Here is a 144179-nt window from a genome sequence, read left to right as displayed (position 1 = left end):
GATATATATGCTACTAATCAAAAGTAGTATACCTTTTTTTTTAATTAGGTTCGAAAAATTTGTTTTCTTATAAAATTGCCCTACTCGAATTTTGTTTAGTTTGGTCAGCATCAAAGATATTTCTTTACACATTTTTATAATTATTTTTTTCAATATTTAAGGAATATATAGAAACATTTTTATAAAATCTTGAATGAATCGGATAACTGTATGATTTTAAAATAAACATCTAAAATCTTTTTTGGCCTTGCAAATACTGCATGTAAAAGGAATGGTCGATATAGCATACATTTATTTATAACTTACAAATAAAAATTACTTTTACTGAAAAATTAATTATATTATATTTGATAAATAGATGTTGCACTAAAAATAATAAAATAAAAAACATATTCAGTTGGGATTAAATTTTTTTTATTTTTTTCAATACGCTATCGGTAGAGAAATATTTCTTGTGATTTCTGCACCATGAAGTAAGATTTTGTGAACAGATGTAGGCTAGAGAACAATAGGTATAAATCGACAAATAAGGTTGCTGTACCATACGTATACTGCTGAAAGCCATCAATTTCATATTTAGATGATATTGTCTGTAAAATAACGCCGATGTACGTCTGTTCGAACAAATTATCAATACAAATCAACATAGAACCAGGCGGAAAAATCTCGAGGTACCGTCTTTTAAACAAAATTTAAATACTGTTCAACATAGGGTAAGACGTCTAAATCTCTAAATCTGCTCTTAAGAGCAAATAAGAAATACTCGAGGTCATAGATCTCGGCGCGAAGACCCCGAGGTTCGATCTGTTGAGCAAGTTGCAAATACTGTTCAACATAAAACAAGGCGGCAGGATCCTCAAATTCGCTCTGAAGAGCCAATAAGAAATACTCGAGGTCATAGAACTCGTCGAGAAAATCCTGAGGTACGTTATGATGAACAAAGTAGGAACACTAGGGATCATAGAGAACTTCGCGCAAGAGATCCTGAGTATAGGAATTTAGAGCGCATTCGTGATCAAAGGCAAGGGAACATGCAAGAAGAAGTCCTAAAATAAGGAGAGAGGAGCGTGATAGAGAAACAAAACGTCGACAGCATAGTAGGAGGGGTATGAGTGAAGAAATTTTGAATCAGAGATGTCTTAGACAAGGTCAAGTTCGTCTTCGTAGAGATAACCCACTCAATAGACAAATTGAAAACCAAAGGCAGTCCCAACGAATCCGATTAACGAGAGAAAATAATGTTATAGAAACTGATAACAGTGGCAATTTAACAGATTTCAAAAACATTTATTTCCAAAATGTAAATAAGGGCCCTACTGAAATATGTATTTGTTGCGGCGGCTTATGGTCACACCAAGTTCGCAAATTAAATTTCGAAATTATTGCGCAAGGTCATCCGAATGCTGCATTCGCCCTCTTTTTAATGCAAAAATTTCCTTCAGAAGATGGAAATTACAATTTTTGTGCTACTTGCAAAAATGCGATTGTTAAAAAGAACGTTCGAAAAATATGTTTAGCTAACGGTCTAGACTTTCCTGAAATACCGGATTGTTTGAAAGGTTTAACCCTAATTGAAGAACGTCTCATAATGCCTAGATTGCCTTTTATGACAATCCGTCCGTTAGGATATCAAGGTCTGAGTTTGCTCAAAGGTGCTGTTGTTAATATACTAATTTCTGTTAACAATATTGTGACATCTCTACCAAGGTCCTTTGATGAGGCTCATGTTATACAAATTCACTTAAGAAGGCGTTTGGAATACAATCATGATTACATGATCGATACCATACGCCCCGCAAAGATTATGGAAGCTTTGCCGTTCTTAGTGAATACCCCTTCTCATAATAATCCCTCAGGTAATAATATTCCCACGGGTCTTTTACCTTCAGAGCTAAATCCAGGAGGTCAAGAAACTCTTTTGGACAATATTCCTGTAGAAAGCTTAGACTATAACCGTTTAGTTATAGCGCCAGGTGAAGGACAAAGACCAATTGACATAATTCAAGATAATAATTCAGAAGAGTTGTCATTTGAAACAATATACGTTGGGCAGAAGCGTACATGCTCTGAAACGTATAGCAAGATAAGACAGAAGAGCGTGTACCATTCCAAAGTTGTTCTATGATTACAAAAAATTAGAACTGCTACAAATTAAGAATAGTACATCCATTTGCCTTAGAAAGTTTTCAGGTTGCAACCGAATTACGGCCCAAAATCTATTTAACGAAAACTTTGTTCAAAACTTGATTCATCACGATGATGGTTACAAGGTTTTGAAAGGCGTTTGATTCGCCAATTTGGGCTTCCAACCTTCTTTATCACTTTATCGGCTGCAGAATCTCAGTGGGTTGAGCTTTTGGTCATCCTCTCTAAAACTGTTGATTCTAAAGATATTTCGGAAGAGGAAGACAACAGTTTAACAACCCAAGATAGATATCGCTTAATTCGGTCAGACGCGGTTACTTGTGCTAGATATTTTGACTACCGCTATCGACAAATTCTTAAGCTTTTTAAAGATAACGCCGGCATTTTTGGAGAGCATTTTGTTACAAATTTCTACTGGAGAGTGGAGTTTCAACAGAGAGTTTCCCCGCATGTACATGGCATGTACTAGCTTAATAATGCTCCCAGGATCAACCTTCAAGATCCTCAGACATTCCCTGATGTCATTAGTTTTATTGACAATTATATTTCTACCGATGGTTCGATCAGCCACTTAGAAAATTATTTGGGTTATCAAAAGCATAACCACAGTCGGTCTTGTACTAGGGAAATAAGAGGACAACAGTTTTGTCGTTTTGGTATACCATATCCACCAATGCCTTCAACGCAAATACTGTTACCACTTACAGAAACAAGTCAAAATTTAGAAAGACAAAAGGAAAATTTTTTCAAAATTCAAAACGTTTTAAATTCAAATATGACTACAGAAGACATTTCTAATTTAAACGATTTGAACACTTCCTGTCTGATAGTAAAATAAATATGTCTTTTGATGACTATTTGTTACCCCTTAGGTCAAGTTTAACAAAACCCTAAATTTTTCTAAAAAGAAAATTACAGGATCGTTGTATAAACGCTTATAATCCTCTGATTTTGGAACTCCATAGAGCAAATATGGATATCCAATATATACTGGATGCATATGCTTGCTGTTCATATATAATTAATTATATTAACAAGTCTAACAGGGGAATTTCTAGGCTCTTAAATGAAGCTATATAAGAGGTAAATGATGGATATTATATTATTAAGCAAAAACTTAAACATATTGGTCACAAATTTATATATATGGCACAGAAATATCTGCACAAGAAGCAGTATATTGCTGCATTGGGCTCCATCTTTCGGAAGCAAGTAATGCAGAAATATTTATAAATGCCTCTCGACCTGAGGAACGTGTTCGAATGATAAAACCTAGAGCGGAACTTCAGAACCTTCCTTCAGGTTCGACTGAAATATTCGTAGCCGGTATTTTAGACCGTTATGTTCAAAGATCCGATCAGTTAGAAACTCTTTGTTTAGCAGATTTTGCATCTAGGTATAAATATTTTAAATCTAGTTGAAGAGCACAAGATAGTGATCATGAAGAAGAAGAGAGAGAAGACGATAATTTACCAGAAAGCGGGGTTGTCATGCCTCTTAAAGACGGTAGCGGTTTTGTGAAAAAACGTACCAAACCTTTTATTATTCGGTATAGAAGGTTTAACCCAGATTTGGCCAGAGTTGAGTATTTCCGCGAAATGTTAATGCTTTACTATCCTTGGCGGAATGAACAGCAAGATCTCATTGAAAACGATAATGAGCAGACTTGCATATCACATCGTATTATAATTGAGGAAAATCAAAGAAAATATGATGTTTTAGAGCAAAGAGAACTTGAAAATGTTCTAGAAAGTCTTTATAATGAAATAGACTTGGACGAAGGTGCTCAAAATGAACTATCTATCGTGGAAAATGAGTTCAGAGTGTTGGCACTTCCAGAAATAAACCCAAATATAAATTTGCTGGACTTGCATAGCGAAGATTCAACAGATAATGGCACTGAATCTGATTGCAATATTAGACTTATTAAACTACCCCCTTTAATTCCAGTTGAGGAATTATTTTCTTTAGTTCAAAGTCTAAACACTAAGCAAAGAACCTATTTGACACATTTGATGCACCACCTAAAAACAAATCTCCTTTTTTTATGAGTTCATTGGCGGCGGTGCAGGTGTAGGAAAGAGTCGTTTGATATCTGCAATATATCAAGCTTTTAACCATCGTTACAATTCTACACCTGGATCCAATCCAAGTTCCTTAAAAGTTCTTCTTTGGGAATAGGTGGAATGACCCTTTATTCAATATTCTCTTTACCTGTTAATCAGTTGAATAGAGAGTTGAGGCCACTTAGCAATGACACAGTTAATTCATTGTATTACAGACTTATCGATTTAAAATTAATCATAATTGATGAAATATCGATTGTAGGTGCTCATATGTTGATGCGAGATTAAAACAAATTTTCAAAACAGACAGCCCTTTCGGTGGTATACCGATCATAGTGTTTGGTGATTTGAAGCAACTCTCACCTGTTGGAGATAAGTGGATATTCTCTCCTAATCCCAATGATGCATACAGCACTTTAGTTGGTTCCCCTTTGTGGGAGTTATTTAAATACTTTGAATTAACAGAGATAATGAGACAACGGGAGGATGAGGCCTTTGCAACTGCATTAAATCATATGGTATCTGGTACTATGACAAATGAGGACATATCACTTATTAGCGGCCTTTACACGGTCATTCATGTTTGCAAGCATGTGCGGCGTGATGAGAAGAATGAGCGTGTAAACATAATAAATTCGTGTTCGTCATACATGTGCGATGGTTTTTAAAAATTTTTAAAAACATGATGTTGTTATGAACATGTTTTATGGTGTAAACGCTTGCATCATGCACGCAGTACATTTTTTCAGTCGTAAGCAAACATTGAAGCGTAATGACGTTACGGATAAACGAAGAACTGTGGAAGGACTTCTTTGAAATTTATCTAAGCGTTCTGGATGGCTGGATCATAAATTTTTAAAAAAATCATATAATATAAAAAAAAAACATATAAATAAAAAAAATTATAACAAAGAAACAATACAAGTCATAATAAAATATAATGGTTTTATGATGAACGTTTTAAATTAAATTAGCAAATAAAATTCAGTTGCACGTTGTTCAAAAATATTTGTGTCGTTCCCTGAAACTTCGTTTCGCCTGCTTTTGTTAGCTATTTTTAGCGGGTTTATTTCTGGCATCCCGCCTTTTTTGACATCAGCTGTTCGAAATTCCCGGATTTTAATAATCAGGGAAAGAGAATAACAGAAAAATCATCGAAAATGAAAGAGTCTCGCTTTATGTCATCCTTGATGTTGCTTCGTTCACAAATAACAGAGAAATAAAGTATGATTGCACGTTCGACCGTTTAAACGAAACCCAGTTTTTTTTGCATCATACTATGTTTGCATACAAAAATGACCGTGTAAAGGCCGCTATTGAAACTCGAGTAGCTAATTTCGAAGAAGTTCCCGATGATGCCATACATTTATTTTGGTCCAATGAAGACAAATAATTTTAATGCCCTTAAGCTCAGTCGAATCCCAACAGAAGCTTTCCTTTCAACTGCAAAATACTCAGTTAAAGGAATTGGTATAAATGAAAATGATAATATTTTGGAAAGAGTTAAACTTTTCAAAACTTCTGAAACGCAGGGACTGCCCTATGAATTGACACTAAAAACCTCCGCCAAATATATGATTACAGTAAACATAAACACGTGTGATGGCCTGGTTAATGGGGCAGTTGGACAACTTATGCAAATTGATTTCCATTGTTCTTTTCCAACAATTCTGTGGATTAAATTTTTGGAACCTTCTGTTGGTTTGATAGCACGATCAAAAAAGCCTCATCCTCTAGAAAGTTCTTGGACACCAATTGAAAAAGTTCTAAAATCTTTTCAATATAAAAGAAATGAACAAATTTCAATTGAAAGAAATCAGTTTCCAGTTGTTCCGGCTGAGGGAATAACTATTCATAAAAGTCAGGGTGCTACATATAATAAAGTTGTAGTTCATACTCGACCCAGAATGCCTAGAGCTTCAATATAAGTCGCTTGTAGTCGAGCTATTTCTGCAGAAGGTCTTTTCATCATAGGAAATTTTACTCCTCCTAACAAATTTTCTGAATCGGATCCCGTATTTAGGGAACTGAGGGATTTTGTAGAAACTTTGAGTTATCCTTGCGAAAGTTTTGATATACCAGGATTTACTCCAATTAACGAGCTGAGGATAGATAGCACGGAAACAACCAACAGAAATAAACGGGGCATTATAATATATGCAAAGCATAGTATAGCTTGCTCTATAGAATCAAAGGCTGTAAAGAAAATTTATTCAGACCGTAAAGTTTTAGAAGCGGTTTTGTTTAAATGTTTCAATATTAATATTCTAGTACTGTATAGAAATTCAGCTTTCTCTGTCAGACAATTAATTGTAGAACTTCAGGAAGTCTTTACTTCTGAGTTAGGTAATCAAAATGTGCTAATTGTTGGAGATTTTAACATTTGTTTAATGTCTACAGGGACTGCAATAAGAAATCTGCTCCAAAAAAAAAACTTTATTTCCCTGCTTGGTGTAGAATATTCAACTACACCTGCCGGTACACAAATTGATTGGGCATTTTCAAACATGGATCCTTCCCGTGTAAATGCAATTACTTTTGAGACAGTACACAGCTATCATGACAGTATTTGTGTCTCTATTTCGAACTAAAGTTTTCAGACTTAGTGCAATAGTTCTTCATTTTTTTTTTCCAAATATAATCGAATTGGAAGGGTATAGGAATTTTGACAGTAGTTTTTAAGACAATTTTAAGAAAAATATGTAAAAAATCTAATTAATAAAATTTAAATTATATATATAATTTGTTATTATATATGACATTATTGTATAAATATATGATAGAAATTAAATAGTATAAAGAAAAAAGAAATATAATTTGGATATGTGTATAAGAATCTCTACAAAAATTTATGTTTAATATTGTAAATATTATATACAAATTAATATAATAATATTATATTCTTTTTAAAGTTGTTAATATTTATTATTTTTAAGCTAAACATGTATACTAATATCGATATAATAAACAAAAAATGTTATTCATTGTCCAAAAACGATTTCTTTTCTTTATATAAAATCAATTATAAGCGTATACAAAAAGCACAAGAACGATTTCTCATAATTTGAGTAAATTTAGTTTACAAATTGCTCTAATTATTTTCACTGTGAGTGAAAAGTAAATAACTAAGGCAACAGTTCCTACTTCTAATTATTAAAATATATAAAGAAGTCTCAAACGAATATACCATTTAACTTTGCGATAGTATAAAATGTTCGGTTACATCCGAACTTAGCCCTTCCTTACTTGTTTATTATAATTCTCTGACCAATATGCATAATGCAGTCAAGAAAGCGAATCCACGCGTGCAGCGTTGATAAGCCAAATTCATACAGGTTTTGTTTTGTTTGCACGACAGATTTTTTATGCCATTGAGATCGTTCATTTTCTTTGGTGTTGTATCACATATTTTACATACTAAGGATGATAATTCTGCCATAATCTATCATAGTTATATGAAACTGATGTTGTACCATATTTCATATCCTTCCACTTTCTTTTTATTTTATATCTATAGCTATTTGACTTTTAACGTTTTTACCTCATCACGGACCAAATCTGCTGTTGTTTCACAATTAAATGTTAATGGCCTGCAATAACGAGTTGATGATGTTTTCATATTTTTCCAAAAAATTCTTAATCCAAGAACTATTTGTAGTGGTACCAGTTGTTTTTATTTGTGCTTGGAAATACCTTGGGAATGCCCATCAAATATTCGGGACACTGCATGATCAATCACGCCTTGCAAAGGTACCTCGAACGAACGGTCAGTAATTTGTAGACCATTAGGATGTCCATTTTTTTTGCATACAGTGAACGTCATACCTAGGAAATATATTTCCATTCTGCTTTTTAGTACCATTTTGCAAGTACATTTTAACCTTTCTCGTGTAACCGACATCAATATATAAGGCTAAGGCTTCCTCTGGTGTGTATTTAATGGGTTGGTTATCAACGGATAGAGTAATAGATTTAAATTTTTTGCGAAACTTTCATCAGAGTTTAATAAACATGCACTTCTCATGCAAGAATTATACAAACTGGTCCTGGCGGCTCATCGCACGGAATTTCTTTTAGCGATGTCTGAAGTCTTTTTCTTCTTGGTTTTTTCCTGGAGTTTCGTGTCGCCCACCTTTTGAGTTGAGGCGCACCAATACAAGTTTGTTGTTTTATTTTTTTTAAGGTTTTTTCAAACTCGACGGTTCTCTCTTTATTTCGATTTGAATGCGTTCACTTCTTTTGCGTCTACTTGTTTTAAGTATATTGTTATAGATGTGTATCTGCACCGCTAGAAGTTTTTTGGAAGAGTTACTTTACTCATCTCATACTACCATATATATAGCGCTCGCTTGGACACTTACATTTTTGCTAAAAAATTTAATTGGATTATATTATGCTAGAACATTCAACTAATTTTTAAAATGATATTGATATCAAACCCAGTCGAACCTCGGAAGTTCAGCTCTATCAAAGCTTACAAATATTAATAAATAGTACACCTCTTACTATCATTAAAATTAACATTGATTTTTGGAACGAAACATAATTACTGGTCAGAAACACTTTCTTTGTTATTTAATACATATCCTTAACTTTATGAAAACGACAAAAATTGAATTGCAATGTGTATGCATTAATTCGTGCGGTTATGCATTAATTCGTGCGGTTATGCATTAATTCGTGCGGTTTTCTAACTAGCTACTGCTATTAGTATTTGTTCATGCGACTTCTAATCCCGCGACAACTAAGCTCACAACCCACCGTACAACATCATACAACACAACATAACACAATGCAACATCATACACCACCTACAACACCCACCAACACAACCATATACTTGTACAACTAACCAACCACACTATACACCGACACTTCAATCATCATCTTTTCACCACCCAAATAAACAAAAAGGATTGTTCAGACCAGAATTCTCATCTTTCGTTTCTCGACACCAGTTCGAAAAGGAAAAACCGTAGCAGCGAAGTTTGTTCGGAAATGCCCCAAAGTGTATTGAACCTAAAAGAATTTAAAATTTTGTAATATTATATATAAAAGTGAAATTTTATATCAAACCAAAATAAAGTGTATTGAAATTAAAGAATTTAAAATTTTTGAAATTTTATATCAAATCAAAGTCAAGTGCATTTAACATTAAATACTTTAAAATATTATATTATATTTAAGTGAAATTGTATTGCGGAAAAAATAAAGCAAAGTGAGTAACTAAATGGTCCTTCGAGCCTCCTTGAAAGGCACCTATCAAAAAAAAAAATAAAATAAAAAAGTGAAATCTTTTCAAAACATAAGTACTAATATACATACTATACTAAGTGGTTAAATTAAATTACAACAAACGGGCGCGAAACCAACTAAAATATATAAAAAAAAAAAAAAAAAAAAAGACCAAAAAATGAAAAACGGGCGCGATTTAACACAAACTAAGAAACAAAATCAACATAAAGCACGGGAACTAAATCCACCAAGCAAGCAGAGAGAAGGACAGTAACGCACAGGAAAAACGCCGGAGACAACAACAAAAAACCCATAATGAAAAAAAAAAAGGGAAAGGAAGTATTGCCACCCATAAACCCTTGGCGGAAAAAAAAGTGAGTCCATTCCGATTTGATTTTATGCGCATATGTACATATGTATGTATGTTAGATACAGTTTTATCGGTTTTCGGTGGAAATAAATAACCGAACGATATAACTGAAAAAGAACAAAAATATATATATATATATATATTATACGGTACCTGCCTCAGCGTATATCGTGCATCCAAACACACCGTTATATTCTTTAAAAAAAACAAAAAAAAAATTTCAAAGTCAAGTATTCCTACTTGTGATATTTTCAGCGGTACCCCTTGGGCTAATAAAGCAACAAGCAGGATCGCTTATAACGCATAAGCAAAGGCTAACAAAAACTCATATATATTACAGAAATACATACATACATATGTGCAAATACCTATAATTTAAATACAAAATTTTGGGCTTTAAAACTTTACCGCGAAAAATATTAACCGTAAGTAACATCCTTTTAACAACATACATATAGGCATACATAATCATATGGTACATACATAAATTAACTACTTCTAAAAGTTCAATGTTGTTCAAATACCTGCCTGCTTAATTCGTGTCTCCAAACACACCACTAGAAAAAGTACAAAAAATTTTATAAGTCAAGTTCATCGACTTGCACACTTTCCAGCGATACCCCTTGGGCCGATAAAGCAACAAGCAGAATCGCTTAGAACATATAAGCAAAGGCAGAAAGAAAAAAAAAACAACACTAACATTATCGGCATTTATGTATGTACACATATTTTCTTAAACATTGGCATATTTCCCGCGCTACATATATACCGCAACCCAACCTTTTTGCTCTTCATTTCTCTTATATATTCTCTTAAAAAATATACATAAAAAGTAATATATTTACAAATATATATATATATAAATATAGGCGCTCTCAGCAAAACTTTACAAAAACGCGTTACATGTATGCATGTACATATATGTATATGTACACATGTCAATATAACTAAAAGGTATACGGTCAAAACGGATTAGCATATACAAACATATGAAAATTAAAATTAACATACATAGGTATGCAGATATATATACATTTGTTGTTAAGAACAATTTTATTTTCGCGTTCCTTTTAAACAAATGTATATAGATACATATAATAAAAACGAATATACATACATACAAAATATACAAATTATTCGCGAGTGAAACGAATACCCAGTAAGCAATTTCGGCAATTTTTAAGATAATAATAATACGGACATAAATTTTAATAAAATAAATTGACTTGTCCGATAAAAAAAAAAAAAAATTACAACAGACTAATTTTACAATTATTTTCAACAAAAAAACAAAAAAAATTTTTTTTTTTTTTTAACTACAGCTTTGGGTAGCAAACTAAAATTTTTTACTACAACCGTATTATAGCAAATATTTAATACAAAACTATTTTAATAGCTAGCTAATAGCTTTTAATTTAATTCAAAGATTTATAAATGCAATCTGATAAAGCAAAAGAGGTTAAACAACGAACACCTCTATCATTAGAAATTCCAAAAATGGCTGATGATGATAAAGCACAAGGCACACCCGCAGAAGCTACACGCTCAAAGCAGGGTGCAAAACAAAAAAGAACCAAAGACAATTCACTGTCAAGGTTCATAACTGAAAGTGACAGTTTTATTAGATACTGCACACGGTTTTCGGCTTCGCCCATTAACGACAATACAGAATCAGTCCTAAATTTAAAAATTCAAAGCATAGATAATATATGGGCACGCGTTCTGACAGCGTACGATACGATATTAGATACTGACGACGCTGAACTTCCAGAAAACATTAAAGCTTCGGCATCAGCCAAATATGAAAACTGCCTCGATCAATACGAAACTACGAAGGCAATGATATTAGACCAAATAAATTTATTAAGGCCATGTAGAGCCACTACTCCTCCTCCGAGAGAAGTTACAAATTCAAAAGAAAACCTAGATACAGGTATATTTTTAAAAGTACCAGCTTGTGATACTGAAGTTTTTCATGGAGGTTATGATCAATGGCCGTCCTTCCGGGACATGTTCACTGCCGTGTATATCAACCATCCTAAACTTTCACGAGCACAAAAGCTGTACCATCTCAGGTACAAAACAAAAGGGGAAGCAGGCAGTATTGTCAAGCGTTTCGCTTTGAATGACGAAAATTTTAATCTGGCTTGGGATGCACTGGTCGAAAGATACGAAAACGAAAGAGTATTGGTAGATAACCAAATAACTATTTTAATGAATTTACCAAAAATTCAACAAGAAACCTGCCAAGAATTTCAAAAACTATACTCGACAGTGACTAATTGCTTATCTGTGTTAGAAACACAAAATGTATCCACAGAATCGTGGGACCCTATCCTAGTAAATATATGCGCAGCGACACTACCTGATGCTGCTTTGCTACGATGGGAGCAATCACTAGTGGCAAGAAAGATCTCGCCAAAATGGCATCAAATGAAAGAATTTTTAACAACTCAGTACGAAATAGCTGAGCGAGTAGATAAAAAGGTAGTTAAGCCAAAAGGTCATCAAAATGACTCAAATAAAAACTTTTTTAAACCCCAAGTCAGTAATAACACACAATATAATAGACACGTTAATAGAAGCCAAACATTCGTGTCAAATCAAACAAACCATTGGCAATCATTATGTGAAATCTGTAAAGGAGGACATAATATAAGATCTTGCGAGAAATTTAAAAAAATGTCCGTTTCAGATAGAAACAATCTTGTCCGACAACATAAACTTTGCATCAACTGTCTGTCCAACTCTCACGGGACAAAAGACTGTGAAAGCAAATTCAGTTGTGTGTACTGTCAACGACGACATCACTCATTGCTTCACATAACCAATTTTACAAATATGAAGCAAAATCATATACATAAAACCACGGGCCTAGTCGCGACAACCAAATCAGGTAATCCCGAAATCCCGAATCCCGAAAATAAAGAGGAACACCCATGTTGCTCAAAAGCAGCAAAAGTTCAAGCGCTTCATTCTGAGAATGAAAGCAAAATTATTTTACCCACAGCGGTCATTTCTATAGAACATAAAAGAGATTTATTCAAATTAAGAGCATTAATAGATCAAGGCTCTCAAAGATCCTTTATATCATCAAAAGCTCAGAATCGGCTAAAATTGCCAGTCCAAAATTCTAGTTTTCAAATTTCGGGAATGGGCGGAAGAATAATACAAAATTCAAATAAAGTTTGCCCAATCACCATAGTCTCTCCAAACGCGGATATACGAATAGATGCACAAGCCATTGTTCTACCGCAGCTCACTAATTTGCTTCCAAGCTATGAAGTAAATAAAAAACAGTGGGAAAAATGCTCATATCTCAAATTAGCAGATCCCAACTGCCATACCCCATCACAAATCGACATATTATTGGGCAGCGACTTAATACCTCAAATAATTCTTGAAGGTATAGAGAAAATCTCTAATAAATTGTTAGCCCAAAACACAATCTTTGGATGGATATTAAGTGGCCAAGTCACAGAAAAAATTAACTCCTTCACAACTCAAGTTGAAAATATTTCAAACGAATATTTAAATAGTCAACTCAAAAAATTCTGGGAAGTAGAAGAACTACCCCAAATCACAAAACCTTCAGAAGAATACCTGGCATGCGAAGCCTATTACCAGTCCACAACAACAAGAAACGAACATGGTCGTTATGTTGTGCGACTCCCATTCAAGCCCACCTTTCCAGAAACAATAGCTCTAGGCCACTCGAGAATATCAGCAGTCCAGCAATTCCTAAGCTTGGAAAAAAGCTTGATAAAGAAAAGCGAGCTTAAATCAGCATATGATGACGTGATGGATGAATATCTTGACCTCAATCATATGGAAGAAGCTGTACCATATGAAAAAATATCTAAAGGTAGATATCTATCTTTTTATCTTCCACATCACGGGGTAATAAGACCAGATAAAATCACAACAAAAGTACGAGTTGTTTTTAATGCCTCAAAGTGTACGAGCTCAGGCAAATCACTCAATGATGTACTATACACAGGGCCAACATTACAACCTGATCTCATGCTGCTAATACTAAATTGGCGCATGTTTAAATGTGTTTTCAATGGAGATGTAGAGAAAATGTATAGACAAATTTTAGTACATAAAGATGACCAAGATTTCCAGCGGATAGTCTTCCGAAAATCAAGTAATAGTCCAATCAGCGACTACAAACTTAAAACAGTTACCTTTGGCATCAATTGTGCACCCTATTTAGCGATTAGGACATTACATGAAGTGGCAAAAACCTGTCAAACAAATTTGCCTTTAGCAACTTCTGTGCTACAAAAACAAACATACGTTGATGATATTCTATCAGGTAGCCACAGCCTCTCATTAGCTTGCGAATCACTATCTCAAGTGATCAAAGCACTAAATTCAGCCGGGTTCCCCCTAAAGAAAATTACATCCAATCATCCTGAGATAATAAAAAACATAAAAGGGGAAGACTTATTAGATACTAACTTCCTTAAATTTGAAAAGGCCAGTACTACAAAAACTCTCGGGATTTAATGGAATGCGATAACAGATCAATTCTCATATACAATTGAGTCAATATCTGCAATATCCGCCATAACCAAACGTCAAATACTTTCCTCGGTGGCAAAACTTTTCGACCCCGCAGGATGGCTTTCGCCAATAATGATTCAAGCAAAAATCCTCATTCAAGAACTGTGGCAAGACGGCACTGAATGGGATGAGCAAGTAAAACCCATACGTTTAACAAAGTGGGTTCAATTTGCAAACAATCTACATACCATCTCGGAAATTCGAATTCCTCGATGGGTAAATTTCGCACCTGACTATAATGTCGAATTACATGGCTTCTGTGATGCCTCTTAAAAGGCCTATTGTGCAACAGTTTACGTACGCACTGAATATGATAACAAAATATCTTCACGTCTTTTAGTAGCCAAAGCCAAAGTTGCTCCGCTGAAGACACTAAGCCTTCCACGGCTTGAACTGAATGGGGCACTTCTTTTAGCAAAACTAGTCTCAATTGTCCAAACCCATCTGAAATTAACCAATCACAAAATGTACCTTTGGTCAGATTCAGAAATAGTTTTAGCATGGTTAGAAAAACCACCATATACCTGGAAGACTTATGTATCTAACCGTATATCTCAAATATTAGACTTAGTTGGCCCAGCACAATGGCAACATGTTGCAAGTGCAGATAATCCAGCGGATCTTGGGACAAGAGGCTGCAAACCACTTCATCTCACCAGCACTACACTCTGGTGGAACGGTCCTACGTGGTTAACAGAATCACAAGAAGTCTGGCCAAAGTCTCCCGCTCGCAATATAATAGCTCCTGAAATTCGGAGAATTGAAAACTTTCATATCACTCCTGATGAAGATGATATATTACATCGATTTTCATCATTCCCAAAAGCACTAAGAGTAGTCGCTTACATGTTTAAATTTATCCAAAGACTCAAACAAAAGGTTAAAGGAATAACAAATGATCCTTCCGTACAACTAACGCATTCCGACATGCAACATGCCAAGGTCCTCCTTATTACATATACACAAACTCGCTATTTCATGCGGGAGAAATCAAAGTTAGTCGAAAGACGACCCCTCGATAAGGGAAGCTCACTTCTCGTTTTAAATCCTTTTTTGGACACTAAAGGATTAATCCGGGCACATGGAAGACTAGTGAATTCCAGCCTTAGTTATAACGAACGACATCCCATTATAATTCCAGAGAAATCCCGTTTTACTTATTTATTTTTAATATATCTTCACCAACTTACATTACATGGTGAGCATCGCTTGATGCAACAAATGGTCCGACTAGAATTTTATATACCGCGCCTAAAGCCACAAATTAAAAGAACGATTTTTATGTGTAAACAATGCACATTGTACAAGCACAAAATACGCACGCAGATCATGGCAGCTTTGCCACCTGAACGCTGCAATTTTGCTCTTCCCTTTACCATTACTGGGGTCGATTTTGCTGGACCTTTCCAGATAAAGGCCTCTATGTTAAGGTCTTCCTCATTCAGGAAAGGGTATGTGGCTGTCTTTGTATGTTTCACGACAAAGGCAGTACACCTCGAGCTATGTTCAGATCTGTCTACTGCGGCTTTTCTCGCAGCATTTGCACGCTTTGTCGGACGACGCGGATTTCCATCAAAAATTATGAGCGACAATGGGAAAAACTTTATCGGAGCTCAAAGAGCCACAGAGAAAGAGTTTGTAAAATTTACTAAAGAAGTCTCCCCAGAAATTGTTAAAAAATATGCACCACAAGGAATCGATTGGCAGTTTATACCCCCCTGTTCTCCCCACATGGGCGGACTCTGGGAATCAGCTGTAAAAAGCTTTAAGTCCCATTTAAAGAAAACGGCAGGTAATCATAAATTTAATTATGAGGAATTTACCACACTACTCGCTCGTATAGAAGCCGTACTAAATTCAAGACCCATCTCACCACTCTCGCAAGATCCCTCCGATTTCACAGCTCTTACACCTGGACATTTCCTCAGAGGAGCTCCACTTCTCGCCATACCTGAGACAGAAGGAGACTCACTCAATTTAATAGACCGATGGGAAAAAATTAAGATACTTCATCATGAATTCAGCCATAGATGGAAGGAAGATTACCTTAAAGATCTCCATAAGAGACATCGGTGGAAAACGATCCAGAAGGAACCAAATACGGGCGAATGCGTCATCATACATGATGAATGTCTTCCTCCAACAGAATGGCGACTAGGCCGCATTGAAAAGGTCCATCGGGGACGAGATGGTCACATAAGAATAGTAGACGTACGAACGCAAACTGGTATACTAACTCGACCATTAGTAAAATTGTGTTTTCTTCCGAACACCGAAGAAGCGATTACACAAACCCCGCCAAGACAAGCGCATAAATAAAATCAAAACCGACAATTAATTCGTTTAACTCGAAATACTACCGTTTTATAATCCGTACATGCAAATCTAACACTAACAAACGCGATTCAAAATTAACGACAACATATATAGTCACATATACATATATATATATATATATATATATATATATATATATATATATTTTTAAGCCAAGTAACAAATATCATAATTCAAAATTATGAGCCAAACCATATTTTAATATCCTATTCCAATAGAAATGGACGTAGAAGATATACACAGCGCTCCCAAGACTGTGAGGTCCGTAATTGCTGCGCCTAGAGCATCTGGTCCACCCATCGCAGCACCAAGGATGCAAAGCGCCACGGCACCACACAGCCAATCATCTGCAGCAGCAGTCAGGGATGCAAACGAGGAGCAGTTTGATGAGCATCTGCCTCCACGATGCAGTCTATGCCATCGACCTCCCGTCCTGAAGAGGTGCACCATCTTCAAAAGCATGAAGCCCGCTCAACGCCAACAGATCGCCAGAGCCCACGGACACTGTATGACTTGCTTGGCAGATAGTCACTCCACCTTTGAGTGTATAACCGACGGAACGTGCCAATATTGCCAACGACCGCATCATACTCTGTTCCATCGATTCCCTCGACGAGCAAATCCGTCTACCACGCAGACCAGTCACCGGCACAGACAACAAGGGAATCCCGTCCAGCGCCAAAGAATACATCGCCCGAAGCCATCCAGAGGGGCACGCTCGCGGCAACCTCCACCACCCTATGGTCATCGCAACCAGCGGCAAAGGGCAACCGGATTGAACGCCGTAGTGAGCACTCTGCAACAGTTGCAGAGACTTCTAGGCAATTAATTCGCCTAGGGGGGCCGGGATGTTCATGCGACTTCTAATCCCGCGACAACTAAGCTCACAACCCACCGTACAACATCATACAACACAACATAACACAATGCAACATCATACACCACCTACAACACACCATATCACCCACCAACACAACCATATACTTGTACAACTAACCAACCACACTATACACCGACACTTCAATCATCATCTTTTCACCACCCAAATAAACAAAAAGGATTGTTCAGACCAGAATTCTCATCTTTCGTTTCTCGACACCAGTTCGAAAAGGAAAAACCGTAGCAGCGAAGTTTGTTCGGAAGTGCCCCAAAGTGTATTGAACCTAAAAGAATTTAAAATTTTGTAATATTATATATAAAAGTGAAATTTTATATCAAACCAAAATAAAGTGTATTGAAATTAAAGAATTTAAAATTTTTGAAATTTTATATCAAATCAAAGTCAAGTGCATTTAACATTAAATACTTTAAAATATTATATTATATTTAAGTGAAATTGTATTGCGGAAAAAATAAAGCAAAGTGAGTAACTAGTATTATTTCGCCATCGTATTTTACTAGACGTTTATGGTGACCACGCTTTAGCCGAACGAACGTGCCGTTTAAAAGTGGCAATTTCGACTTAGACGACGGAGAACGACCCGGAAAACCAAAAAAATTTCAATAATTTTTCATCATGACAACGCTCGGCCAGTTAAAAGCTATTTGGAAAACTGTGGGTAGGAAGTTCTACCTCACCCGCCTTATAGCCCAGCCATAGCACCTTCCGATTACCACTTGTTCAGATCAATGCAGAATGCCCTCACCGGAGTACGCTTCACTTCAGAACAGGGTATCAGAAATTGGCTCGATTCTTTCTTGACCTCCATGCCGGAGAAGTTCTTTTGGGATGGGATCCACAAACTGCCAAAAAAATGGGCAAACATCGTAGCTTCCGATGGGCAATACCTTGAACATTAAATGTATAACAATTTTTTCACAATACAGTCTTAATTTTCGAGAAAAAAACCGCACGAATTAATGCATACACATGAAGTCAACATTAGGTTCTGAACGAACTTTTAATCACAGAATTTGGGCACCGAATACATTTTATATATGTATTTACATGAAATGCTTCTGTAGCATAACTTTGCAGCATATACATATACACTTTTAGTGTTTCGGACATTACAGTTAGTGAAAGGTAAAAGTTATTATCCCCCGATTTCCTTCATTTTCACAGTGCACCGTGAATAGAAACAAAATGTTCTCGCCGAGTTTAGTGTTCGAAGCTTTGATACGCATTCACACCATTAGAGGGCGAGGTCAGGTCCATTTTTTACAACCTGACCTCTGTGTCAGATTTGTATTTTGTAACTCAATTTGTGACTTATCACAATTTGACTTTTGATGGGAGTAGTGATTACAGCTTACAACTTACCTTTGATTATCAAACTATAAAAAATTTAATAGATAAATTAAGCGCCTTTTAACAATTATTTAATGAATGATTAATTAAAATATTTACATACAGATTAATGAGCAAATAAAAGTGGTACATAAAGAGCTTAAGAAAAGTGGTTACACCGGATTTGATCCAGAAGTGATTCTTGAAGAAAGAGAGTCAACAAAATCTATAGTATCTAAAACATCCATACATGATAGCGCCAATGCAATTTTAAAATATGCTCTCGTATTACCATTAATCGTAAAATAATATTTAATTAAATAGTATAAATATAAACTTTAAATTCCGTTATACATAAAATTGTCAATACAACGGTATTCAATATACTTTATTTAGCTACTGGTCAATGCTACATTTAGTTTTGATGATTTGTTTTACTTATTGTGGGATGTACACATTATACTCGTACGTAGTTAATTATTAAAGGGGAAAATAGAAGAACGCAGAGCAGGACGCAATTAATATTCGGTTCATGGAAGCTCATAGAGACATTGTGAAGGGTGACAAAACTGAAGTCGATGCGCTCTGAAAGGAATTGGTTAAAGTGCTTAATGTACTTTTGAAAAGGTAAAAAAACAAAAACTTCCCTCTTCTAAAGACGTTTTCTTAAGATAACATTTCATAAGGTTTGGGTGGATTGGAAGGCTCTCTTCAGGAAAAAAGTTACCCACAACACTCCCGAAGCTAGAGCAACTGGTGGAGGTAAATTATGCCCCAGAGCACAAAGTCGAACTACACGGCTTCTGTGACGCTTCTGAAAAGGCATATTGCGCAACTATATATGTTCGGACACTGCGACCACAAGCCACTTACTAGTAGCAAAATCAAAAGTAGCTCCTTTAAAAACAATAAGACTACCACGACTTGAATTATGTGGAGGGCCACTACTAGCCAAACTCGTGTCCATTGTACAAACGCATTTAAACTTGGCACAATGTAAATTATATCTATGGTCCGATTCCGAAATTGTTCTAGCCTGGTTAGAAAAACCACCACATGCATGGAAGACGTATATTTCTAACCGAACGTCTCAAGTACTTGACCTAGTAGGATCAGCCACCTGGCGACATGTAGCCAGTGCTGACAATCCTGCTGATCTAGGTACAAGAGGGTGCAAACCCCTGCACCTTGTCACCACCACCCTCTGGTGGAATGGCCCCCGATGGTTAACAGAATTTCCTGATTCTTGACCACAATCGCCCATGCGCAACATAATTGCCCCCAGAAAGTCGAAAAATCTACTCCTTTCACGCAACATTGCAGAATGATGACATCCTTGAGCGATTTTCCTCGTATCCCCGAGCACTCAGGGTAATCGCTTACATGCTTAAGTTCATAGAGCGACTCTAAATTAAACTTAAGGGAGAATGCGTCAAAGCTTGGATATTCTGTCTTAATCCATGACGATTGTCTTCAACCTACAGAATGGCGGCTATACGAGTAGTTGACCTCCGTACTCGAAACGGAACGCTAACCAGATCGCTCGTTAAACTATGCTTCCTGCCAATCTCAAATAATAGCGAAAACGCAAGTAGTAAACCATCCCTTCAATAATACCTACAAGCAAAAATCGAAATATCCGTCTAATAACCGAAAACCGAAATAAAAAACCGCAAATATAATATGACAAATTACAATCATATATACTAATAGAATAATGGGTAGACTAGTACGATCACCAAACCAAATAAAGTTGGTTACTTATAGAAAGATATCCATACTCTATACCACTGAATCGTAAATAAACACGCCTTTTCTAAATACAGGTAAATATGGATACAGAAATGAATTCAATCCCAACGCCAACAATGCGGTCGGCCATCAGTGTGTCTCGCCCTGGGGTTATTCCAACAGTAGCGCCCCGAACATCAGCCGCAACCGCACCGTCAACCACCGCTCGTAGTGGTATAAGAGCATCCGCAGCCGTTTCGTCTCCTCCAGAGGCACCCTATCGCATCCGCCCCCTTTGTCGCCGTCCACACAAACTGCAGCACTGCGGTCTCTTCAAAGGCATGTCGCCGACACAACGCTACCAAGTTGCCCAGGCGCAGGGGCATTGTCACAATGGTCTGGCACATACACACACAACGCAGGAATGCGACTTCGGGGCTTTGTGCCAAATGTGTGGCAGGCAGCATCACACGTTGCTTCACCGTACCCCGAGACGAGCGGTCAGTCGGCAGCCTGCCACACGAATCCGCGGCGCAAACAGACCGCGGCAAACCAATCGCTCCGAAGAACTCAGACACCCCGCACACAAGACAACACTGGCACACACACCACACCTGGAAATAGCAGAACACCTACACACCATACCTGAAAACAGCAGAACACCAACACACCACACGCAACTCATCATACAGCCGCACACACACACACAGACTAGGATCTCTACACAACACACAGTACAAAACATCTGTCCTCGAAGCGGACAGCCCCTTCCTCCCAGCGACTTTCGAGTAATAAACACCGAACTTTCTTTTGGCGCGAGTGTCATTTCATTCCTTTTATCAACCATTTTTTATACGCAACTTGTTACATACATTTTTCTTACCTCTCCACTGGTATGCGACCAGGGAGTGCGAATCTTTGTGCTAATTATTTAAAACAAATAAATTTTGTGAACATTTTTAAAAAAGCATAAAAAAAAACATATAATCCAAAATTCTTTTGAATATACGTGGGGTGAACGTGGCAAGTAAGTGCTGGTGTTAACAGAAAGTGTATTGCGATGTTCCAATACTTGGACCTCTAAACGAAGTTATAAAGCGTATCCAAAATCACCTAATAGCCAAAAACGACGATCATCGCTTTCGTATTTGTTTTGAAAAAAGTCTCAACCTCTCTAACAATCGCTGCAAATATACTAAACGCACTCATTTTTATACTCTTGCAACATGTTGCTACAGAGTATAATAGTTTTGATCACCTAACAGTTGTGCGTATCACCTAAAACTAATCGAGACAGATATAGGGTTATATATGTATAAATAAATGATCTGGATGACGAGACGAGTTGAAATCCGGATGTCTGTCTGTCTGTCCGTCCGTCCGTGCAAGCTGTAACTTGAGTAAAACTTAAGATATCTTGCTGAAACTTGGTACACATGTTAGTTGGCACCATAAAAAGTTTGGTCAGAGAATGTTAATAAATAGAGAGCAAATGTTAAATGAAATCTTTTTGAGTACTAATTGGTAATTCCAGATGAGAGAAATCGAAAAATATAACTTCAAAAAGAAAAATACACCACGCAATGTGCGAAATGCTATAAATAGACACAACGAATATTCCTAAATGAAAAATCGTTGCGCATACCTATTTAGATTTATGTTTTCAATTTCTATGATATGACAAATTTATAATTATGAAAAGCCTTCTGAATTAAAAATCTGTATTACCGGTAAAAACCCCAGAATTCATAATAAAATAAACATTTAATAGGCAATTTTTCAAACTTATGTATGTGCGTTGCGTGAGTAATTGCTTATTGAACAAAGGATAACAATAAAACGGTGGCTAAGCGGTCGCGTTTCCACTTTTGTGGTGGCTTAGGTCGTAAGCGTGAAGGAGCTCATTCCGAGTACGAGCATATAAGTTCGAATCCTAAAACTCATGTAAATTATATTTTATTTAATTTTTTTATTTTATTAATTGGAGTCTAAGCATATCAAAATTCAATTACATTAATAGCATATTTTACTTACTGAGATAATTAAAATATTTCAGGAAAATATATTCATATGTTTAGGTTTATTGAATATTTCCTTATTATGCGTATTTACACAAATGTGAAAAATAACACATACATTCTTAAATACACGTACGCTGATGATTGCTTCTTCTTGCCCCGCACAAACAATGACATTTGTCCACACTTCTTGCTTTTTGCGAGAAACAAGTTAAACGATCGCAGGCAAGGAGTGGTTAGGGCACACTGCCACATAATTATTTCAGATAGTTTTTATTAATCGAATTTATTTTTAAAACGATTATAGGTATGAATTTATTTGCATTTATATTTTTACGTATCTATTAATTATATTACGTCAATAAGTCATAATGTATTAGTATTTTAAAAATTACAATATTAAGCAACATATTAATATATTATGAGCCCTCACTTGAAACGCCTCTGTGCATGGTGGCAAGCCAACGAAATAACGGCGAGTTCGCGCGGATATTGTGTTGTTGAAAAAAATCAAATGACGACTTTGTCGACAAACATACATATGTATATACATATGAGCTCGCATATATATTGACGCCGAATTTGGTGCATCTGGCGGAGTTGACAAAATTTGTTTGAATCGACAATTTTACGACAATGTCGGTCGGCTATGTTGTCTCGTTTGTCCTTTTTGCAGTGGTTTGCTATTGCAAGTTGACTTATGCTGCTTTGAAATATTGCGATTACCGATTGGACTGCATTTTCATAGCGTCGTGTTTAGATAAAATGGGCTATGTTGAGAATCTATGAAACAAAGATAATAAGTAAACATATAAAAGTACTAAATGCAGTGTGCTTAGAAAATATAGAAGTAGTTAAAGATTTCTTATGAATGGCAATTTTATATAAATTTTATAATTTAATACCATAAATAGTGCATAATATGGAAAATATATAAATATTATTTAACGCGCTAATATTATTTTAACTCTTCAATTTTACTGAAGACATTCAAATTCAAATTCAATTTCATTCATATTCGCGCATTTGCGATAAGAATTCGATATGAATATCAAATGTGGTTTACCAGGTGCACAGAAAAAATAGCGCGGCGCAGCGGTTGTTATATGAAATACTTAGAAAATAACGGCTTATTCGAGTTCGCTTGAATATAATTGGCCGAAGATGGTACGTCTACGTTTTTTTGTCACTTGGGCGAATGTTTGATTTTTTGCGAAAGACATATTGAGGGACATACCTTTGTACATATGTGTATATATATGCAAATATATTTGGACATATGAATGAAGGAAGGCAGTTTCAAGAATATTTACATATAGACATATGAATATTTGAAGCAAGTAAACAACAATAGCAGTTTGAGTTCACAGATTAGACAAAATTACTTGAATATCGGCTGTGGTGCTGCTTCTATAGCACACTTGCTTATTGCAACTTGAAATATTTTGACTAAGTTCAAATCCTATCAGATATTTTTTATACTCTCTTTTTATTTTTATATTTTCTTGTCAAAAGTGACTTTCTTACGTTTTTATTATTTAAATTTTTGTTATGTGCATACCAAAGAACATCTGAGCATATGTGCATATGTATGTATATACATTTGTATATGGTTTGGTATTGTAGATGGGCGTAATCGGACCACTGCCACGCCCACAAACCGCCATTAATCGAACACTTATAAAATAATTAAGCACTAAACTAAAGATTTAATTAAGATATACATACATATATCTGTAATTTGGTACAGAAGATTGTATTAGGGCCTGTATTGTTGAAACATTTTCGAAAAGTGGGCGTGGCCCTGACTCCTAATAAGTTAAATGCATATTTCTCCTAAACCATTCAAGGCATATAATCCAAAAATGCATAGAATAAATATTTTTGACACTTCCATCGACAGTGTGCAAATGGATGAAATCAGATGATAACCCCGCCCACAACAGTTTTATTAAAAACTACTAAAAGTGCGATAAAGCAATACCTAAATTTGTCAGAGACATTAAATTTTACATCCGTGATGGCACAAGGAGGTTATAGAGGAGCCGTTGTCGAAATTGGACGATAGGAATGGCACCGCCCACATTTAAGCGAAACCATATATCTCCGGAACTACTTGATCAATTTTAACAAAATTTGGTACATAAAATTTTTTAACAATCCCATCTTGCAATGAGATTTTAAATTCCATATGATTTTTTTTACTTTTTACTATATAAATCAAGCTCCAAAAAATATATTAGGACAAGCCTTTGCACAAATAGTGCTTTTGAGGTATACTATCTTTCGTCTAAAAATTGTCAAAATCGGACTGTTCAAGCCCCCAGTTCCGGAATATGAGTGCATGGTGCTAACTTTTTACCGGAAATAACGGTCAATCTGTAAGATATATTATTGCAATTCGAAGAGAATCTCTTTATGATATTAGTATGCAACTATGCATTTCAATAAAAATAAGTGGATGTATTTCCTTATAACGCTTCATCTTTGTGCCTAAAATGAGTAAAATCAGGTGAAAACTTTCCCTAGCTCTCATATAACAAATCACAGAATTTTCAAACATCTGGTTGGTTTTATTCCACATAACACATGGGCTGATTTTGATCGGGCCTTACTCATAGATGGCGTTAGTTTTTTTGACTTCGCCTCATTATCAGTTAGTACTAACCTTTAAAAAACAGCTGTTAAAATATTATGATTATTTGATATTCTATTTATTAGTTTGCGAGTTATTGTGCTAAGAGTGACGCTACTTTTGTTATTTTAAAACAATGGATAATAAACAATTTCATGTTTTAATTTTACATTGCTTCTTGATGGGAAAAAATATCGTTCAAGCTATAATGCAATAATGCAAAACACAGTGGGCGTCCAAATCTGGCTGCAACAGTGGTATTGTGTTGCTCTTGATGGAGATTATATTGATGCATGAAGCCAATTTTGAACAAGCCAATGTGTTATGTATGTTGGTGATGGTAATGAAACTCAGGGAGTATTTTTTTCTATTAAGAGTATGTAATATTGGATATAACATATAATATTTATAATATATATAAATATAATGCCGAAAATATAGTTTAATAAAATTAAAAGAAAAAGTTTTCTTAAAAATTGTGGAACGTTTTCACATCAACTCACAATATTAATTTTAGCTTTTTCAGTTGAGTTTATATCTCATATATCTCCTTTGAAGATGATTTTAATACAATTTTAGAAGACGCGAAGTAAAATATAATATAATTTAATAAAATACAAATTTGATTGTAATCCATAGACGATGTCGCCGAAAAATGAATGTTGAATTGTTTCCTAACATTTTTTAATGAAGTAAAATATAATATAATTTAATAAAATACAAATTTGATTGTAATCCATAGACGATGTCGCCGAAAAATGAATGTTGAATTGTTTCGTAACATTTTTTAATATAAATTTTCCTTGCTTTGATACTTGCTAGTTGCACGAGTATAAAATGTTCGGTTCCACTCGAACTTAGCTGATCCTTACTTGTTATTATTATTTTGATCTATTTTATTTTTTGAATAATTTGAAAGCTTTTATTCATTTGTAAGATGGGATAAAAACGAGATCAAAAATTAACAAATTGCTCGTATTTCAGAACACCAAAACCAAATTCACTCGGTTTTATATTCATTTAATTTTCATTTTCACTCGGATTCCAGAACCGGCCTGATTACCTCCAAATTTTAAAATGATTGATGAGTAATTTTCAAAGTTTTTAGTTTATAACATTTGAGATAATGAAAGAGGATAGATCATTCTTAATTTTCAACAATAATATTTAACATTTTTATTAAAAACATTTACAAATTTAATTTAATTCAGTCCTATTCGTAACGTACATTTTAACAGTATCATTGCACAACGCGGCAATGGGACAATTTCTCCATTAATTTTTTCAGTCGAATTGGTTGCTACAATAATATTTCTAATCTTTTTGATTACTAAACGTGTTACGTGGCATAAATGAGGTGGTTTGAAATTACGCTGAATAATAAATAATAGGTAAACCAATTTTCAAGCAAAGATTATGTCAGAGAATGTTAATGAATAGAGAAGGCACAAATGTTAACTGTACTAAAATGTAAATTATTAAAAGGGAAAATCGAAAATGCACAAGTTCAAAAATAACATTACACCCTTACCTTCTTTATAAGCGAACTCAACAAACTACACCACTCTAAGAAGGAGCCAAGCAAATTTTCACCACCTCATAAGGGAACGGCAAATGTATGTATGTGCAGATGTTCTCTGGCATTTGCCTATTAACAAAAACAAATGATAGATATATACGTAGATGTAGATAATAGATAGAAATAACAGTAGCCTAATCGGTAATCGTAGTATTTAAAATAATTCAATTTTCAATAGCAAAGCACTGCAAAACGACAAACTTGACAACATAGCCGACCGACATTGTCTATTCAAACAAATTTTGTCAACTCCTTTTGTTAGAACTCAATTCCTTGCTCCGCCCGGTCTCCGCGCGAACTCGCCGTTAATTCCATGGCATGGCCAGATCATTATATTGCTTAATTTGTATAGAGAAATACTGATATCATAGGGCTTATTGACATAATATTATCATACTTACATAAAAATATAAATACAGTACACATAAATTCATACTACAAACGTTTTTAAAAACTGACCCCTCCTTGCCTGCGATCGTTCTACTTGCTTTTCGCATAAAACAAAAAGTGAAGTATTTGTTTGTGCGGGGCAAGGAGAAGCAAGCATCAGCGTGTAATTATGAATGATGTGTGACTTTCATATATGTGTAAATATGCATTAATAAGGGAATATTCAATAAACCTAAACATACCTATGACCATATTTTCCGGAAATATTCTAATTATTTTATAATATTATTATTCTAGGAAAATATGCTATTAAAGTTATTGAATTGAGTTTTCTTATACAATTTGAAGGATATTTTAAATTACAAAAGACGTTGTATATACAGGACGGCTCTTCGACTTTTCCCATTTTATATAGATACTTCCCAAATTATCCATGCCCGGATATCATTTGAGTAGTGTAAAAATCCACCTCACCATGATTCCTCTTAGACCATTCTTTTATGTTTCGGATTAGCCTGGCCGTTCATCTGCCGTGGCGTAGAAAAGTAGAAGCTGACTGCGACTGACGAACGATGGATCATAAGGGAATTTAAGGAGACCCAACCATTTCCGTTCCTAAATTGCCACAGACCTTAAATTTTATTTAAAAAAATGAAGTAAGTTATTCAACTATTCAGAGAGTGCTTAGAAAAAATTATTTCCACGATAGAGTGGCACGTAACAAGCCTTTAATTAACGAGCGGAACGGAAAGATTCGTCTTGAATTTGCAAATACCTATCTTAAGCAGTATGCTGACTTCTGGAATGATGTTTTATTCATGGATGAGTCTAAATTTACAATACAGCGATGGATCCGAAAAATATGCAACCGATGGTCCAGCATGGCAGAGGTTCAGTCATGGTATGGGGGTGCATGTCTGCCCTTGGTGTGGGAAATTTGGTGTTCATCGATGGTTGTATGGATCAGTGGAAATATCTGAATATAATTCCAAGCAGAGCGCTGAAAAAATGGGTATTAAGTTGTACGATGACAACAACCCAAAGCATACAGCATATTCTACACGAATGTGGGCCCTCTACAATTGCCCGAAAATGTTGAAAACTCCATCCCAGTCCCTAGATTTCACATCATTGAGCATGTATGGAATCATTGGGACCAAAAAATTTGAGCTCTGCCAATTTGTAACATTTCAATTCAAAAACGCGCTCCAAAGTTATTTTAAAAAGTTGGTTGATTAAATGCCCAAACGTGTTCAAGCTGCTGAAACTAACAGAGGTTTTCCTCAGTATTGAAATTCATTTTTTTGTATAATTTTTTTCCATTGAAAGTAAAAAAATACTCCCTGTGCAATTTTTACTGGCCGAATATTACTTAGCTAAGGGATTTTAAATTAACTGTTATTTGTTATTACTATTTTAAAGTTTTGTGAATGAATGAATTTTAGATTTTATATCATGCTAAGTAGTCTATTAAATTGGAATTATTTGAAGTTTGGAATTGGACTATAAAGTACTTAAAAAGTGTGCCCTTACGATTTTCAATGACACTCACTGTACATTTTTGACAGCGGTTTCTGGAGTTTCATATCATTGCATCAGTTTTAGAGAAAAGTCTCGCAAGGAACAGACGACCCAACAAGGATAAGTATATACGTGCTTGCTTATACAACTGAGGAAATGTAGTACGAATATATTCCCATTCCTCTAACCGATTGCTTTTCAAAATAGAAATGGGTGAAGACAGATAAATTGCCACATGGTCTCCCGAGCATTGGGAATTTTTCCGTCACTTCAGATTCGCTGGATAATTTTAATGTATCCTTTTTAATGAGATTTCGCAGTTTTAATATAGCTTGACCACATGCAAGCGAATCTTGAAAATTTATATTTTTGAACCTGGTATCCAGGAGAGTGTTTAAAGCTGCATGTGAGTTGTATTCAATTTGACCGAATTTGCGATTCAGCTCAGTTCGTAAAATTACTACAACACTTCTTATTTCTGCATAAGGCGATGTAAATTTACGAAGAGTTGTGCTTAAACATTTTATCATTGATATAATTTTAGATAAAGTTAAATATTTGCCTTTGCGAGAGTATAAAATGTTTGGTTACATCCGAACTTAGCCCTTCCTTACTTCTTTTTAATTCAAAATTTCCACAACGGTGTATATGCCGCACAACTAGGCAATCGTATCTGCCGTTGCGGTTAGTGTGTATTTATTAGATGGCCCTCCACCAGTTGCTCTAGCTTCGGGAGTGTTGTGGGTAACTTTTTTCCTGAAGAAAGCCTTCCAATCCATCCAAACCTTATGAAATGTTAGCTAAGAAAACTTCTTTAGAATAGCGAAATTTTTGTTTTTTACCTTTTTAAAAGTACATTAAGCTCTTTAACCAATTCTTTCCAGAGCGCATCGACTTTAGTTTGGTCACTCTTCACAATGTCTCTATGAGCTTCCATGAACCGAATATTAATTGCGTCCTGCCCAACGTTCTACCGAGCATAATGTGTAAATCCCACAATAAGTAAAACAAATCATCAAAACCAAATGTAGCATTGACCAGTAGCTAAATGAAGTATATTGAATACCGTGACATTGAAAATTTTATGTATAATGGAATTTAAAATTTAAATTTATACAATAAATTTAATTAAATATTATTTTACGTTTAATGGTAATACGAGAGCATATTTTAAAATTGCATTGGCGCTATCATGTATGGATGTTTTAGATACTATAGATTTTGTTGACTCTCTTTCTTCAAGAATCACTTCTGGATCAAATCAGGTGTAACGACTTTTCTTAAGCTCTTTATGTACCACTTTTATTTGCTCATTAATCTGTATGTAAATATTTTAATTATTCATTCATTAAATAATTGTTAAAAGGCGCTAAATTTATCTATTAAATTTCTTACAGTTTGATAATCAAAGGTAAGTTGTAATCTGTAATCACTACTCCCAACAAAAGTCAAATTGTGATAAGTCACAAATTGAGTTACGAAATACAAATCTGACACAGAGGGTCAGTGGAAAGAGGCAAGCGTGGTTATAAAGGTTGTGAAAAATTGAAAAATTCAAAATTTTGTTTCTATTCACGGTGCACTGTGAAAATGAAGAAAATCGGGGGATAATAACTTTTACCTTTCACTAACTGTAATGTCCGAAACACTAAAAGTGTATATGACTCACTAACTGTAATGTCCGAAACACTAAAAGTGTATATGTATATGCTGCAAAGTTATGATACAGAAGCATTTCATGTAAATACATATATAAAATTTATTCGGTGCCAAAATTCTGTGATTAAAAGTTCGTTCAGAACCTATTGTTGACTTCATGTTGTTGTACAATATTTATGTAAAATATATTAAAATTTAATTTTATATCATAACTTTAAATGAATGTGCTTAGCATCCCCTAACAATAATATCACTCACCATTATCGTCAAACGAGGCGCATTCCCACAACTGAATAAATTGGCAATAAATTGAGGAACATTTTCTGTTTTTTCATTTATGGCCTCATGAATGAGTACTCGTATTATAGCTCGGATCTAAAAATATAGAAATTCATCTTTAAATAAACATACATATTTACTTCTTCTAACATATGCACACTTCCGGATGGTTACACAAATATGCCGAGTTTCCTTGACGCAGTTGCCTTTTTATCTGTTGCACGGTTCTATAATGATTTATTGATTTGGTATCCCAATTACTCTTATAACTCATTTTGGTTTATTAATACATCGACAATTATTAAAAGTTTTGAAATTAAATGATCATGTTTGAACAAGTTTTCACTGAAAAAACAATTTACTTATAAAGAAAAGAACTATAATTCTTTCACAGATGAATTTATTTAAGGTTGTAACAATACAAAAAATATTGCACCTATAAAATATATGGCAGCTGTGAGAAGTACAAAAATATGATTTATAAATTTGAATTTAAATTTTGACTGCCTTATAAGTTTTTTATAATCGTAGATCAAAACAAGTAAGGTTAGGCTAAGTTGGGTAAACCGAAAATTTTATACTCTCGCATGTTTCAACGATCAAAGGCTGGGAAATACTTTTAGGTGTTGGCTAAACATTCTATTAAAAAAATGTTACGTAAAAAATGAACAGGCACTATTCGAAGAAGCCAAAAGGACTACAATCAAATTTGGTATCTTATGAACTACATATTGCTTGTCCGAAATATTTATATTATAATCAAGTTAATTATCTCAAATGAGATATATGTGATATATACTCAATCAAATGGACTAAATTTTAGATATGGATTAGGAGGATCGTAAATCAATAGGGATATGAAGTTTAGACCAAGATCTAGATAATTTTTTGATCGATTTCACATATTCAATCTTCAAAACTGCAAGAATATTTGCGCAAAGATTGAAAAAGAGCTTAAAAGTATTTGAATAAATTCTTAGAAAATGGGGAAGATTTATAAAATCACTTAAAGAAAACAGCACTTTACTTTCTGCGCTTATAAATAAATAAACATTTTATATTTATATACACCATTTACATATGTACATATCTATTATCATTAACTGGTACAAAATGGCCAACACATTTCCTATAACAATTCTACTGTTGTGCATCCTTGGGGCTGCTGCTTCCGCTCTATTTGCCGAATCCAACACTAATTATTTTTATCAAATCTTTTGTTGCAAATGTTATGCAAAATACAGTAAGTTTACATTATTTTGTTCACATTCTTTATGTCAACTTCCAAGCCTTGCGTTTTCAACAACATGATGGCAGATAATCTTTTATTGAATATGTGAAATCGATCAAAAAATTATCTAGATCTTGGTCTAAACTTCATATCCCTATTGATTTACGATCCTCCTAATCCATATCTAAAATTTAGTCCATTTGATTGAGTATATATCACATATATCTCATTTGAGATAATTAACTTGATTATAATATAAATATTTCGGACAAGCAATATGTAGTTCATAAGATACCAAATTTGATTGTAGTCCTTTTGGCTTCTTCGAATAGTGCCTGTTCATTTTTTACGTAACATTTTTTTAATAGAATGTTTAGCCAACACCTAAAAGTATTTCCCAGCCTTTGATCGTTGAAACATGCGAGAGTATAAAATTTTCGGTTTACCCAACTTAGCCTAACCTTACTTGTTTTGATCTACGATTATAAAAAACTTATAAGGCAGTCAAAATTTAAATTCAAATTTATAAATCATATTTTTGTACTTCTCACAGCTGCCATATATTTTATAGGTGCAATATTTTTTGTATTGTTACAACCTTAAATAAATTCATCTGTGAAAGAATTATAGTTCTTTTCTTTATAAGTAAATTGTTTTTTCAGTGAAAACTTGTTCAAACATGATCATTTAATTTCGAAACTTTTAATAATTGTCGATGTATTAATAAACCAAAATGAGTTATAAGAGTAATTGGGATACCAAATCAATAAATCATTATAGAACCGTGCAACAGATAAAAAGGCAACTGCGTCAAGGAAACTCGGCATATTTGTGTAACCATCCGGAAGTGTGCATATGTTAGAAGAAGTAAATATGTATGTTTATTTAAAGATGAATTTCTATATTTTTAGATCCGAGCTATAATACGAGTACTCATTCATGAGGCCATAAATGAAAAAACAGAAAATGTTCCTCAATTTATTGCCAATTTATTCAGTTGTGGGAATGCGCCTCGTTTGACGATAATGGTGAGTGATATTATTGTTAGGGGATGCTAAGCACATTCATTTAATGTTATGATATAAAATTAAATTTTAATATATTTTACATAAATATTGTACAACATGAAGTCAACAATAGGTTCTGAACGAACTTTTAATCACAGAATTTGGGCACCGAATAAATTTTATATATGTATTTACATGAAATGCTTCTGTATCATAACTTTGCAGCATATACATATACACTTTTAGTGTTTCGGACATTACAGTTAGTGAAAGGTAAAAGTTATTATCCCCCGATTTTCTTCATTTTCACAGTGCACCGTGAATAGAAACAAAATGTTCTCGCCGAGTTTGGTGTTCGAAGCTTTGATACGCATTAACACTATTAGAGGGCGAGGTCATGTCAATTTTTCACAACCTTTATAACCACGCTTGCCTCATTCCACTGACCCTCTGTGTCAGATTTGTATTTTGTAACTCAATTTGTGACTTATCACAATTTGACTTTTGTTGGGAGTAGTGATTACAGATTACAACTTACCTTTGATTATCAAACTGTAAGAAATTTAATAGATAAATTTAGCGCCTTTTAACAATTATTTAATGAATGAATAATTAAAATATTTACATACAGATTAATGAGCAAATAAAAGTGGTACATAAAGAGCTTAAGAAAAGTCGTTACACCGGATTTGATCCAGAAGTGATTCTTGAAGAAAGAGAGTCAACAAAATCTATAGTATCTAAAACATCCATACATGATAGCGCCAATGCAATTTTAAAATATGCTCTCGTATTACCATTAAACGTAAAATAATATTTAATTAAATTTATTGTATAAATTTAAATTTTAAATTCCATTATACATAAAATTTTCAATGTCACGGTATTCAATATACTTCATTTAGCTACTGGTCAATGCTACATTTGGTTTTGATGATTTGTTTTACTTATTGTGGGATTTACACATTATGCTCGTTAGAACGTTGGGCAGGACGCAATTAATATTCGGTTCATGGAAGCTCATAGAGACATTGTGAAGAGTGACCAAACTAAAGTCGATGCGCTCTGGAAAGAATTGGTTAAAGAGCTTAATGTACTTTTAAAAAGGTAAAAAATAAAAATTTCTCTATTCTAAAGAAGTTTTCTTAGCTAACATTTCATAAGGTTTGGATGGATTGGAAGGCTTTCTTCAGGAAAAAAGTTACCCACAACACTCCCGAAGCTAGAGCAACTGGTGGAGGGCCATTTAATAAATACACACTAACCGCAACGGCAGATACGATTGCCTAGTTGTGCAGCATATACACCGTTGTGGAAATTTTGAATTAAAAAGAAGTAAGGAAGGGCTAAGTTCGGATGTAACCAAACATTTTATACTCTCGCAAAGGCAAATATTTAACTTTATCTAAAATTATATCAATGATAAAATGTTTAAGCACAACTCTTCGTAAATTTACATCGCCTTATGCAGAAATAAGAAGTGTTGTAGTAATTTTACGAACTGAGCTGAATCGCAAATTCGGTCAAATTGAATACAACTCACATGCAGCTTTAAAGATACCAGGTTCAAAAATATAAATTTTCGAGATTCGATTGCATGCGGTCAAGCTATATTAAAACTGCGAAATCTCATTAAAAAGGATACATTAAAATTATCCAGCGAATCTGAAGTGACGGAAAAATTCCCAATGCTCGGGAGACCATGTGGCAATTTATCTGTCTTCACCCATTTCTATTTTGAAAAGCAATCGGTTAGAGGAATGGGAATATATTCGTACTACATTTCCTCAGTTGTATAAGCAAGCACGTATATACTTATCCTTGTTGGGTCGTCTGTTCCTTGCGAGACTTTTCTCTAAAACTGATGCAATGATATGAAACTCCAGAAACCGCTGTCAAAAATGTACAGTGAGTGTCATTGAAAATCGTAAGGGCACACTTTTTAAGTACTTTATAGTCCAGTTCCAAAACTTCAAATAGTTCCAATTTAATAGACTACTTAGCATGAATGATCTAAAATTCATTCATTCACAAAACTTTAAAATAGTAATAACAAATAACAGTTAATTTAAATTCCCTTAGCTAAGTAATATTCGGCCAGTAAAAATTGCACAGGGAGTATTTTTTTACTTTCAATGGAAAAAAATTATACAAAAAAATGAATTTCAATACTGAGGAAAACCTCTGTTAGTTTCAGCAGCTTGAACACGTTTGGGCATTCAATCAACCAACTTTTTAAAATAATATGAGGATATATTCCTCCATTCACTTTGGAGCGCGTTTTTGAATTGAAATGTTACAAATTGGCAGAGCTCACCTCTGCCATGCTGGACCATCGGTTGCATATTTTTCGGATCCATCGCTGTATTGTAAATTTAGACTCATCCATGAATAAAACATCATTCCAGAAGTCAGCATACTGCTTAAGATAGGTATTTGCAAATTCAAGACGAATCTTTCCGTTCCGCTCGTTAATTAAAGGCCACTCTATCGTGGAAATAATTTTTTCTAAGCACTCTCTGAATAGTTGAATAACTTACTTAATTTTTTTAAAATAAAATTTAAGGTCTGTGGCAATTAGGGACGGAAATGGTTGGATTCTCCTTAACTTTCCTTATGATCCATCGTTCGTCAGTCGCAGTCAGCTTCTACTTTTTTGCCTTATTTGCCACCCGATTTCCATTTTTATATCTTGCAATAATATACTGAACAGTACTTCGACTCCGATTTATTATTATGGTGCTTTCTCCATACCATTTACCGTTATTATAATGATTAATCACCATATCGCGTATATCAATAGTCGTTTTTTTCATTTTTCCAAAGTCTGTATATATTTTATAAAAATTTTACTTCAAAGACCATTCGAATACAAGATATAAACCGATTTATATCAATACTTTCCAATTTCTTACTTTTGTTTCGGGGAATACCCGAATTTCTCAAATCATCAGTCAGCTGTACGATTTTCAGTGACACATAAAAAGGGGAATAATTTACAAAAATAATTTCCAACGCATTGTGGTCTTAACTCTATTACAAATGAAAACAACGATGCAACAAACTCAGATGAGTCGTTTTACTCGCCACCCCTGACGTTCGGAACGCCTTCCACAGCGCTGGATGGGAAAACATGATTGAAGCATTAGAGGAAACCTTTAAAATACCCACATATCTCAGCATAATGGTGAGGAGCTATTTGAAAGACAGGGTTTTGCTGTATAAAACTTCTGAAGGACCACGACACTTGAAGGACACGTGCGGAGCTGCGCAGGGATCAATCCTCGGCCCAGACCTCTGGAACGTTAGTTACGACGGCATATTAAGCCTCGATATGCCCGACGATACTTATCTAGTTGGCTACCCAGACGACATCACCGCGATAATCACTGCGAGAGACACCGAAGATATCTATAATAAACATGAAGACAACAACAGAAACATTAAGAACACAAATGGTTGTCAACTATCTGGGTAAGAATAGACTCCAGGCTTACCTACTGGACACAAATTCAACACGCTGCGGAAAAAGCGTCCATAATAACTAGTCAATTGAGCAGGCTGACGTCTGATATCGGAGGACCGAGACAGGAAAAACGGAAACTTTTGATATCGACAACAGTAAATGTCTTGCTCTACGAATCCCTCGAAAAAGTGTCGGCGTATCGGACAGTCTCGGGCGAAGCTGTATATGTAATAAGCGGACACACGCCCATCGACTTATTAGCATTTGGACGAAAGAAAATGTGGACGTTGAAGAAACAAGGAACAGATGCTGCCGCTACAAAAGAGGAAATAAAGACCGACACCTTGGAACAATGGCAAGTTCGCTGGGAGTAAGGACGCCACGGCAGATGGACGGCCAGGTTAACCCGAAACATAAAATAATGGTCTAACAGGAAACATGGTGAGGTAAAATGGGAAAAGTCGAAGAGCCGTTCTGTATATACAACGACGCGATCGAGGACGACGCTGAACACACATTTTTTAAATGCACACGCTGGCAAACGCAGCGGATAACATCATACTATCATGCTTCAAAACGAGGAAAACTGGAAGAACGTTAAAAATTATATAGAAAACGTACTACGGATTAAAAAACGGGACCTGGACGCAGGTCCTTGTCATTACATGTAAATCTTAAGACGAGAAATATGGAACGCCACCCTGAAGTAATGCGAAAGCGGTTCCAGGGTGGGCGACGGTTCCCTAGAGGAGAGTTTTTTAGTAACCTGTATAACAATGCGGAAGGCATTTTTCTCAACCTCCGGCGAAAAAAAAATATCGTGTCATACATAGTTACTAGTGGTTCAAACCTCTTTACAAGACCGATATAACCAATTCACTACTACGCTCGTAAAGTTTTACGTCTTACAGCACTACATAACCAGATCTAACTTTTTGTTCTTAAATGAAAAAAATATGTTGTTAGAAGAGCAACATCTATGAAACTTGACAGTTGAATGTATAAAAAGAGATGTACACATAGACAATGAATTTGTTAAAAATTGCAGCCATTGAATCTGCCATTTAAAGAAAAATTTGAAGAGCGTCCGGTAAGTTGTGACTTTTTCTTTATTGAAAATTTTCATAAATGTTTATTAAATTAAACTCTTTTTAAAACAGGAAAGAATCAACCGAAGACCATTGTGATAGAACATAAATGATAATAATTTTACAAAGAGTTTATATGTACATACATATATGAAAAGTTTATGGTGAAAAACCAATTTGGTAAGTATGGTTATGTTAAAAGTTTTACAATATAATATCTTATGTATAATATACTAGGATAATATATTATATACTAAAACAATATGAATCTCTTTGGGTTTATTGATTGCGAGTTGATTGGATTGCAGTTGCATTCAACTAATACTAAAATGCCGGCAAAACAGGTATGTACATTGTAGGGCTTTGTTAATTAATTTTTTTTAGATTTTGAAATAAGTCAATGGGTTCGTTTCCATTATTTCTGCCACAAGTGTAAATACTGTAAAGTTAAAGAATCGTATAAAATTTAAAATTGTGTTATATCGGAAGTAGGCGTGGTTGTTGTGTACGAAGGCTTAGATAATGTTGTGCACCTAATTTAGTGCAAATTGGTAGAGTAATTTCTTAGATATAGGCTTTAATCTTAAGGTGGGCGGTGCCACGAATATTTTTTCATAGAGTGTAGTTCCATCAACCAACTAGTTATCTCCGCCATGTGTCTCCCATTGTCACTTCTCAACTAGCAAACATAACGGAGTAGGAATAAAAATAAGTCGAGTTATTCTCATTAACTCAAGTTAATTTCATTCTCATAGCGAATGTAAAATTATTTCTTTGTGCATCTCGAAAACGGCCAAAGCCGTTCATGAACGAAACAGCGCTTGATAGTGATATAAACGCACTAAAAACTACGCTCATCGAATTTTTTGAATTGTGTAATCGTGCAAATGTTTTTGGTGCCTTTGCAGAAATATTCCTATTTAAAAGTAGCTTACTATTTTACATTGAATCAATCGAAAAAATGGATACCCCTCTAGCAAGGTACACCAGTTGATGCATACTCCGGTTTATCCAACTCAAATAATTTGGGTCGATTGTATGGTATATAATTAATCCAGGGCAGACTAGATGCTTTTATCCGCGACTGTTGTTGGTTAATGTCACCAGACCATTAACATTTGGTTGTATGCATTAATTCATGCGGTTTATTTTTCGAAAATTGAGACTTTATTGTGAAAAATTTGTTATACATTTAATGTTCAAAGTATTGTCCATCGGAAGCTACGATGTTTGCCCATCTTTTTGGCAGTTTGTGGATCCCATCCTAAAAGAACTTCTCCGGCATGGAGGTCAAGAAAGAATCGAGCCAATTTCGGATACCCTGTTCTGAAGTGAAGCGTACTCCGGTGAGGACATTCTGCATTGATCTGAACAAGTGGTAATCGGAAGGTGCTATGCCTGAGCTGTAAGGCGGGTGAGGTAGAACTTCCCACCCACAGTTTTAACTGGCCTTGCAACATGTGGCCGAGCGTTGTCATGATGAAAAGTTATTGATTCGTGTCTGGTCGTTTTTCCGAGATGGTCTTTTTCAAACGAATCAATTGTTTTCGGTAGAGGTCCGCATTGATCGTCTGACCCGATTTCAATAGCTCATAATAGAGCACACCCTTGTGGTGCCACCAAATACATAGCATAACCTTGACATTTTGGTGGCGTTGAAGCAACATTTCCGACATGTAGAATCGACGTTCGACGTCTCTTGGCTTTAATTCATAACGCACCCAATTTCCAAGCTTCTGGATGAATCCTAATGATTTTAATCGTCTGGAAACGGTTGCTTGATCAACTCCTAATACTTTTGCAAGTTCTTCTTGCGTCTGGCATGCATCTGCGTCGAGCAATGGCTCCAATTCTGCGTCTTGAAATTTTTTTGGCTGTCCGGGTCGTTCTCCGTCGGGTAAGTCGAAATTGCCACTTTTAAACCGTGCAAACCACTTTTGGCACGTTCGTTCGGCTAAAGCATGGTCACCATAAACGTCCAGTAAAATACGATGGCTTTCGGTAGCACTTTTCTTCATGTTAAAGTAATGATGAAGAACTCCCCGCAAAAACACTTTATCTGGTACAAATTTCGACATTTTCAAATGAATGAAACAAATTGTTGTTCACGCTAAAACAAATGACATCTACTGAAAACGACGTGAAATGACAGTACCTTTGAAATGAATATAGCCACAGATGAACACAACGCGAAATAATACTAGTAGAGCCCTCTCTTAGAAAACTGCACGAATTAATGCATACACCAATACGTAAAATAAATGGGCAAGTATCCAACGTATAAGGATGCATGCACTAAGCTTGCCAGAAGATACTTGCTGAAGCAGCATTATACTGCACAGGAACACAAATTTGTCTACTATTTGCTATAGTATCAACGACATGTTTCTCTCTCTCCTCTCTCTTGCGATTTATTATTTAACGGCAAACCGTTGCGCCTGGTCTTGTTACTAAGCCAAACGAGCATTGCATGTGTTAAGGTTTTTAGGGTCTAATATAATTTTCCTAATCTTAATGAAAGGATGAAAGAGATTCTCATAATTTAGGGTAACACAGTTCTCTCCTCTTTTCCGACCACTGATCTCTACGTATTTTTTCCGTCTCTATCACAGGATTCATTGACTACTCGGTTGATCTGCCGCTTATACTCAGATATACAATGAACATAACTGAAAACAAGTAAGGAAGGGCTAAGTTCGGATGTAACCGAACATTTTATACTATCGCAAAGTTAAATGGTATATTCGTTTGAGACTTCTTTATATATTTTAATAATTAGAAGTAGGAACTGTTGCCTTAGTTATTTACTTTTCACTCACAGTGAAAATAACTAGAGCAATTTGTAAACTAAATTTACTCAAATTATGAGAAATCGTTCTTGTGCTTTTTGTATACGCTTCTAATTGATTTTATATAGAATGCATTACAACTGTATTGAGAAGTATGAAAAGAAATCGTTTTTGGACAATGAATAACATTTTTTATTTATTATATCGATATTATTATACATGTTTAGTTTAAAAATAATAAATATTAACAACTTTAAAAATTATATTATTATATTAATTTGTATATAATATTTACAATATTAAACATAAATTTTTGTAGAGATTCTTATACATATATCCAAATTATATTTCTTTTTTCTTTATACTATTTAATTTATATCATATATTTATACAATAATATCATATATAATAACAAATTATATATATAATTTAAATTTTATTAATTAGATTATTTACATATTTTTCTTAAAATTGTCTTAAAAACTACTGTCAAAATTCCTATACCATTCCAATTCGATTATATTTGGAAAAAAAATGAAGAACTATTGCACTAAGTCTGAAGACTTTAGTTCGAAATAGAGACACTGATAGCTGTGTACTGTCTCAAAAGTAATTGCATTTACACGGGAAGGATCCATGTTTGAAAATGCCCAATCAATTTGTGTACCGGCAGGTGTAGTTGAATATTCTACACCAAGCAGGGAACTAAAGTTTTTTTCTTGGAGCAGATTTCTTATAATCCCTGTAGACATTAAACAAATGTTAAAATCTCCAACAATTAGCACATTTTGATTGCCTAACTCAGAAGTAAGGACTTCCTGAAGTTCTACAATTAATTGTCTGACAGAGAAAGCTGAATTTCTATATAGAACCAGAATATTAATATTAAAACAATTAAACAAAACCGCTTCTAAAACTTTGCGGTCTGAATAAATTTTCTTTACAGCCTTTGATTCTATAGAGCAAGCTATGCTATGCTTTGCATATATTATAATGCCCCGTTTATGTCTGTTGGTTGTTTCCGTGCTATCTATCCTCAGCTCGTTAATTGGAGTAAATCCTGGTATATCAAAACTTTCGCAAGGATAACTCCAAGTTTCTACAAAACATAAAATATCTGAAGATAGCATCAAACAGTCGCTTTTTATATCATTAATGTGAACGTGAAGACTCTGAACATTATGGAATAAAATTGGATGTCCTGATGTTCGGGAAATCATAAAATTGAAACTTGTTGTTAAAGCTTTATTTGTGTTCAATTCCCTCAGTTCCCTAAATACGGGATCCGATTCAGAAAATTTGTTAGGAGGAATAAAATTTCCTATGATGAATAGACCTTCTGCAGAAGTAGCTCGACTACAAGCGACTTATATTGAAGCTCTAGGCATTCTGGGTCGAGTATGAACTACAACTTTATTATATGTGGCACCCTGACTTTTATGAATAGTTATTCCCTCAGCCGGAACAACTGGAAACTGATTTCTTTCAATTGAAATTTGTTCATTTCTTTTATATTGAAAAGATTTTAGAACTTTTTCAATTGGTGTCCAAGAACTTTCTAGAGGATGAGGCTTTTTTGATCGTGCTATCAAACCAACAGAAGGTTCCAAAAATTTAATCCACAGAATTTTTGGAAAGGAACAATGGAAATCAATTTGCATAAGTTCTCCAGCTGCCCCATTCACCAAGCCATCACACGTGTTTATGTTCACTGTAATCATATATTATATTTGGCGGAGGTTTTTAGTGTCAATTCATAGGGCAGTCCCTGCGTTTCAGAAGTTTTTAAAAGTTTAACTCTTTCCAAAATATTATCATTTTCATTTATACCAATTCCTTTAACTGAGTCTTTTGCAGTTGAAAGGAAAGCTTCTGTTGGGATTCGACTGAGCTTAAGGGCATTAAAATTATTTGTCTTCATTGGACCAAAATAAATGTATGGCATCATCGGGAACTTCTTCGAAATTAATTACTCGATTTCAATGAGTGATATGTCCTCATTTGTCATAGTACCAGATGCCATATGATTTAATGCAATTGCAAAGGCCTGATCCTCCCGTTGTCTCATTATCTCTGTTAATTCAAAGTATTTAAATAACTCCCACAAAGGGGAACCAACTAAAGTGCTGTATGCATCATTGGGATTAGGAGAGAATATCCACCTATCTCCAACAGGTGAAAGTTGCTTCAAATCACCAAACACTATGATCGGTATACCACCGAAAGGGCTGTCCGTTTTGAAAATTTGTTTTAATCTCGCATCAACAGAGCTAAACATACGTGCACCTACCATCGATATTTCATCAATTATGATTAATTTTAAATCGATGTCTGTAATAAAATGAATTAACTGTGTCATTGCTAAGTGGCCTCAACTCTCTATTCAACTGATTAACAGGTAAAGAGAATATTGAATGAAGGGTCATTCCACCTATTCCGAATGCTGCTTAACCCGTAGGTGCGCAAAGAAGAACTTTTAAGGAACTTGGATTGGATCCAGGTGTAGAATTGTAACGACGGTTAAGAGCTTGATATATTGCAGATATCAAAAGACTCTTTCCTACACCTGCACCGCCGCCAATGAACTCATAAAATGGAAGATTGGTTTTTAGGTGGTGCATCAAATGTGTCAAATAGGTTCTTTGCTTAGTGTTTAGACTTTGAACTAAAGAAAATAATTCCTCAACTGGAATTAAAGGGGGTAGTTTAATAGGTCTAATATTGCAATCAGATTCAGTGCCATTATCTGTTGAATCTTCGCCATGCAAGTCCAGCAAATTTATATTTGGGTTTATTTCTGGAAGTGCCAACACTCTGAACTCATTTTCCACGATAGGTAGTTCATTTTGAGCACCTTCGTCCAAGTCTGTTTCATTATAAAGACTTTCTAGAACATTTTCAAGTTCTCTTTGCTCTAAAACATCATATTTTCTTTGATTTTCCTCAATTATAATACGATGTGATATGCAAGTCTGCTCATTATCGTTTTCTATGAGATCTTGCTGTTCATTCCGCCAAGGATAGTAAAACATTAACATTTCGCGGAAATACTCAACTCTGGCCAAATCTGGGTTAAACCTTCTATACCGAATAATACAAGGTTTGGTACGTTTTTTCACAAAACCGCTACCGTCTTTAAGAGGCATGACAACCCCGCTTTCTGGTAAATTATCGTCTTCTCTCTCTTCTTCTTCGTGATCACTATCTTGTGCTCTTCTACTAGATTTAAAATATTTATACCTAGGTGCAAAATCTGCTAAACAAAGAGTTTCTAACTGATCGGATCTTTGAACATAACGGTCTAAAATACCGGCTACGAATATTTCAGTCGAACCTGAAGGAAGGTTCTGAAGTTCCGCTCTAGGTTTTACCATTCGAACACGTTCCTTAGGTCGAGAGGTATTTATAAATATTTCTGCATTACTTGCTTCCGAAAGATGGAGCCCAATGCAGCAATATACTGCTTCTTGTGCAGAAATTTCTGTGCCTGATATAAATTTGTGACCAATATGTTTAAGTTTTTGCTTAATAGTATAATTTCCAGCATTTACCTCTGATATAGCTTTATTTAAGAGCCTAGAAATTCCCCTGTTAGACTTGTTAATATAATTAATTATATATGAACAGCAAGCATATGCATCCAGTATATATTGGATATTCAGATTTGCTCTATAATTTTCTAAGTGGCTAACCGAACCATCTGTAGAAATATAATTGTCAATAAAACTAATGACATCAGGGAATGTCTGAGGATCTTGAAGGTTGATCCTGAACCTCTCTGTTGAAACTCCACTCTCAAGTAGAAATTTGTAACAAAATGCTCTTCAAAAATGCCGGCGTTATCTTTAAAAAGCTTAAGAATTTGTCGATAGCGGTAGTCAAAATATCTAGCACAAGTAACCGTGTCTGATCGAATTAAGCGATATCTATCTTGGGTTGTTAAACTGTTGGCTTCCTCTTCCGAAATATCTTTAGAATCAACAGTTTTAGAGAGGATGACCAAAAACTCAACCCACTGAGATTCTGCAGCCGATAAAGTAATAAAGAAGTTTGGAAGCCCAAATTGGCGAATCATAGCGATTGCCTTTTTCTTCTCAGCTTCCCAGTGCGCAGGTGAGGAGACCTTGTAACCATCATCGTGTTGAATCAAGTTTTGAACAAAGTTTTCGTTTAATAGATTTTGGGCCGTAATTCGGTTGCGACCTGAAAACTTTCTAAGGCAAATGGATGTACTATTCTTAATTTGTAGCAGTTCTAATTTTTTGTAATCATAGAACAACTTTGGAATGGTACACGCTCTTCTGTAAAAACGGCAAATTTCAGAACGTATTATCTTGCTATACGTTTCAGAGCATGTACGCTTCTGCCCAACGTATATTGTTTCAAATGACAACTCTTCTGAATTATTATCTTGAATTATGTCAATTGGTCTTTGTCCTTCACCTGGCGCTATGACTAAACGGTTATAGTCCAAGATTTCTACAGGAATATTGTCCAAAAGAGTTTCTTGACCTCCTGGATTTAGCTCTGAAGGTAAAAGACCCGTGGGAATATTATTACCTGAGGGATTATTATGAGAAGGGGTATTCACTAAGAACGGCAAAGCTTCCATAATCTTTGCGGGGCGTATGGTATCGATCATGTAATCATGATTGTATTCCAAACGCCTTCTTAAGTGAATTTGTATAACATGAGCCTCATCAAAGGACCTTGGTAGAGATGTCACAATATTGTTAACAGAAATTGGTATATTAACAACAGCGCCTTTGAGCAAACTCTGACCTTGATATCCTAACGGACGGATTGTCATAAAAGGCAATCTAGGCATTATGAGACGTTCTTCAATTAGGGTTAAACCTTTCAAACAATCCGGTATTTCAGGAAAGTCTAGACCGTTAGCTAAACATATTTTTCGAACGTTCTTTTTAACAATCGCATTTTTGCAAGTAGCACAAAAATTGTAATTTCCATCTTCTGAAGGAAATTTTTGCATTAAAAAGAGGGCGGATGCAGCATTCGGTTCACCTTGCGCAATAGTTTCGAAATTTAATTTGCGAACTTGGTGTGAAAACCATAAGCCGCCGCAGCAAATACATATTTCAGTAGGGCCCTTATTTATATTTTGGAAATAAATGTTTTTGAAATCTGTTAAATTGCCACTATTATCAGTTTCTATAACATTATTTTCTCTCGTTAATCGGATTCGTTGGGACTGCCTTTGGTTTTCAATTTGTCTATTGAGTGGGTTATCTCTACGAAGACGAACTTGACCTTGTCTAAGACATCTCTGATTCAAAATTTCTTCCCTCATACCCCTCCTACTAAGCTGTCGACGGTGTGTTTCTCTATCACTCTAAATTCCTATACTCAGGATTTCTTGCGCGAAGTTCTCTATGATCCCTAGTGTTCCTAGATTTTTCATCATAACGTACCTCAGGATTGACCTCGAGTATTTCTTATTTGCTCTTCAGAGCGAATTTGGGGATCTTGCCGCCTTGTTCTATGTTGAACAGTATTTGCAACTTGCTCAACAGATCGAACCTCGGGGTCTTCACGCCGAGACCTATGACCTCGAGTATCTCTTATTTGCTCTTCAGATCGAATTTGAGGATCTTGCGCCTTGTTCTATGTTGAACAGTATTTGCAATTTGCTCACCAGATCGAACCTCGGGGTCTTCACGCCGAGACCTATGACCTCGAGTATTTCTTATTTGCTCTTCAGAGCGAATTTGCTGATCTTGCCGCCTTGTTCTATGTTGAACAGTATTTGTAACTTGCTCAACAGATCGAACCTTGGGGTCTTCACGCCCTGATCTATGACCTCGAGTATTTCTTATTTGCTCTTCAGAGCGAATTTGGGGATCCTGCCGCCTTGTTCTATGCTGAACAGTATTTGCAACTTGCTCAACAGATCGAACCTCGGGATCTTCGCGCCGAGATCTATGACCTCGAGTATTTCTTATTTGCTCTTAAGAGCAGATTTGGGGATTTAGACGTCTTGCCCTATGTTAAACAGTAAACTTTGTTCAAAAGACGGTACCTCGAGATTTTCCCGCCTGGTTCTATGTTGATTTGTATTGATGAATTTGTTCGGACAGACGTACATCGGAATCTAATCTACGATTAGCGTGACTTACAGTATTTTGTGACTGCTCACTATCTCTATATAAAGAGTTTGCACGAAGAACTCTCATACGTCTTCTATTCTGAAGACGACTTAGTAATATAGATTTTCTACTTAATCTAGGCATAATTAATTAATAATAAATGGATTAATATATAAAGTACCTATAGATAATACTTATATAATTCAGTCCGTCCGGGTGTTAAAAGTTGGATCCTAGGGGCTGCTCTCTTTCACTGTAATTCCTTGTAAGTCCTTGCTATGCTATTGCTCGTCACTATACACTGTACTGTGTAATACACTAAAATTAGTTTGAATAAAGCACTTTGCAACATGTTGGTACAGCTTACGTACTTTTGTATACCTATAAATTACTTAGTTATTCACTAACATAATAATACATAATATTTAGTTATATTTATATTTTAGAAATTAGTAGTTTATTTCATTGTATTGAAATTAAGTTCTCGGAAAACCCCTCCGTAAATTACTTTTGTTTAACGCTTTCTAAAACAGGAGGATCTATGGTACCTATTTTGAAGGGTCTACCCATGAAGGCTAAATTCACAATAACTTACATATAATTAAGTATGGTATACACAGATGTAGAGCAGGTGTGTAGATTTTCTTCTTTCTGTCTTAATATCTAAACCTTTCATAAGCTGCCAACGGCGCTAGGTAAAAATGTAATTTTCTTGAGTTTACAGTTCACCTCATAACCTTCATATTCAAATGTGTCGCAAAACTGAAATAATAGAGTGTAGCATGTAAACCGATGGGGTCGCAGTTTATCTATAACCACATAAAAAGGGTCTTTAGCCCTTTTGATACTACATTACTAATATTTATTTCATGCAATTCTTTCTAGAAAGATTTTTTTGCTCTATACAAAGTCCAGCACTCTAAGAAACTTTTTTAGCATTGTAGTCTGGTATATTTTATAATAAGTTCAACATGATGGCTGAGAAAATATACCTAACCACTGATTACCACCAAATATTAGAAGAAATATATGTACATAGAAATCTATATCTATCACTTTAGGTGATGCAAACAACTCTTTGGTGAACAAAACTATACTCTGTTGCAACAGTTGCGAAAGTATAAAAATGTTGCGAAAGAATTCAACATTCATTACTCGATTATTATTTGGTATCTTATTAACTTATGTTATTGATCATGGATTTATTTTGTGTCAATACTATTTTTTTCTCCGAAATGTTAACTTTTATAAAAAGAAGCTATTTAACTCAAACATGGTATATGTGATATAAACTAAACCAAAGGGGTTAGATTTAATATGTGGGGTATATGAGGTTGCTGTTGTACCAGAGGAGCGGAAATCAGTATATTAGGGTTACAAGGTTTAAACAAAGTCTAGACCAATTTCATTCATATGCAGCGATATACATTATTTTTAAGAAAAACTGTCCATTTAATTTCATTAAATTATCAAATTGACGAAAAAAATTATACCATAAGTAGTACATGTGAGCTGGGAAAATCAAAGACCAGAAAATTCCTCCAAACCGTATATTAAAAAATGTTGAATTAAACATCCATTATTAAATGATATCGTGATTAAATTACAATCAAATTTGGTATCTTCTTGACTTATATTAAAGGCCATAAACTTAGTCTCAGTTTTATTGCTTGAAGTGAGATATACATAAGTATGAATGTGATATTAACTCCACCAAAGTGGCTAAATTTAATATTATAAGCTTAGGTGGCAAACGTCACCAGAGAATCGGAATTCATTATATGAAGGTGTGAGGTTTAGACTTAGTATATACTAATTTCATTCTAATTCAGCGTCAAACCACATAATTTTTAAGAAATCTTTTCCACTTAATTTCGTTAAAATATCACGTTGATCAACCGGAACGGTGTAAAGTCAGGTGGAAAGACGGAAATCATATATATATTGGGGATAGAGAAATATATTAATATTGACATTGCTCAGCTATACTCGAGAGCATATTTTGAAGCAATTTTATATATAAAAAAAAAATATTAATACTCATATTTGGCATAAAACTGGTTAGAATAACGAAAATCATTATAAGTAGTATATGGAATTTGAGGGCAGTATCAACCCGATTTTATTAATTTTTTCCAATACCACATACTACGAACATGCCACAGACTAATAAAATGCTCCCACTGTTTCATTAAGGTACCTCATATACCATCACCAATCATATGGAGTAAAGTCAGACGAATGTTCGAAAATCCTGATATTAGTTACATGGGGGCTAACGAAAATTGTCACCCGATTTGATCTTGTTATGAGTAAAACACGCTCTCTCATTTTCATTGAGATAACTCACATATGCGGTATAAAGTCACGCGGAAGTTCAAAAATATTTATATTAGATATATGAGGGCTACAAGAACTATTGATCCGATCCAACCCATTTTTGAAACAAAGACATACTATTATCGATAGTTTCATTTATTTATTCTATTGTATGAATTTCAATTATATATCTTACACAATGGCCGATATTTACGGTAAAAAGTCAACTATAGGTACTGGGGTCCACATATTCAGTACCTAGGGACTTGAACAGTTTTGGTTCGATTTAGAGATTTTTTGGTCACAAGGTGGCATACTTTAAACGTATTATTCACGCAAAGTTTTACGCCGATATAATCATTGTTGCTTGATTTGCATAGTGGAAAGTGAAAGAATCAAGTGGAATTTAAAATGGTGTCATATGGAAAATAGGCGTGGTTGTAATCCGATTTCGCCCATTTTCGCATCATAATATAGAAATATAAAAGGAATGTTATGTACCAACTTTGGTTGAAATCGGTTGAAAAGATTCCCAGATATGGGTTTTCCCCTAAAAGTGGGCGGTATCACGCCCACTGTCTAATTTTGAACGCAGTTCCTATAAAGTCATCTCATACCATCCCTGAGATGAAATTTAAGGTCTCTGGCGTGTTTAGTGCTTGGTTTATCGTAGTTTTTAACAGTACCGTTACATGGGGAGTGGGCGGGGTTGTCACCCGATTTCACTTATCTTCACACTGTCCGTAGAGGTGCTAAAAATATGTGCTTCCACGCCCACTTTAAAAAAAAAATTTTAACTGCAGATGCCCCTCCCTAATGTGATCTCGTGTACCAAATAACAGTCTTGTATCTAATTGCGGAGCTTAGTTATGACAATTTATTTGTTTTTGATCAATGGCGTTTTGTGGGCGTGGCAGTGGTCCGATTACGCCCATCTGCAATACCAACCGTCTTACTGTACCAAGAAACATGTGTACCGAGTTTCATAAAGATATCTCAATTTTTACCCAAGTTACAGCTTGCACGGACGGACTGACGGACGGACGGACAGACAGTCACCCGGATTTCAACTCGTCTCTTCATCCTGATCATTTATATATACATAACCCTATATCTAACTCGATTAGTTTTAGGTGATACAAACAACCGTTAGGTGAATAAAACTATTATACTCTGTAGCAACATGTTGCGAGAGTATAAAAATAAAAATAAATAATTCTACATGGAAATAACACAAATTCACTTATGTATTAAGTACATTTTATCAATTCAAAGTTTTTATTTGCAAAAATTTTTTTTCATTAATGTCGTTTATATTCATACATATATAAAATAGTTTACTTTGTTTTTTATTGAAAGTATTATATTGGATAAAAAAATATTGGTTATATTTTATGAATATTATTGTAACAATAATATGTAAATTTGTATTAAAAAAGGAACATATGGTAGACATATATATTATATCATAAATGCAATTTATTCCTATACATGTGTTTTCCATGTTCGGCTTATAATAATATATATTTAAGTATCTATTTCCTTAGCTGTGACTTACATCTGGACAAAGTACATTAAATACCAGTTTATTCTATAAAGAGAGAAGTCATTTAGTTAATTTTTATTAGAACTATGCAAACACGCTTATTTACTACATTAACTAAAATAGTAAAAAACAAGTAAGGAAGTTCTAAGTTCGGGTGTAACCGAACATTTTAAACTCTCGCCACTTGCAAGGGAAATTACGTCAGGTGTTGGCAAAATTGTATATTAAAGGAAGTATTGATCCGATTCAACCCATTTTTGACACAAAAACATACTATTATCGAGAGTTTCATTTGATTATTTTATTATATGAATTTCAATTATATATCTTACACATTGACCGATATTTTCGATAAAAAGTCAACTATAGGCATTTAGGGTCCACATATTCAGTACCTAGCGGTTGAACACTTTTGGTTCGATTTAGATAATTTTTGGTTAGAAGGTGGCATACTTTAAACGCATTATTCTCGCAAAGTTTTACCCCGATATAATCATTGTTGCTTGATATGCATAGTGGAAAGTGAAAGAATCAGATGGAATTTAAAATAGTGGGATATGGGAAATAGGCGTGGTTGTAATCCATTTTCGCTCTATAACATAGAAATAACAGAAAAATGTTATGTACCGAATTTGGTTGAACTCGGTTAAGCAGATCCCAAGATATGGGGTTTCACCTAAAAGTGGACGGTGCCACGCCATTTTGAACGTCAGAGATAAAATTTAAATCAATGGCGTGTATAGTGCTTGATTTATCGCGCTTTTAGTAGTTTTTACCAGTCTCGTTATATGGAGAGTGGGCGGGTTTGTCACCCGATTTCACTTATCTTCACACTGTCCGTAGAGGTGCTAAAAACATTTGTTCTCAGTGAATTTTGTTATTATATCTTTAGCGGTTTAGGCGATATGCACATTAAACCTATTAGGGGCAGGACCACGCCCACTTATTAAAAAATTTTAAACTGCAGATGCCCCTCTCTAATGTGATTCCGTATACCAGATAACGTTATTGGGTCTTATTGTGGAGCTTAGTTATGGCAACTTATTTGTTTTTTATTAATGGGCGTGGCAGTGGTCCGATTACGCCCATCCATACTAACCGTGTTACGGTACCAAGACACATGTCATGTTTCATAAAGAATTCTCAATTTTTACTCAAGTTACAGCTTGCACAGACGGACGGACGGACAGACAGTCACACGGATTTCAACTCGTCTGTTCATCCTGATCATTTATATATAAATAACGCTATATCTAACTCGATTAGTTTTAGGTGATACAAACAACCGTTAGGTGAACAAAACTATTATACTCTGTAGCAACAGGTTGCTAAAGTATAAAAAATAATATATATAATGCGGGCTACATTTAGCAGGAAAAGATGGTTAGGCATAATTATAAGTAGACGTAAGTTCTAAGTATAAGGCAGTGGTCGGCATTTCATAGCACAATTTTGCAATCTAATTTCACACGTATGCCACCACGTTGTCGAGACAGCGACGAAGCAATATTGCGAATGGTCAGGAGAATGTGCCATGCACGAAATTTTTTGTCATAATGAATGTTTTATGGTGTTATGATTTACATTTTGTGTTTTCGTTACTTAAGGACAGTTAAATGAAGGTTTTTAGGGTCTAATGTATTTATTTTAATCGTACAATATATAAAATAAATCAGGAAGCATGAAAGTACTTGTTTAAACAAAGAATGAAAAATATTCACAAAATTTAAGGTAAGTTTTTACTGGGTGTCTATAACTTTGCGCTCACCTACACAGTCGCAGTTCCTTTCATGCCGACCACTTTTATAAGGTCATAATACACTTATGCCTGAAACAGTCACCGACATTCCTCCTTTTCGTACTTACCGCCCGTATTAAACCAAATTTATCAAGTTATACCCGTAGTGGAAAAATCCAACTATTAAAAATAGTCTACCCATATATAAATAATTGTATTCGACTGAGTTAGTTTAAGAATATTTCAAATATTGGGTTGGCAACTAAGTAATTGGATTTCACTCATGGATGGCTTCAGTTGAATTTTTAGGTTAGCTGGCGTAGTCCAAATGTAAAACACATTTTGTTATTTGATATTTGGCAATACAGCTGTCAATCAGTAAAAAAAAAGTTTTTTGATCGGTTGCGTAGTTTTCGATTGGTGTTCGTTGAAAAATGGAAGATCAAAAGGAACATTTTCGTCATATTTTCCTTTTTTATTTTGGCAAAGGGAAAAACGCATCGCAAGCTCACAAAAAGTTATGTGCTGTTTATGGCGACGAAGCCATAAAAGAACAGCAGTGTCAAAATTGGTTGGCCAAATTTCGTTCTGGTGATTTTTCAGTCAAAGATGAAAAACGCTCTAGTCGTCCAGTTGAAGTTGATGACGACCTAATCAAAGCAATAATCGATTCGGATCGTCACAATACAACACGTGAGATCGCAGATAAGCTTCAGGTATCACATACATGCATTGGAAATCACTTAAAACAACTTGGCTATGTTCAAAAACTCGATACATGGGTTCCTCACGAACTGAAAGAAACGCATTTTACGCAACGCATTAACAGCTGCGATTTGCTATCGAGCGGAAAAGATCGTGGAGCAGGCCAGGTGAACCAGCTCAAACAACATCAAAAGTTGGTATTCATCAAAAGAAGGTTTTGTTATCAGTTTGGTGGGATTATAAAGGAATTGTCTACTTTGAACTCTTACCACCCAACCGAACAATTAATTCTGTTGTCTACATTGAACAAATAACGAAATTAAACAATGCAGTTGAAGAAAAGCGGCCCGAATTGATAAGTCGAAAAGGTGTTGTATTCCATCATGACAATGCAAGGCCACACTCATCTTTGGTCACTCGGCAAAAATTATTGGAGCTTGGTTGGGATGTTTTGCCACATCCACCATATAGTCCTGACCTTGCACCATCGGATTACTTATTGTTTCGATCTTTACAAAACTCCTTGAATGTTAAAAATTTCAATAATGATGATAATGTCAAATCGTACCATCGATTCAGTTTTTTGCTAATAAATGTTAACTTTTATAAAAAGAAGCTATTTAACTCAAACATGGTATATGTGATATAAACTAAACCAAAGGGGTTAGATTTAATATGTGGGGTATATGAGGTTGCTGTTGTACCAGAGGAGCGGAAATCAGTATATTAGGGTTACAAGGTTTAAACAAAGTCTAGACCAATTTCATTCATATGCAGCGATATACATTATTTTTAAGAAAAACTGTCCATTTAATTTCATTAAATTATCAAATTGACGAAAAAAATTATACCATAAGTAGTACATGTGAGCTGGGAAAATCAAAGACCAGAAAATTCCTCCAAACCGTATATTAAAAAATGTTGAATTAAACATCCATTATTAAATGATATCGTGATTAAATTACAATCAAATTTGGTATCTTCTTGACTTATATTAAAGGCCATAAACTTAGTCTCAGTTTTATTGCTTGAAGTGAGATATACATAAGTATGAATGAGATATTAACTCCACCAAAGTGGCTAAATTTAATATTATAAGCTTAGGTGGCAAACGTCAACCAGAGAATCGGAATTCATTATATGAAGGTGTGAGGTTTAGACTTAGTATATACTAGTTTCATTCTAATTCAGCGTCAAACCACATAATTTTTAAGAAATCTTTTCCACTTAATTTCGTTAAAATATCACGTTGATCAACCGGGACGGTGTAAAGTCAGGTGGAAAGACGGAAATCATATATATATTGGGGATAGAGAAATATATTAATATTGACATTGCTCAGCTATACTCGAGAGCATATTTTGAAGCAATTTTATATATAAAAAAAAATATTAATACTCATATTTGGCATAAAACTGGTTAGAATAACGAAAATCATTATAAGTAGTATATGGAATTTGAGGGCAGTATCAACCCGATTTTATTAATTTTTTCCAATACCACATACTACGAACATGCCACAGACTAATAAAATGCTCCCACTGTTTCATTAAGGTACCTCATATACCATCACCAATCATATGGAGTAAAGTCAGACGAATGTTCGAAAATCCTGATATTAGTTACATGGGGGCTAACGAAAATTTTCACCCGATTTGATCTTGTTATGAGTAAAACACGCTCTCTCATTTTCATTGAGATAACTCACATATGCGGTATAAAGTCACGCGGAAGTTCAAAAATATTTATATTAGATATATGAGGGCTACAAGAACTATTGATCCGATCCAACCCATTTTTGAAACAAAGACATACTATTATCGATAGTTTCATTTATTTATTCTATTATATGAATTTCAATTATATATCTTACACAATGGCCGATATTTACGGTAAAAAGTCAACTATAGGTACTGGGGTCCACATATTCAGTACCTAGGGACTTGAACAGTTTTGGTTCGATTTAGAGATTTTTTGGTCACAAGGTGGCATACTTTAAACGTATTATTCACGCAAAGTTTTACGCCGATATAATCATTGTTGCTTGATTTGCATAGTGGAAAGTGAAAGAATCAAGTGGAATTTAAAATGGTGTCATATGGAAAATAGGCGTGGTTGTAATCCGATTTCGCCCATTTTCGCATCATAATATAGAAATATAAAAAGAATGTTATGTACCAACTTTGGTTGAAATCGGTTGAAAAGATCCCCAGATATGGGTTTTCCCCTAAAAGTGGGCGGTATCACGCCCACTGTCTAATTTTGAACGCAGTTCCTATAAAGTCATCTCATACCATCCCTGAGATGAAATTTAAGGTCTCTGGCGTGTTTAGTGCTTGGTTTATCGTAGTTTTTAACAGTACCGTTACATGGGGAGTGGGCGGGGTTGTCACCCGATTTCACTTATCTTCACACTGTCCGTAGAGGTGCTAAAAATATGTGCTTCCACGCCCACTTTAAAAAAAAAATTTTAACTGCAGATGCCCCTCCCTAATGTGATCTCGTGTACCAAATAACAGTCTTGTATCTAATTGCGGAGCTTAGTTATGACAATTTATTTGTTTTTGATCAATGGCGTTTTGTGGGCGTGGCAGTGGTCCGATTACGCCCATCTGCAATACCAACCGTCTTACTGTACCAAGAAACATGTGTACCGAGTTTCATAAAGATATCTCAATTTTTACCCAAGTTACAGCTTGCACGGACGGACTGACGGACGGACGGACAGACAGTCACCCGGATTTCAACTCGTCTCTTCATCCTGATCATTTATATATACATAACCCTATATCTAACTCGATTAGTTTTAGGTGATACAAACAACCGTTAGGTGAATAAAACTATTATACTCTGTAGCAACATGTTGCGAGAGTATAAAAATAAAAATAAATAATTCTACATGGAAATAACACAAATTCACTTATGTATTAAGTACATTTTATCAATTCAAAGTTTTTATTTGCAAAAATTTTTTTTCATTAATGTCGTTTATATTCATACATATATAAAATAGTTTACTTTGTTTTTTATTGAAAGTATTATATTGGATAAAAAAATATTGGTTATATTTTATGAATATTATTGTAACAATAATATGTAAATTTGTATTAAAAAAGGAACATATGGTAGACATATATATTATATCATAAATGCAATTTATTCCTATACATGTGTTTTCCATGTTCGGCTTATAATAATATATATTTAAGTATCTATTTCCTTAGCTGTGACTTACATCTGGACAAAGTACATTAAATACCAGTTTATTCTATAAAGAGAGAAGTCATTTAGTTAATTTTTATTAGAACTATGCAACCACGCTTATTTACTACATTAACTAAAATAGTAAAAAACAAGTAAGGAAGTTCTAAGTTCGGGTGTAACCGAACATTTTAAACTCTCGCCACTTGCAAGGGAAATTACGTCAGGTGTTGGCAAAATTGTATATTAAAGGAAGTATTGATCCGATTCAACCCATTTTTGACACAAAAACATACTATTATCGAGAGTTTCATTTGATTATTTTATTATATGAATTTGAATTATATATCTTACACATTGACCGATATTTTCGATAAAAAGTCAACTATAGGCATTTAGGGTCCACATATTCAGTACCTAGCGGTTGAACACTTTTGGTTCGATTTAGATAATTTTTGGTTAGAAGGTGGCATACTTTAAACGCATTATTCTCGCAAAGTTTTACCCCGATATAATCATTGTTGCTTGATATGCATAGTGGAAAGTGAAAGAATCAGATGGAATTTAAAATAGTGGGATATGGGAAATAGGCGTGGTTGTAATCCATTTTCGCTCTATAACATAGAAATAACAGAAAAATGTTATGTACCGAATTTGGTTGAACTCGGTTAAGCAGATCCCAAGATATGGGGTTTCACCTAAAAGTGGGCGGTGCCACGCCATTTTGAACGTCAGAGATAAAATTTAAATCAATGGCGTGTATAGTGCTTGATTTATCGCGCTTTTAGTAGTTTTTACCAGTCTCGTTATATGGAGAGTGGGCGGGTTTGTCACCCGATTTCACTTATCTTCACACTGTCCGTAGAGGTGCTAAAAACATTTGTTCTCAGTGAATTTTGTTATTATATCTTTAGCGGTTTAGGCGATATGCACATTAAACCTATTAGGGGCAGGACCACGCCCACTTATTAAAAAATTTTAACTGCAGATGCCCCTCCCTAATGTGATCTCGTGTACCAAATAACAGTCTTGTATCTAATTGCGGAGCTTAGTTATGACAATTTATTTGTTTTTGATCAATGGCGTTTTGTGGGCGTGGCAGTGGTCCGATTACGCCCATCTGCAATACCAACCGTCTTACTGTACCAAGAAACATGTGTACCGAGTTTCATAAAGATATCTCAATTTTTACCCAAGTTACAGCTTGCACGGACGGACTGACGGACGGACGGACAGACAGTCACCCGGATTTCAACTCGTCTCTTCATCCTGATCATTTATATATACATAACCCTATATCTAACTCGATTAGTTTTAGGTGATACAAACAACCGTTAGGTGAATAAAACTATTATACTCTGTAGCAACATGTTGCGAGAGTATAAAAATAAAAATAAATAATTCTACATGGAAATAACACAAATTCACTTATGTATTAAGTACATTTTATCAATTCAAAGTTTTTATTTGCAAAAATTTATTTTCATTAATGTCGTTTATATTCATACATATATAAAATAGTTTACTTTGTTTTTTATTGAAAGTATTATATTGGATAAAAAAATATTGGTTATATTTTATGAATATTATTGTAACAATAATATGTAAATTTGTATTAAAAAAGGAACATATGGTAGACATATATATTATATCATAAATGCAATTTATTCCTATACATGTGTTTTCCATGTTCGGCTTATAATAATATATATTTAAGTATCTATTTCCTTACCTGTGACTTACATCTGGACAAAGTACACTAAATACCAGTTTATTCTATAAAGAGAGAAGTCATTTAGTTAATTTTTATTAGAACTATGCAAACACGCTTATTTACTACATTAACTAAAATAGTAAAAAACAAGTAAGGAAGTTCTAAGTTCGGGTGTAACCGAACATTTTAAACTCTCGCCACTTGCAAGGGAAATTACGTCAGGTGTTGGCAAAATTGTATATTAAAGGAAGTATTGATCCGATTCAACCCATTTTTGACACAAAAACATACTATTATCGAGAGTTTCATTTGATTATTTTATTATATGAATTTCAATTATATATCTTACACATTGACCGATATTTTCGATAAAAAGTCAACTATAGGCATTTAGGGTCCACATATTCAGTACCTAGCGGTTGAACACTTTTGGTTCGATTTAGATAATTTTTGGTTAGAAGGTGGCATACTTTAAACGCATTATTCTCGCAAAGTTTTACCCCGATATAATCATTGTTGCTAGATATGCATAGTGGAAAGTGAAAGAATCAGATGGAATTTAAAATAGTGGGATATGGGAAATAGGCGTGGTTGTAATCCATTTTCGCTCTATAACATAGAAATAACAGAAAAATGTTATGTACCGAATTTGGTTGAACTCGGTTAAGCAGATCCCAAGATATGGGGTTTCACCTAAAAGTGGGCGGTGCCACGCCATTTTGAACGTCAGAGATAAAATTTAAATCAATGGCGTGTATAGTGCTTGATTTATCGCGCTTTTAAAAGTTTTTACCAGTCTCGTTATATGGAGAGTGGGCGGGTTTGTCACCCGATTTCACTTATCTTCACACTGTCCGTAGAGGTGCTAAAAACATTTGTTCTCAGTGAATTTTGTTATTATATCTTTAGCGGTTTAGGCGATATGCACATTAAACCTATTAGGGGCAGGACCACGCCCACTTATTAAAAAATTTTAAACTGCAGATGCCCCTCTCTAATGTGATTCCGTATACCAGATAACGTTATTGTGTCTTATTGTGGAGCTTAGTTATGGCAACTTATTTGTTTTTGATTAATGGGCGTGGCAGTGGTCCGATTACGCCCATCCATACTAACCGTGTTACGGTACCAAGAAACATATCATGTTTCATAAAGAATTCTCAATTTTTACTCAAGTTACAGCTTGCACAGACGGACGGACGGACAGACAGTCACACGGATTTCAACTCGTCTGTTCATCCTGATCATTTATATATAAATAACGCTATATCTAACTCGATTAGTTTTAGGTGATACAAACAACCGTTAGGTGAACAAAACTATTATACTCTGTAGCAACAGGTTGCTAAAGTATAAAAAATAATATATATAATGCGGGCTACATTTAGCAGGAAAAGATGGTTAGGCATAATTATAAGTAGACGTAAGTTCTAAGTATAAGGCAGTGGTCGGCATTTCATAGCACAATTTTGCAATCTAATTTCACACGTATGCCACCACGTTGTCGAGACAGCGACGAAGCAATATTGCGAATGGTCAGGAGAATGTGCCATGCACGAAATTTTTTGTCATAATGAATGTTTATGGTGTTATGATTTACATTTTGTGTTTTCGTTACTTAAGGACAGTTAAATGAAGGTTTTTAGGGTCTAATGTATTTATTTTAATCGTACAATATATAAAATAAATCAGGAAGCATGAAAGTACTTGTTTAAACAAAGAATGAAAAATATTCACAAAATTTAAGGTAAGTTTTTACTGGGTGTCTATAACTTCGCGCTCACCTACACAGTCGCAGTTCCTCTCATGCCGACCACTTTTATAAGGTCATAATACACTTATGCCTGAAACAGTCACCGACATTCCGCCTTTTCGTACTTACCGCCCGTATTAAACCAAATTTATCAAGTTATACCCGTAGTGGAAAAATCCAACTATTAAAAATAGTCTACCCATATATAAATAATTGTATTCGACTGAGTTAGTTTAAGAATATTTCAAATATTGGGTTGGCAACTAAGTAATTGGATTTCACTCATGGATGGCTTCAGTTGAATTTTTAGGTTAGCTGGCGTAGTCCAAATGTAAAACACATTTTGTTATTTGATATTTGGCAATACAGCTGTCAATCAGTAAAAAAAAAGTTTTTTGATCGGTTGCGTAGTTTTCGATTGGTGTTCGTTGAAAAATGGAAGATCAAAAGGAACATTTTCGTCATATTTTCCTTTTTTATTTTGGCAAAGGGAAAAACGCATCGCAAGCTCACAAAAAGTTATGTGCTGTTTATGGCGACGAAGCCATAAAAGAACAGCAGTGTCAAAATTGGTTGGCCAAATTTCGTTCTGGTGATTTTTCAGTCAAAGATGAAAAACGCTCTAGTCGTCCAGTTGAAGTTGATGACGACCTAATCAAAGCAATAATCGATTCGGATCGTCACAATACAACACGTGAGATCGCAGATAAGCTTCAGGTATCACATACATGCATTGGAAATCACTTAAAACAACTTGGCTATGTTCAAAAACTCGATACATGGGTTCCTCACGAACTGAAAGAAACGCATTTTACGCAACGCATTAACAGCTGCGATTTGCTATCGAGCGGAAAAGATCGTGGAGCAGGCCAGGTGAACCAGCTCAAACAACATCAAAAGTTGGTATTCATCAAAAGAAGGTTTTGTTATCAGTTTGGTGGGATTATAAAGGAATTGTCTACTTTGAACTCTTACCACCCAACCGAACAATTAATTCTGTTGTCTACATTGAACAAATAACGAAATTAAACAATGCAGTTGAAGAAAAGCGGCCCGAATTGATAAGTCGAAAAGGTGTTGTATTCCATCATGACAATGCAAGGCCACACTCATCTTTGGTCACTCGGCAAAAATTATTGGAGCTTGGTTGGGATGTTTTGCCACATCCACCATATAGTCCTGACCTTGCACCATCGGATTACTTATTGTTTCGATCTTTACAAAACTCCTTGAATGTTAAAAATTTCAATAATGATGATAATGTCAAATCGTACCTGATTCAGTTTTTTGCTAATAAAAACCAGAAGTTTTATGAACGTGGGATTATGATGCTGCCTGAAAGATGGCAAAAGGTCATTGATCAAAATGGGCAATACATTATAAAATAAAGTTATTTAGTTCTATAAAAAAATTGTTTTTGATTAATTTTGCAATTAATTAGTTGTCAGCCCAATATATTCAATTTATTTTTTAATTGCTACAAAAAGACTGGCAATCCTGCGTTGCAAGAGAGCAATCAGCTCACTCGTTTCTACGGGAAAAATCCAATTTTCTCGGATATCCTCCATTTACATTGCGCTTTCATAAGATAAGTCGTATCAGCTAATTCGGTCTACGGTTTGGTGTCGGTGACTGTTTCCAGCATTATGTTCAAAGCAACTTACAAAAGATAATTTTTTACAAACATATTTTGAGAAGTTTTGTTTATATTTACTTTCTTGGGGTGATTGGTGTTAATTATGTGTGATGTCCAAGAGCGATACAAATTCAAAGTACCCAGAGATTCATTCATATTTTTCCATTGTTCACTAACGTTTGAAAGGTCAATTTCCTAAAATAAAGATGCAAATCTAAAAAGGGAGCGATAAGTTTAGGAGACACCCAACATTTTATATCTACTTATTCTTGTCATAAATTTTGTTACAAAGTCTACAATGCATACACCAAGGACAAATCAACTAGTCATCTTCTGAAAACCCGCTTGAAGTAAATGAGACTCAACAGTAGCACGCGGTCAACATGCAAAAAGCAAGGATTCAATGTGGTCACCATCCAGCTACTGTAATGTTTTGGTAGGTATACTCTCTTCGATGGAGTGCGTGTTGCTATTGACCAAAGGCGAAATCGTTTGAGGGCTTGTGTGAAAGTAAAACGTGACCATTTCGAATAAAAATTTGAACCTAGCTTATTTAATATATATACATTATAAAATAAAATTAACTTTATTAAAAAATGTATTATAGTTAGTTTCATTTTTATAACGGCCAACAATTAATTCATCATAGTCGGTATCTGGAGCTCAAAAAGTTATAGCCAGATTTCGACAACAACAACAACTTTTTCGCAGCAAACTTGGTTGAAATTGTTCGAGTAGTTGATATGGGCTTTCACCCAAAAATGGGCAGTGCGTGCTTATCTAATTTTTACGTCGATTCAGATGCAGGACTTCTGTGCAGTCTTTAATTAGAGTCCGATTCTTCTCTTTTGTGCACTATATAATAAAATGCTAGAAGGAAATAATCGCACTAAATTCAAGTTTCATCGACACATTTAAATTTTAACTTACATAAATTATCAATTGCACGGACGAACGGAAAGATAGACATCCGAAATTTAATTCATCCTGATTATTTTATGACTTTATCGATTAGTTTTAGATGTTACAAACAGCCTCTAGGTGAAAAAAACGGTCATACTCTGTTGTGAGATTATAACAATTTCAAACATGAATTAAAGTCATGAATTTTTCGACGAGACTGTGAATCGATTACTATCCATAGAAATGTGAAAATTATTTGTTAAGTAAATGAGGGATGGACGAACATACTCACCAGTTCATCAGTTTAAGCCACATTGCTCACTTAATGATATTAAAAAGTCACTGACATAATATAAGCTAATTCCAATACGTACGGTGTTTGGTCAACCGTAAAGTCAGAAATTAATATTTATATTGGGGCTACCGTAATGTATGAAGTGATTTAATTTACTTTGGCATTAAACTAAAAAATGTTTAAGAAAATATTTTCATATAATTTTATTAACATCACTCACACATACACTAGGTAGAAAAAGTCTCCGCTCACTGGGTACAAAATCTTTTGAACTAAAATACAAATTTGACCAATTGACCAATTAAGAAATTTTTTTTGTGTTATTAAATCATATCTTTTCTCTTAAAAAATTTTTATTTTTTTTCAAATTATTCAATAAGCAAAAGCCACAGAGTTCATTTTCATTTTAAAAGCAATTAACTTAAACAGAAAAAGTTTAATAGCTAATCTTTTCGTATCTTGGGCTGACATTTTACTCCATTCGTCCAATATAACGGTCTTGAGCATTTATTTTTTGATAATCGTATGTGTGCGAATTCTGCGCTGCAATAGAGCCCATAAATGTTCAATTGGATTGAGGTCAGGTGATTGTGGAGGTGAATGTAGCTGTTTTGTAGCATTGTAAAGAAGCCAATGGCGAACAAGTTCCGCTGTATGCTTAGGATCACTGTCCTGTTGGAAACAAAACACGTTTGGCAATCCTAATTTGTCACACTAGATAAACAAATTTATTCATTATATTTTCGATAAACTCAATGCCACCAACTCCACTTGCTGCACCTACACCCACTCAATTGAACTCCACCCCCACCATGCTTTACGGTTGAAGTAAAATTTCGCGCTTTAATAGCCGTACCAGTTTTTCGCCACACCATCTGTCTTCCTTTTTTTCCAAATATACTATATTTGGTCTTATCCGACCATAAAACTGATTCCCAGAAAGATATAGATTTGGTTATATGTTCGTTTGCGAATGCAATGCGCTTCATACGGTTTTTTAAGGAAATGAATGGCTTTTTGCGTGCCACTCGCCCATAATATTCAACTCTTTTTAATATTTTTCTTGCTGTGTCGCTGCATATTGTTTTTTTAAATCGTATTTTTTCATCTTCTGCTACTTGGGAAACGGTTAAACGCAGATTAACCTTTACAAGAGATACAACTTTGCGTGTTTCCCGATCAGTCGGACGTCCAGATCAAGGCTTTGAAGTAATAATTCCCGTTTTTTTGAAAGTCTGGATGACGTATCGCACTGATGACTCCGTTTTGTTGACAACTCGTCCAATTTTACGAAAGCTTTTACCGTCTATCTTCACGAAATTCGGCATGTATTATTATTTAAGGCATTAATCCAAATTTCGAAGAAATTGTATAGATCGGACCACTATAGCATATAGCTGCCATACAAACTGAACAATCGGAATCAAGTGCTTGTATGGAAAACTCTTTCATTTGACGAGGAATCTTCACGAAATTTGGCATGGATTATTATTTAAGGCAACAATTTAATCTCCGAAGAAATTATTCAGATCGGGTGACTATAGCATATAGCTGCCATACAAATTGAACGTTCGGAATCAAGTTCATGTAAGGGGCCTTTGTATTTGTGAAGGGTATTATAGCTTCGGTGCAACCGAAGTTAACGTTTTTTCTTGTTTTTTTATTTATACCGGTTCGAATTTTTATTTGAGATATCAAATAATAATTTGTTTTTTTTATTTATTGTATATATTTAATTATTTATTAATAACCTTAATTATTTATATTTATACTCTTTCAACATGTTGCTACAGAGTATAATAGTTTTGTTCACCTAACGGTTGTGCGTATCACCTAAAACTAATCGAGATAGATATAGAGCTATATTTATATATAATTGATCAGAATGACGAGACGTGTTGTTTATCTGTCTGTCCGTTCGTGCAAGCTGTAACTTGAGTAAAAATTAAGATATCTAGCTGAAACACATGTTCCTTGGCACCATAAGAAGTTTGGTATTGCAGATGGGCGTAATCGGACCATTGCCACTCTCACAAAATGCCATTAAGCGAAAACTTATAAAAGCCATAACTAAGCACTACATTAATATATATATCTGTAATTTGGTACAGAAGACTGTATTGGAGAAGGGCATCTATGGTCGAAAATTTTTTCAAAAATAGACGTGGAACCGACTCTAATAAGTTAAATGTATATTTCACCTAAACATTTAAAGCTATATAACCCAAATTTGCACAGAATAAATATTTTTGACACTTCCTTCAACAGTGTGAAAATGGATGAAATTGGATGATATCCCCGCCCATTCCCTATATAACGGTTTTGTTAAAAACTACCTAAAGTGCGATAAATCAATAAATAAATGCGTCAGAGACATTAAATTTTACATCCGGGATGGTTCAAGAGGGTTTTAAAGGAACCGTTGTTAAAATTGGTCGATGGGCGTGGCACCGATCGTTAATTGATCAATATCAAGAAAATTTGGTAGATAAAATTATTTTAACAATCCTATCTCACAATGAGAAAATGAGCTAAGTCGGACTACAATCACGCCTATTTCCTATCTGGCAAAATTTTAAATTTCATATGATTCTTTCACTTTCCAGTATACAAATCAAGCACCAAAGAATATATTAGGACAAGACTTTGCAGAAATAGTGGTGTTGAGGTATATCGGAACATAATTATTGATATATCACTAAGAAGCTGCTCATTTGTCAGAACAGCCGAAGTCGGACCACTATAGCATAAAGATGCCAAAAAAACCGAAAAATCGGTATCAAGTGCTTGTATGGGAAACTTTTTTATTTAACGTAATATTTTCATGAAATTTGGCATGTGTTATTTCCTAAGGCAATGTTATCTCCGAAGAAATTGTTTAGATCGGATCACTATAGCATATAGCTGCCATACAAATTGAAGGATCGGAATCAAGAGCTTTCATGTGGCGAGGTACCTTCACGAATTTTGGTATGGATTATTATTTAAGGCAAAAATACAATATCCGAAGAAATTGTACAGATCGGATGACTGTAGCATATAGCTGCCATACCAACTGAACGATCGGAATCAAGTTCTTGAAAGGAATTTTAAGTATTTATGAAGGCTATTATAGCTTCGGTGCATTTATATACATATATATATGTAAAATTTTATTTATATATATATATATATTTTATTTTTGTAAATCTGTAGTGCTTTCCTTTTAGTCTCGAAGGATCATGTTCACATTTTAACGCAGATTTCACCTCACCTTTTTTCAAGAAACACTTACTTTGGTAATAAAAAAGTTAAACGTTTAGAAAAGAGGAAAATGCCGAACTGTCTTTACGTAATATTCGTGCGATCGCTGTCTCGAAAAAGAGGCCTGGTCGATCGCCGTCCATACTTTTTTTAGTGTTAGTGTGGGGTGTTGATCAGCTGTGGAATCTGCAAGTGTGGTCTCATCGTGGATATTGTATTGTGTGTGGGGGCTGCGATGGGGAATGTAAGTTATGAGATGATGAATACGGTGTGTCAGTGTTGTCCGTCTGAATAATGTGGTGTGTTAAGGCTCATTTAGCCACATCGCATTTCAACCATTTTATTCTAATTTTAGATTTTTTTACTTTTTTGCTTTTGGTATAGATAACATTAGAAAGGGCATCTGTGGTTTATAAATTCTGAAAGATGGAGTTGCCCCGTCATTTGAAATGCTTTATATATCTGCTACCAAAATTTACTAGATTTAGAAAAAAATTCCTTCCATGTTTTCTTCAATTGGCAAAACCTGACAATATCAACTCCCACCTTCTATACAAATTTGTTTTTTTTCTGCGCTTGCGCCAAAGGGCTCCATCCAAACCTCGGTTAAGGGTAAGGTAGGGAGTGAACCACATCACCCCGACAACCGCTTGCACGATAGTGCGATGAGCACCTAGTTCGCGCACTGCACCACCACTCCCAATGAATGGCAATTAAAGGACCTCAACGATCCGTATTAACAAACTGGGCGTCTTGATGAGGTTTCAACATTTCAGTCGATGACGTCAAAATACCGCCTGTAAACAACTCTAAAATAGTGTCACATTTTATAGCCTAGAAAACCATAGCCTAAAAAAAGTCACAGAATAAAGATGGAAAAAGATTCGTTTGGAGGAAGCCTCGTACGAAATTGCATGATAAGGCTGTTATAAAAACCGTGAAATATGGCGCTGGGTTGGTTATGATGTGGGGGTGTAGGCCGGAGTCTAGAGTCGAGAAAATACATTTCGCGAATGCAAATATGGATTCCAAATACTGCATTGACATAAAGTGAAGAAAAGTGCTGAAAATTTGGGCATAAAAAATGACTTGGTGTGTTACCAGGATAATAGCCCAAAGCATGGAACGCACGAGCATAGCTACTCTATAATTTCCCAAAAATATTGGAGACACCTTCTCAGCCTCCAGACTTAAATGTAATTAAGCACGTATGGCCGGAATTGAAAAAAAAATTTCCAAACACCGCGTAAAGAATAATACTACTTTGAGGGACACTGTGTCCAAAAAGAGGTACAGTTTTGAACCAGAATTTTGAATAAAAATAATTCAAGGACGTCTTGATGCTGTCATTGCATGCAATCGGATATCAACCACTGATTGAAATTTCATGCAGTTTTTATACCCTGAACAGGGTATATTAATTTTGCCACAAAGTTTGTAACACCCAGAAGGAAACGTCGGAGACCATATAAAGTATATATATAAATGAGCACCGTTACGAGCTGAGTTGATTTAGCCATGTCCGTCTGTCTATCCGTTTGTATATACGCGAACTAGTCCCTCAGTTTTTGAGATATCGATCAGAAATTTTGCACCTGTCCTTTTCTAACAAAGAAGCTGCTCATTTGTTGGAACGGCCGATATCGGACCACTTTAGCATATAGCTGCCATACAAACTGAACAATCGGAATCAAGTGTTGTATGGAAACTCTTTCATTTGACGAGGTATCTTCATGAAATTTGGCCTGTATTATTATTTAAGGCAATTATCCAATCCTCTAAGAAATTGTATAGATAGGATGACTATAGCATATAGCTGCCATACAAACTGAACAATCGGAATCAAGTGCTTGTATGGGAAACTCTTTCATTTGACGAGGTATCTTCACGAAATTTGGCATGTATTATTATTTTAGGCAACATTGTAATCTCCGAAGAAATTATTCAGATGGGATGACTATAGCATATAGCTGCCATACAAACTGAACAAACGGAATGAAGTGCTTGTATGGAAAACTCTTTCATTTGACGAGCTATCTCTATGTTAATGTGGATTGAACATTTGTTTGTAATTACATCACTTACCTGTTAATTTGATAATGTGCCTTTAATTTTGTCCAGTCCACTTTCCAAACCGTTCCTTAACTCATCTTTTATTTTTTTTGCCGTGCCATCTTCGTTCTCATGGTAATAAATATAGTAGATCAATATGGCGCCGATTAGGAAAACCACAAAAAATGCGGTTAATATTGAAATTAAAATATTCAGCGCACAACTAAAGCAGCTGAAAAGAAAAAGTTGAAATTTATACACATACAAAGCTAAAATATTATATAGTATAGTATAGACAATTAGATTAATTAATTCAATTAACTGTTCCGGCTACGCTGCTATGGCTTATTATTTAATGTATACTATATTATTGTAATGGTCTATTCAATACAGTGAAAATGTTATTTACGATTAAAGGCGAAAACGTTATTGCCTGTGTAAGAATCCAAGGGATTGTACTTGAGGTTTAATTTTGAATATGATTAATACTTGTACAAATATTTGTCAATAAAAAAAAGTTAAATGAATTATCCATTTGGCATTTTACTGAGAAGTATAACTTTTTTTGTTTACTTTTGAACACATCCTTATGTTTACAAATATATTTTTTATATTTATGAATTGTTTTAATTTAAACATAATTGATTTTTGATAAAATCGGTTCAGGAGTTTAAGAGTAAGCCCCGAAGAAATCGTGACAAATCCTGACATGTAATTTAGATATACATATATAGATGATATATACATATTTTATATTTTTTTGCAAAAAATTTTTTTTTATATGTTTCGAGTTATTAAAGAAGACTGCATTGAAGATATGATGGACCACGAACTGAGTAGTTGATTGACTGCATTATAATAGAGATAAATAATGAATAAGCGATTATGTGGAGCAGAAAATATTTCTATTTATTCCTTTCATTTCTATATTTAGGATATGCTAAAATATATGAGTATACAACTATATCTCAATCACTATCTATTTCTCGATTATTTTCCGCTAGGAGTCTAATCCTCTCCTCCTTAACCCACCGCGATCATTATGGCCAAAAACTCGTTTCAAAAGTTCTGAAAAAGGTACGTAGGGACAACTTCCAAGGTTTGGCACCAGCCCCAATTAAATTTTCAGGTGTAATATGTGCAAATTGCCCAAGTTGATTTCTTAAAATAATAATATTAGAGAAATATAAATTTCGTGAAGCCATCAAAAAATACAAAAACCCAAAAAGACTTCATCCAACTCCCATAAATATGCCTAATTTGTACTTCTCGTTGATCGCATACTCGAATAATTACTTCTCATAAAAAAAAAAGAAATCCAAACAGCAATAATTATTTATATACTTTTAACGAAAAAACAGGTTTAAAAAAAAAAAATCTTAAGTGTATTTGAAATTAGTGTTTTGTATACAATCTGGTCCACCTTATTAGAGGTAATAATTTGTATGAAACAAAATGCTATATTAACTTAGTATCAAATGGTTTTCTGATTATTCAAAATAAAACTGTACTCTCTTTAAAAAAATACATACATCGAAATATTTACTGGTTAACCTGAATAGATGCCTTCATTACATAAGAATAAATATAATATATAAATAAATACAGGAAAATGTTTGTTTTTGCTTCTTAAAATACTATTTTGTGCTGCTATCTTGGTTATACAATACAATTTCATAAATTCGTTGGGTTCAACAAAGTCTAAAGGAATTTCAGACGAGGTCTATTTAATGCTTCTAATCAATCACTTCAATTTAAAAGTTTGAGTTCTTGAGAATAATAGAATAGAACAGAATAAGTGGCTATGTTTATGTTTCAATATTTTGGGACTTAATCTAAGACTAGACGACTCTTTGAAAGAATCATAGAATAGGTGGTCATGTTTCACGAATTTCAGGTAAAGATGATTCTAACAGTGTTTTATAATTGTCTCCCGTCATTTTGAAGTATACTGTTTAAAATTCGAATGCGCCACCTTCACTACTTAATGTCCACTAAAGAACTTTTCTTCTTTTCTTAAATCATGCAAATAAAAATGTATCCATCCGGCTAGTCCAGATTAAATTTCTTTTCATCACTTAATGCGTCGTTGCTCGAAAAATGATTCAAAGGTGTTTTTTATACCATGTTCCGACCAAAAATTTTAAGTGATTAATATAATATTACTAAATTCTATTCACTAATCTAGACTGTACTCACCGCTGATGGAGATTTCGAAAACAGCTGCTTTTGACATTAATAAATTTACATCGTTTAACATTTAGAAAACATTGTAATGTCGTATTTTGTTATAAAAGTCGTCTTGTTTTAAATATTTTCCATTTACTGGAAATAACGGACGCATTTTTTGATTTGGGAAGTCGATTGCGAGGTGAATTCAGATGCACTGCTGTTCAAAAATGAGCATGTTCGTTGGGACTAAAAGGGTCTTAGACGGTGTGCAGCAATACATTTAGTTTTTATTATTCTACATACTAAGAATATAAAAGGAGATGAGATAAGAAACATGTAAGAACAAATACAGTCCACTAATCCTAAATATGTATGTTCAAATATATTTAACAGGCATACATACATACATAAACAAACACATAAACATATATGCATTTTTATGAACAAGGATACATTTATATGATTTATAATAATTTGGGCTTCAGCAAATTGGTTGCCATATATTTGAGACGATGTAATAAAAGTTTCACTTTAAAAATAATAATAATTCCTCCTCCAGTTGCTCTAGCTTCGAATTTTTTTTGTAACATTTTTTTCTTTATTTGCATTTTAAGTCCTTCCATACCAATTTTACAAATTTTATTTTGTTTATGCCAACCATCTCCGTCGCGATATGGATGTTCAATTGAGTTAAGTTTTTTCGAAATTCAATGGTTTTATCCCCTTTAAAATTTCAAACTGCTTCGTGGCAGAAATTTTCAAATTCACTTCAAATAATCGCGATCGTTTTTATCTCGCTCTCAATTACTACAACGACAAAGAACTACTGTTACCATATTCGTTTCAAAATGGAGAATACGCAAACAGGAATGCCAAATAGCATTTCTTATTCCGTTTTATACCGACAACAGGAATAGGGCCAATCGGATTTGAAATTATGCATACGTGCTTGTTAAAAGTGATGTTACGTTATTTTGAATTTTAGGTGACGATATGAATATAATACCTTTATATGTGTTATTTACAACATTTTATACTCTCGCAAAGTCAAATGGCATACTCGTTTTAGATTTCTTTGTGGATCTCGCCGCCTTGTTCTATGTTGACCGACATTTTCGGAAAAAGTCAACTATAGGCATTTGGGGTCCACATATTCAGTACCTAGCGGTTGAACAGTTTTGGTTCGATTTAGATAATTTTTGGTTAGAAGGTGGCATACTTTAAACGCATTATTCACGCAAAGTTTTACCCCGATATAATCATTGTTGCTTGATATGCATAGTGGAAAGTGAAAGAATCAGATGGAATTTAAAATAGTATTATATGGGAAATAGGCGTGGTTGTAATCCATTTTCGCTCTATAACATAAAAATAACAGAAAAATGTTATTTACCGAATTTGGTTGAACTCGGTTAAGCAGATCCCAAGATATGGGGTTAACGACCGTTCCCACGACAGTCGGGTCTACGTAACCGGAACGGACCCGGATTTATTCCGGCCAAGGACTGTCAACTCGGCAGAATTCTGTCGCTACAACAACAACAACAACAACATATGGGGTTTCACCTAAAAGTGGGCAGTGCCACGCCATTTTGAACGTCAGAGATAAAATTTACATCAATGGCGTGTTTAGTGCTTGATTTATCGCGCTTTTAGTAGTTTTTAACAGTCTCGTTATATGGGGCGTGGGCGGGTTTGTCACCCGATTTCACTTATCTTCACACTGTCCGTAGAGGTGCTAAAAACATTTGTTCTCAGTGAATTTTGTTATTATATCTTTAGCGGTTTAGGCGATATGCACAATAAACCTATTAGGGGCGGGACCACGCCCACTTATTAAAAAATTTTAAACTGCAGATGCCCCTCTCTAATGTGATCCCGTATACCAGATAACATTATTGTATCTTATTGTGGAGTTTAGTTATGGCAATTTATTTGTTTTTGATTAATGGCGTTTTGTGGGCGTGGCAGTGATCCGATTACGCCCATCTGCAACTCCAACCGTCTTACGGTATCAAGAAATATGTGTACCAAGTTTCATAAAGATATCTCAATTTTTACTCAAGTTACAGCTTGCACAGACGGACGGACGGACAGACAGTCACCCGGATTTCAACTCGTCTCTTCATCCTGATCATTTATATATATATAACCCTATATCTAACTCGATTAGTTTCAGATGATGCAAACAACCGTTAGGTGAACAAAACTATTATATAATATTTTGTAGCAACAGGTTGCGAGAGTATAAAAAGTAGGGAAAAGCTAAGTTCGGATGCAACCGAACACTTTATACTCTCGCATAGTCATATGGTATACTTGTTTGAGATTTCTTTATATATTAGGTAAAGTAAAAAGTTCGTTCGGTTTTTTATTGATTTTTCAAAAGATGATAACTTTGTGTGCATTTGTCCGATTTAAGTCAAATATGCGCCGTTTTGTTCGTAAACTTGTTGCCAACCTCATTATACCCCTTTCGTAGGAGGCTGCGTCCCTATTGGTAAAAAACTCGGAGAGCTAATTTTCACAGGCCTCTCTTGAGGCCAACTTCTCACCATTAAGAGCGTTCGCCATGGACAGGAAAATATGGTAATCACTTGGTGCCAGGTCCGGACTATAAGGTGGGTGCATTAAGACCTCCCATCCGAGCTTCCGGAGCTTCTGGCGCGTCACCAAAGACGTGTAAGGCTTGGCATTATTCTGATGGAACACAATTCGGCCGCTGTTGATCATAGATGGCCTCTTCTGGATGAGTGCTGCCTTCAAGCGGTCCAGTTGTTGGCAGTAGAGGACTCAATTGAGCGTTTGGCCCTAGGGGAGCAGCTCGTAGTAAATGATTTCTTGTGAATCCCACCAAACACGCAGCAAAACCTACCTGGTCGTCAATCCGGTCTTGGCCACCGTCTGGGCCGCTTCCCCGAGCTTTGACCACGATCGTTTGCGCTCGATATTGTCGTAAGTGACCCATTTTTCATCGCCAGTCACAATCCGCTGTAGAAACTGGTCGATTTTGTTGCGATTCAGCAGCGATTCGCAGATGGAAATTCGGTCCATCATGTTTTTTGCGTTAGTTCGTGTGGCGCCCAAACATCGAGCTTTTTTTTGAATTCAAGGTTATGCAAATGGTTCCAAACGGTTTTCTGGCTTATCTTTATTTCCTCAGCAATTAAATAAGTGCTCACGTGACGGTCTGTTTCCACTATTTTCATGATTTTATCGCAATTTTCGACGACAGGCCTCCCGACGCGTGGTGCATCTTTGACATCGAAATTACCGGAACGGAACCTAGCAAATCACTTTTGTGCTACACGTTCGTTTACAGTATCGGGCCCATAAACTAAATAAATTTTTTCAGCCGCTTTGGCTGCTTTTTCGTCTTGATCGAAGAAAAATTGTAAAATATAGCGAATTTTCTCTTTGCTGGTGTCCATTTTTGACGAGCGCTCACAACGTACTGAGTCAATCAATCGAAAAACTGTCAAGGACAAACTTTTAGCGCGAATAAACACGTTTTCAGCGCCGTATGGTATGACATGATGCGACACGTAACACTAGTACTATGGATAATAATGCCATCTCTTAAATAAAAACCGAATGAACTTTTTACTTGACCTAATATTTTAATAATTAGAGCAACAGTTTTGTTGTATCCGCTTATAATTTATTTTATATAGAATGAATTACAACAGTATTGAGGAGTATAAATCGTTTTTTGACAATGAATAACATTTTTTATTTATTTTATCGATATTATTATACATGTTTAGCTTAAAAATAATAAATATTCACAACTTTAAAAATTATATTATTATATTAATTTGTATAAACAATAATATTTACAATATTAAACATAAATTTTTATATAGATTCATATACATATATCCAAATTATAATTCTTTTTTCTTTATACTATTTAATTTATATCATATATTTATACAATAATATCATATATAATAACAAATTATATATATAATTTAAATTTTATTAATTAGATTATTTACATATTTTTCTTAAAATTGTCTTAAAAACTACTGTCAAAATTCCTATACCATTCCAATTCGATTATATTTGGAGAAAAAAATGAAGAACTATTGCACTAAGTTTGAAGACTTTAGTTCGAAATAGAGACACTGATAGCTGTGTACTGTCTCAAAAGTAATTGCATTTACACGGGAAGGATCCATGTTTGAAAATGCCCAATCAATTTGTGTACCGGCAGGTGTAGTTGAATATTCTACACCAAGCAGGGAACTAAAGTTTTTTTCTTGGAGCAGATTTCTTATAATCCCTGTAGACATTAAACAAATGTTAAAATCTCCAACAATTAGCACATTTTGATTGCCTAACTCAGAAGTAAGGACTTCCTGAAGTTCTACAATTAATTGTCTGACAGAGAAAGCTGAATTTCTATATAGAACCAGAATATTAATATTAAAACAATTAAACAAAACCGCTTCTAAAACTTTGCGGTCTGAATAAATTTTCTTTACAGCCTTTGATTCTATAGAGCAAGCTATGCTATGCTTTGCATATATTATAATGCCCCGTTTATGTCTGTTGGTTGTTTCCGTGCTATCTATCCTCAGCTCGTTAATTGGAGTAAATCCTGGTATATCAAAACTTTCGCAAGGATAACTCCAAGTTTCTACAAAACATAAAATATCTGAAGATAGCATCAAACAGTCGCTTTTTATATCATTAATGTGAACGTGAAGACTCTGAACATTATGGAATAAAATTGGATGTCCTGATGTTCGTGAATTCATAAAACTGACTCTTGTTGTCAGAGCTTTATTTGTGCTCAATTCCCATAATTCCTTAAATACAGAATCCGATTCAGAAAAATTGTTAGGAGGAAATAAAATTTCCTATGATGAATAGACCTTCTGCAGTAGTAGCTCGACTGCAAGCGACATACAAGGTGCGTTCCAAAGTAAACTCTGTATGTCGACTAGTGCGTTAGAATTTGCTATCCTTTATCGACTTCTAGTAAAAATTTCCCGACATTTCATCTATTGGAAGTGTAGTTATTGTGTTTTAAGTGTCAGTATGTTTTTGTCATCGGTGCGAAAATGAGCTTCGAACAAAGAGTCAACATCAAATTTTGTTTTAAAATTGGTAAAACTTTTACCGAAACGTTTCAATTGATGAAACAAGTTTATGGCAATGATTGCCTATCCCGTAGCAGAGTACACGAGTGGTTTCAATGTTTTCAAAGTGGTCGTGAGGACATAAACCCAAAAAGCCGAAACCTAAAAAATCGCGCCTGGAGAAATCAAAAGTAAACACAATGCTGATTTGTTTTTATGATTCCAAGGGTATTGTCCACAAAGAATTTGTTCCACCAGACCAAAACGTTAACGCGGTATTCTACCTTGGTGTTTTGAAGCGTTTGCTGCGCCGTATTCGACGTGTTCGGCCCGAATATCGCGAAGATGGAAGTTGGCGTTTGTTGCACGATAATGCGCCGTCTCATCGATCGACGCCTGTGGCCGATTATTTGACCAAAAATCACATTTTAACAATCAACCATTAACCGTATTCACCTGATATGGCACCGTGCGACTTCTACCTTTTCGGAAAAATGCATTTGCCGATGCAAGGAAAGCGTTATGCAGACGTGGAGGCCATTCAAAAGGCTTGCACCGGCATACTGGCGGCTATAGCGGGCAACCAGCAAAAACACTTGTTCGACATGCGTTTGGACCGTGCAAAAAGCTGTATTAAAGCAGAAGGAGACTATTTTGAATAAAATTAATTTATTTTGCCGATAAAACCATTTGTTCTGTCTTTTTTTTTTAAATCCTGCTTACTTTGGAACACACCTTGTATATTGAAGCTCTAGGCATTCTGGGTCGAGTATGAACTACAACTTTATTATATGTGGCACCCTGACTTTTATGAATAGTTATTCCCTCAGCCGGAACAACTGGAAACTGATTTCTTTCAATTGAAGTATGTTCATTTCTTTTATATTGAAAAGATTTTAAAACTTTTTCAATTGGTGTCCAAGAACTTTCTAGAGGATGAGGCTTTTTTGATCGTGCTATCAAACCAACAGAAGGTTCCAAAAATTTACTACAGAATTGTTGCAAAGGAACATTGGAAATCCAGTTGTCGGTTAATGGGGCAGATTAACCAAGCCATCACACGTGTTTATATTCACTGTAATCATATATTTGGCGGATGTTTTAGTGTCCATTCATAGGGCAGTCCCTGCGTTTCAGAGGTTTTGAAAAGTCTAACTCTTTCCAAAATATTCTAATTTTCACTTATACCAATTCCTTTAACTGAGTTTTATGCAGTTGGAAGGATAGCTTCAGTTGGGATTCGACTGAGCTTAAGGGCATTGAAATTATTTGTCTCTTCATTGGACCAAAATAAATGTATGGTATCATCGGGAACTTCTTCGTAATTAACTACTCGAGTTTCAATGAGTGATATGTCCTCATTTGTCATAGTACTAGATGCCATATGGTTTAATGCAATTGCAAAGGCCTGATCCTCCCGTTGTCTCATTATTTTTTTTAATTCAAAGTATTTAAATAACTCCCACAAAGGGGAACCAACTAAAGTGCTGTATGCATCATTGGGATTAGGAGAGAATATCAACCTATCTCCAACAGGTGAGAGTTGCTTCAAATCACCAAACACGATGATCAATATACCACCGAAATGGCTGTCTGTTTTGATATCGATATTTCATCAATTATGATTAATTTTATCTCGATAAGTCTGTAATACAATGAATTAACTGTGTCATTGCTAAGTGGCCTCAACTCTCTATTCAACTGATTAACAGGTAAAGAGAATATTGAATGAAGGATCATTCCACCTATTCCGAATGCTGCTTTACCCGTCGGTGCGCGAGGAAGAACTTTTAAGGAACTTGGATTGGATCCAGGTGTAGAATTGTAACGATGGTTAAGTGCTTGATATATTACAGATATCAAACGACTCTTTCTTACCATGGATAGTAAAGCATTACCATTTCGCGGAAATACTCAACTCTGGCCAAATCTGGGTTAAACCTTCTATACCGAATAATACAAGGTTTGGTACGTTTCTTAACAAAACCGCTACCGTCTTATCGTTTTCCCTCTCTTCTTCTTCATGATCACTGTCTTGTGATCTTCTACTAGATTTAACATATTTATACATAGAAGCAAAATCAGCTAAACAAAGAGTTTCTAACTGATCGGATCTTTGAACATAACGGTCTAAAATACCGGCTACGAATATTTCAGTCGAACCTGAAAGAAGGTTCTGAAGTTCTCGAGAGGTATTTATAAATATTTCTGCATTACTTGCTTCCGAAAGATGGAGCCCAATGCAGCAATATACTGCTTCTTGTGCAGATATTTCTGTGCCTGATATAAATTTGTGACCTATATGTTTAAGTTTTTGCTTAACCGTATAATATCCAGCATTTACCTCTGATATAGCTTCATTTAAGAGCCTAGAAACTTCCCTGTTAGACTTGTTAATATAATTAATTATATATGAACAGCAAGCATATGCATCCAGTATATATTGGATATCCATATTTGCTCTATGGAGTTCCAAAATCAGAGGATCATAAGCGTTTAAAAAACGATCCTGTAATTTTCTTTTTAGAAAAATTTTGGGTTTTGTTAAACGTGATCTAAGGGCTAACAAATAGTCATCAAAAGACATATTTATTCTACTATCAGACAGGAAATGTTCAAAATCTCTTAAATAAGAAATGTCTTCTGTAGTCATATTTGAATTTAAAAGGTTTTGAATTTTGAAAAAGTTTTCCTTGTGTCTTTCTGAGTTTTGACTTGTTTCTGTAAGAGGTAACAGTGTTTGCGTTGAAGGCATTGGTGGACATGGTATACCAAAACGGTTGTCTTCTTATTTCCCTAGTACAAGACCGACTGTGGTTATGCTTTTGATAACCCAAATAATTTTCTAAGTGGCTAACCGAACCATCTGTAGAAATATAATTGTCAATAAAACTAATGACATCAGGGAATGTCTGAGGATCTTGAAGGTTGATCCTGAACCTCTCTGTTGAAACTCCACTCTCAAGTAGAAATTTGTAACAAAATGCTCTTCAAAAATGCCGGCGTTATCTTTAAAAAGCTTAAGAATTTGTCGATAGCGGTAGTCAAAATATCTAGCACAAGTAACCGCGTCTGACCGAATTAAGCGATATCTATCTTGGGTTGTTAAACTGTTGGCTTCCTCTTCCGAAATATCTTTAGAATCAACAGTTTTAGAGAGGATGACCAAAAGCTTAACCCACTGAGATTCTGCAGCCGATAAAGTGATAAAGAAGGTTGGAAGCCCAAATTGGCGAATCATAGCGATTGCCTTTTTCTTCTCAGCTTCCCAGTGCTCAGAAGAGGATCTAAGGCCTTTCAAAACCTTGTGACCATCATCGTGTTGAATCGAGTTTTCGTTTAATAGATTTTGGGCCGTAACTTTCTAAGGCAAATGGATGTACTATTCTTAATTTGTAGCAGTTCTAATATTTTGTAATCATAGAACAACTTTGGAATGGTACACGCTCTTCTGTCAAAACGGCAAATTTCAGAACGTATTATTTTGCTATATGTTTCAGAGCATGTATGTTTCTGCCCAGCGTATATTGTTCCAAATGACAACTCTTCTGAATTATTGTCTTGAATTATGTCAATTGGTCTTTGTCCTTCACCTGGCGCTATGACTAAACGGTTATAGTCCAAGTTTTCTACAGGAATATTGTCTAAAAGAGTTTCTAGACCGCCTGGGCTTAGCTCGGAAGGTAAAAGACCCATGGGAACATTATTACATGAGGGATTATGAAAAGTTTGTGCCACACGAAAAGATTGAACCAATCGGGAATCCTCTGCAGATGCAACAAACGGAACTTATTTTTGGTTATTAAATTCTGAAATCTAGTTCTCATTAATATTTATATTGTGCTCACGATGCAGAGGGGTATTCTCTAAGAATTGCAAAGCTTCCATAAACTTTGTGGGGCATATGGTATCGATCATGTAATCATGATTGTACTCCAAACGCCTTCTTAAGTGAATTTGTATCACATGAGCCTCATCAAAGGACCTTGGTAGAGATGTCACAATATTGTTAACAGAAATTGGTATATTAACAACAGCACCTTTGAGAGAACTCTGACCTTGATATCCTAACGGACGGATTGTCATAAAAGGCAATCTAGGCATTATGAGACGTTCTTCAATTGGTCCGTCTAGACCGTTCTTGCATGTTCTCTTTGCATTTGATCACGAATGCGCTCTAAATTCCTATACTTAGGATTTCTTGCGCGAAATTCTCTATGATCCCTAGTGTTCCTACTTTGCTCATCATAACGTACCTCGGGATTTTCTCGACAAGACCTATGACCTCGATTATCTCTTATTTGCTCTTCAAAGTGAATTTGTGGATCTTGCCGCCTTGTTCTATGTTGAAAAGTATTTACAACTTGTTCAACAGATCGAACCTCGGGGTCTTCGCGCCGAGATCTGTGACCTCGAGTATTTCTTATTAGCTCTTCAGAGCGGATTTAGACGTCTTGCCCTATGTTGAACAGTATTTAATTTTGTTCAAAAGACGGTACCTCGAGATTTTCCCGCCTGGTTCTATGTTGATTTGTATTGATAATTTGTTCGGACAGACGTACATCGGAATATAATCTACGATTAGCGTGACTTACAGTATCTTGTGACTGCTTAGTATCTTTATATAAAGAGTTTGCACGAAGAACTGTCATACGTCTTCTATTCTGAAGACGACTTAGTAATACAGGTTTTCTACTTAATCTAGGGATAAGTAATAAATAATAAATAGCTTAATATATAAAATACTTATATATAATACTAATATAATTCCATCCGTCCGGGTCTGAAAAGTTGGATCCTAGGTGCTGCTCTCTTTCACTGTAATTGAATCCTTGCTATAACTCCTTTCCTGTTCGGTGTATAGGTACTGTTTAAATGAGCTAAGCCTCAGTAAATAACCACACCACTCTACTCGGAAAAACTGGCGCACCCTAATAATGCCCACCACATTCTTAGCAATACACCACACCAGATGACACCACATAGGACAGTACAACACACCACAACACCGCGCGTGTACATCACCAGCTAACAAAAGAAATGATTAGCGCAGCTTTTTCACCTCATTCGAAGTAATAGCGATCCTGCGCGCAACTCAATTTTCAATTCTACCACAGCTCCTGCGCGTAACACTTCGATACGTTACCGATCCTATATTATAAATTGTTCAATATATAAACATGTATATTAAGGAATTTTATTGTGTACAACGTCATAATAAAATTCGAATAATAAACCAAATTGTTCAACTAAATACAAATACTATTTTAATTCTTTGGTTGCTGTTAACGTGGGATGTGCTTCTTAATATATCGGGTGCAAGTTTTTATTCATGGTCCTTCGAGCCTTACCGAAAGGCACCTTTGGATTTTTACAAAACTGTGGAAAGAAACACAACTAATAAGTATTACAAACAAGTAACAAAGTGCAGTGCAGTGGTACAACAAAAAAAGTAATAAAATTTGCAAACTAAGTCAAAAAAGGTTAAAAATGGTGCAGTGACAAAATAACAATTATTAAATTTTAAAATGTAGACACAAAACTCACCAAAGATACAGTGCTAATGTACAAGGTACAATTCAAAAGTTCCAGGACTTTTTAAACAACGCGGCTTCTAGTGGCGCCATCTGTCTGAAATTGTTATCCCTCAATTGTGTATTCTTCAGTGTTGTCGTATAAAATTTATATAACAGATGACTTGTATAACAAGATATCGCGCTACATGTGACATTACATTTGTAGTGTCGGTCGGAAAATGAGCATCGAACAAAGAGCCGACATTAAGTTTTGTTTTAAACTTGGTAAAACTTTTACCAAAACTCATTAAATGATCAAATAAGTTTATGGCGATGATGGTCTATCCCGTAGCCGTATTCACGAGTGGTTTAAATGTTTTCAAAGTGGTCGTGAGGACATAAATGAGAAATGAGTCGAAACCCAAAAAATCGCGCCTGGAGAAGTCAAAAGTGAAGACAATGCTGATTTGTTTTTATGATTCCAAGGGTATTGTCCACAAAGAATTTGTTCCACCCGGCCAAAACGTTAATGCGGTATTCTACCTTGGAGTTTTGAAGCGTTTGGTAGCACGTATTCGTCGCATTCGGCCCGAATATCGCGAAGTTGGAAGTTGGCGTTTGTTGCACGATAATGCGCCGTCTCATCGATCGACGGATGTGGCCGATTATTTGACCAAAAATCAAATTTTAACAATCAACCACTCCCCGTATTCACCTGATATGGCACCGTGCGACTTCTACCCTTTCGAAAAACTACATTTGGCCATGAAAGGAAGCCGCTATGCTGAGGTTGATGCCATCCAGAAGGCGACGACCGCCGTCCTCAACGCTATACCGACAAATGACCTAAAAAAGTCATTCCATAACCTTCTTGAACGTGCAAAACGTTGTATGCAGGCGGAAGGAGACTATTTTGAAGGCGACCAATAAATTTTTGAAAAAAAAAAACAAATAATTATCGTTTTTTAATAAAAGTCCTGAATCTTTTGAATTCCACCTTGTATATATTATATATAAGGTGAAAACGACACCATGGATAAGCCAGCCGGCGGAAGACCTGTGACGACAAATACCGATCAAATAATGGAGTACATCGAGTTAGACCGGCATATGGCATCTCGTGACATCGCCCAGGAGATGGGAGTTAGTCACCAAACCATTTTGAACCATCTGCAGAAGGCTGGATACAAAAACAAGTTTGATGTTTGGGTGCCGCATAATTTGACGCAAAAAAACCTTCTGGACCGAATCAACGCCTGCGGTATGCTGCTGAAACGGAACGAACTCGTCCCTTTCTTGAAGCGGATGGTGACTGGCGACGAAAAATGGATCACATACGACAATATCAAGCGAAAACGGTCGTGGTCGAAGGCCGGTGAATCGTCCCAATCAGTGGCCAAGCCGGGATTGACGGCCAGGAAGGTTTTGCTGTGTGTTTGGTGGGATTGGAAGGGAATCATCCACTATGAGCTGCTCCCATATGGCCAGACGCTTAATTCTACCATCTACTGCGAACAACTGGACCGCTTGAAGCAGGCGATCGACCAGAAGCGTCCAGAATTGGCCAACAGGAAGGGTGTAGTGTTCCACCAGGACAACGCCAGACCACACACTTCGTTGATGACTCGTCAGAAGCTACGGGAGCTCGGATGGGAGGTTTTATCGCAGCCACCATATAGCCCGGACGTAGCGCCAAGTGATTACCACCTGTTCCTATCCATGGCGAATGCCCTTGGTGGTGTGAAGTTGAACTCAAAAGAGGCTTGTGAAAAGTGGCTGTCCGAATTCTTCGCACATAAGGAGGGGGGCTTCTACGAGGAGGGTATTATGAAGTTGCCGTCTAGATGGAAACAGATCATCGAACAAAACGGCGCGTATTTTAACTAAATCCGATCACTGTAACACTTTTTATAAAGCATTGAATGAAGAGCAAAAAAGTGGAAGGGAGATATATGACAACCTTATATATGTAGTATATCAACAAACATATAAACATTTTAAACAAACAAAAATTCACACAACCGGCCGCGAAACCTAAGCACAAAACATAAGTAGAACAAACGGGCGCGAATTTTTAAACAAAAAACAACAACAAAGCATACCTGTAAGCAGCTGGAGAAGAAACACAAGAATTGGCACAAAAGGAATATATATATATGTACAAACCTTATACCCTACAAAGGGAGCGTATTTATTTCATTTACATATCTTATTTTATGCGTATATGTATGTAAAAATTTCAGTTTTATATATTATAATATAGAACCTGTAACAGAAAATCCGTTTTAACAGCAGAAAAAAACGGTTACCAAACTGCCACAGTTCCGAGTGTATTTCAAAACATAAGTACTTATATATTTAAAAAAAAAATGGATCTTAACTTATTGCCCAATTAATAGCTTACCTTCGTGTATTTAAACACACCATCAAGAACAAAAGAAACCAATTCAAGTATTCACTTGCACATTAATCCAGCAATACCCCTTATGCTTAATATAGCAATAAGCAGGATTGCATTCAATAAGTAAGCAAAGGCAAAGTATCAAACATAAAACAAACAGAGAAAGAAATAAAAATACAACAGACAAACATACATATATGCATATCGAATTTCCGCTTACATATTTTATCTATATATGTCGTTATATACATATTTTTACTAAACAAATACATATATATAGACAAAAATATATTTACAAAGTGCATAAGGGAAAATACCTGCACATTATTCACTTCGCTTTCGCGCTCTCTTCGCTGTGCGAACATATTTATTTATAATTACATACGGCATATAATCTATGCCTATGCTTATATACCCTATATACATTGGGTCAATTACACATTGAAAATTTACAATATAAAAAGTTGTAAAATTACATGAAAAATAATACAATAAACGTTGTGGTAAAATTAACACTACTAGATATTAAAAAATTAAAAATAATAAATAATTTATTAATAACAAAAATACACATGTTTTCAAAGTCCACATTGGCATACATCCCGCAATACCCCTTGTAACAAACAAGCAGGATTGCGTACAAAAAAAAACTAAAAGCACATTGATTGAAAATAAACATACCTACGCACAATCAATCCGTGCATACTTATGTACAAGGTGTATTGATTTCTTCATCGAGCTCTCAATTTCACGAGCACATAAATATATACTTACAAGTCCGTGTATTAGGGTGTACCTAAATACATCAACATAAGGACATAAAAAATATTATTGAATTAAAAGTGCGATTTTTATCAATTAAATTAAATAAAGCAATATATTCAAAATAAAACCACAACAAAATCATATCGCAAGTAAATTCAGTTTACACTGAAAAAATAAATAAAAGGTTATATATTAATAGTTCATTGAAACATTATATAAATAACATAACAAAAATGGTTAATGGCGACAAAATCAAACTAAACCTGTAGGAGCTACACGTTCAAAACAGGTTGCCAAATTCATTTCTGAAAGTGACAGATTAACACGATACTGCACTCCATTTTCATCTTCACCGATTCAAGACATCTCTGAATCGTTATTGGAAGTAAAAAAAACAAAATATTGACAATTTTTGGACTCGTCTCCAAACGGCTCATGACGCCATAGTAGATTATGACAATTCAGATCTACCACACGATTTTAAATCATCGGCTTACGCACTATACGAAAACTGCTTAGACCAGTACGAAGAAACAAAAGCTATGATTTCTGATCAATTAAAGCTAATTAAAGCGAAGGCACCTACTCCACATCCGAGAGTAGAGCTGCCACAAATTCAAAGTCAAGAGGCAAGTTCAGGCATCCATCTCGAGGTGCCCGCATGTGACACAGAAATATTTTATGGAGGTTATGAAGAATGGCCGTCCTTCCGGGACATGTTTACAGCCGTTTACATAAACCAACCAAAATTAACAAAATTAACAAATTGTATCACCTCCGATACAAAACAAAAGGTCAAGCAGGCGCAATAGTAAAACAGTTCGCACTAAATGACGACAATTTTAATTTGGCTTGGGAAGCTCTAAAAGCAAGATATGAAAATGAAAGAATATTGGTCGATAAACAAATAACGACACTAATAAACTTGCCTAAAATTCAAAAAGAAACAAGTGAAGAATTTATTAGACTACAATCCACTGTTTCTAATTGTTTGTCGGTTTTATCGACACAAAATATTCCCACAAACAGCTGGGACCCTATACTGGTAAACATATGCACCGCCGCATTACCGGAAAAATCGTTACTTTTGTGGGAGCAATCGCTCTCATCACGAAAGAAATGCCCCACGTGGCAACAAATGAAAGACTTTCTGCTACCCAGTACGAAATCGCTGAAAAGGTAGATAAAAAAAACTAATTAAAACAAAAATTGTTCAACACGACCTAAAAAGAAGCTACAATAGACCCCAAGCTAGTAGCAAAAACAAATTAAACAGAAGCTTGTACAAAACGCAATCGTTCACATCCGAACAGAACAATCATACGTCATGCGAACTATGCACGAGAGGGCATAAACTAGAATCTTGCGAGATATGTAAAAAATTAATAATTCACGAAAGAAACAATTTTATAAGATCAAAAAGATTATTTACAAATAGCTTGTCACATACGCATACTCATAAAAATTGTAAAAGCAAATTCAATTGCATCTACTATCGAAAAAGACATCACACAATGCTTCACTACAGCACATTTCCCAGCTCACCCCAAAAGAGAGCATATATTAGTATAAAAAGAACCACGGGTTTAGTTTCAACTACAAATCCCAAAAACCACAATACCGAAAATTGCCAAATAACACCATGTTGCTCAAAGGCACAAAACACTCAAACGCTACACAGCGAAATACAAAATAGGGCATTACTACCCTAGCAGTCATCTCCATCGAACATCAAGAACTCAAGTTGACGAAAATTCAAAGAATACCTTAATTCACAATCAAGGAAATTTCGGGAGTTAGAAAAATGCCACCTCATATCAATTACAACCCCAGAAGATCAGTATTGTGAAGACTTCTACAAAGCCACAACTACTCGATCAAACAATGGTCGGTACGTCATACGACTACCACTAAATTCACAATGTTCCAACACTGCACGAATTGGCAGAAAAAACAAGGTAGTGATACAAAATTTATGATTCAAAAAGCTTGAGATGTATGGCACACTCCTACTTGCCAAATTAGTGCATACGCACTTTAACATATATCAAAATTGTCCCAAAAAAGTCGAAAAATTGACACATAACAAATTGTCCTCTAGTAGCTTACTTTTTCATAATATAATCATATAAAACAATTTAAAAATAAATTTAAGCGATCACCATACTCCCAACGCGATACAATGACGCACCAAGCCTTACAACAAACAAAGGTCGCTCTAATCGCATATATCTAAGCCGTCCTCGTATTGGTGGTTTATGGGAAAAACTTGTAATACTTGTATAAATCCACTTTAAAAGTAGCCGGGAATCACAAATCTTACGCTCGCAAGATCCCTCTTCAAAGGTTTCAAAGGAGCACCCATTCTGGCCATATCTGAGCTAGGCGTGGAGTCGCCATCCTATAAGCCGATAATAAAGTAATAGTAGATAACCGGCAATAAAATGAATAAACAAAATTATACCATCTAATAATACGTCGTCACAACCACCAATCGAATAAATGAAAAACAACGTTGCTTGCTTAACACACTAACTTTCAAATCAAAACACATAATACCCATTTCAAAATCAAAATTCCATCCTACACGTACAGGTAAATATGAATCTACCACTACTGCATTATCATGCATACCGCGCGCTCTGCTAACAGCAGTACGCCAAGATACCTGGAACGTTTTCTGCAAATATGTGAAAAAACTAAGCAAAATATTCTCCTAGGGGGCCCAGGATGTTTAAATGAGCTAAGCCTCAGTATATAACCACTCTACTCGGGAAAAACTGGCGCACCCTAATAATGCCCACCACATTCTCACCAATACACCACACCAGATGACACCACATAGGACAGTACAACACACCACAACACCGCGCGTGTACATCAACAGCTAACAAAAGGAATGATCAGCGCAGCTTTTTCACCTCATTCGAAGTAATAGCGATCCCGCGCGCAACTCAATTTTTAATTCTACACTGCGCCGCGTCAACACCTAAAATTCGATACGACAGCTCCTGCGCGTAACACTTCGATACGTAACCGATCCTATATTATAAATTGTTCAATATATAAACATGTATATTAAGGAATTTTATTATGTACAACGTCATAATAAAATTCGAATAATAAACTAAATTGTTCAACTAAATACAAATAATATTTTAATTCTTTGATTGTTTGGTTGCTGTTAACATGGGATGTGCTTCTTAATATAACGGGTGCAAGTTTTTGTTCAGGTACTATGGTATACTGGTGTACATATGTATATGTGTTTGCTCGCCACTGTATATAATACGGTTTTGCAGTGTACTGATATTTATTATACTCTTGCAACATGTTGCTACAGAGTAAAATAGTTTTATTATGGTATATTTTTGTACACACAGCTTACGTACTTTTGTATACCTATATATTACATAGATATTCACTAACATAATAATATAGAGTATTTAGTTATATTTATATTTAAGAAATTAGTAGTTTATTTCATTGTATTGAAATTAAGTGCTCGGAAAACCCCTCCGTTAATTGCTTTTGTCTAACGCTTTTTAAAACAGGGATCTATGGTACCTATTTTGAAAGGTTTGCTCATGAAGGCTAAATTAACAATAACTTACATATAATTAAGTATGGTACACACATATGTAGAGCAGGTATGTAGATTTTCTTCTTTCTGTCTTAATATCTAAACCTTTCATAAGCAGCCAACGGCGCTGGCTAAATCCCAAAAAGTACTTAAATGTAATTTTCTTGAGTTTACAGTTCACCTCATAACCTTCATATTAAAATGCGTCGCAAAACTGAAATAATAGATAATAGCATTTTAAACGATGGGGTCGCAGTTTATCTATAACCACATAAAAAGGATCTTTAGCCCTTTTGATACTACACTACCAATATTTATCTCACGCGATTTTTTCTAGAAAGATATTTTTGCTCTATACAAAGTCCAGCACTCTAAGAAACTTTTTTACATGGTTGTCTGGTATATTTTGTTATAAGTTCAACATGATGGCTGAGATAATATACTTATCCACTGATTATCACCAAATATTAGAAGAAATATTTTGTATATAGAAATCTATATCTATCTCGATTAGTTTTAGGTGATGCAAACAACCGTTTGGTGAACAAAACTATACTTTGTTGCAACATGTTGCAAAAGTATAAAAATATTGCAAAAGAATTTAACATTTATTATTCGATTATTATTAAGTATCTTATTACTTATGTTATTGATCATAGATTTACTATTTTAGATAGATACTATTTTTTTCCGAAATGTTAACTTTAACAAAAAGAAGCTATTTAACTCAAACATGGTATATGTGATATAAACTGAACCAAAGGGGTTAGATTTAATATGTGGGGTATATGAGGTTGCTGTTGTACGAAAGGAGCGGAAATCAGTATATTAGGGTTATAAGGTTTAAACAAAGGTTTAGACCAATTTCATTCATATGCAGCGATAAACCACATTAATTTTAAGAAAAACTGTCCATTTAATTTCATTAAATTATCAAATTAACGAAATAAATTATACCATAAGTAGTACATGTATGCTGGGGAAATTCGTGGATCGATTTCACACATTTTCGGCATTAAACTGTTGTATATCTAATATAATATTTTACGTTTATATAAAGCCAAACGGAAGTTTGAATTTTTTACATAAAGTATGTTGGAGCCAGGGTCAATATATACCCGATAATGGGTACTAGGGCGGAACCAAGAATTTTATACTCTTGTAATTCGCAAGAATCAAAGGCCAGGAAATTCCTTGAGGTGTGGTTTGCATAGTGGAAAGTGAAAAAATCAGATGGAATTTAAAATGGTGTTATATGGGAAATAGGCGTGGTTGTAATCCGATTTCGCTCATTTTCCCACTATAGCATAGAAATATGAGTCGAATATTATGTACCGAGTTTGGTTGAAATCGGTTAGGAAGATCCTCAGATATGGGTTTTCACCTAAATGTGGGCGGTGCCACGCCCATTGTCTAATTTTGAACGCGGCTCCTATAAAGTCAGCTCTTACGATCCCTGTGTTAAAATTTAATGACTCTGGCGTGTTTAGTGCTTGATTTATCGAGCTTTTAGTAGTTTTTAACAGTACCGTTATATGGGGAGTGGGCGGAGTTGCCACCTGATTTCCATTTTTTTCACACCGTCAATAGAGGTGCTAAAAACATTTGTTTTCAGTGAATTTTGTTATTATAGCTTTAACAGTTTAGGAGATATGCACATTAAACCTATTAGGTCCCCACCCTAATGCGATCCTGTGTGCCAAATACCAGCCTTGTATCTTATTGTGGAGCTTAGTTATGACAATTTATTTGTTTTGGATTAATGAAAACCGTCTTAAGGTATCAAGAAACATGTGTACCCAGTTTCATAAATATATCTCAATTTTTACTAAAGTTACAGCTTGCACAGACGGACGGATAGACAGTCACCCGGATTTCAACTCGTCTCTTCATCTTAATCATTTATATATACATAACCCTATATCTAACTCAATTAGTTTTAGGTGATACAAACAACCGTTAGGTGAACAAAACTATTCTACTCTGTAGCAACATGTTGCGATAGTATAAACATTTTCTGTATACATAAATTTAAGTAAACATTTAGAAATACATAAAACATAGCCTAGATCCACAGAATAGCATAGTCAATATTTGGTGTGTTTATCATTAGCATTACCAGAATATAGCCGACTGTGCACTAAACCAATCAACTGCTTGAGATCGGACTGTTCGTGATTTTCTTCTATTTTATTCCTTATTAATTACTTTACAGTTTTTATTGCTTGTACTCTGCTTACGTGACTTATTTGTGAAAAGAACACAAATTCTCGAGATGTTGTCATATATAAGTCAACCTTTGGTTATTTAATTCGATTTTGTGGTCATATTTAAAAACTTCGCTTTAAGGGAGTCTTCTACCATAGAAACTCGTTTTTACATAGTTCGAAAAAATCTATTTTTTTATAAAGCTTTTATTAGATTTACCTGTTTACTTTTTTCGGTGGTAGTTTTGTGAGAATTAATAATTATTTTTCACTTTTTAGTTTAATGTAATTTAAAATCATGTGTTATATCAAACTGTTGATTGTTTTGTTACAGTCCCACCTACACACATACAAGTGAAGCTAATAAAAGCGTTATAAAAAGCACATTAAACTAAAAATTGAAAAATAAATAATATTAAAAACTAGAAAATACGTTTTTAAAGTCGGTTAAGCAGATCCTCAGATTCATCAAACTAAAGAGTGAAAAATAATTGTTAATATAAGCTGACAGTAAATTGAGGGAATAATTCTTGTATTATTGTGAGGAAAGCAAGAGCAGAGTTTGGAAAAAATTGTTATTTTGTTTACATCCAAGTTTATAAATTAATTAATGAAATAAAAAATTTCCAAATATCACGTGTATACTTTTTGCAATCCATTATCAAAAAGAGGTCCGGAAATTGAGCGCGAAGTTAAACGACGTCGTGTATCCATCACAAGAGACCCATCCTGGCTTCGCACGGTGCAATGCTGATACGCCACAGAAAACCTGTGAACGTTGTATATAAAAATATAGCGGCCCGCTCCGGCTTCGCACGGGTATAAAATACATAGAGTATGTCACTATCTGAAAAAATTATTAAAATTTATCCAGTAGTTTTGATATATTCATTACTGCCCGTGGCCCGCATCGTTAAATTTGGAGTAAAACAATTACCCTTTCCCTATATCCTGAAGATTTCCTGATATCCTTGGAATATCTAAATTCATACACATTTTTACTTATATACAAGTACTTTTTAAATTTTTACCTATTTATTTACAACAATTAGTATATAACTGAATGTCTTTATATACAACGTTCACATCTTTCGTGTCATTAGGCAGTACAAACATGTTTTATCTAGAGTTTACTCTTGAAAGGGCGACATACAGTTGACCATGTGAAAAACAGTCAACGCTCAAATCTAAGCCTGCAACGTTGAAGATGTGGCCCTGCGATTTATTAATGGTCGTTGCAAAACATGTCTTTACCGGAACTGTAAACGTTTAAATTGAAAGAGTAAATCCGATGGTATCAGAGGGATTCGGGGAATAAATACATCTTCTTCGGTACCACATCCTGTGAGTATTGTGCACTCTATTATGAAAGTTTTCAGTAATTTTACCAGCAAACGCGAGCAATTGCAAAGTTAAGGTTGATTCAGGTTTCTTAATAAAATAACAGGACAACCTACTTTCAACACCATTTTGTGAGGAGGAAGTCCAGACGGGTTCAAAAAGTTTAGAAATTCTGTAGGAAAATGAATAGCTTCTTCCAAATCGAGAACAGTATCGACCGAATAGTATGTTTTCGTCAGCGCTTCAAGCTTTGAAAGAATCAAGTTATTTACCTTGTCTATTTGTTCATTAGTTGGTGACAGAATCGCTCTTTTTTTAGTCCAAGATATTGTCTTTTAACTTATGTTATCAATGTCAGCATAGACATTGTTGACTAACTCTTGGATGTTGTCTATCAAAACACAAAGGTATCCTAGGTTAATCCTTCCCTCCCTTTGTATTAACTTTCCAGCATCTCTGAAAATAGCTAGTTCTCACGTGAAGATAACGAAACACTCATATTAGTTTTAAGCTCTAATTTATTGACATATGGCCAAAGGTTGGGTCTTTTTAGGACAGCATTTATTTCGTCAGCCCCTGTTCCTCCAGTCACAACTGGTAGGATTTGACGGAAATCTCCTGAGAACATAATTGCAGATTCACCCATAGGTGAATTTTTGTTGCGCAAATCGCATCAATTTTCCTGTATTGCTTTGTTTAGAAACACTACAGACGCTGTTATTTTCATCGGTGACGATTTTCAGCGAGATCTTGAATGTAGAGTGTGCGGTTCGGCCTCCTTCCAAAAGCGTAGCGGCAATGCCGGATGACGCAACAGCTAACGCAATTTTTCAGGTAGATCTCACTTTTTTTAAGAGTAGATAGATTAAAAATGTTTTTTCGTATGCCTCCTGCATCAAGGAAAAACTATTTCCTTTCATTGTTATCAATTGTTGATAGTAATGCAGTGAATACTTTTTTCTGATCGATGTTTAATCGTGGCTCATCTTGAGCTATATTTTGTAAAAGTGTCGTATGATGTTTCTCTTGTGTATTCGGCACTGTTAGTTAAATCTGAGTTAGTAGTATTAGATGGCATCCTTGATCGATAATGCTTCGTCATATATGTTTTGATCATATTGTACATCATCTGAGTTTAAATCTCGCTGTCGCCAAATCAGAATATCACTGGCCATATTTTCTTGAAATTTATTCCATAGAATCAGTTACTTGACAAAACGATACTACAAGATAACGGCAAATAAATATCTTAATGATGTAGCTGAACTACAAATAGCTGCTTCTGCTAATGTGTTTTCCCAGTGAAAATCATCTTCCAAAAGCCCCATAGCTTTGCATGCTGCTTGATAAGTATTGTTAACAACACCTTGTACAGGCAGTGTAACGTCCAGACTGATATTTTTATACTCTCGCAACTTATTGCTACAGAGTATAATAGTTTTGTTCACCTAACGGTTGTTTGTATCACTTAAAACTAATCGAGTTAGATATAGGGTTATATATATATAAATGATTAGGATGAAGAGACGAGTTGAAATCCGGGTGACTGTCTGTCCGTCCGTCCGTCTGTGCAAGCTGTAACTTGAGTAAAAATTGAGATATCTTTATGAAACTGGGTACACATGTTTCTTGATACCGTAAGACGGTTGTTATTTGGTATACAGGATCACATTAGGGAGGGGTATCTGCAGTTAAAAAAAATTGTTTTTAAGTGGGCGTGGTCCCGCCTCTAATAGGTTTAATTATCATATCTCCTAAAACGCTAATCCTTTAATAACAAAATTCACTGGAAGCAAATGTTTTTAGCACTTCTATTGACGGTGTGGAAATAGTTGAAATCGGGTGGCAACTCCGCCCACTCCCCATATAACGGTACTGTTAAAAACTATTAAAAGCGCGATAAATGCACTAAACACGCCAGAGACATTAAATTTTATCTCTGGGATGGTATGAGATGACTTTGTAGGAGCCGCGTTGAAAATTAGACAATGGGCGTGGCACAGCCCACTTTTAGGTGAAAACCCATATCTTGAGATCTGCTTAACCGATTTCAACCAAATTCTGTGCATAACGTTCTTTTCATGTTTCTATGTCATAGGGCGAAAATGGACGAAATCGGACTACAACCACGCCTACTTCCCATATAACACCATTTTAAATTCCATTTGATTCTTTCACTTTCCACTATGCAAATCAGGCAACAATGACTGTATCGGGATAAAACTTTGCGTGAATAATGCGATTAAAGTATGCCACCTTGTGGCCAAAAATTGTCTAAATAGAACCAAAACTGTTCAAGCCCCTAAGTACTAAATATGTGGACCCCAGTGCCTATAGTTGACCTTCTAACGAAAATATCAGTCAATCCACAAAGAAATCTCAAACGAGTATACCATTTGACTTTGCGAGAGTATAAAATGTTCGGTTACATCCGAACTTAGCCCTTCCTTACTTGTTATACTTCATTTGGTGGTTGTATGCTGTAAGTGGCTTGATCACTTCCTTTATTATCGTACTTAGTAACATATTGAATTGACTTGTGGGCATCAAACATTTTCAAAAGGAGCGGATTATAGGCAACGATCCATCGGTTATTAATATCATGGTTTCGGACGGTAGCATTTTGCCCACCCTGTTCTGGCGATCGTCGATGATATTTGGGATATCTGTCATCGCTAGTACTTGTTTGAGTTTGGAACGACTTCGGAAATTCACTTGAACGAAAAGGTACAGTTGCCCTTGAATTTTAAATGTAGTCATGAACCAACGCTCAACAACTTGCTTATTTGAAATGCGTTATTATAACGACGTATATTGCGCGTGAATTGTTTGGATTTCTGATGATCACCCAAAAGAAGAGTGAAGTGGTTCAGGTGGGGGGAGAATTTCTTCTAATTTCACTTTTCCTTGTAGCAACACATGCCTTTCGATTCGTCCTTGAATATCAATGCCAAGCAATGTTCACACACTACTGACATAGTACCTATTTGATACTATACGATCGTCCTTGTAAGAAATCCAAGGATCGTAATTCATAGCAGAATTTTCTTTATTTACCCATTAATTAGTAACTCGTGCTGATGATTCTCTGGCTCTATGTATTCGATCCCTATCCCGGCTGCGGCGAACCTCACGCTCTACTGAATACTCTCTCTCTCTCTCTCAGCTCTATTTCTATCCCGAGCCTGACGTTCCATTGACGATTCTTCATCTTTTGCTAAACGTACTCTTCTGGCATTCACTGTACTACGACCTTTGTTCGAACGACAACGTCTTCCAGACATGACTTTATAATTTCTGTACAAAATTTACTGTTCTAAATGTATATAACGTATGCACAATCATAAAAAACAAAAGACACCTATTCTGTTCAGTTCTTTTTTTTAACTGAAATACCTCAACTTAAACTACGATTTTACTAAGTATTGTTATTTTCCTCGCTAGAGAGCTCTGATAATAAAAGCGTCCGATCGCTGCTAAATTAAAAGTGCTATAAAGAGAACCGCGGCCTCCGACGCGCTATTTATAGGTACGCTCCCGCCGCCCCGACCGGCAGGTACCGCCGCCAACGCTACATCCCGCATTTTTTAAATCTGTAATATCTTCGAAAATATTCATTTAAATCATATGGCCATATAGTGCTATTATGTATTAAATTAACAATGTATTTAAGATATTTAATTGGATATGGATTACTGCTGTATTGATTAAAATCGCTTCAAAAATTAGCCATTATTTGTCGTAAAAAGTAAATGACAAAAAAATGTTATTGTGGGATATCCATAAGAGATAGACATATACCATCGGAGTTTTCTGTAGACCTTTTCAATGTGTACAATACTTAATACATTATTTTGATAAATCTCGTAGGGTTCAGCCTGCGTTTGCAATGTAAGCGGAAAAAATGTAATTATTTACCACATCACATTAGAAACCTCAAAAAAAAAACAGTATTTCTACAATATTTAATGGATGTTATTATATATATAAACATTACTCTCGAATCACTCTATCTATTAAAAAAAAACCGCATCAAAATCCGTTGCGTAGCTTTAAAGACTTAAGCATATATAGGGATATAGGGACAGAGAAAGCGACTTTGTTTTATACGCATGCACTCAACAATTAAAAATACAATATTATTTATATTTATAAATATTTCCTTAGATTAAGATGTATTCATATGATAACTTGTTGACCTAAGATATACATTTAGGCAATTGATTACAAATGCACATGTGCACTTGCAAAACAACCCCACACCATGCAGCATAAACAATGTGCTACATACATACGGACATACACATATACATTTATATTTAGTTACTTAAGATAGTTTGAAAAATATAATATATAGTATATAAGGACAAGCAAATTTTAAATAAAATTATAATGAAATATTTCTCATAGAAGACTTGTCTTTCATTTATTTTCCCCACCCGTGGTAAAAGATATATGACACAGCTTGCCTTAGATACTGCTTTTAACTTATGTTGGTTTCTAATTTTTTTTCACTTTGTAGTCTTTAAATCAACTGTGATAATGTGATTCCATACTGACAAACAGTTGGTGTTAAATCAGAGTCGCACAGGGAGATTATCGAGTAGATTAGCTTCAAATCTGCTCAGTGAGGAGATTAATAAGTGTAATTTTTGTATGGCGAAATCTTACTAAATCCAGTAGATTAGTGAGATAATCTACCCAACAGCCTAAATCTCATGATTAAGTGTCGATCGGAACTTATTATTAGATGAGGCGCTCTTATAGTAGCCCTCTAAATTGTTGATTTAATAGCTGTAGCGTTAGAGGTAGAAACAGCGGAATTGGCGTTAGATAGAGTTGTATATACATATAAATATAAATTATCATGATGACGAGACGAGTTGGATTGGAGTAAAAATCAATATATCTTGGCCCACGTATTCCTTGGTGCCATAAGAGGACAATGTAGATGGGCAGAATTTGCCCCCAACCAAGTCTACTTACTTCGGTCCTAGGCATATGCCTAACTTTTAGCACTAGCTAGCTTTATAACTTATATATCTGTCAATATGTAATATAAGTATCTTAGCAAATTTAAAATAATGTATAGTATTGGATATATAATATTATAGTTTAATAGTGGTCATATGTGAAATCGGTCCGCGAATAACCCCAGCTCCCACATACTACATATAATGCTTTTCGTTACAGTGTACAGTCATTTGCTGTTATTCATCTGTGTGCAATATATCAGTAACAAGTTTTTCTGTGTATCTAAATTTACCACATAATTAGGTGTCTAGTCTAAGAACAAAGTTTTCTTTCAATTGTGTTAGTTACTGACTGTTTGCTGTAAATTCTTTCAACATTCATTAGGTCCAAAGCGTTAATGTAATATCTATGCAACGCATCCGCGACATTTCTTTCTTTTCGTGGTTGGTAAATCAGCTTTCAATGCCCAAACAATAGTAAATAACTCTTTTTCGTTGGTAGCTTAATGTTCCTTGCTATTGTACAAAGTGTGCGTGTACATATTTCGCAGCAGGTTGCATCTGAGCAAAGCAATTGAAAATATACTTATGTTTATTGGATATATTTTGGATGGTGCTGATCTTGAGAAGAAAGAGAAAGATGATCCTACATTCCCTCCTTCAGTTCTCGAAGTTTTAAAATACATACATACGTATATAAGAATTTCAAACATATTTTTATTCATAGCGTTTTCTTTCCTCGATGATAATGTTGCCTAATTATACGGCAACATTATATACGAGAGCTGCTATATATATTTCTGGCCTAATAATGAAAATACGAATATTTATCAACGAAAATGGTTTTTTTTTCGGTCGATTGCTGTTTTGTTTAGGGCTCATACGCATAGATCCATGATTCGTCTGTGACGATCTTATAAACGTCTTTTGAAGCACCGCGATCGTATTTTTTCAGCATTTCTTTACACCAATCCACACGAGCCTTTTTTTGAGCGATTGTCAAATTGTGCGGGATACAACGAGAACAAACCTTTTTTACGGCCAGGTGTTCATGCAATATCGAATGTATGCTGTTGGGAAAAATGCATAGGCATGCCTCTATCTGAAGGTATGTTACATGACGGTCTTGCATTATCAGTTCACGTACGGCATCGATGTTTTTTGGCACAACGGCTGTTTTTGGACGACCTTCACGGAATACGTCTTTGAGCGAGCGTCGGCCACGATTGAATTCGTTGTACCAGTTTTTCACAGTGCTATAGGATGGTGCTTCATAGCCATACAAAGATTTTAGTTAATCGATGCACTCTTGTCGTGATAATCCACGTCGAAAGTTGTGAAAAATGATCGCACGAAAATGTTTACGAGTTAATTCCATTTTATGGCCGAGATGAATTTTTTAATTCCCTGTAAATAAAACAATTCACGATTAAATGACAAAACGTTCTGAGTGATGTTATGCTAAAAAATGTCAAACTTTCCAATGGAAATGTCAGATTGCACCTGGCAACACTTAGTGTTGCCTAGGCCAGCCAGCTATATAGCAGCCCTCGTAAATGTTCTATATTTTACATGACAAAAAAAACAAAAAAATGCTAACCAACTAATTTGCAATTAAGCTAACAAACCTGATCGATTCATTAAAATTAGTAAAAAAGTAAAAAACTTGATTTAAAAATAAAATCAAAAACGATAAATAAATATTGACTATTTAAATAATATTAATTAATAAGGGAACATAAAAAATTTTTTATGTTACTATATAAACTGCACTGAGAGCTATAACTCATCAGGTCAAAAGTCATATTTTTTATACACTTACTCAATGTTATATGAGATCAAGAAACTTGTACTTATAATACGTTTAGGTTGAGTCAAAAATTCTGATTCTGTATGAATAAGAGGGGTTATGTGCAGCCGGCATTTCAAAATATTAGAAATTCTTACCTAATTGTAAATATTTCCGTAACATTCCATCTAACACCTAACTAAAGTTTCAAAAATAGAAATTTAATTTGTATTTTATTCCAAAAATTTGAAACCAACCGCAACGCGCGGAAACAAGCCAAGAATGAAAAAATTATTTTATGTGCTACCATGTTAACCAAAATTAGACTTCACTTTTGGTAATACTACACTAGCCAGCAAACCCAGCATAGCTATGATATAATTGCGAAATCCAATTTTAGAAAGGGTACCTTAAACTAAGTTATCAATAAGTTCAGTTATAATTTGAAAGAAAGACGGAGCACTTCAGCCAGTTTCGATAATGAACAATATCAATAGTTTTATTCTACGGCTCAGCATAGCATAATTTAAATAATACAAGGCAATAATTTAATTTGTACGCCAACTCGGTAATATCGAAAAGAAATTCTTTGATATGTCATATGAAATATATTCCCTTCTATTGAACTTTTATTTATTATTTATTATTTTTTAAATTATTTTATGTTAATTAATTATTTTGTTATGAGTTATTAGTAATAATTTAAAAATATTTTGATACACATATTTCTTTAAATAGATCATGTAATTGACACCATTATGAAGTCACAAAAGTACAGAATTGCGTTTAGCTGTCGGCATTTCACATTCAATTTTCAAGTGTCGATAATTACGCCAAAATCAAATATACTGGTTGGTCTCACCAAGAAATAGCACTATTAGCTCCGATTTTTTTTCGCAAGTTATATCTGTCGTGAGAACACATGCAAAGTTACAAGCCATTCTGTCAATTAATTCTTTGTTTACAAACCATTTGACGTTGATATGTCAGAGTATTTTTTAAAAAGGAAAAAACTGAATATCGCGCAGTGATTAGATTCTTTGTTTTGAAATGTTTAAATCAAAGAAAATTTATGAACAATTGTTAGAAGCGTATAAGGAGTCCTCACCTTCAAAACGCACACTTGAATTTTGGGCTGGTGAACTTAAACTAGGCTTGAAGACAATCCACGCGAAGAACGACCAAAAACCGCAACCACACAAGAAAGCATTGAGCAAGTTCATAATATTGTTAGTGAATATCCAAGTTTAACTAAGCATGAAATTACTATTGCCATAGGCATTTCAGACGAACGAGTACTTGATAGTTTAAATGGAGAATTACATATGAAAAAGCTGTTTGGTAGGTTAGTGCCGCGCCCGTTAACAATTCAACAAAAACTGAATCGAAAACAAATTTCTCAACAGTGGACTGAAACTGGTTGTTCAGTTCACAACGAGCAGCAAAGAAGGTTATGGCATCAGTTTTTAGGATGCAAAAGGAATTTTGTCGATTGATTATTTGCAGAAAGGTAAAACAATCAACTATGAATATTATTGCAGCCTTTTGGATTAGCTGGATGAAAAAGTTCGTGAGAAAAAACCACGCTTTGCAGCACAAAAAAAATCATTTTTCATCAAGACAATGCACCTGCTCACAGAGCTTTAACGAATTAAGGTACGAATTACTTTAGCATCCATCGTATTCACCAGATTTGGCTCCCAGCGACTACTACCACTTCAGAAACCTAAAACAATTCCTTCGTGGAAAGCGTTTTTTGTCGAGTGAAGAAGCTATTACAGCCGGTTGAAATAACGGTATTAAAGTTAAGGGAGAATATACTGAATAAAAAAATAAATTTCGTACCAAAAACATTACTTTTTCATTTCGAGCGCAGAAACTTTTCAACCAACCTATATTATGTATTCAGCATATACATATTTTTCTTTTATTTTTCATCCCAGTTTTTTTATAAATTTAAATTAATGTGATGAATTCAGATTATAAAGTGGAAAGATTTGTGTGTATGTTTGTAATGAATAAACTTAAAAATCTTTTCACCATTGGAAAGTAACATTTACCTTGAGTAACATAGACTATATTTACTGATAGAAAAGGATAGGGATCCCTACTAAAACTTAAGTAACGTAGCCCAAGGTTCAAAAAAAGTGTCCTAAATCATCTTTCCTCGTATGCGCTGCGGAAACTATTGGTGATACATAGAACAAAAGTATGTTTTACAATATTAAAGAACATATCAATCATATCAAGCACGGTCTTTCAAATATTCATTATCACTATCCAATTTGATTATATCTGTATTTTTAATAATTGTGAATACAAAAATACACAAAATAACTTTTAGAGAAAGTAAACTTTGGAAGTAAAATCAGAACAGCACAAGAAGTAGAAAAAATATCACAGTTGAAAATTGAGAATGTTACATTTTCACATATGTTTAATAATATAATAGTCGCTCTTAAAATTGGTTTAGTAAATTTATTATCACATTTTAGTATATAATTTCTGTTAAATAATATTATGCTAGAATTGAAGGTTTTTATGTATACATATATCTCAAACTCGTGTAACATAAAAAATTACTGGAATAATTCCAGTGTTGAGAAAAAGTTCTGGTTCACGTAGATGAGTGCATAATGGCTCACACATACTCTCGAAGCATTGCAAAGAACAATGCAAGACTTAAATGGTAACGATGAAATTACTACTGTTATATGTTGTATTCCGAACAACTGCTAGAAAATGCGAATGATATAATAGAAATGCAACCAAATCCTCATTGCATTAAAAATGTATTAATTAAGAGTATATTCCTGGAAATAAAAATTAATTACTTGGATCATAACAGGCTCAATAATTGGGCTAAAATAGCGGCCACGAATGTAAATGTTGACGAAATGTATGTCTAGATACAACAGTTGTTGCTAGGTGATCTGATGTATTTTAAATCAATCGTTAATTTTGTTGATAGAAATGAAAATTTAATTTAAAAATTGTCAAATTGTGTTTCTAAATACACTAAATATACACACATAATCCTCGGTTCACCTATTACTCTTTAGAGTAATTTGAATGCAACTCGAATATGCAATAGTACACGTTTAATAATCAAAGAGATTACAGGAAATTTTATTGCAGCAACCATTGTGACTGGAAAAATGGACCTATTGTCACGTATTCCAATAGTACTGTACCGCCTATAACGTTTTCGTCTTTATTCGTAAATACCATTTACTATATTGAATAGTTTATAATCAGGGGTGTTGTGGAATTCAATTTGCGTAGTTGTCAGAATTGCAAACCAATTCTGATTTTGAATGATGTCACAGAATCTGATTTGATTTGCGTATTTTCGAACATATGCAAAACCAATATTTGAATCAGCTGTCTACTAATGTGACAAAATTTTCAAATGAGTAAATTAGGAAGCGTTTTATACATTTGAAATGCTGAATGAAGTCTACGAAAGTTTACAATGAGTTCCGCTATTTTAGCTTTTATTTTATTGGAAGAAAAAAAGCAACGAAAACAAGTAAGGAAGGGCTAAGTTCGGATGTAACCGAACATGTTATACTCTCGCAAAGTCAAATAGTATACTCGTTTGAGATTTCTTTGTGGTTTGACTGATATTTTCGGTAGAAGGTCAACTATAGGCACTGGGGTCCACATATTTAGTACTTAGGGGCTTAAACAGTTTTGGTTCGATTTAGACAATTTTTGGCCACAAGGTGGCATACTTTAATCGCATTATTCACGCAAAGTTTTATCCCGATACAGTCATTGTTGCCTGATTTGCATAGTGGAAAGTGAAAGAATCAGATGGAATTTAAAATGGTGTTATATGGGAAGTAGGCGTGGTTGTAGTCCGATTTCGCCCATTTTCGCACTATGACATAGAAACATGAAAAGAACGATATGCACCGAATTTGGTTGAAATCGGTTAAGCAGATCTCAAGATATGGGTTTTCACCTAAAAGTGGGCTGTGCCACGCCCACTGTCTAATTTTGAACGCGGTTCCTATAAAGTCATCATACCATCCCAGAGATAAAATTTAATGTCTCTGGCGTGTTTAGTGCTTGATTTATCGCGCTTTTAGTAGTTTTTAACAGTACCGTTATATGGGGAGTGGGCGGAGTTGCCACCCGATTTCAACTATTTTCACACCGTTCAAAAAAAATTTAGCTGCAGATGCCCCTCCCTAACGTGATCCTGTGTACCAAATAACAGTCTTGTATCTTATTGCGGAGCTTAGTTTTGGCAATTTATTTGTTTTTGATTAATGGCGTTTTGTGGGCGTGGTAGTGGTCCGATTACGCCCATCTGCAATACCAACCGTCTCACGGTACCAAGAAACATGTCTACCAAGTTTCATAAAGATATCTCAATTTTTACTCAAGTTAGAGCTTGCACGGACGGACAGACGGACAGACAGTCACCCGGATTTCAACTCGTCTCTTCATCCTGATCAATTATATTATATATATATAACTCTATATCTAACTCGATTAGTTTTAGGTGATGCAAACAACCGTTAGGTGAACAAAACTATTATACTCTTGCAACCTGTTGCTACAGAGTATCACCTAACGGTTGTTTGCATCACCTAAAACTAATCGAGTTAGATATAGGGTTATGTATATATAAATGATCAGCAACAGGTTGCGAGAGAGTAATAGTAATAAATCGTAATAGTTTTGTTCACCTAAAGGTTGTTTGTATCACCTAAAACTAATCGAGTTAGATATAGGGTTATATATACCTATAGAAAAAGAGAGAGTATAAAAATAAAAGGAATATATTAAAGAGCACAGTAGTCCACTTGATGCACCAGGGGAGTCGCATGTGAAATTTGGCTTGCATTTACTTGTATGTTTGTATACATGCTTACTTTACAGATTTATATCACATTATCGACTGAATAAAAACGCATTTGGGTGTTAAATTATGTTTGTTACGTTTTGTAAATTCTCTTAAAATATATTGATTTTTTCCATAAACTCGATAATTATGACATTTTTTGTTTTATTCTTATGTTTTCTCCTATAGAAAAAACGATAAACTAAATCGTAACAATAATATAAATTATTTTCTTAACTTACATTTCAAATCTGTCAGCAAAAATCCTCTTGCTTTGTTTTTGATAACAAAACCGATAAAATTGGTTTCCGTGACACCCAAAACCGATACAATTTCTGTTTCGAACATCAAACCAATAATATCTGAATTCATGACACCTACTACATTTTTTTATCGGTTTCAATGAACTGATTCCGACAACTATCAGATTCTACAACACCCCTGAATAATATAATTTAATATGCACCTTAACCACAGCAGCGCGTGGTCGTGTCTTCTAGTATGTTATAAAACTAATATATATTTGATGAATTATGAAGTATATTTGTTATATTTATTTACTTAGTTCGTTAAAAGTAATATAACATCTTAAAATACCAAATGATTTCGCATTTGTATATAAAATGTAATGTCTTAATTAACCGTAAGAACTCACCCAGCGAATACAGCTGTACTTGCGTAGCAAGTTAAATAATAAATCGTGATTTAATTAACACCAATTCGTTTTATTAATTTGTTCACTCATTGCTTCAAATCTCAGTTGACACGGTCAACCAATGACCGAAGCCAATGTTTTTTGTTTTCCTGTCAAAAAGTCAATGTGTCGAAGGACTGACGCGACGAAAAAGCATCACAATATTGTGTTGTGGGGAGGGAATCCGAATGTTTTGTAATAAATAGAAAAAAATTTGGAACAAACAAATTACGTGTTTTTAATAGTTCCCGCCATACATTTGGCCTTGAAAATATTAATAGCGGATATTCAATACATTTTGGTGGACTAGGGAATTCCCGTCATAACATTTTCTTTGAAAATATAAATATTCTAAATATTGTTCTACCACTTCCATAGTAATTCCTTCTAAGTAAAATATGAGACCACCATACCAACATAAGAGAATTTGCCGATAATTCGCATACCGATATTTGTATTTGTTAAGTGATAATATTATGAATGTGTGTATACATAAATACATACACTCGCCAGAAAAAGTCTGCGTAAACGCTTATATCTTATATTCTTTTGTTAAAAAATAACTTTTATATACTAAATTCTAGAGCATAATGATATTAAGTGCTTTATCACTAGTCTATTTCATAATCCCATAGTATAGTAAAATGAGAATTCCCTACGTAATAACCAAATGGAAAGTTAGTTTTTTTTTTCGTAAAAGTGGCAGTTTTAAATGATTTTTTTCAATTCAGTTTGTTATTAAATTTAGAATATCGAATCTCGCCAAAGAGAAAAGAAATAAGCCCCTTTGAAAAGGAAATAATACAAAAAGTTATACTTTTCGAAAAGAAAAACATACCCTTAAATCAGTCAACTTGTTGGAAGAACACATTCTTTCATACATTCATAAACAAATTATAAACATACCCTTCGATTTACTGCATCCAAAATCGATCAAAAAATTTTAAGAAATTACTCTGCATTGGCACCATTCGCAAAATTAAAAAATCAAAAAAAAAAACCAGGCACGGCACTCAATAAGGAAATCTTGAGGCATATGGTGAAGAACGGTGGGAAATAAGCAATGATATTGAGGTGTATAGGCAGTAACAGTGTGGGCTAAATGGAATTTATAGAGTTAAATATGCATACCTTAATATCTTAAAAATACATTTGAAGCAAAGAGCGGGAGAATTGGAAGTGACTCATATTTTCCACAGGATAACGACCCAAAGTATACAGCAGAGATAGTTAATTACTCTACAACGTTCCCAAACAGCTTCAAACACCATCAGAATCAGTCGGATTCGTTCCCATGACAGTCGGGTCTACGTAACCGGAACGGACCCGGATTTTTATCCGGCCAAGGACTGTCAACTCGGCAGAATACTGCCGCTACAACAACAACAACAGCCACCATAATCACCAGATTTTAATCCTAAATAGCGATAATAAGATTCACTGGAACGTAAAATACGCCAACGCACAATTACCTCAAAGGATATGCTCAAGGATGTGCTGCACGAGGAATGGGCTCACATCCCTTCGACAGAAACCTCTAAGCTTCTCTATTCCATGCCAAAACTCTTAACGTAAATTTTAAAACGTTGGGTATATCAGGCATCCAGTTAAATTTTAAGAACTTTGTACGCAGACTTTTTCTAATTGACTTTTGATTCATCCGTATATTTTGTTTTGTTTATATGTTACTCACTTTTATTTTCATAAAACTAAAATTTTAGAATAGCATCCCCCGTATTCGGAGTTAAAATGGGTATGTGCACATAGAGGAGGTTCCCCATTTAGTTGCCGATGACTGATGGTTTTCGAGATATTTGCATTTAAAGTTCGAAAATTCAACTAGGAATTTTTCTCTTATAGTTATTTTTAAATTTTACATATTTATTTTATATTAAATCGTGCAAAAATAATTTTAATTCAATATTTAACTTTTGTTAAATTCCTTTTATTCACACAATAACAAAACAGTTGCATTCTAACAAATAATCAGTGTTACCTTATCTACATATTTTACAAAGGAAGCAAAAAGAATCAAGAAAACAAAGCTAATACTTTCCGTTTTTCCCGAAGAACGCGACTTTGCTTCTATCGTGTTCTAATTTGATGAAACACAGTTTTTGGCTCAAGTGTTGAGTATCGGAGATTTGTTACTGATGGTTTTCTCAGTTAGTTTGCGAAACTAATCACTGCTACAATCTGTTACAAATCGCTTATTTATTGTCCAATTTTATCAAAACTTTTATTTCTTAATCACGCATATAGGGTTCTTATAGTCCAAAAGATTCTGAATCTCCGTATTTACAAAATCCGATATGCCCAGTGGGTAAGAGTGAAACCTTGAGTACACTTGGTTTCTATTCTCACTGCCAGTCGTCGCAGCCACCTCCATTTACACCACCAATTATCATTGGGTTATATAAAAAAAACCCCGCGATCCCTCTGAATGTGCTAACTCTACATTTATGAGTGATAGGACTAACCACGTAAATTGAGTTAACAGAAAAAAAGGGTTTGAATTGGCTGCTATAGCTCTTAGTTGCCCCAGTATCAATTAGTAATTTGAGTTATTTTCTTCCTTTTGTCCCTTGGATTCATTGAAGGAGGGACTTTTACCTAAAAAATTGAGCTAATCAATTTCAATCCTATCCGCCGCTTGCTCGGCTTCTTCTTCGTACACTGATTCATTGGGTATTCAACATCATCTTTCAAGAAATTTACACGATGGATATTTGGTCAAGTGATAACCTTTTTGCGGCCTTTTGTTTTTTTCTTCGTATGTATCTTTATGTGTATATTGTTTTCTTATATAAAAGACGTTTTTGATAAAATGGGGTAACGGCCATTGGTTCTACCCTATTCTGTCTATCGACGTCATATCTGTTCTTTAAATTTTGATTTTCGGTCAAATTGGGCGATTGTCCAGGTTTGTACTGTCTATTACTGTTTTCATACCACGGGAACCACATGGAGGTGTTAATCCTCTGGTCGTTCGAACTTGGTATGGTGTTAATTTTAATGTTTAATTATTTTCTGTATTCTCGGGCGCGAAATTGGCTCTTAATGCATACCGCTCATGATTAGTTTACTTCTTGCCCAAGAACAACAGCAGATGAATGTCACAAAAGCCTCCGCCCTTCCAAGCCGCGAAGCGCAACAGCAACTAACGCCTCTGCGAATGCCAGGCACCTTACCTTGGTGCAGGGGCTTAGGTCGCAAGGCATTGTCGGCATCTCACAACCAGGGTGAGAAGTGCTGCCTAGCACCTCTTACGCGGGTTGTCAGAAGCCGCATGCGTGCGACAACCAAGAGCTGCCACCTCCTAATACAGGGTGTTACGCGACTCCCGTGCCCATTGGACGATTTGCAGCCAGGAGGTAAATTTGGCTGTATTCTAACGGAGCCTTCCCAATACTGGGCCGCATTGGGAAGTAACGGTGACCTTACCACGTCATGGGGCTCTGGCGCGGTGGACCCAAACGGAAGCGGAAGAGGGGAGGCAGACTACCCCCTCTACCACCAAATGGGAGTCCAGGCGGGCAGGACGATCCCAGGAGGAGAGGCATAAACGGTGCCAGCCTTAAATGATATCTCAGGCACCTCCAGGAGGGAAAAACTCAGGAGGAAGCCGAAAAGTTGGCGCGTAACAGGGTGAGAGGAAACAATGGGTGGCAATACCGCGTCTAGCAGTAAAATGAGCAGCGGAAATCGAAGCCAACGCCCAGTTAACGCAACTCAGGCCGCAAGGCGGTGTTGCTAAAGGGCAGCGCCTTCGACCACTCAAGCCGCGAAGCGCAAGAGTGGGCAGCTAACGCCACAGGAGCCGCCTAACACCAAGCGGCAGAGAGGCAACAATGCACAGGGGACCGGAGGCAACCACAGCCCATGCATAGCATGACGGTGTTCCTCCTCAGGTGCCCAGGTAAGCCATATGAGTGTGCTCTCGGGCTCATTCAAAATCAGAACGAGGGCCTTAGCATATCGGCCTGGCGAGTAGTCACCAGCAAGGTCGAGCATTCAGGGTGGAGGCTCAATCTCTGCATCGATGACGAATCGTATAAATTCGTCAGGAGAGCGAGCTTCCGACTGAATTATAGATTTAGTGTGGTCCTAAGGCCATTTAAGCCTAAGACGGCCACCGAAAGCGAAACCGTCGGAGCAGGCGGCAACTGCCGAAACCATGGTGAAGGTCCCTACGGAGAAGGCTGGCGAACAAGAACCCTCCACGCAAGAGTTCTCGAAGGACTCAAGGACCTAGCGGGTGGCAACGCGGAGGACGGCGATCCGATCCTATAGTGGGTCCACAAACAGAAATTGCCCAGGTAAACCTGCACCACGCTAAGTCGGCCTCGGCCGTCATCGCGAGCAGGTTCACCGCGGATGGTCTGGGTATACTACTGATCCAGGAGCCATGGATCTACAAGGGAGAGGTCAGAGGCCTCAAAATGGTGAATAATAAGGTAACCCCCGGAACCCTCCATGTCGGATCACCGCATCATAAGATTCGCACTAGGGGTAGAGGTCAGGCAACTCCCTCCCAAGCGTATCCCCAAACACACGGACTGGTCCACCTTTAGGGATACTCTGGAAATAAATCTCAATAGGAGGGGGCAGCTGGACGGCAGTGCCACTGCTTCTGGACTGAATAGCAGATTGTCTGCGCTAAATCAGTCCATTATAGAGGCATATAACAGTAGCTGCCCCCTAAAGACGACCACAAAGAACCGCAGCTGTCCCTGGTGGTCAAGTAGGCTCTCAGACCTAAGTAAAACGGTACGCAAGCCATTTAACAGAGCTAAGCGTACCGGGGACTGGGAGAACTACAGGTGCGGCGTAACTGCTTACAACAAGGAGCTTAGGTCAGCAAAGCAGAAGAGCTTCAGAAAGTTCTGTGAAAACGTCTCCTCAACGCCAGAGGCTGCAAGGCTGCATAAGGCTCAAAGAGTTCTTCTCCGCCCCGAGGAATTCTACTGCTGCGTTTGCGCTAAAAGGCTCCATCCAAACTCCTTCTCGGTTAAGTGCAATACATGCAATGGATGGAGCCATCTTAAGACCTGTTCATGCTGTCAACGCAATAATGCGACATCTGCCTCAACGGCTGTGCAACCTGCACCATGTTCGCGCACTGCGCTGCCGCTCCAGTCGAGTGGCCAAGGTAGGACCTCAACGGCCCTAAGGAGCTCACACAGACAGCATGACTGCACAATGAATGACGAAGCCCCCACCAGAATTATGGGCACTTGTAATAGCTCGCCAGATATTACCATCGCTAGCGGTCGTCTGATAAATGGTATAACCTGGCGACCTATGATAACTCTCGCATCAGACCATCTGCCCATAATTATCTCGATCGAGAAACCTCCCGACTTTATTTCTGTGGACAACCGCACTTTTGTTAACTTTAACAAAGCTAACTGGGTCGGCTTCACAGAATTTACCGAGAGCACCTTCACCGCACTACCCATTCCTACGGACGTCATCGTTGGCGAGCGTCAATTCCGTAAGGTGATCGCTGCTGCTACTGCTCGCTTCATACCGGCTGGAAGAATCGCGGAACTGCGCCCTAATTTCCCAGCCGATGCAGCTGTACTAGCAAACGAGCGCGACCCCTTACGCCATGCCGATCCCTGTGATCCCCGAATAAGGGATCTCAATTTGGAGATTCGGCAATTGGTAAACCATCATAAGCGGACAAAATGGATAGAGCACCTGAAGTCCTGCAACCTCTCCACCGGTGTAAGTAAGCTTTGGACTACTGTCAAGGCCCTGTCAAATCGAAGGAGACATGATGATCGGATTGAAATTCAATTCGATGGCCATGCCTCCTCGGACCCGAAGAAGTGCGCGAGCTATTTTAGCCGGCAGTTTACACTGCACTCTTCGACTGACAAGGCCAAACGATGTGTTACCCGACGGCTGCGCGAAATCCCAAAAGACTGCGCACCACTTACTTTCACCGATGAGGAGGTTCAGAGTGCCTTCAAAAAGGCCAAATCGTCCAAATCCATTGGCCCTGACGGAAGCAACAAAGGGGAGTCTTATCGCCCGATAACTCTCCTTTCCCTAGTAGTGAAGACACTTGAGGTTTTGTTGCTCCCGATGTTCACTCACCACCTTAGCCTAGTAGAACATCAGCATGGCTTCCGGAAAGTGCACAGCACCACCACAGCACTTAGCGTCTTAAACGCCCGTATAGTTGGTGGTCTAAACCAGAAGCAACCCTGCGAGAGGACGATCCTCGTAGCGTTGGACTTGTCGAAAGCCTTCGACACAGTCAACCACACAACGCTACTTAAGGACATCGAATAATCTACGCTCCCTCCAGGGCTGAAGCGGTGGACCATGAACTACCTCCAAACTCCTCCTAACTCCAAACTGAGAAGAATTAAACAGGGGGTTCCGCAGGCTGGTGTCCTCTCCTCTTTACTATTTAACTTCTACACCATAACGAGCTCTTCTCCAAGCAGTTTCTGCTGGGATGTTTTCGTTTAGGAACATCAAGAGGTCTTTCTTTGATTACGTCGACGACATTAGACAGTACGCCGACCGGACTTCGGACGCAACGAACTTCAGACAGGCACTGACCTTCACCGATTCCCTCTTAGTGAATGCCGTATAACGAGTCAAACCACAACCCATAGCAGACGTAGAGCTCGAGTTGCCTCGCGAAACCAGAGTGACCCTCGCGCAACTTCGTTCTGGATATTGTAGCAGGTTAGACTCCTACTTATTCAGAATAGACCCCGACATACCAAACACATGTCCTGCGTGCAATGAGTCTCCGCATGACACTAACCACCTCTTTGCATGCCCAACAAACCCCGCTCATCTAACACCCTTCTCCCTATGGTCCGACCCCGTCGAAACAGCTCGGGGGCCTCCCGTTAGATGACCTCGACGACAACGAATCTGGAATTTATCACCCAAACGGGGACTAAGTAACCGTTACAACAACAACAACAACTCAGCCCCAAATCCTCCCAGTGGAGAGGCAGCGCAGATAGGCGGAGACGCTTTGGTCTAAAGAGCTTACCGTGCTCCAGGATCTGCTCATGGAGGATGTATTCAGAGGATCTGGATATGCAGCTTCCTTCCATGGCGTATACTTTGAAGGAGGCATGCTGCAGCAGGTAAACAGCAAGGTCAAGGATTCCTGACGGAGGCTCAACCTCTGCAGGTTCAGCTCGGTAGTCAGCGCTGGCATATATCCCAGAACAATGGCGCACTGCAAAGGTGATCTTTACACTCAAAGTAGGAAGGAAAGACTATTCTTTGGCGAAATATTTTAGGCTTAGTCTAACTTCCTTTTTACTGAAGAGTATGAAAAAGATCATTGATTACGAAATACGATCGAAGGTGCTTAAGGCTCCACCGCTACATGCAAAGCAGCATTCTTACAGAGCAGAAAAAGAGTGTGATAGCACCGATACGCAGATGGATAGAAGCCGTACTGCGCTCCAAGGTAGCTGAAACCACAGTAGGTGATACCCGAATTCGTCTCGACACAACAAGATGTTGCCCACAGGGTGGAGTGCTATCCCCCCTACTATTGAGCCTAGTTGTGGACGATCTACTTGAGCTGCTAACAAACAATGGAATCCGCTGTTAGGGATATGCGGATGACATTGTTATCTTAGCCAGGGGTAAATTCGTAGACACTCTCTGCGATGTCGTACAAAGGGGATTGGGTCTGGCAAAGGAGTGGTGTAGTGGGGTTGGCTTAAACATCATCCCCTCTAAAACTACAATCATTCCGTTTACGAGACGAAGGTCACTGACAGATCTCAGAAATCTCTCCCTTGACGGCAGAGAGTCGGAGATCGCTAACACGGTGAAATATCTAGGCTTCATGCCGGATTCCACTCTACGGTGGAAGCAGCATGTGGACCTGACCTTAGTCAAGGCACCATGATCGTGAGACCGATTATTACATATGGGGCGGTGGCTTGGGTTTCTAAAGCATCGCAGTTTTCGGTAGGATTCAACTATCGAAGCTGCAACGACTTGCCTGCATCTACGGGTCGGGTGCAATTCGTACGTGCTCGACAGCCGCCCTGGAAGTGGTGCTGGAACTTACACCGCTGCATATAGTAATTAAACAGACAGCCCAACATACTCTGCTTTAAATGACAGTTTGGCAGAGGGAAGGTAATCCCGCTGAAGAATACCTTAGAGTAGCTTTGTAATTTACAGCGGCAAAAACTTTTTAAAAGTTTAATACTACTTGATTGGTTCTCTCAAAGAGTTTAGTTTAGGCCATGATACTGTTGATTTTACGGAAACCATGTTGGTGACTAGCTAGGTTCAGATGATGTGTGAAGGTCGAACCCAAGTGTATTCATTACAGAGAAAAGGAGAATTATCGGGAGATAAGACTCCCCGAGGTTGGCGGGTTACCCAGATTTCAGTAGTGAGACCACTCTTCCGATGGGGCCACATAACATCCACTGCATATGTTAAACCTTACAGAAGTGGAGCTTGGACCAAGCCTTTTGGCGCAAATCCTGCAGAAAAATTTCTCCAGATTTGACTTAATGTCAGCACGAATCAGGAGGATCAGGAGGATATACATAGTGCAGCTCAGCTGCTACGGGGTGCTCTAGTGATAACATAGTAAATAAGATCATCGAAATAACAGCCCTTGGCTGTATAACTTCCGGCAACGTAGAACCGGCTGTTGTTGTGTATTAATCGCAATAAATTGTAAGTTAAAAATAACTTTATTTAATTTAATAATTTTTATTATATGGAACAAGCACTTTAGTCACCAAATCATATGTTGCTTGAGAGTAAAACACCCTTAACTAGATTTTTGGTTTGTTGAGTACGACGTTGGGGTCTATTATTTGTTTTACATATTTTTATTTAAGTCATACTGCTTATATTTTGTGAGTTATATCCTAACTGAATATTCTAAATATCCAAATACTAAATCTAACCCACTCTACACCCAACGCTGTTATGCCTCTGCCGGCGAAGGTTTGCTACTGGCGCCTGTAATATAACTTACTCCGCCTCCCGAGCAAAGGCTATTGTTACAATTGCGACATCAACACCAAAGAGCGATAAGATACGTTGGATTGTCTGCAAATATTACATTGGGATGCTGCTTATGATAACTTCTAAAATTGAACATATAGGCTTACATATGTAATATATACATTCGTTTGAATCTTATAAAATATCAAAACACATACATATGTATATGTATATAGGTAAGTAGGCGGAGTGAAAGTCTGACGACAGCGCAACTTCGTTCCGGATACTGTAGCAGGTTAAACTCCTACTTATCCAAAATAGACCCCAACAATAACATTATATTCTTATATAAATCTTTGCGCATATAACATGTTCTATAGTCTCTTCTTCTTCTAATTCTTGACAGTCATTATATGGTGCTGACATGTATGCCAATTAGACGGCTCTGGCTAGGTCATTTGCTTCATAGTTACCAGAAATATCACTATGTCCTGAAACCATTACAGGTATATCGTGGAATAGGATGTCAGATCTATTAAGGGACCAAGGCATTCTGTCACTATCTTTGATGAAATCCTAAGAAACTTTAGTGATTTCAAAGCCGTTCTGTTTTCACGAAAGCTTCTTTCCAGTGACGATATGGCGTCATCGTAGGCGAAAAGAAATTTATGAAATTAGGTCACAGTACAAGTCAATGTACAATATGTGAATGAACATACGTATGTACCTATATGCATAGTGTAGATTTTTTTCCCCGAAAACTTCTTTCCACTGACGAATGGCGTCATCAGATAGTACCACATGTGGAAGGGAATTTATGAAATTAAGTCACAGTACAAGTTAAAATGCTTAAATAAGTACAGCACATGGTAACACTTTTAGGAATAGGTATACAACACAAGCCATACAAAGTTTATGTACACATCACATACTAAGTAAAAATTATTAGTCGAAAGTTGATATAAACATGTTTTTATATTAAATCATGTACAAATACAAACATAATTTTATTAGTTTGTTTGCAGGTTCGTTGTTGGTCAAAAAAAAAACGTTGAATTTCTTCTTGCATAATTTACGATATCTGTTTATTTATCCTATCAATATATCCTTTTACTATAAAAAGACAGCGTGTTAAACTGACACGATTTTCAAAATTGCAAACAATTCACCAAAAGATGAACTAAAATTCAGGCAGATTTATTTTGGGCGGATAAAGTCCGTGATAATTGTTCTACAAAATCGAACCGGCTCTTATTTGTTAATATTTTATTTATTTATTTTAATCTTCACATTCGGTAAAGTATATATATATATATATGTATATATTCTTAATCTAGAGAACTTCCTCTATCCGTACATACCCATTTTAACCCGGAATTCGAGGGATTTACATATATATATATATAAGTATAGTTGCCGCTGAATTATGGTTTTGAAATATTTGCATTTAAAGTTTAAAATTTCCTAAGTATTGATCACTTTTGTTTTTTTGATTTTAGGAAATAATTTATGAACTCACCAGCATGCTACGTTCCCTGCCAAACACTTGCACATTTCGGATTACAGTAATTAAAATATGAATAAACTTAACTTCAAACGATATCCAATTTGGAGCAATCAGTATACGACGACAGAATACACTAATCTAAATTTTTGGTAATAATAACAAACATGGCCCCTTTACGGTGATAACAAACAACCCGTCTGTGATGTCATTTTTAGAATCAATTGATGAAAAATACAAAATCGTTCCTCTGTCTATTCGATTATAAAGAAATGTAACGATTTTAATTGTTATCAATTATGCCTTATTTACACACAATGTTTTCTTAAAATTTCATAATTTGACTTCGAAGCGAAGTAAACCTAGGGTATGCCAGAATGAACGCATTGCTTTTCATACTCAGATATTTAATATTTCGAGTTTTCTTATTTTCTTCTTAACAAATTAGGTAAACTAAATTCATTTGAAAAATAATAGAAAATAAATAAATAAGTAATATATAAGTTAACAATAGTTAACTAAGTCAGTCTCTTGAGCTGCCAAAATTGCAACCTATGCAGTTTGGAGTTCTGAATGACCGACAGCCGCAATTCAACACTTTGCAGTAGCCACCGACCGTGTGACCGGCGGATGTAACGCAATGCCTTACACAAGCTTAGGTGTCAGCAGAAACTTAGAAAAGCAGCGTCAATGGCAGTAGCCGCGATAGTAATAGTAGGTTATAAATAAGAGAAATGTAATTTTAATAAAACAGTTTTAAGAACGGAACTCAACTTGTGTTTATTTAAAATAACATAATTCCGTGGTAGTCGACAACACCGTCGCTACCAATCACAACGCACATAAATATTCAAACTACTTATAGTAAAAGTTGTGATAGTAAATAAATAACTATTATTTAAATAGTTCGTGGTTGGCAAGAATCCCCCACTGAACCCTCCCCGAGGGTGCCGACTGGAAATAGATACCACAGATTCACGACACAAGCGGGGACGGGCTGGTAACAGTCCGCCCTGGCCGAAGACGTGAGGAATCTAGCTAAGGTCAGACTTCTTATCGGTGTGTTCGATGTTCCTCAATAGCACAGCATACAGATAAGGAGCCTTACCATGGTCGGGGGTAAAGGGCTGGATCAAGGTGTCATGCGACCCGTGCCGAGGATCAACCTGGCTGGGGGCCCTTAAATAGCCCAGTCTCGAACGGAGCTTACGGATACCTGGCGCCCTCCGTAATAAGATAGCCTTGCTTGCGCAACGGGGGCTATGCGCAAGTCGACATACGTTCCCCCACACTCGTGGGACCAAAAATGAACCAAAATGAAAATAAAGAAACGAAAACAAAAAATCGGAGAGAGCCCGGATCTCCAAGAAAAAAGCCGGAGGGAGCGAGTTGCTCCCACAAAAGAGCAGCGTTTGGAGCGAGCTCAACTAACACGAAGAGGACAGGAGCGAAGCTTGGTCCAGAAGACAAGGCAAGCACTAGTAAAGGGGCAGAAGCTAAAGCTGGCCCACAGAAAGTGGTAGCGCTGGAGGCAGCCAAACTCAAACCCTGCGGCCAAAACACGGCTGAAAAGCAGGGGGAGAGAGGAGATGCCAAAAGGTCTACCGCCGGAAGTGCATCTGCCAGGGAGTGGCCTGCATTTAGCATGCAGGACCCGTCAAAGGCAAAATATGCGGAGAGACGACGCGCCGCATACTTACTAAGGTTGGTAGAGCTAAAGCCGCCAACGAAAGAGGAGCTAACGAAGGAGCTCCAAGCATCAATTGACTGCGCGAGAGCAGTCATACCCAACTTTAAGTTGGAGCCGCCGGTAAAGGCAGCCAAGCGACAGAGGTCAGCTGAAGAGGCAAAGCCGTCAGCTAAGAGACCGAAGACCAAGGGTGTAACGCCCGCAAAATCATTTGCAGAAGTGGCCCGGAACCGAATTGTCATTGGCGTTCTGGATGAGGGAGATCCCGAAGGAAGAATCCCCAGAGCCCAATGGAAATGGGTGCAGGCTGCGCTGACAAATGTGGCGCTGGAAGTGCTATTAAGCAATCCGGGTCCGCCACCGTCATGCGCAGATGCCGGCTGGTACCAGGGCCAGATCAAAATGATTGCGTGCGACGACGAAAGATCGGTCGCACTATACAAAGCTGCTATAGCCAAGGTGGGAGAGGTATACCCCGGGGCAAAATTGGTAGCAGTGGACAAGAAGGACATACCATCCAGACCAAGGGCAAGGGTATGGATTCCGGCTACACCAACTCAGCCGGACCAAATTATGCAGCTCATAAGAGCCTGCAACCCGAGCCTACCCACTGAAGGGTGGAGGTATGTCAAGACATTTGAGGACAGCGTAGCGGAATCTGGCGTGGAGACCAAAAGGGCCACGATGCAGATTCTGCTGCTTTTAACGAAAGAATCCATCGAACCGCTGGCGAAGAGTGGCGGGGAGATAAATTACGGGTTCACGAAAGTAAGGATAACGCCTTACAAGTCGGACGCCGATGCTGCAGGTTCACGAAAGTAAGGATAACGCCTTACAAGTCGGACGCCGATGCTGCAGACCATCTGGCATCGGGGAAAGAGATATGCGAAGTAGAGGAAGATCCCATGGAGTCCTCGAGCGACGCGGAAAGCATGGAGCAAGGTGAGTGTTCTTCTTCCGAGTCTAAGCTTGCGGCCAGACTCTCAAGCTTGTATACTGAGAAAGAGCTTTTAAGCGACTCTCAGGAAGACGCAGATATAACAATTGTTAATGCGTCTTCTACAAATTAATCTCCATCATAGCAAACTAGCTTCAGCAGCCCTAATTAACCGCGTGGCAATGGAACAGCCTGAATTCGTCCTCATTCAGGAGCCATGGCTTAATGGGGGGCGTATTTGCGGACTGAGGGCGCCGAACTATAAGTTGCTGATGGCTAACTGTGAAGGTAAAATCAGAGCCTGCATAATGGCAAAGAAAAACCTTAATGTTTTTATATTACATAATTACAGCAACAACGACACAGCAACAGTAAGCTGGGAAACGGGCTCAAGCAGTTACCGGCTAGTGTCTTGTTATATGCCGTATGAGCAGGAGCTGGTGCCACCTCTGATAGTAAAAGAGGTGGTACGGGATAGCGAGGCATCCAAGTGCATGACGATACTTGGATGCGACTCAAATGCGCATCACACAATCTGGGGCAGCACAGATGTAAACGAGAGAGGTGAGTGTCTCTTTAACTACCTACTAGGTACTAAGTTACTGGTGTGCAATAAGGGAAGCACGCCAACATTTATTACAAGAAACCGACAAGAAGTGCTGGATATCACACTTGTGTCGGAAGAACTAATTGACAGGGTAACCCAATGGAGGGTTCTCGAAGAACATTCCTTTTCGGATCACCGATATATCGAATGTACAATAGAGGAAAGGGCCGATAAAGGCATTAACTTCAGGAATCATAGGAGAACGAACTGGCAGGTGCACATGCAAGAGCTAGAGAAACGTATCCCTATGATTCTACCGTTTCAGCCCAATAGCAAGGAGGATCTAGATATCCTCGTTAATCAACTCACGGAATCGTGCCGGCAAGCACTAGAAGTGGCTTGTCCAATAACACGAAGCAGGGGTAGAATAAGGCCCCCCTGGTGGTCTCTAGAACTTAAAAAGCTACAGAAAGAATGCAGAAAGCAGTTCAATTTAGCAAAGCACTCCCAAGACGAGTCAGACTGGGATTATTATTACAACCTCCTTAGGTCATACAAAAAGGAAGTTAGGAAAGCAAAAAGAAATTCATGGAAATCGTTTTGCAATGATATCGAGAACACGGCGGAAGCGTCTCGACTTAGGAAAATAATGGCACAAACGGTGCATAGTATCGGGTATCTTCAGAAGCCAGACCGAAGTTGGACGGTATCCAGTGAAGAGTCCTTGAGGCTACTAATGGATACCCACTTCCCAGGCAGCTCTGAAAGCCATACTGCAGAATATACTCAAGACAGTGGAGCAGAAATGAGCCCCACTCTCATAAACATAGTGTCAGAAAGCAACGTACGCTGGGCAATAAACAGCTTTAAGCCCTTCAAGTCGCCGGGATCAGACGGTATATTCCCGGCTCAATTGCAGCAGTCGCAGAATCACATAATGAATTGGCTAATTGCCATCCTTAAAGGGGTGCTGCAATTAAGCTATATCCCTACACTTTGGAGGGAAGTCAAGGTAATATACATACCAAAGGCAGGCAAAAGCTCGCATACAAGTCCAAAGGACTTCAGGCCGATTAGCCTCTCCTCTTTCCTTCTAAAAATCCTGGAAAGACTTATAGAATTACATATTAGAAACAAACTGAAACCGGAAAAGTTGGCTGGTTCACAGCATGCGTATTCTAAAGGAAAATCCACAGAAACAGCACTAAGCTCTGTGGTGGCGGAGATTGAAAAATCTCTGGAAGCCAAAGAATACACTCTATTTGCCTTCTTAGACATAGAAGGAGCCTTCAATAATATCCAGCCTAGCCATACTGAGTGCGCTTAAAGATCTGGACATCTCTGAACCTCTCAGGAAATTAATTGAACAGATGCTCTTGAGCAGGTCAATAATTTCAACGATGGGAGCGTCAACGATGTGCAGATCTGTCCAAAGAGGTACGCCTCAAGGAGGCGTGTTATCCCCACTTCTCTGGGTCCTGACAATGAATAAGTTGCTGGTGGATCTAGAGAAGAAGGGGGTACATGTTGTGGCCTACGCTGACGATGTGGCAGTATCGGTCAGAGGCAAATTCCCGAATACTCTCGCAGACCTTATGCAAACGATATTGGACGATATAAATCGCTGGGCAGTATCGTGCGGATTAAATTTAAATGCTGGTAAGACAGAGATCGTATTGTTCACCAGAAAACATATTACTCCAGAAGTTACGGCGCCAATAATAAATGGTTGCAGACTAACAATTGGAGATAAGGCAAGCTACCTGGGATTAATCTTAGACAGGAAGCTCTCATGGAAACAAAACTTGGATGCTAGAGTGAAGAAGGCAGCCACAGCACTCTACACCTGTAAAAGGATGGTGGGCCCCAAATGGGGACTTACACCTCGGGTAACTTATTGGCTCTATACAGCAGTAGTCAGACCAATCATGACATACGGTATATTGGTATGGTGGCCAGTAATGGAAAAGAAATACGCGGTAAAGCGTATGGAAAGCATACAGAGAGCAGCCAGCATATGCATTAGTGGAGCTCTTAGAACAACGCCAAGTCAGGCTCTTAACGTCATTCTACACTTACTGCCAACAGACCTGTTCTGTAAACAAGTGGCAGCAAAGTCAGCTCTTAGACTGAGGGAATCCTCCCAACTAGTCGCATGCGACAAGGGGCATTCAAGGATACTCAGTATATTCCCGTTTCTACCCAAAACCACGGATTTCCGTAATCCAACAGAACGGAAGCTAAATTCGGTCCACAATATTGCCTACCCCACAAGAGAGAAGTGGAAAAGGGGCGAGGTGGACAGGAATACAGAAATTAGCATCTACACGGATGGATCCAAACTGGATCATAGAGTGGGAGGTGGTGTCTTTTGCGCAGCATTAAACACCAAAATCGCCTTCCGGTTGCCAGACCACTGCAGTGTCTTCCAGGCGGAGATCACAGCAATTAAAGAAAGCCTAGTGGTATTGACAAAAAGTGTGCTCACAACAAGGAGCATATATATATACACGGATAGCCAAGCGGCCTTGAAATCACTCAAGTCTCCAATGGTTTCATCCAAGCTAGTGAAAGATTGTCTTGATCTATTAGAGGATCTGACATCCTACTTCACAATAAACCTGCAATGGGTTCCAGGACATAGCGATATTCCTGGTAACTGCGAAGCAGATGAACTAGCCAGAACAGGCACCACTTTGCAACTAACCCCTGAAAAAGAGAGTATCTTTATGCCTCTGGCAACTTGCAAACACCTAATCGGCGAATATGCTATAAATATAGCTGAGTCTCGGTGGAGACAATCAATAACCTGCACAACCAGCAGACTAACGTGGCAGGAATGGAGCGTGAATCGCACAAACCGACTACTAAAATTTAAAAGGAGTGATATAAGAACTCTGATAGGAGTACTAACAGGTCACTGCCTAATTGGCAGACATGCAAGTAGGCTAGGTGTACCATACAACGACTATTGTAGAAGCTGTCAGGAAGCAGAGGAAGAGGAGACTGTAAAGCATCTTCTATGCGAATGTAAAGCTCTATATAGGAAAAGAATCGCAACTATCGGTCGTGGATTCCTTGACGACGTATCAGAAGTTGCTAATATAAAATTATTTGTACTGATGAACTTCATCAGGAGCACAGGTTGGTTCAGGGAGGAGACGATAGAGTGAGGGAACATTAGTCCCGGTGGTATCACAATGGGCCTCCTATAGGCCTAGGTGCGTCATTGGACAGCCACTCTACCTACCTACCCTACCTAAATAGTTCGTGGTAGTCGACAACACCGTCGCTACCGAATAAAGGAACAGTTTAAAGATAATAAAAAATATAACTTATATGTATGAATGGGGAGAGAAAGCAGACTGCCTACCTAGCAACGTTGCGATCGATCAAAAAATGTGCGGGGTGGGGTAGATTCCGAGAGCTAAAGAGGGAAGCGAAAAGCATTTGCAGACGAAAAAACAGCGAAAAAAAATGAAGAACTTGAGAAGTTGGCTTACAAGGGTAATGCACAAAATTAAAAAAAAAAATGCCGCGACTTACAGAAGTCACCGACGCCCTTAGCATTCAGAGTTTATAGTGACGTGTACTAACCCACTTAATGGCAGTGAAAGTGTGACACCAAGATAGTGAACCCGAAGCCCCAATTAAAGAGAATGAAATAGACATTCCAATACCCCACCTAGATGAAGTACGAATAGCAATTGCCCGCTTCAAAAATAACAAAGCGACGGGAGGAGATAGCCTAAATATAGCGGCGCAGAACTGTCAAGGTGCATGAATTAGCTTCTTTGCAGAATATGATACCCGGGGACCCCATAGTCTCTGTGTCATTATCGTGGGATAAGCCTCTTCACTAACGCATATAAGATCCTATTGAGGGGAAGATGAAAGCCCACCTACAGCGAACCGATTGGCTTTAGAATGGTAAATCCACCATGTGAAACTTCTTGATAAATACTGGAGAGAAAAGAATCGATACTCATCACCTTTTCATTGATTTTAAAGCTGCTTTCGACAGCATGAAAACGAGCTATGCCGCTATGTCTGAATTTGGTATCCTTGCATAACTTATATGTCGATGTAAACTGAAGGTAGACGGTTAACAATTGTTTCCGTATGTCAATGATATTGTTTTTATTGGCCTTAACAACCGCTCCGTTAGTTCTACTTTCCCGTTACTAGACAAAGAAGCGAAGCAAATGGGTCTGGTGGTCAACGAGGACAAGAGGAAATACCTTTTACCGTCCAACAAACAGTCAGTGCTTTAAATTTGTAGAACATTTCGTCTATCTTGAAACCAGCATCAACAAATCCAGTAGGCAATTGAAAAGAAAAGTCCTCTCTCCAAAACCAAACTCTAAAAGTCGCTCATTAATCTTATCCTGCTATATGGTGCAGAAGCGTGATCGATGACGACATCCTATGAGAAGACACTAGCCTTTCCAATAGATAGATTTCGAGAGAAAGGTTTTGCGGATTTATTGTCTTTTAAACATTGGCAACGGCGAATACTGCAGACAATGGAACGATGAACTGTGAGAGTTATACGACGGCATTGATATTGTTCAGCGATTCAAAATACAGCTGCTACTCTGGTTATGCCATGATGTATGAATGGATGAAAGCCCTTCAGCTCAGGTGTTCGATGCAATACCGGCTGGTGGAAGCAGGGGGAAGGGAAGACTTCCACTCCGTTCGAACGATCAGACAGAAAGGTATTTCCAATTGGCGCCAGACTGCGAGAAGAAGAAACGAACTGCGCGCTATTGTTGATTTAGCTTTGATCGCGTAAGCGATGCCTACGTCAATGTAGTAGTAATAGTAATAAAAATAGCAGCAAGGTTTTGAACACAATTTTTCTTGAGCATAATTATTATCAGATTTTACAACTTTTTACTTACATCTGATTGATTTAGCTTATGTTGTAGATGTTATGATGATATCTTGGTTAAACATTTCAGGGAATATGCGTTTTATATCTTCTTGAAAACCATAAATCTAAAAAAACACCCTTAGTAGATATCCACGTATACATTTTTATTTCAGTTGGGTGTTAAGGTATAGAATACAAATATAAATACAATCATTCAGATGATATTTGCATGCTAAAAACGAAGAATAATATTTATTAAAATAATTTAATTCTTTTGAATTTCAATTATTCCATCACTAAGTCCATCATCGCCTTGATAGAGTTAATAAATGAAGCCAATATTCTATGTTTAAAATAAGTATACTAGTCTAAATTTTCAATGTACTTAGTAAAAAATGCAGAGATCGTAGTGGTTACACAACATATCATTTCATCTCTAAAATTTTTAATTTCAAAATTAAATACTTTTTTCAAGTTTCTTTCTTAATATCTATATTAAAATAACTAGATAAGGTAATAGGCATTCCTGAATATATTTCAAGAGATCGGAAAATTTAGGCCAAAGACATATCAAGTGGATCTAGACGAATTTTTGGGTTTTCGTCTAGTATGGTACTCTACAAGACGGAGGTAACCAATTCACTACCACTATTGTAAAATTTCACGTTTACACCTTTACATATTTAAAACTAACAGTTTTTAAATAGAAAATTCTGTTGTAAGAGTAGCAACATTGAATGCGTAAGAAAGAGACCCACATAAAGCTGTATCATTTTTAATCAACATTGGCCGGCATTATTTGGAACACATTTCTCAGGTAAGCGCTTTGTGTCATTTGGTTTTTAAATACGCACGTATATAATATTATTTTATAATATTTTTTAGCATCAAAAGGAATTTATAAAGAACGTAATTAATTGAATTTGTGTTGTTTCTATCAATTCTCTAGAAATATAATTGCAGATAGATATTCTGATGTGCGTGGCTGTACAAATAAAATTTTTTTAAATATCTTCAAACAAAAAGGTAATGCCTTTTTACTTAGGCTTTTACTTAATTTAACATATTTGTTAAAGCTTTCCTTACTACCAATGTTACCAATGTAAACTTTTGAATGCGGCTTTATGTACCTACGTAATATAAATAATAGTATGTATTACAAAGCATTTTTATTGCTTTCTTTTTTATCTTTTTAGTTTCGAAAATAGTGATAATCAGAGAAATGATGATTACTTCCCCGACCTTTGAACGTTCAAAATGATGACATTAACTTGGTTTGAATCACAAAAGTGATTCTTTCGAATCCGGATAATAATGTTGGCCTGATGACTATATAAAAAATTATTAATATAACTAATTCACAGGCTTGTGTGGGTCACCAGGTTTCCTTATGCGTACATTACCGCATTTAATTAAAGATGATTACGGTCCTGAGTCTCGTGACTTCGTGGAGAATTTATATCTTGCCGACTTAACACCTTAGGAGTTCTACTTTGACGCTATGGGTGGTCGTGAAGGCCTTATCAATACTGCTGTAAAAACTGGTGAAATCGGTTATATTCAACGTCGTCTCATAAATAGGTATGAAGTTTCAAGATCTACCAACTGTCAAATTATCCAATAAAACATTTGAGAGATTTAAATTTCTTAATTTTTGTTAACATGAAAGCCATGGTAAGCACCGTAGATAACATATCTATGGCTGTTTTCGTAAACGCAATATGCAAAGCATTTTTAAAACATATGCCCACGCCATGCAAATTATTTATGCACTACAACCCTGCTATGCCAAAATATGCAATGCATTTAATTGACGATTATGAATACCCTGTGCATTGTCCTAATAATAATATAAATTAGTAATAATAAACAAAATGAAGATGAAATAAAAAAAAAAATAAATAAAAATAACAATTAAATTTTAAAATATCTTTTTATATAAATTATTTACTTCATCGGCGAACATTCCATTTTGAATGCAATGCATACAAATTTTGACAGCTTGTGCGCTTGAAATACGGTTGTCAGGCATTCATGAATTTTATACTAAAATATGCCGAATTAATGCAATGGCGTTTACGAATATTGTGCATTGCACGTATGGTTTGCATATTGCGTTTACGAAAGCAGCCTATGTTTAGTAGCATTTTAAATACTGTAGCCCCCAACTTTTATAATTGTGAACAAACTTGCATGCATTTATTTTTAAAATATAATATTGTGACGACCACGAACGCCAAAACAAATCAGAATCGACGACAAACTGCTAGAACCAACTCGATAGCAAACTTCGTAGATGCGAACAAATATATTACAATATATAAGGGTTGCCGGACCGTGTAGCAAGTACAGTGCTAATTAGCGTATGGCCGTGTAAAGTACAATTGAGCTATAAGCATTAAGTTGTAAACTCGAATAACGAGTAATAAGTGTTAAATTGTTGGAATTAGATATGAAGATAAGTGTATAACCATTACATTGCGACTTTTATTTAACAATCCAGTGATCGAACTCAAGTAGGAGTTACAAGGAAATAATTTAACGAGAAATCCGTTACAATTGGTGTCAGAAGTGGAATTGCCAAATAAACTTCCAAGGATATAATTATTTTAAAATGGCCAAGTTTAACGATTTAAAGATTCCACAATTAAAAAAGAAGTGGAAGCAACGTGGTTTGGCGACAAATGGAGTAAAAACTGAATTACAATCACGGTTGCGAGAGCGCATGGAGGCGGAAAACATTGATGTTGAAGAATATGTTTTTCAATTGAAATTAGAGGAAGAGACCATGAAGATAAAAGAAAAGGATGAGACGTGCTCATCATACGATTTTGACTGCAATGTCGCAGATGTCAGCGCAAATGTCCCAGATGTCAAAGGAGTCGTTAACACAAATGTCAACGCAAATATCGACATCATTTAAAGAGCAGGAAGCACGTATGACCCTACAAATGTCGCAGTTAAAAACGTGATTGTTAACGCAGAAGGAAGAGCAATCCGCAGCGCAAGATGTACGTATTTCAGCACAGGTGTCCTCACAGTTGAAAGGGCAGGATACACGGTAATCGAAAGTGATCTTAAAAATACCAGAAGTGTCCTCGCAGATTTCGGAAGAGCGGGATACAATTAAAACTGAAGTGGATGAATTGAAAGATCGTCTCAGCGAGCTACAATTAAATCGGCCAGCTTTGTTGTCAGCTTCTGACACGGTAAAACCTCCATCCTGTGATAACGCAGTTCCGTTCCATCTTTTTGACCTTCAATTCGAAAAGACGGCAAAACTTCCAAACTTCGAGTCGAGTAGTTATGAAACGTTAATGGGTGCATTAGAAAGATGGTATGGTAGTAGGCACAGGAAGCAGATCTTCCAAATCGAGTTGTAAAATCCGCCCCAGAGAGCCAATGAGTCTCTGCAGAGATTGGGAGGTTCGCTCACTTAGCTTATGCACATGAATCCGTGGAATTCATCGAAGACACGAAAATTCATACCTTCGTTACTGGAATGCGAGACAATGCGAGACTACACATTTCCCTGCGTTAACATGTCTAAAACTGAATTTTTCGGAAACCGTTTCGTATGCTTTGACACGTGAAACTGCATCTCTGCGTAGCAATCGAACATTCAAAGCTCATCAAGTAGAAATAGAATATCACATCTGAGTGAACCAATTACTTGAAAAAGCTAAAGGAAAATTGCAGAAAATACTAGAAAAATCTACAGAAATGCATATGAAAAATGATGGTGTGGTAATATTGCACACAACTGTAACCAGTCCAATTCAGTTGGACGTAAACGCAAAGCTGAGGAAGATCAAGCAATGTCAAATTCAACCAATCGTTAAACTAAAGCGAGCCAGCCGAACAGAGAGCCAGCAGATTCCATCAAAATCAGAAGCAGTTATTTGGGAAGAAATAGATGAAGACTATGGGCCAAACAAGTTGTGGATTATTGAGGTCACAAAGGAATCTAAACCAAACTTACTTATAGGCAAAAACCTGGCTATGACAAGACAAATTAAACGTGTTCCAGTAAGAGTACTTAATGTGTGCTAGTTACCAATCAAACTCTCCAAAGGAACTATATTAGGGCATCTCGAGCGATATCGAGGATCGAGGAACTAGAGAGAAACCATCAAAATAAGGCTAAACAACTTCTTCTGAGGTACTCATCTATATTTGATAAAGACGATTCCAGGAAAAACGAAAGTTGTGAAACATTTTATTAACACAGGTGATGCAAGACCAATCCGCCAGGCTCCTCGAAGCGTTCCATTAGCAAAACGTGAAGTTGTAAGTCAGACCATACGTGAAATGAGCGAAAGCGGAGTAAACGAACTACCAGCGAGTCCATGGAGTTCACATATAGTACTTGTGAAGAAGAAAGATGGCAACATGAGACTTTGTGTGAACTATAGAAGGTTGAATGATGTAACGAAGAAAGATAGTTACTGGGTCTGATAAATGGTGTCTGTTGTTGATTTGAAAAGTAGTTACAGGCAAGTGGAGGTAAACGAAGAAGACAAAGAAAAGACGGCTTTCAGCGTTGGCAATTTATCGTAATGCCCTTTGAATTATGTAATGTTCCAGCTATTTTTGAGACACTTATGGAGCCGGTATAAAAAGAATTGCACTGGAAGACCTGTTTGGTATACCAAACGATATCATCGTGTTGGGAAAAAACTTCGATGAACACCTTAAGAACTTGGAAGAGATTTTCCAACAGATAGCTAGCGCTGGTCTAAAGCTGAGCCCGAGGAAGTGTTCCCTTTTCAAAAAGGAAGTAAGGTACTTACGACATAAAGTGACAACGGAGCGCATTTTCACAGCTAAAGAAAAGATAGAGGCAGTAAAAGACTGGCCCACTCCTAAAAACTTACATGAATTACGGAGTTTCTTTGGACTTTGTACTTATTTTTGAGGATTCGTTCCAAATTTTGCCAGCGTAGCTAGTAGCCTCCATGAACTCACAAAAAATAACAGAGTTTTGATTGGAATAAAGAAAAGGAAGTGGCTTTCCAAACTCTGAAGAAACGGTTAAGTACTGCGCCAATGTTAGCACACCCGGTCTCAGGATCAGCTTTTATTATAAACCATTGCTAGGCATGAGAAAGTAGTTGCATATTACAGCCAGACAATAAGCAAGCCAGATAGAAATAATTGTGTAACTCGGAGGTAATTACTGGCATTGGTGAAGTGCATCAAACATTTGCATAAGTACCTTTATGGCCATCGACCCTAAGCTTAAACAGTTCTCCTCGATGTTCGATCGAGACAACTGCTGCGGGTAGTAGTACTCTTCTTTGATTTTTGCTGTATAACGTTTGAGTTTTTAATTATGATTTTTGGCAATTTTCGTGATTTTGGTTTTTGGGAGTTGTTGTTACCACTAATCTGGTTTTTTTTTATATTTTTTTTTTATTTTGTAAAAACACCCCTTTGGGGAATTTATTTTATAGCAATCTAGTAAATTAATACTAATAAACTATTTGTTTCTGACTTAAATTTATACGGTTTTAAAATTACAAAATGCTTATCCTATGATATTCATTTCAGATGTTAAACTTATACATATGTATGTATTATAGTCACTATTTTAGTGAGACCTGAACAATGATTATTTTATTTTATAGTTAATTTTTTTTTTTTTTTTTTTTACACAAGTTCGAAAGGTTTTACTCGCTTTAATCTTCTGGTAAGGCCATCATTATAAGGGAGCTGAAGAGCCTCAATGTTGATATGTTGTTGAAGTCGTTGTGCATGACTTTGAGCATACTTTTTGATGACGGTATCAACAGTTTCTACATTCCGATCCATATGCAAGTTGTCATTATGAATGTACCAGGGTGCATTAACAATACCACGAAGTAATTTGTTTTGAAATCTTTGGATAATTAATCTGTTGCTTTGACTGGTACAGCCCCAGAGTTGAATACCATAAGTCCAGATCGGTTTAAGGACTTGTTGATACAAGAGTAGCTTGTTGTATATTGACAAGGCAGAATATCTGCCTAATAGCCAGTACATTTTTCTGTACTTAAGTTTTAATTCTTCTTTTTTTTTTTTGACATGTGATTTCCACCTGAGTTTAGTATCAAGGGTCATACCAAGATATTTTGCTGTATTCTCATACGGAACTATTTTTTGGTTCATATATATTGGTTTGTGCTGTATACGTTTATTGGTGAAATCTATATGCACTGATTTGGTTTCATTTAGCTTAATGCGCCAAGTAGTTGTCCAGCGTTGTACTTCTGCAATGGCTTTTTGTAATTTTTCTGTTGACTCAATATTATTGTCGCCTACGGCTAAAATTGCAGTATCATCAGCAAATGTAGCAACAATATTTTCGTTAAATTTTGGTAGGTCACTAGTATATAAGAGATAAAGAACTGGTCCCAATACACTACCTTGCGGAACTCCCGCTTAGATTTTTTTTAGGGCAGAAAAAGCGTCCTCTTGTTTGATTCTGAAATAGCGTTCTGATATATATGATTTCAGAATTTTCGAGAATTGTGTTGGAAGAAACATTTTAAGTTTATAGTTCAATCCTGCAGGCCAAACTTTATCGAAAGCTTGTGCTACATCAAGGAATATTGCTGAGCACACTTTATTTCTTCTAATGTTTTTTCAATTGTATCAGTTATTCGATGAACATGATCAATCGTAAAGTGTTGATTCCGAAAACCAAATTGATGATTTGGAATAAGATTTTTCTCATCAATTATTGGTTTTAATCTTTTCAATAAAAGTTTTTCAAACAGTTTGGACATAACCGGAAGCAGAGAAATTGGTCGGTATGATGTGGTTTCATGGGGTGGCTTTCCAGGTTTGGGTATCATAATAACTTCAGCCACTAATGACGGTACATATTGTAGTCTGAATGATGCATTAATCAGATTGGTTATTTTAAGTAATGCTTTCCTTGGTAGTTATCTAAGTATCTGGCCGGTGATCAGGTCGAAACCAGGAGCTTTTTTAGGGTTCATGGTATTTTTAATTTCTCTTTTGATTTCAGCTAGAGTGACCCGTGGTATTTCCATCTTTACTTGTGCAATAATGTTTGGTAACAGTGTAGTGTCATCCATCGTGTTGGGTTGAAAAATCGTTTCAAGGTGTTCAGCAAATCTGGATGCTTTCTGATAGTTATTTCTAGCTCAGCAAAGCATTGTGTGGCGTCTTTTGTGACAATATTTTTTAATTTGCTTTTACAATTTTGATAAGCATGCGTATTTGACAAACAATTTGTACAAAGTCTTTTTGATTTGACATAATTATTTCGTTCGTTAACTTTTAAGTTTTTGAACTTCTCGCAAGATTGTAATTTATGCCCTCTTGTGCATAGTTCGCATGACGTATGTTTTCTGTTCGGATGTGAACGATTCCGTTTTGAAAAAGCTTCTGTTTAATTTGTTTTTGCTACTAGCTTGGGGTCTATTGAAGCTTTTTTTTTAGGTTGTGTTGATCAATTTTTGTTTTAATTAGTTTTTATCTACCCTTTGAGCGATTTCGTACTGGGTAGTTAAAAAATCTTTCATTTGTTGCCACGTTGGGCAGTTTTTTTGAGATGAGAGCGATTGCTCCCACAAAAGTAACGATTTTCCTGGTAATGCGGCGGTGCATATGTTTACCAGTGGGTCCCAGCTGTCACGGAAATGTTCTGTGTCGATAGAGCCGACAAACAATTTGAAACCGTGGATTGACGTTTGATAAATTCGTCCCTTGTTTCTTTTTGAAATTTAAGCAAGTTTATTAGTGTCATTACTTGTTTATCGACCAATATTCTTTCATTTTCATATCTTGCTTTTAGAGCTTCCCAAGCCAAATTAGAATTGTCGACATTTAGTGCGAACTGTTTTACTATTGCGCCTGCTTGACCTTTAGTTTTGTAGCTTTTATTAGCTTTAACTGATCGGAGATCATAGCTTTCGTAGGTTCGTACTGGTCTAAGCAGTTTTCATACTTGACGAAAGCCGAGGTTTTAAAATTTTGCCGTAGATCTGATGACTCATCTGTTATGGTGTCATGAGCCGCTTGGAGACGAGTCCAAAAATTTTTAAGATTTTGCAGTTTTATTTCTAACTAGCTGACCCGGCGAACTTCGTACCGCCATAGCGTAGCTTTGATGCACTACTTTATTTTGTAGTGACAGTTGTCCTATCTTAGGTAAGAGTACCTATTCAATTTAAACTGGAATCTATAATATCCTCCATATAAAAATGAATCCCTATTTCCCTGGTTTCACCATAACTGAGAAGGTGATAGAATTTAATTAAGTAACCACATTTCCGAACAAACGATGCTCTTTCAATATAGTCTATGGCTGTGAATGACGATGATATTCGTTACGCGATTTTTTTTAAATATGCAAAATTAAATGTATTTTTTCAATCTTTTTGAAACATTTTCTTAATATTTTTTTCCGTAAGAACCTTCTACAGAGTATTAGAAAACTACAAAAAAAAAAATAAACAGCCAAATCGGTCTAGCCGTTCTCAAGTTATGGCATGACAACGGGAAACGGGTTTTATTTTTTTATATTATATATAGATAGATAGAAGATAAGGATTCAGAGTTGTCTTGAATCGGTGAGGATGAAAATCGAGTGCAGTATCGTATGAATATGTCGCTCTCAGAAATGAATTTGGCAACCTGTTTTGAGCGTGTACCTCCCGCAGGTGTTGTTTGATTTTTGTCGTCATTAAACATTTTTGTTATGATATTTATTACTATATGTGTCAAAGTTGATTAAAATTTTCTCAGTGTAAGCGCAGCGATAAATGATAATTAATACCGAATACTCTTTTACGTATATAAAAGTTTTTTTCGGATTAGATAAATATTTACTTGCGAAAGTATGTATATAACTATATAAAGAAAAAGTAGTATGTATATAACTATTATATATTATATAAAGAAAAGTGCGTATAGCCCAAACATAAAGACAACAACAAACACAAAAGGGTTTAAACAAAAAAAATTTCTCACAACCGAGCGCGAAACCTAAGCACAAAACATAAATAAGAACAAACGGGCGCGATATCGGCCGTTTTGACAAATGCAGCTTCATTGTGAGAAAAGGACAGGTAAAGACAACAACAAACACAAAAGGGTTTAAACAAAAAAAATTTCTCACAACCGGGAGCGAAACCTAAGCACAAAACATAAATAAGAACAAACGGGCGCGATATCGGGCGTTCCGACAAATACAGCTTCTTTGTGAGAAAAGGACTGGTAAAGACAACAACAAACACAAAAGGGTTTAAACAAAAAAAATTTCTCACAACCGTATGTATATATAAGGTTGTCTTTTGAATTTCGCGGCTATGTACAAAGCGCTACAGAGCTCGTATCTGGCAACACTATACATAATTTGAAAGGTCTTGACATAACCTACAAAACAACGCTATGCATGATTAATTTGGATATTGCGTTCAACAGTTATAGACGTATAAACATGGAGTTCACTAACGCAATGAAGAGCAAAAAAGCGGAAGGGAGATATTTGACAACCTTATATACGAGTATGGATATTTTTCCACCACTGCACTGTGCTTTGTTATAGGTACTTGCACTCTCGCAACCTGTAGCTACAGAGTATAATAGTTTTGTTCACCTAACGCTTGTTTGTATCACCTAAAACTAATTGAGTTAGATATAGGGTTATATATATATATAAATGATCAGGATGAAAAGACGAGTTGAAATCCGGTTGGCTGTCTGTGTAAGCTGTAACTTGAGTAAAAATTGAGATATCTATATGAAACTTGGTACACATGTTTCTTGGTACCGTAAGACGGTTGGTATTGCAGATGGGCGTAATCGGACTACTGCCACGCCCACAAAACGCCATTAATCAAAAACAAATAAATTGTCATAACTAAGCTCCACAATAAGAAACAAGGCTGGTATTTGGCACACAGGTTCATATTGGAGAGATGCACATGTAGTGTAAATTTTTTTTTCAATTGGTCGTGGTTCCGCCTCCTAAGAGGTTCAATATGTATATCTCCTAAACCGCTAAAGCTATAATAACAAAATTCACTGAGAAGAAATTTTTTTTAGCACCTTTATCCATGGTATGAAAATGGAGGAAATCGAGTGGCAACCCCGCCCACTCCCCATATAACGGTACTGTTAAAAACTACTAAAAGCGCGATAAATCAAGCACTAAACACGCCAGAGTCATTAAATTTTAACACACGCATAGATGAGATGATTTTATAGGAACCGCGTTCAAAATTAGACAATGGGCGTGGCACCGCCCACTTTTAGGTGAAAACTAATACATTTTGCTCTACTTAACCGATTTCAAATTTCAAATTTGGTACATAATATTCCTCTTATATTTGTAAGATATAGTGCGAAAATGGGTGAAATCGGATTACAACCACGCCTATATCCCATATAACACTGTTTAAATGAGTTAAACTCCCTCCTCCAAGCACACCACTCACCTTGGGAAAAACTGGCGCCCCCTAATAATGCCCACTACACCCCAATACACCACACCAGATGACACCACACAGGACAACACAACATACCATCTTTACATTCGCTTTCGTCTACGGGCCTGAGCGCCACATCAACATTCGCATATACACCTGATTCGACAAGGTAGCGATCTTACGCGCAACTGTTCGTTGACAACTGTTGGACACCGATACCTCCTGATTTTGATCGCCATCATCCGAAAGTCGTTTCGCGGAATTGGATTCTCAACGCTCCCCTCGTCTACATCATATTGTTACTTTGCATAAACATTGTTGCTATAATTTTAAATAAACTTGTGCTTTAACCGAAATGGTCAAAATACTAAGTTCAACGGAAACTTTTATTTTTAAAATTTGAATAGAGTGGGAAAGGTATGTGCTTCCCGATAAATTTGTTAAGCAAATAATCATGGTCCTTCGAGCCATAGTGAGCGGCCCTATGGATTAAAAAAAAAAAACAGTGACAAAGTGAACGGCGCGAATTTTTAAACAGAAAGCGCGGATAAACTAACAGCACAAGGAAGTAGCCAGCTGGAGCACAGGAATAGGAACAAAACGCAAAAGGCACAAAGGCAACATACACACATACACCCTCCAAAAAATACCCTACAGAATCAAAGTGAGCGTATTCATTTCACTTTTATTTATTTGAGCACATACATATGTTTGTTCGGAAAATACAGTTTATCTTTAAATAAACTTTAAATTATATATGTATCCACATACATATATTGTATATAACATTTTTTGCTTATATACGCTTACCATCGTATATTTAAATATACAAAATTCAACAAAAAAATAAATAAAACAAAACATACAAACATATATGCATACCTTAGTGCAAAAATATATATGCTTTCATACATATACATTCATATTACGTACATATATTCGTATATACATATTCTTTATACATATAATTGCTAAGAGCTATATATACCATATATTGTACATTATATTTATTTCATATATATTAAAAATTGAAATTTAGAAACTGCAAACTATATGGTACATACGTGACAAATACAAATTTGCACATTAAAATATTTACCTATAGCCAAGTGCAGACGGTAAACTACCTGCTCATTATCAATTCTCTGTTCTCGCTTTATTCGTACTGCGAAAATAATACGCATATTCACCATATACATACATACGGCACATAATCTGCCTATGCTTATACATATACCCTATATACATTGGGTCAATTCGATATGGAAATTTTATAAAATTATTGAAAAAATTACATATTATTTCAGAAATAAATAGAAAAGAAATAAATTATTAAAAACACAATACAAAAAAAAAATATATTACCAACAATGTGCAGTTTCACGAGCACATAAATATATACTAACAAGTCCGTGTATTAGGGTGTACCTAAATACCTCAACACAAGAACATAAAAAATATTATTGATTTAAAAGTGCGACTTTTATCAATTAAATTAAATAAAGCAATATATTCAAAAAGTAAATTCAGTTTACACTAAAAAAATAAATAAAAGGTTATATATTAATAATTCATTGAAACATTATATAAATAACATAACACAAATGGTTAATGGCGACAAAAGTCAAACTACAACTGTAGGAGCTACACGCTCAAAACAGTTTGCCAAATTCATTTTTGAGAGTGACAGATTAACACGATACTGCACTCGTTTTTCATCTTCACCGATTCAAGACATCTTTGAATCGTTATTGGAAATAAAAAATCAAAATATTGCCAATTTTTGGACTCGTCTCCAAACTGCTCATGACGTCATAGTAGATTATGACAATTCAAAACTACCACACGATTTTAAATCATCGGCATACGCACTATACGAAAACTGCTTAGACCAGTACGAAGAAACAAAAGCTATGATTTCTGATCAATTAAAGCTAATAAAAGCGATGGCACCTACTCCACATCCGAGAGTAGAGCTGCCACAAATTCAAAGTCAAGAGGCAAGTTCAGGCATCCATCTCGAGGTGCCCGCATGTGACACAGAAATATTTTATGGAGGTTATGAAGAATGGCTGTCCTTCCGGGACATGTTTACAGCCGTATACATCAATCATCCAAAATTATTACAAACACAAAAATTGTATCACCTCCCATACACAACTAAAGGTCAAGCAGGCGCAATAGTTAAACAGTTCGCACTAAATGACGAGAATTTCAATTTGGCTTGGGAAGCTCTAAAAGCAAGATATGAAAATGAAAGAATATTGGTCGATAACCAAGTAACGATACTAATAAACTTGCCTAAAATTCAAAAAGAAACCAGTGAAGAGTTTATAAGACTACAATCCACTGTTTCAAACTGTTTGTCGGTTTTATCGACTCAAAATATTCCAACAGACAGCTGGGACCCTATTCTGGTAAATATATGTACCGCAGCATTACCAGAAAAATCGTTACTTTTGTGGGAGCAATCGCTCTCCTCTCGGAAAAAATGGCCAACGTGGCTGCAAATGAAAGAATTTCTAACTAGTTAGAACTAAAAACGTTCAAAACGACCTAAAAAGAAGCTTCAATAGACCCCAAGCTAGTAGCATAAACAAATTAAACAGAAGCTTGTACAAATCGCAATCGTTCACTTCCGAACAGAACAATCATACGTCATGCGAACTATGCACGAGAGGGCATAAACTACAATCTTGCGAGAAATTCAAAAAATTAAAAATTAAAGAAAGAAACGATTTCGTGAGATCAAAAAAATTATGTACAAATTGTTTTTCACATGCGCATCAATATAAAAATGGCAAAAGCAAATTCAATTGGTTATATTGTCACAAAAGACATCACTCAATGCTTCATTACAGACAATTTCCCATACCACCCCAAAGAAGCGCTTATACAAAAAGAACCACAGGTTTAGTGGTAACAACAACTCCCAAAAACCGAAATTCCGAAAATTGCCAAGAAGCACCATGCTGCTCAAAGGCATTAAAAACTCAAACGCTACACAGCGAAAACCAAAGTGGGATACTACTACCCACAGCAGTCGTCTCCATCGAGCTGTTTAAACTTAAGGCCTTAATAGACCAAGGATCACAACGATCTTTCATAGCGTCTAGAGCACAAAATGGGCTATAACTGCCAACAAAACAAGCCAACTTTGAAATCACGGGAATGGGCGGAAGAATAGTCCAAAACTCAAACCAAATCTGTCCCATTACCCTAACTTCCCCCAAAGCGAATAAGCGCATTAAAGCAGAAGCTATTGCTTACCGCAACTTACAAATATGCTTCCAAGCTATCGCATGAATAGCAAGCATTGGCAAAAGGTTTCACACCTAAAGCTAGCAGATCCCAACTGCAACATTCCCGCTCAAATAGACCTTCTATTAGGAAGCGATCTCATACCACAGATAATACTCGAAGGTATTGAGAAAATTTCAAATACATTATTGGCACAAAATACTATTTTCGGTTGGATCCTAAGTGGACTAGTTACGGAACCAGTTACAACCATGACTACTCAGGTTGAGGAAATATTAAACGAATAACTCAATTCGCAATTAAAAATTTTGGGAGTTAGAAGAGCTCCCCCCTACATCAATTACAACTCCAGAAGATCAGTATTGTGAAGACTTTTACAAAGCCACAACTACTAAATCAGATAATGGTCGGTACGTCGTACGGCTACCACTAAAACAACAATTTCCCAACACAATCGCCTTAGGTCACTCTCGCACCTCTGTAATACAGCAGTTTCAAAGTATGGAAAAAAACCTACTTAAAAAAGGCGAACTCAATTCAGTATATGATGGTGTGTTGGAAGAATATCTCCATTTAGACCACATGGAGGAAGTAAGTCCATGCGAAAAAATCATCAACGGCAAATACCACTCATTTTACTTGCCGCATCATGCAGTGGTAAAGCCAGACAAAAAAACGATTAAAGTAAGAATTGTCTTCAATGCATCAAGATCCACCAGCTCGGGGAATTTCCTAAATGATATCCTATTAACGGGACCCACGCTCCAACCAGATTTAATGCTACTCATTTTAAATTGGCGTATATTCAAATACGTATTTAACGGAGACGTCGAAAAAATATATAGGCAAATAGTCGTACATAAAGACGATCAAGATTTTCAGCGAATTATTTTCCGAAAATCTCCCAATAGTCCACTACGCGACTATAAACTAAAAACAGTTACTTTTGGCGTCAACTGTGCTCCATATTTAGCCATTCGAACACTCCACGAACTGGCAGAAAACACAAAGTCAGAATTTCCTCTGGCAACCAAAGTGTTAAAAACTCAAACATATGTAGACGATATCCTGTCTGAAAGTCATACTCTTTCACAAGCATACGAGTCACTAGCTCAAGTGACACAAGCCCTCAGAACCGCAAGGTTTCCGTTAAAAAAGATAACGGCGAACCACCCTATAAAGTTGCATATGTAACAAAAACCATAAAGTTGCATATGTAACATAATCCAGTTGACTAAACGAAAGACGCTGCTTCAGCAATAGCACCTGCACACGCATCCGGTTAAATACTAATTGCTGACGCCGAATCAACGAATCAGCAAAATATTTTATAAAATAACAAGTAGACCTTTTAGCTTAAGTCAAAAATGTAACTGAGTTGAAATTTAGACTTCAATAAAGAAGGTCATACTGACCTTAAAATTAAATTTCTTTTTGAATTTTAAATACGAAATACAATAATTGGCGCCCAACGTAATGGAAAAATAAGCAGCTAAGCGGACTTTTTCTACAGTAAGAAGTGGCATCAAGGAGTGAACGAGTGCACCTCAGTACCAAAAGGGAAAGGCAATAAGGCACGGTCACCTGCCATGGAGTGGAAACTGATTATTATGTAAGCATAGAGTTAAGATATCTGGCTAAATGACCACTAAATCCCCCCTCACCATAAGACACTGTCACACCAATTCACATCCACATCACCACACCTACTTACCATACATTCCACACCTACATACAATACATTCCACATCACTACACCATGCACCAACACGCACACAAATACAACTTAACACCGATCACACCACCATGAAGACATCAGCAGATATATAAGGGACTAAAAGGAGGATCCCGCCCGCTTTTTAGCATTTCGACTCGCTAGCGATCAGATCTTCGAGCACCCGCCTAAATCGAGCCCTAGTGGACGGCACTATGGGTAGTTAAACATAAAAGAGGAAAAAAAGAAATTAAAATAACGTGAACATAAAATTGTAACGTGAACAACAAATAATGTGAAAAAAAATTTTAACAAACAGTAAAAAAAAAAAGGTGCAGTGACAAAAGTGCGGTGCCAAAAAGTAAACAAAAACAAAAAAACAGGTGATGTGACAGCTATTGGAAAAAAAACAACAACAACAACCAAACCCAGAAACTGCAGTAGTATATAGAAATATATAAATATATATAATTGCTATATGTGTATATAAAGAAAAAATATGGACATATATATACATACATACATATGGAAAAAGTGAAGTCGAGAGTTCAGTGACCCAACATATGTTCGGACACTTACACGTTCATATATAACACAAAAGTGGAAAAGCGGCAAAACACATTTAATGTGTCAAAAAACAAAAACATAAAATCAAATACTTAAACACAAAACCAAACGGGCGCGAAACCAAAACCCAAAAACTCAAAATATATAAAAAGCAAGTAAGGAAGGGATAAGTTCGGATGTAACCGAACATTTTATACTCTCGCAAAGTCAAATGGTATACTCGTTTGAGATTTCTTTGTGGATTGACTAATATTTTCGGTAGAAGGTCAACTATAGGCACTGGGGTCCACATATTTAGTACTTAGGGGTTTGAACAGTTTTGGTTCGATTTAGACTATTTTTGGCCGCAAGGTGGCATACTTTAATTGCATTATTCACGCAAAGTTTTACCCCGATATAATCATTGTTACCTGATTTGCATAGTGGAAAGTGAAAGAATCAGATGGAATTGAAAATGGTGTTACATGGGAAGTAAGCGTGGTTGTAGTCCGATTTCGCCCATTTTCGCACTATGACATAGAAACATGAAAAGAACGTTATGCACCGAATTTGGTTGAAATCGGTTGAGCAGATCTCAAGATATGGGGTTTCACCTAAAAGTGGGCTGTGCCACGCCCACTGACTAATTTTGAACGCGGTTCCTATAAAGCCAATTTATACCATCTCAGAGATAAAACCATCTCAGAGATAAAATTTAATGTCTCTGGCGTGTTTAGTGCTTGATTTATCGCGCTTTTAGTAGTTTTTAACAGTACCGTTATATGGGGAGTGGGCGGAGTTGCCACCCGATTTCAACTATTTTCACACCGTCAATAGAAGTGCTAAAAACATTTGGTTCTAGTGAATTTTGTTATTATAGCATTAGCGGTTTAGGATATTTGCACATTAAACCTATTAGATGCGGGACCACGCCCACTTTAAAAAAAAAAGTTTTAACTGCAGATGCCCCTTCCTAATGTGATCCTGTGTACCAAATAACAGTCTTGTATCTTATTGCGGAGCTTAGTTATGGCAAGTTATTTGTTTTTGATTAATGGCGTTTTGTGGGCGTGGCAGTGGTCCGATTACGCCCATCTGCAATAACAACCGTCTCACGGTACCAAGAAACATGTCTACCAAGTTTCATAAAGATATCTCAATTTTTACTCAAGTTAGAGCTTGCACGGACGGACGGACGGACGGACAGACAGTCACCCGGATTTCAACTCGTCTCTTCATCCTGATCATTTATATATATATAACCCTATATCTAACTCGATTAGTTTTATGTGATACAAACAACCGTTAGGTGAACAAAACTATTATACTCTGTAGCAACAGGTTGCGAGAGTAAAAAAATAAAAATTCAAGTATTTACTTGCAAAACCCCTTAGGCTTAATAAAGCACTAAGCAGGACTGCGTAACAAAAAGTAAGCTAAAGGCACAATAACAATTACAGCAAAAAGATAAAAGTTGGCTAAAAGAAAGCTAAAAACAATAATATAAAAAATTCTCAACTAAAAATTGCTTCAAAGTCCATTTTGACAAATATCCCGCAATACCCCTTGTTCTTTGGCAAACAAACACAAGCAGGATTGCGCAAAAACATTTCACCACAATAATTCGTGTATACCTAGGTACAAAGTGCATTGATCTCTTCAACGAGCTCTCAATACATATCTACAAGTCCACGCATAGGGTGTACCTACATACCCCTACATAAGGACATAAAAACGATAAATAAATACAAGTTCGATTGTTAATAAATTAAACAAGTAAGGAAGGGCTAAGTTCGGATGTAACCGAACATTTTATACTCTCGCAAAGTCAAATGGTATACTCGTTTGAGATTTCTTTGTGGATTGGCTGATATTTTCGGTAGAAGGTCAACTATAGGCACTGGGGTCCACATATTTAGTACTTAGGGGCTTAAATTGTTTTGGTTCGATTTAGACAATTTTTGGCATACTTTAATCGCATTATTCACGCAAAGTTTTACCCCGATGTAATCATTGTTGCTTGATATGCATAGTGGAAAGTGAAAGAATCAGATGGAATTGAAAATGGTGTTATATGGGAAATAGGCGTGGTTGTAGTCCGATTTAGCCCATTTTCGCAATATAACATAGAAATATGAAAAGAACGTTATACACCGAATTTGGTTGAAATCAGTTAAGCAGATCCCAAAATATGGGTTTTCACCTAAAAGTGGGCTGTGCCACGCCCACTGTCTAATTTTGAACACGGTTCCTATAAAGTCATCTCATACCATCCCAGAGATAAAATTTAATGTCTCTGGCGTGTTTAGTGCTTGATTTATCGCGTTTTTAGTAGTTGTTAACAGTACCGTTATATGGGGAGTGGGCGGAGTTGCCACCCGATTTCAACTATTTTCACACTGTAGGTAGAAGTTCTAAAAACATTTGCTTTCAGTGAGTTTTGTTATTATATCATTAGCGGTTTAGGAGATATGCACATTAAACCTATTAGAGGCGGGACCACGCCCACTTTTTAAAAAAAAGTTTTAACTGCAGATGTTCTTCCCTAATGTGATCCTGTGTACCAAATAACAGTCTTGTATCTTATTGCGGAGCTTAGTAATGGCAAGTTATTTGTTTTTGAAAAATGGCGTTTTGTGGGCGTGGCAGTAGTCCGATTACGCCCATCTGCAATACCAACCGTCTCACGGTACCAAGAAACATGTCTACCAAGTTTCATAAAGATATCTCAATTTTTACTCAAGTTAGAGCTTGCACGGACGGACAGACAGTCACCCGGATTTCAACTCGTCTCTTCATCCTGATCATTTATATATATATAACCCTATATCTAAATCGATTAGTTTTAGGTGATACAAACAACTGTTAGGTGAACAAAACTATTATACTCTGTAGCAACAGGTTGCGAGAGTATAAAAATAAATACGACCTGTAAAAAACTAAATCCGCGTATTTAAGTAACTTAATTCGAATTAAAAACTCTTATTAACTAAAAGAGTATAAAAAAAAAATCTCTATTTACTTAAAAGAGTTTCGTTATATACAAGCATATAGCTTGAATTCCATCGGTCGACGCTGAGGAATTTAAAATTTACTTCACTATTTTCTAAATGAGCTCAGATTCAAAAGAATCCAAAACAATACAGTCTCTAAAGGTACCTAAAATGATTTCTGAAGAAAAGAGTCCGTGCACACCTGCAGAAGCTACACGCTCAAAGCAAGGTGCTACAAAACAAAAACGGGTGAAAGATATTTCATACACCAAATTTATCTCTGAGAGTGACAGTCTAATACGATACTGCACTCGATTTTCATCTTCGCCGATTCAGGACAATTCTGAATCGGTATTAGAAATCCAAAAGGAAAATCTTGATAATTTCTGGACACGTCTCCAAGCTGCATATGACGCAGTAGTAGAATCTGACGACTCAGATCTACTTGAAAAGTTTAAATCCTCGGCTTACGCCAAGTACGAAAACTGCTTAGACCAGTTTGAAGAAACAAAAGCAATGATTTCGGATCAATTAAAATTAATTAAGGCCATTGCACCTGCTCCACATCCGAGGTGCCCACATGTGATACAGAAATCTTTCATGGAGGTTATGAACAATGGCCGTCCTTCCGGGACATGTTTACAGCTGTTTACATAAACCACCCAAAATTAAAAAATGCACAAAAGTTGTATCACTTCCGATACAAACAAAAGGTCAAGCAGGCGTCATAGTCAAACAGTTCGCACTAAATGACGATAATTTCAATCTGGCTTGGGAAGCTCTAAAAGCAAGATACGAAAATGAAAGAATATTGGTCGATAAGCGAGTAACGATACTAATGAACTTGCCTAAAATTCAGAAAGAAACAAGTGATGAATTTATTAGACTACAATCCACTGTTTCTAATAGTTTGTCGGTTTTATCGACACAAAATATTCCCACAGACAGCTGGGACCCTATTCTGGTAAATATATGCACCGCGGCACTACCAGAAAAATCGTTACTGTTGTGGGAGCAATCGATCTCATCCCGGAAAAAATGCCCAACGTGGCAGCAAATGAAATAATTTCTAACTACCCAATATGATATAGCAGAAAGGGTAGACAAAAAACTAGTTAGAACTAAAAAAGTTCAAAACGACCTCAATAGATAACAACCTTTAATAGACCCCAAACCAGTAGCAATAACATTTTAAATAGAAGTTTTTTTTTAATTCAATCGTTCACATCCGAACAGTATAAACAAACGTCATGCGAACTGTGTACAGGAGGGCATAAACTTAAATCTTGCGATAAATTCAACAAATTAAATATTGTCGATAGGAACAATTTTGTGAGAACAACAAAACTTTGCACAAACTGCTTGTCACGTTCGCATACTTTAAAAGAGTGTGAAAGCAAGTTCAATTGCGTTTATTGTCATAAACGACATCATTCTATGCTTCATATAAATAATTTTTCCAGTTCACGCCCAAACAGCGCAAATACGAAAAGAGCCACGGGTTAAGTTGCAACAGCAAATCCCGAAAATTGCCAAGAAGCACCATGCTGCTCAAAGGCATTAAAAACTCAAACGCTACACAGCGAAAACCAAAGTGGGATACTACTACCCACAGCAGTCGTCTCCATCGAGCTGTTTAAACTTAAGGCCTTAATAGACCAAGGATCACAACGATCTTTCATAGCGTCTAGAGCACAAAATGGGCTATAACTGCCAACAAAACAAGCCAACTTTGAAATCACGGGAATGGGCGGAAGAGTAGTCCAAAACTCAAACCAAATCTGTCCCATTACCCTAACTTCCCCCAAAGCGGATAAGCGCATTAAAGCAGAAGCTATTGCTTACCGCAACTTACAAATATGCTTCCAAGCTATCGCATGAATAGCAAGCATTGGCAAAAGGTTTCACACCTCAAGCTAGCAGATCCCAACTGCAACATTCCCGCTCAAATAGACCTTCTATTAGGAAGCGATCTCATACCACAGATAATACTCGAAGGTATTGAGAAAATTTCAAATACATTATTGGCACAAAATACTATTTTCGGTTGGATCCTAAGTGGACTAGTTACGGAACCAGTTACAACCATGACTACTCAGGTTGAGGAAATATCAAACGAATAACTCAATTCGCAATTAAAAATTTTGGGAGTTAGAAGAGCTCCCCCTACATCAATTACAACTCCAGAAGATCAGTATTGTGAAGACTTTTACAAAGCCACAACTACTAAATCAGATAATGGTCGGTACGTCGTACGGCTACCACTAAAACAACAATTTCCCAACACAATCGCCTTAGGTCACTCTCGCACCTCTGTAATACAGCAGTTTTAAAGTATGGAAAAAAACCTACTTAAAAAAGGCGAACTCAATTCAGTATATGATGGTGTGTTGGAAGAATATCTCCATTTAGACCACATGGAGGAAGTAAGTCCATGCGAAAAAATCATCAACGGCAAATACCACTCATTTTACTTGCCGCATCATGCAGTGGTAAAGCCAGACAAAAAAACGATTAAAGTAAGAATTGTCTTCAATGCATCAAGATCCACCAGCTCGGGGAATTTCCTAAATGATATCCTATTTACGGGACCCACGCTCCAACCTGATTTAATGCTACTCATTTTAAATTGGCGTATATTCAAATACGTATTTAACGGAGACGTCGAAAAAATATATAGGCAAATAGTCGTACATAAAGACGATCAAGATTTTCAGCGAATTATTTTCCGAAAATCTCCCAATAGTCCACTACGCGACTATAAACTAAAAACAGTTACTTTTGGCGTCAACTGTGCTCCATATTTAGCCATTCGAACACTCCACGAACTGGCAGAAAACACAAAGTCAGAATTTCCTCTGGCAACCAAAGTGTTAAAAACTCAAACATATGTAGACGATATCCTGTCTGAAAGTCATACTCTTTCACAAGCATACGAGTCACTAGCTCAAGTGACACAAGCCCTCAGAACCGCAAGGTTTCCGTTAAAAAAGATAACGGCGAACCACCCTAATATCTTAAAGGACATACCTAAAGAAAATCTGTTGGACACTAATTTCCTTAAATTCGAAAAGGAAAGTACAACAAAAACTCTGGGGATCCTATGGAATGCGATATCTGACCAGTTTCCATACACTACAGAGTCAATATCAGCATTATCCGCCATAACAAACGCCAAATTTTATCCTCTGTGGCAAAACTTTTCGACCCCGCAGGATGACTTTCGCCAATTATGATACAAGCGAAAATCCTAATACAAGAATTATGGTTAGATGGAACCGACTGGGACGAACAAGTAAAACCACTTCGTTTAGAAAAGTGGTCCCAGTTTGCGAACAATCTAGAAGATATCACACAGATACAAATCCCACGATGGGTAAATTATGCCCCAGAGCACAAAGTCGAACTACACGGCTTCTGTGACGCTTCTGAAGAGGCATATTGCGCAACTATATATGTTCGCACACAAAGCGACATTGCGACCACAAGCCACTTACTAGTAGCAAAAGCAAAAGTAGCTCCGTTAAAAACAATAAGTTTGCCACGACTTGAACTGTGTGGAGCGCTACTACTAGCCACACTAGCATCCATAGTGCGAATGCATTTAAACTTGGCAAAATACAAACTATATCTGTGGTCCGATTCGGAAATTGTACTAGCCTGGCTAGAAAAACCACCATATGCATGGAAGACGTATATTTCCAATCGAACGTCTCAAATCCTTGACCTAGTAGGATC

General features: G+C 36.1%; 3 protein-coding genes and 3 long non-coding RNA genes across 11 annotated transcripts; 4 read left to right on the top strand and 2 right to left on the bottom strand.

Annotated features, from left to right (window-relative positions):
- Window positions 1-9218: 9218 nt before the first annotated feature.
- LOC138858997 (uncharacterized) lies at window positions 9219-17907 on the top strand. The gene is made up of 2 exons (XM_070113115.1): window positions 9219-9429; window positions 16944-17907. The coding sequence occupies exon 2, from the start codon at window positions 16946-16948 to the stop codon at window positions 17552-17554; it is 609 nt and encodes a 202-aa protein (XP_069969216.1). The 5' UTR covers window positions 9219-9429; window positions 16944-16945; the 3' UTR covers window positions 17555-17907.
- An 11972-nt stretch (window positions 17908-29879) lies between these two features.
- Window positions 29880-31189, bottom strand: LOC118680155 (uncharacterized). Its single transcript, XR_011398037.1, has 3 exons — window positions 30928-31189; window positions 30747-30863; window positions 29880-30147 (listed from the first exon to the last, which is right to left on the bottom strand). It is a non-coding gene; the product is annotated as an uncharacterized lncRNA (long non-coding RNA).
- A 1574-nt stretch (window positions 31190-32763) lies between these two features.
- Window positions 32764-33727, top strand: LOC138858996 (uncharacterized). The gene is made up of 4 exons (XR_011398038.1): window positions 32764-32855; window positions 32910-33026; window positions 33318-33559; window positions 33637-33727. It is a non-coding gene; the product is annotated as an uncharacterized lncRNA (long non-coding RNA).
- A 6942-nt stretch (window positions 33728-40669) lies between these two features.
- LOC106625610 (uncharacterized) lies at window positions 40670-113818 on the bottom strand. 4 transcript variants are annotated; one of them, XM_070113113.1, is made up of 5 exons: window positions 113445-113818; window positions 69760-70034; window positions 67594-67792; window positions 57697-57740; window positions 40670-50365 (listed from the first exon to the last, which is right to left on the bottom strand). In XM_070113113.1, the coding sequence occupies exon 5, from the start codon at window positions 45657-45659 to the stop codon at window positions 44028-44030; it is 1632 nt and encodes a 543-aa protein (XP_069969214.1). In that variant the 5' UTR covers window positions 45660-50365; window positions 57697-57740; window positions 67594-67792; window positions 69760-70034; window positions 113445-113818; the 3' UTR covers window positions 40670-44027. The 4 variants fall into 4 exon arrangements, with proteins under 4 accessions (XP_069969214.1, XP_069969213.1, XP_069969215.1 ...); XM_070113112.1 differs by lacking the exon at window positions 69760-70034 and adding an exon at window positions 55999-56031 and having other exon boundaries at window positions 113445-113807; XM_070113114.1 differs by lacking the exons at window positions 57697-57740; window positions 69760-70034 and adding an exon at window positions 55999-56031 and having other exon boundaries at window positions 113445-113810.
- Window positions 90419-114197, top strand: LOC118680100 (uncharacterized). Its single transcript, XR_004975610.2, has 2 exons — window positions 90419-90638; window positions 113425-114197. It is a non-coding gene; the product is annotated as an uncharacterized lncRNA (long non-coding RNA).
- A 158-nt stretch (window positions 114198-114355) lies between these two features.
- LOC106624424 (uncharacterized) lies at window positions 114356-123125 on the top strand. 3 transcript variants are annotated; one of them, XM_070113109.1, is made up of 9 exons: window positions 114356-115927; window positions 115978-116061; window positions 116202-116344; window positions 116409-116620; window positions 121991-122112; window positions 122179-122299; window positions 122368-122391; window positions 122446-122508; window positions 122679-123125. In XM_070113109.1, the coding sequence occupies exons 1-3, from the start codon at window positions 114736-114738 to the stop codon at window positions 116207-116209; spliced, it is 1284 nt and encodes a 427-aa protein (XP_069969210.1). In that variant the 5' UTR covers window positions 114356-114735; the 3' UTR covers window positions 116210-116344; window positions 116409-116620; window positions 121991-122112; window positions 122179-122299; window positions 122368-122391; window positions 122446-122508; window positions 122679-123125. The 3 variants fall into 3 exon arrangements, with proteins under 3 accessions (XP_069969210.1, XP_069969209.1, XP_036214324.1); XM_070113108.1 differs by having other exon boundaries at window positions 115978-116344; XM_036358431.2 differs by lacking the exons at window positions 121991-122112; window positions 122179-122299; window positions 122368-122391; window positions 122446-122508 and having other exon boundaries at window positions 115978-116344.
- Window positions 123126-144179: the final 21054 nt, after the last annotated feature.

This window comes from Bactrocera oleae, chromosome 2 (assembly GCF_042242935.1).
Source record: "Bactrocera oleae isolate idBacOlea1 chromosome 2, idBacOlea1, whole genome shotgun sequence".
In the NCBI taxonomy this organism is placed as follows: domain Eukaryota; kingdom Metazoa; phylum Arthropoda; class Insecta; order Diptera; family Tephritidae; genus Bactrocera; species Bactrocera oleae.
The sequence above is the reverse complement of the archived record's forward strand: the minus strand, read 5'-3'. Positions and strand labels throughout refer to the sequence as shown.

What these genes read in the sequence shown, in the direction of transcription:
- LOC138858997 (XM_070113115.1), top strand. Translation starts at nt 16,946, where the DNA reads ATGGACGTAGAAGATATACACAGCGCTCCCAAGACTGTGAGGTCCGTA.
- LOC106625610 (XM_070113113.1), bottom strand. Translation starts at nt 45,659, where the DNA reads ATGAGGGAAGAAATTTTGAATCAGAGATGTCTTAGACAAGGTCAAGTT.
- LOC106624424 (XM_036358431.2), top strand. Translation starts at nt 114,736, where the DNA reads ATGAACCAAAATGAAAATAAAGAAACGAAAACAAAAAATCGGAGAGAG. An exon ending in GTCGGACGCCGATGCTGCAG is followed by an intron (nt 115,928 to 115,977) that starts GTTCACGAAAGT and finishes CCGATGCTGCAG; the next exon opens with ACCATCTGGCATCGGGGAAA.